The sequence below is a fragment of the Macaca nemestrina genome, chromosome 1, assembly GCF_043159975.1.
Source record: "Macaca nemestrina isolate mMacNem1 chromosome 1, mMacNem.hap1, whole genome shotgun sequence".
NCBI lineage: Eukaryota > Metazoa > Chordata > Mammalia > Primates > Cercopithecidae > Macaca > Macaca nemestrina.
This window is the reverse complement of record NC_092125.1, coordinates 158,776,501-158,898,396: the sequence shown is the minus strand read 5'-3', so window position 1 is coordinate 158,898,396 and position 121,896 is coordinate 158,776,501. Positions and strand designations below refer to the sequence as shown.

At 38.0% G+C, this 121,896-nt stretch overlaps 2 protein-coding genes across 7 annotated transcripts; one reads left to right on the top strand and one right to left on the bottom strand.

Annotated features, from left to right (window-relative positions):
• Nucleotides 1-5,271: 5,271 nt before the first annotated feature.
• Nucleotides 5,272-33,630, bottom strand: LOC105482654 (crystallin zeta). Of its 2 annotated transcripts, XM_011742869.3 has the most exons (10): nucleotides 33,505-33,610; nucleotides 32,823-32,894; nucleotides 25,138-25,261; nucleotides 23,549-23,701; nucleotides 19,652-19,815; nucleotides 14,666-14,717; nucleotides 10,157-10,306; nucleotides 7,205-7,306; nucleotides 7,001-7,096; nucleotides 5,272-6,564 (listed from the first exon to the last, which is right to left on the bottom strand). In XM_011742869.3, the coding sequence occupies exons 3-10, from the start codon at nucleotides 25,246-25,248 to the stop codon at nucleotides 6,403-6,405; spliced, it is 990 nt and encodes a 329-aa protein (XP_011741171.2). In that variant the 5' UTR covers nucleotides 25,249-25,261; nucleotides 32,823-32,894; nucleotides 33,505-33,610; the 3' UTR covers nucleotides 5,272-6,402. The 2 variants fall into 2 exon arrangements, with proteins under 2 accessions (XP_011741171.2, XP_011741170.2); XM_011742868.2 differs by lacking the exon at nucleotides 32,823-32,894 and having other exon boundaries at nucleotides 33,505-33,630.
• A 4-nt stretch (nucleotides 33,631-33,634) lies between these two features.
• On the top strand, nucleotides 33,635-100,670 carry LOC105482653 (tRNA-yW synthesizing protein 3 homolog). Of its 5 annotated transcripts, XR_987746.3 has the most exons (9): nucleotides 33,635-33,943; nucleotides 44,972-45,052; nucleotides 47,009-47,107; nucleotides 58,084-58,155; nucleotides 61,605-61,738; nucleotides 96,223-96,312; nucleotides 97,466-97,593; nucleotides 97,692-97,731; nucleotides 98,166-100,670. XR_987746.3 is itself a non-coding variant. In XM_011742864.2 (6 exons), exons 1-6 carry the CDS (start codon nucleotides 33,770-33,772, stop codon nucleotides 68,104-68,106), a joined length of 777 nt encoding a protein of 258 aa, XP_011741166.2. In that variant the 5' UTR covers nucleotides 33,635-33,769; the 3' UTR covers nucleotides 68,107-71,866. The 5 variants fall into 5 exon arrangements, 4 of the variants coding, with proteins under 4 accessions (XP_011741166.2, XP_011741167.1, XP_011741168.2 ...); XM_011742864.2 differs by lacking the exons at nucleotides 96,223-96,312; nucleotides 97,466-97,593; nucleotides 97,692-97,731; nucleotides 98,166-100,670 and adding an exon at nucleotides 67,890-71,866; XM_011742865.2 differs by lacking the exons at nucleotides 96,223-96,312; nucleotides 97,466-97,593; nucleotides 97,692-97,731; nucleotides 98,166-100,670 and adding an exon at nucleotides 62,542-68,026.
• Nucleotides 100,671-121,896: the final 21,226 nt, after the last annotated feature.

Here is a 121,896-nt window from a genome sequence, read left to right as displayed (position 1 = left end):
TAAATTTGAAAATGTTTTAAAATTGTTGGGAAAATATTTATAATCTCAGCACTAAGACAAATCATTTTGATAACTATCTACTAGGAATCTCTTGAAATGCATACACAAGAAGAATTATGTAGAAGTAGAAGTATACTACATACCTCCCATATCTGCTTTTTAAACTTATTAATAATACTCTTAACACTATGCCTTAAACATTTTCCCATGTCTAGAACTATGGGTCTACTTTGTCATTATAATAGATACATTGTATTGCACTGTATGGATGTTTTGGCATTTTAATCATGCAGTTGATGGAAATTTAAGTCGTTTCCAATATTGTACTATAATAAGCAATGCTGCAATGAAAACAATTTTGGCACATCTTTCCAGATGTATCTATCTCTTTAGGATAAATTTCTGTAGTGGAATTAATGGATCAAAGGAAATCCACATTTTAAAATTTAAAGACATTACGTATCTGCTCTCCAGAACAGAAACAATTTTATACTCCTACCAATAGTACATGAGTGCCATTTCCTCTATTACTAGTGAGAATAAACAACTCCTTCCATAAGTTCACTGGTTATATGTATTTTGTCTTGTATCCATTCATGTCCATTTCTCTTGTGGGATGTTTTGAATTTACTAATTAGTTTGGAGAATTTTTTAAGGTTAATATTTTTATCTGCTATTGGAGATCTTTTTCTACTTTTCCCATTTTTCTTGTTCTTTTATAGTTTGGGATTTTGAGTAATGGTGTAAGGCTTTTCATCCCTCGTGATTATAAAAATATTCTACCATGTCTTGGCTCTGTCACCCAGACTGGAGTGCAGTGGCACAATCTCGGCTCACCGAAGTCTCTGCCTCCTGGGTTCAAGCAATTCTTGTGCCTCAGCCTCCCGAGTAGCTGGGATTACAGGCGTGTACCACCAAGCCCAGCTATTTTTTTTTTTTTTGTATTTTTAGTAGAGATGGGGTTTTGCCATATTGGTCAGGCTTGTCTCCAACTCCTGACCTCAGGTGATCCGCCCGCCTCAGCCTCACAAAGTGCTGCAATTACAGCTGTGAGCCACTTGCACCTGGCTCATCTAAAAGTTTTTGATGCTCGAAGTGTAGTCGAATATTTATTTTTTTTCCCAAATGGGGAGCTAGTTCTCTTATTGAATAACCTCTCTCCCCAGTGAAAAGCCATTTTTACCATCCGCAAAAGGGAGCAGCATACCTAGACTCTATTTTGTTCCACTAATCTAGTTATCGTTGAGCTAATACGATTCCACCTTAGTAACTCTAACTTGGGAAAAAAATGTTCACATCTGCTGGGACTGGTTCCAGCTCATTTTCTTTTCTGATTTTTTCTGGCTGCCTTTTTCTCCCCCTGCCACCCCCTCCCCTTCCCCCCTCCCCCTCAAAAAAACTTTAGAAATATGTTGTCAAGTTTCTAAAAATTCCTATTGAGATTTTGATATAAATCACTTTGACATTCTAGCGTATGAAGGGAGAATCTTCACATGAATCTGACCAAGAATCATTTCTTTGAGTAATCCTTTGTCCTCCATGAGACTTCTGTAGGTTTCTTTGTAAAGGTCCTGTGTGTTCTCGTAAATTTGGTAGCTTGTATTTTACTACTTAAAAATTGTTTGTTCTTAAATTTTTGTAGGCACATAGCACATGTACATATTTATGGGGTACATGAGATGTCTTGATACAGGCATGCAATGTGAAATAAGCACATCACAGAGAATGGGGTATCCATCCCCTCAAGCATTTATCCTTTGAATTACAAACAATCCAATTATACACATAAGGTATTTCTCACTGCTTTTAAAATTAGTGATAGTAGTGGCATGGCAATTGTGAAAGAGATCTTTTTTCATTATTTTCTAATTTTCTAATATGAATCATTACTGATGCATATTAATTTATATATATTTATTATATAATTAACCAGTTTTCTTAACTTATCAATAGTTTTCCTATTTGTTCTCCTGCATTTTCTAGGTTTTGAATAACATAATTGTAAATAATGATCCTTCGGCATGCTCCCTTCCAAATCTATGTGAAATTTAAACATTTAAAGGATATTATCTTATTTCCAGGTCTTCATTAATTTTACACAAACCTAATTAATATTACCAGTGAATAAACTTAGCTCTTTGGTTTAGGCCAGGAATTTTCCTTAATTATTATTTCTTTCATTATTCTGTGAAATTTAGGGGCCATCCCTATAATTTAAAGGTTTTTGCTTTTTGTCTGTTCTATCATATTATTTTCTTCATTTTTCTCTACGCTTTTGGAGAGTTATGAAATTTGTTCACGTGACCAAGTTTTCTGTAATGTTAGTTATGCTCGTTTGCACTTCCTCTGGGGATTTGCATTTGGGATTCCTTTTTTCATATTTCAGGATGCTCTCTCTTCATTCCTCCTCTTTGCCCCAATTTACTCTTTTTTGGCTAACAAAAATATTATTATTTAAACACGTGTTTGTGCAAGACAGAGTGCTAAGTAATACATGACCATTAGCTCATTTAATTCTTACAATTCTCACTTCCCTTTCTTCCCATGTTACGTATGAGAAAACTGAAGCTCCAAATAATTAATTTGCCTAGGATTCCATAGCTGGTCAATAATAGTGCTTAAATCCAGTTTCTTTGCCTTCATAACCCATGCTCTTGACAACTATACCAGAGCTGTACCTGTGGCCTTCCTCCCTGCCCATAAGAGAGCTCAGTTTCTTCCAGATCAGTATCTGGAGTGAGCTAGCCTCTTCAATACTCTGTGTCAATTCCAGGGCCTGCTGGACTAAGGCATGGGCATCTTCTGCTCCAATTTCTACATTATCTGGCTTTGCTCGAGTCAGACAAATGTTGTCTGCACAAGTCTTGTATTTCTCCAGCAATTCCACTCTCCATCCATTTGCAAGATTTTCTCTGTGGTGACATCTGAGGGTGCACTCCGTCTTCCTCCTTAATCTATAGCTGTACTGAAAACTGAAACCTGTAGACTCTAAAATGCATGTGAAAGCAAGGAGCTGAAGGATACTGTGGGGTGGACCTAGACCTCAACTCTAGCTAGTTCAGATGATTTCTGGTTTAAAAAAAAAAGTGGTGGGGGGCGGGGGGGCTTGGTTTTCCAAGCAGTGTACCTCCTGTGTCCCAAGTTAGAGGCAGTGATTGACTTGTGGCTTTTTCCTGCCTACTCTGTAGATAATTTGGTTCACCGAATCAAATTGACACTGATGTCAGAAATTCCCAGTGGATTTTGGCACATGGTTTACTATTCACTGTCTTGTACTACTGGAGTTTTGTGGGTATTTTTACGTGAAGTTGGGAATGAATAAATCAGGGACTGCTACCTGTAGTTATATTTAGCACATTTAATGAACATCCGTATCACATAACTTTGGGATCAGTATTAGACTCACTTTTAACGACATACATGGACTGTCTCTATGTATGACTTAGGGGTCGACACAGACCAAAGTGAAGTTACGTTTCTTTCTATAACATTTCCTAGGCCTTGTCCTTGGATGTAGGAAGTTTCCACAGTATGAGCCCTATGAATTAGCAAAATTGTCATATGACAATTTTTAAATGACTTTTTAACGCACTGTACTAAAAAAATGAAAGCATTAGAAATGATGGAGCATTGAGCTGAGGTGTTTTTCTGTTTGCGAGATACGGTCGAGGAGGTGGAAAGAGGTAGGTCAAAGTGACCTGACAGGTTTTGCTGTTCTTGGAAATTGTGTAGAAAAAGAAAGCTCTTTATACTACAAATTGGGGAAGCCCCTTGGCACACATATAATTTCTTGCCTCAACAGGCTGAGTTAAGGGCATTATAAAATGCTACTTTTTTTGTTTTTGTTTTCCTTTCAGAAGCATCCTATTTTTTACCTCTATGGTTAAAGCTACCGTGGAGGGAGACAGCTAACATCAAATGTATTAAAGGTGTGATTGCAAATCCCAAGCTACACTAAGAGCCCAACCCTTGTGATGGTTAGTTCTGTGTCAACATAGTCATCATGTCCTACTTATGTGTTTATACAAAATTTTCAGTTGACTTTAAGGAGATGTCCCTCAATAATGCAGGTGGGCCTCATCCAATCAGTTGAAAGCCTTAAGAAGAAAAACTATTTCCCAGAGAAAGAATTCGGCAAGTCTGCAACAATAGAAACTAGTTGTATTTCTAGCCTGCTGGCCTGCCCTACAGATTTTAACTTGCCAGTATCCATAATTGCATAAGCAAATTCTTTCAAACACATCTCATTGTATTTTGACTGCTTGTCTGGAGAACCCTGTATGACACCTCTTATATTCTAAAATATTTTACTTGGGTCTCATCCTTACTCAACTATAAGCTCAAGGATATGGACTCTGTCTTATACATCTCTGTATTTTCAAAATTCAACAGGGTACTTTCTCAGACTCTAGGTACTCAATAAATACTTGTTGGACTAATGGAAGCATAGAATAATCTATTAGAGAAGCCAGAGGTACAGTGAGCAAGGAAAGCCAAAGGCCTGGAAATTTAAATGTATGATTTTATATTGACAGCCTACAAAAAAGTCAGTTGAATTTGAATCTCCTAGTCATGTGACCTTTGGTATGTTGATTCACCTATTTGGGCTCATGGTGCTGACCAATTTGGTCTCTAAAACATTATATGACTAGGTCACAGAAGTCAAAGCAACCAAGAACAGACATTCAAAAGACTGAGTTAAATAATGTTTGTTTATTATACAGGTTATTCTCTACTCTTCATCAAGAACGAGCACTGATGACTACGTAGTAGCCCTAAGGCCACAGGCACCAACCAAGTAGTGAATGCAGTTGGTTGAAAGTTGGAACAAGACTAAAACCATAGAGATTTATGCAGAGAGCATACCTAGTGCTACATATTCATAAAAATGGTAGTTAATGCATAGAGTTTGGCTAGTTTTGCCTTCAAAATTAATTAAACTGTATCGATGTATTTTGAAGTGTTAAGTCATCTGTATGCTTTAGCTCTTTCTATAGATGAGGCAAATGTACAAACAGATTAAACTGACTTTTACAGAATAATTATTCTTTTACCTTGTTGCATGGAAAGGAATCCTCCATTTTAGGATGCACATAAAATGCTAGCCTATATTGATGGCATTGCCTTAACACTTTTCTTTTTTTTTTTAAGTAATTTTACAGGGCATTTAACCTATAAGAGAAACAGTGGATAAACTTGGAAAATGCTAATAGCAAAAACATTTCAGTCATGGCACATACAGCCGGAAGCCAATGATATCCTTCAACTATAGAAATTAGCAGTATTTTCTGTTTATTACTGAAACAGGATTCCATGTTCAAGCCAGAAATTGTCATTCAACAGAACAAATCAGGTCAAAACAATCAACCACAAAATGTGACACAACAAAAGGATGTGCTCATGTGATGAAAAACAAAAATAACAAATAATCAAACTTTTATTTCCTTGAATACAATATTGATGGCAAGATTGCTAAGAGGTCATCCCTGTATTTAGTTTAGATAAAGGCTTCCAGCATAGAACACTGTTAAGAAGTAACTGTCAGGAGCTATGCAGAAGTGATGAGAGGCAAATACTATAAAAACTGGAAAAGCAGGTTTTGATTTTCTATAGATTTTATTACACATTATTGAGACAAATGAAGACAATTCTTCGTTTATCAAATTTGTGAGCTTAATTATTTCAACAAAATATATGACCCTCACCAGACAAACAGATAACTCTAAATTTACTCTGAAAATCTAATCAATTGAGAAGTATTACCTATTTGGAGACTATGCAGTATATCAAAGATAAAGCTCGTATTCTCACAGAACATATGGGGTCATTGGCAGCCAACCAATAATGAAGTAAATATTCTAATATTTGGGAAAATACTGAGAAAACTAATAAATTATCCTGGACATTATTTATTTTTGCCTTTACAAAAGACTTACACATCCAAATGAGGTTAGTTTAGAGTAGAGGTTTTGAGTCCAGAAAATGTTCAAAGTCCAATACAGCCATGGCTAATCAGAGACTAGAGAAACTTTACAAAGGTAAGCAGGCTTGAAAACCATTGGAAACTGAGCAGTCTTATTTTGAACTAGCATGTTTTAATCAAAGGTATGGAATTAATCAAGTATCAATTAAGAATTACTGGAATGCACCCTCATGCCAAACGATGACTAACATGCTATTTCCTACTATGATGACTCCTTGATTTGAGACAGATGGCATAAAAAAAATATTGCTAGCAATACAATGAATTTTACTCTTCTGCCTCTGTTCTTTAAAGAAAAATCTTATTTTTTCACGTAAGAAACTCATGGAATCGAATATTAATTAAAGAAAAGATAGGGTAAGTACAACTGGGGGAAAGACAGTACCTCTGATTACACAGGAAATCCATGAAAGAATTCATCATAAGAGAAGAATCATTTTTCCAGTAGCCCCACTGCCATGAATGATATCTTTATGAGCCTCGGCCACCTTCTCCAATGGATATTGAGAACCTATTACAGGTTTCAACCAGCCAATTTCCATTCCAGCTTGAAGGGCTGCTGCATATTGCTGAAATTCCTCCTAAGAAAAAGGAAAAATAAATTTCTTTTTGTAGTGAACCATGATTTAATTTTCAGAAGCATTAAAAAAACTTCAGAATCTAAGTGTTATTCCATAGCCTCTTACAAATGTGTGACTTTTGTCAACTTGTCCATAACAATAGAAAAAGTAGTTCTCTACATGATAACCATAAATCCTATCTGCCCGAGACAGTGTTAGTGTACAAAATACCTATTGTCCTGAAATAATTACTAGTATCACATTTCTATCTCAAAAGATATGCTTACTTGGATATAAATTATATTGTTACCCTAGCTGTCCTTCTGGTGACTAATCCTTACCAACTCCCTCTAGTCATATAACTAAGTTTAACATCTACTCAAACTTTCTGTTTGCCTGAATAGGCAAACTGTACCAATGTTTAAGTTATCAAAATCAGAAGTACTTCTTTTCCTACCTTGGTTGAGGAAAAGAAAGTAACTCCAATTATACTCGACTCCTTTGCCATGGTGTCCCGTGGGTTTATTTCAATAGTACCTCTGTTGCCAACAACCTAATATGAAAAACGGCAAGTCTACAGTTAAAGATTACTGCAAAATAGTGTTAAATTGTGGTAAAACATTAAAATGGTAAAAAAAAAAAAAAGAAAAGGAATACTTACTATCACTCGTCCTCCATGTGACAGAAGACTCAAGTCTTTACTAAGATTTACATTAGCTAACATTTCAATAATTACATCAATTCCTTTCTCACCAACATATTTCTATATAATAAAAGAGAAATGTAGAGTAAGATAGCAAGTGAAAAACTGTAAAATAGCTACTATCTATACAAGATATTATAAAAATATGTTTCAAATGATATATAAATGCTACATCTTTGAAACTAGTAATGCAAAATTTTAAATAATCTAATTATATAATTATGATGTAATTCCAAGGTACCAGCCAGAACATCTAAAATGCTAACGATTTGTACTAAATACATTGCTGTAATGAAATAAAATTTGCCTGGAATTTTCAGGTGCTAGACTCAACTTGAGTATAAAATACTTTTCCTTAGCTGAAAATTTTCTATCTTTAAAATAAAATTTCATAAAGAAACAACAAATCAAAAGTCCCAAAGCCCCAGGGGGCTCCCATTTTTATTAATAAACAAAAAGCAAAAGAAAATATCATTAGCTGTTTGGTTTTCCATGATTTTTGTTGTTTTAGTGCATCTGGTTTTGTTCTAAATGGTTTATAATCTGTTTAACGCACTAATTCTTTTGGGCTCTTGGATGATGGATGCTGGCTCTTAGAAAAAGCTACACACATCTACATTATATTCATTTTATATTAACACACACACACAAATGAATCCTTGTGCCAGGGATTACACTAGGTACTAGGAATGCAAAGACAAACAAAGGGAGCTCAAAACAAAACTAGTGAGAAAGACAGGAAATACTACAGTCATAGCTGTAATGCAATGGGCTAAGTAACACATTAGCAGAAATAAATCATACAATACAGAGAAAAAAGGTTAAGGTTTGATTGCCTGCCACGGTCAGAGAAAGTTCCACAGAGATGATGAACTTGGCCCTGAGGGATGAATAGGAGTTTCCTAAGCCAAAAGAAAGGAAGATGAGTAAGGGGAAGTTAGATCTGAGGCTGAGTCAGTCTGGACCAAAGAAACAGAAAAGCAAAGATGGAGGGGACTGAGACCACAGGACTGAAATACAAGCGGAGCTGAAGTACATAATCAGGTAAGGGGGAGTGGCAGGAAGAGGAAGAGGTAGGAGAGAGGAGACTGTAAGTTGGGACAGATAGCGAAAATACAGTGAATGCCATGTTAAAGGATTTGGATTGTGTTTTTGCTGTTGTTGTTTTCTACAGGTGTTTATTATTGCACGTGCAAGTACAGTAGGGAACAGAGAGACAAAACTGCTGTCCTCATAAAGCTTCCATTTTAGTTGTTTCTGTAGTTTTTTTATTAGTTCAGTTATGAATAACAGTCAAGGCTGGAGAAACTGAGGCCTAAACTAAGTTATGGTGGTGAGTGGAATAGAGATAAGGAAATACATTTGAAAGGCATGTCAGAGAAGAAACTGATAAAATGAGGTAACCAACTTGCTGGGTGGGAGGGAAAATGATAATTAAAAGACAGGAAAAACAAATAAAATGAAGGTTTCTCTCTTGGGGGACCAGATGAGTAGCAATGTCTAGCGGGTTGATGGCATGAAGGAAGTCAACTCACGCCAAAGACAGTTTTGGAAATCAACAGCATATGGGTATTAAGGGAGCCACAAGAGTATATGAGACTGATCAGGATGAAAGTCTAGCACCAGGGAAGATGTGAGACCAAGCAAAAACAACTTAAGGAATATGAATATTAAATAACATGAAGAGGGGGAGACTGAAAGTGAAAAGTCAGGAAAGTAAGAAGAGAACCAGTTTCAAAGAAATGTGGTCAGGGTCATATGCTCCTGAAAAATCAAACAAGATGAAGACTGAAAGAAGACCAGCAGACTGTTAATTAGGAGCTTCTCAGTGACTTCTGAGAAGCAGTATAAATACTTGGGCTATAAGCAAAACTGCAGTGAGAAGTGATGGACGGTAAGGAAGTAAAACCAATAAATACTACTTTTTCAAGAAGTTTTGTGGGAAAGAGGAGGTGAGAGAGGGGGATGAGATAAAGGTTAAGAGAATGTTTTTGAGAATGGGAGAGACTTAAGCAGGAGTCAGTTGAAGCTCCCAAGACCTCATGATCTTAAAATTAGATTATTGCTAACCAAAAACCATACTCTTAAAATAACAGGCCATTTTTCATCTTTGTGAATATTCTTGGATAATGGTATCAGCAGTGAGTGCTAGATCTTAGGTTTCCCAGACGTATAACAAAGGAGCGCTTTTGCTGGGCTTTTTGGTAAGATGATTGCCAAAAAGGTAATAAATTCTCACTCCTATTTTTTCCTTCATTTGTAATGATCTAGTTTACACAGTACTCAATATTTGGGAAATTCTAATCTCCCTAACATGAGGAAGTGGTTGAGGATTAGCAAAGCAATAAGTGTTTAGCAAACTGCTACTATAGTACAAGTGAAGAACTTCAGAATCTGCTTGAATTCTGTTAAATGCAGCAACTAACTAAATGCCACCTCACCATTTTGGACGCAGTAGTGATTATTCCTCCAAAACATCCAGCTAACAAATGAACTTCATTCCCTGGGCCACACAGATCCGGTTTGTAATCTATGGATATCTCACCTTCCATGGAGAATTCTCATCTGTTGAAATTATATTAAGAATACCTCACAGCTGCAAATACAAAGCTGCAGCTGTACTTAAAAAGTTATTTGCATTAAAAAAATCAATTTTTATAGCTATAAGATTCTAGAGAAGCTATATTCTACTTAATACACATAAACAATATAAAAATGATAGTGAAGGTTTAAAACTTAGACATCTCTGTTTTTTAAATAAAGTTTTAAAACACGCATAAAAATTCATCCAGGCACTGAAAAACGGAAGCAAACAGCTTTAAAGGAGTAGTTGGTTAAAAACGTATTAAAAAAACACGTAAGTCTCCAAGGAACAAAGTTTGACATTTGTAAAATGGTGGAAAATTTTACCTTAATTTTATCAATATAATTCACTTCTCTGTGATTGAACACTTCATGGGCTCCATTTTGCAAAACAATCTTTTGTCCTTCCTCAGTACCAGCAGTGCCCAAAACCTTTAAGCCATAAGCTCTAGCAATCTGGCATGCTGCTAATCCAACCTGAAAAAGAAATACAACCCAAGAGTTACATATTCTCTGCATTCCTGCAAACACTTAAATACATACAAGGAACTTAAGATTCCTATGGGACCCACCCTAACTTTAAGGAACTTAAGAGTGTAAATGAAGAAATAAGAAAAATAGCTAACTTTAACTGAGCATTTAAAATATTCCAGGACCCATACTAAATAATTTCTACATATTGCTTTATTTTATTCTCACAATGACCCTATAAAGTAGATACTATTATTGTCCCTATTTTACAGATAAGAAAGTTAAAGCTTCAAATTATAAGTAATTTGGCCAAGTCACATGCAGAGATGGAAACAGGAAGAGCTAGACCAGTCTGACTGCAGAACTTGAGTTTTTAACCACTGCATCAATATGTTTGCAGGGTTTAAAGATGATCAGAACATGCTCTCTGACTTCTTTGTGCATACGAAATTCTAAATAACAAATGTAAGGCTTCTAACATTTAAGTAGAAGAGACAGGTGTACGGGCAAATTAACTAATTCATCCATTTGGTGAATGTTTATAGAGTGTTTACGATGTGCTAGACATGGTACTTAAGGTAAGAAAGAAATTTACATTCTAAGGGTGGAGGAAGATAATCGTCATATGAACAAATTGAATGAATAAAATAAATTCAGGAAATAAAAGCGCTAAGAAAAAATAAGACTGGCTGTTGGGTTAGAGAGATAGGAATAGGGGCTATTTAGGTCATCAAGAAGGGTCACTGAAAAAACGAGACCTGAAAAAAGTGAGGAACAAGCCACAAGAACATCCGATCGGCCATGTGGAGGATGCCGTGGGCAGAGTGAATGGCCACGGGTAACCTGGGGAGGTGGGAATGCAGTTGGGATCAAAGAACAGAAAGAGGGGCAGTGTGGTTCAGGGAGGGGCATGTGCGAAAGGGTCGAAGATGAGGCCAGAAATGCCGAGTCACATAGGATCTGAGGGGTGAAGGTAGAGGCTTCTGAGTATATTAAAAACTATGCAGAACCACTGGAGAGCTTAAGCCAGGAAATGATCTGGTTGACTCAGGCTTTAAAAAGGTTGCTCCAATTATATGTGAGGCACAACGAAGGCGGCGAGGAAAATGGGAGGAGGAAGATCCGTTTGTAGCTGTTAGAGCAGTCTAGATAAGAGATGAAGCGGGCTTGAACAAAGGTGGTGGCACTGGAAAAAATAAACAAATTCAGATATAGTTTAGAAGTAAGCTAATGCGACTTCCTCACAGATTGAATGCGGGAGATGAGGAAAAGAGAAAAATACAGGATGTCTCCTACGTCTTTGGCCAGATTAACTGGGTAGAGTAACTGAGAAGGAGACTGGAGAGCACTAAGTTTGTGAAAATCTCCAGATTTCACTTTGCCAAGTGTAGTGGTGCATGCCTGTAATCCCAGCTATGTGGGAGGCTGAGGTGGGAGGACTACTTGGGCCCAGGACTTTGAGGAGTTTGAGGTTGCAGTGATCCTGCACTGCACTGTACTGCAGCCTGGGCAATGGAACAAGACTCTGTCTCTAAAAAATAAAAATAAAAGAACCACTTGGAACATGTTGAGCTGTACAGTGCTCCTCTACTTAAAGGCGAAGATGTTCAGCAATCATGTGAATATGAGTATGGACTCAAAAGAGTTCAGTTGGAGATATATATTAAAGATTCATTATCTTACAGACGGTATTTAAAGCCAAAGGATTAAGTGGAACATGGTGGCTCATGCCTGTAATCCCAGCACTTTGGGAGGCTGAGGTGGGTGGATCATCTGGGGTCAGGAATTCGAGACCAGCCTGGGCAACCTGGCAAAATCCCAGCCTCCCAAAGTGCTGGGATTGTAAGAAATCACTAGAATACCAGATCAATGTGCTTAGCTTAGCACAAAAGAGAAATCAAAGTAGTTTAAGAAGACAGACAAAAGAGCAATTATTTAAATAACAATACTAGGAAATATGTCTGATTAGATGACAAATGATTATACAAATAAGTGTCACATACATTTAGAACAGAGTTTCCCAAACTTGGCACTATTGACATTTTGGGCCAGATAATTATTTGCTGTGGGAGACTATCCCATGTATTGAAGAGTATCTACCCCCTAGATGCCAGAAACCCTTCCCCAAGTTGTGACAACCAAATATGTCTTCAGACATTGCCAAATGTCCCAGAGCGGAAGGAGAAATGATACAAAATCACCCGCTACTCATAATCAGTCATTTATAGGGAGGACCGGGTTGGGCAAGAAAAGAATTAAGATGAAAACTAATGATAGACACAGATTAAAGTTGTAACAGATTTCCAGGCCTGAAATGGACCTTAAAGATTATATGGCACAGGGGAATAACGAGGCTGGACTCAGCCAGGTTATGGCAGGAATTTGCTTAACTGAAACAAACAAATACATAGAACTCACTGTCTGACGGAGGAGAGAAACATCCAATTAGATAAAACGCAATCCACTATGGGGTGGGCCCAACTGATTTTCTACTTTAATTTTCAAATTTAAATAGAAGACCTCTAATAAAACCATACTTTAAAAAGCTAATGTAACTACATCTCCTGATGTTCTAACTGCTTTAAAAGGGTACTCAATAGCTCTTTTAAAAAGGCACTGTTTATTCTATTCTTGTCAACAATTATATCAGCAATACTCCTTCAACAGATTATGCACCATTATGTGTCAACTATTTTTCTTCTACTTATTTTGCTAACACTAAAATAGGGCACTCCTCACCAACATACCTGGATAATAGCTGTGTTCATAAATTCCACACCATTTTAAACACACAACATAATCCCCAAGGAATTTGAATTAAATGAGGACAGAAAGTACAAACAGAAGCAAGGCAAAACCCAGTACTGTTTCCCTCTGATAGGACAGGGAGGATCAGAAGCGCTTCACACACCAGGTCACTAGCCTATCCCTGCCAGCCGAGGATTTAACAAACTCAGCCAGCTCAGAGAACAGTGTGGATTTTACCTTAAAAAAAAAAAAAAAAAAAAAAAAAAAAAAATCATGGTGAAGCAACTGGGCTTTTTACAAGAGGGTAAAGGGAATATAAAGAGATTTTCTTTAAACTCTTCTCTCCCCTTTCTACTGAAATCTTTCCCTTCTGCACAAAGCCCGATGTTAGCTCTCTGAAAGCCAGGGTAATTTAAATAAATTTATGTGTTTGACAGATCCTTTCGTTATTTAGGGTTAAATTTAATTTAACCCAAAAATAGCCTCTTCAGTGAAGTTAAACAATGGGAGTTTTGGACAAGGTGTATCTGTCATATTTTCTCAAGCCCCATAAAGACAATCCTGGTGTTTTTTAATAAATTGTCTGATCTGTGAAATCCTTTAGAATTGATCTATTGGAAGTGTAGGAAGCTAGGTGTGAAACCTCGTGATTCATCTACCTAAGAAACAGAGACAAAAAGGACTGAAACTACCTGTTCTTTTACTTTTAAAGGTAAATTCACATTTTCAAGATACCAATCATTATTCAGGGGACAACGAGTGTTACTTCTTTCAATCCACTCTCCAGAATACACAGTGCTCTGTAAGGGTTAACAGCTTCCTCAAAGTAAGTATCTAGTCCCAGGCCTTTTATTTTTAAAATGCAAAATCTTATCTCCAAAATTTCCAAAGCATCCATTGATAGAGTTCATGTGGATTTCTTGTTAAATTCTAACTGGAGAGGTCTAACTTTTCACTCTAAGCTCCTGAGAGACAGATTGGCAGCTAGTTTCTTGAAGAGGTTTCTCACAGCCGTGTGTTGGATGATTTCACTGAAGGGCTTATTTTAAGTTGAGAGTCCTCCTCCCCCATTCCCCCACATTAGCATTTTCAGCCATGGGTTGTGGTGTTAAGGACAGGCCTGTATACTGCACTCCATGAATGTCGTCAAAGCACAGCAGGCAAGCAGCGGAAGGGAGATAGAGAGGACTAAGAATTCACAGTGTAGCTTTACCGTGCTGTCTGGGGCAACATAGGTAAGCTTTAATGAGCCTTAGTTTCCTTATCTAAGGGAATATGGAATTAATATCGACCTTAAAGAACTGTTTAAAATTCTAAATAAATATTTTTATATGCTACTTGAAGGCAAAAACAAGGCCAGTTTATCTTAGTCCACACCCACTATAGGTGGGAAATCTAACATATTTTTGAAGGGGTGCTCTGTTGGGTTTATTAACCAAGAAATGCTAAACTAATGACTAAATATCACCTTCAGAAGACCAAAATCAAAAAAGTTTTACTACATAAAAAAAAAAGCATCTTTGACTATATTTATAAATCTGACTTTTAAAAATGACCAAAGGAACTATAATGAAATAAACTCAAGCTTGTTTCAAAATATACTAAAAAAATACTTACTCCTCCACTCGCCCCATGAACCAGAACACTTTCTCCAGCTTTCACACGGGCACTGCAAAAGAAAGTATAAGTTACATCATCTTATATTTTGAAGCTAATTAATCTTAGGTGTTTTCATCATCATAAGGAATTTCTACCCTTAGTCTGGCTAACACTAACACAAAGAGCAAATGCAACCTGATATACAGCCCCAAATATTCCCTAAGCTTCACAGAATAAACAAAGCCTTCAATTCATTTATTCCTTTAACAAGTATTTACTGGGAGTCTTTTATGTTCCAGGCACTATGCTACTGGACACTGGGATCACTATGCGGCGCTACTTCTGAGTAGCTACAGTCCTTGTAGGTCATGAAGTGAAACTGCTGAGCCTGGAGGATCTGGAATCTCTCATTCCCATATATCCCCACAGAAAGGGCCTCAAAGCAGGTTTATTATAGCTCAGTCTTTATTCTGTGGTCTAGAGTAATGTCCAAGTAAACATAGTAGCTATTTTTTTTGCCCGAGGAAAGAAAGTATTTTTTTCTTCTCCATGTCTCCGAACATCAGGTTGCACCAGCCTTGTACTCTCACTTCAGAGAGCAAAGCTGAGTCAGCAAAGGTCAGAGAGTAGGAAATGCAATAAATCCTATCACAAAGATTCCCATGTCATCCCCTAAAATGTCCAGATTCTCTGGTGAAATGGCATTTTCTTTTTACCTCTGGTTCACATGACTACTTTTCTAGTATATACTGAAAAGAAGGGACATGCAGCAAGGCATGAGGGGATGCCTCACTATTCCAGATGGACAGTGCCAATGTCACAAGCCAGCAGATGCTGTGGGATCCAGATCTGACTCTTAGGAAGGATCTCTTACTTCCTTGAACAATGTGGGGTGGCCACACTGTAGAGACATTATGGAACATTATGCTCCATCTGGGAAAGAGAGCACAGTAACCAGAGTCCTGCTCCCAGCTGTGCACCAACAACTGAGAAATGGCAACAATGAGCAATAAGAGAAGCTTTCTCCCACACTCTTTCTTGGAGCTAAAGAGACTGAGGACAATATGTTAAAGTAAAACATAAACATAAGGGGATAGGATCACTAGTGTTAAACTATGGGATATGAAATACTTCCAACGAAATTTTTCAAAAATTCTTGTAAGATGTCCCTCAAACACTAAAGACACATTCTCATAAAAATCTCTAGGCCTGGGGTGAGGGGAGAAAAAGCAGGCAAATCCTTTCCTGAATCCTTGTGCAGAGTCGCTGTGACAGTTAATTTTATGTGTCAACTTGACTGGGCCAAGGAACCCGATATTTGTTCCAACATTACTCTGGATGTTTCTGTAAGTGTTTTTTTTTGTTTGTTTTGCTTTGTTTTGTTTTTTTAAATGAGATTAACACTGAAATAGCTGGATTTTGAGTAAAGCAGACGATACTCTAGAATGTGGGTGGGCCTCATCCTATCAGCTGAAGGCTTTTGTTCTCAGAGACTGACCTCTGATGAGCAAGAGTAAATTCAGCCAGCAAACTTTCCAGGGATTTAAACTGCACCTCTTCCTTGTGTCTCCAGCCTGCTGGCCCACTGCAACAGATTTTAGACTCACCAGTCCTCCACAATTTCATGGGCCAACTCTTTAAAATGAATCAATCTGTGTGCGTGCGCACGTGTGCGTGTGTGTGTGTGTGTCTGTGTGTGTACACAGTGACTGACTCTTAAGGAATTTATACAGAGATAAATGATAGGTTAGATAGAACAAATAGATGACTGACTGATAGACAGGCAGACAAAGAGACACACATCCTGTTATTTGCTTCTCTGGAGGACCCCGACTAATACAGTCATCTTCCCTGGCGCTCACAGCACTCAGCCTGGACTTCCACGCTGCTGTTCCCTACCATCTTCTAGTCACTGAAGACTAAGACCTGGCACATAGCCTTTCTCTTCCACCCCAAATCCAGCTCCAATCAAGGAGATTCAGCATTCCCCAGAAAATCAAGCACCACAGTTCCTGAATTTTCCTCCACTTATAGCCACTGTCTCCCAGGGCTATAACTATCAGCAATCATTCCCCCTGAGAAGTACCAGATGCCAATAACCGGGATTATGACACTAATCTATCCTAATTCTGAAAACCCATATTCTCTCAAAATCTTTCTTCAACTATGCAGAGATTACTGACTCTCAACAGCTCCATTTCTGTCCGCTTGCTGCTCCTGGCCTTCCTTCCATCCCTCCTCAGCCTGGATTCCATAGTAGATTGCCCAACCTCCTCTCCCCACAGTCCCCTGTGCTCTCATTTCCTTTGCACCATTCTATTTTGCCACCAATATTCCAGCCCTGGATTAATGTTCAAATCTAGCTTCCTTGATACTTTATCCAAATGACTAAGTATTACAGAAAAAAAAAAAAAAATCACATGACCATGCATTTTGGTGCCACTTCAGCTCTGTTAAAATATCACTTTTTGCCTCCTACTTAATTGTGAAAAGTGAGGCAATGACATACAAGTACCTTCAACACTCCACCTCCCTACCCATAAATATTTCCCATAATTATATCATCTTTACCCCTCTAGGTTTTACGGATAAGCTGTCCTTTCCATACTGGAAGCCAGTCTCTCTACCTATGTCCTAAGTCCTTTCCATCTTACGTTACGCAGATTTTGTTCGATCTGTAAATATGTTCAAGTCTTGCCTATCCTTAAAAAAAAAAATCCCTTTTTCCCACATACTCTCCTCAGGTAACCTTCTACTCTCTCTTCCTTGTCTCCCCGATTTTTAAAAGAATAGTCGTCACTCAAGGAATTGATTTCCTCTTCCTTCCTCAATCCACTCAATCAAGCTCTTCCCACCATTCTATTGAAAAGGAACTGACTAATGTCACCAATGACCTCTTAATTGCTGGGCCCAACTGTTATTTGCTTCTGAACAGACCTCTGTGTTGCATTTGACAGCTGGCCTCCCTCCTTAGTAGCACTATCAATTGCCACTCCTAAAGCTGCCAGCAGTGATTGTGAACTTACCCTGTGTGAGCCCTGTACTAAGAACTTTATACACATTACCTCCAAATAATTCTTACCACACCCTAGCAGGTAGGTGCTGTTATTATCTATGTTTCTCAAACCAGTAAACTGCACCTGAGATGTTTAAGTAACTTAACCAAGGTCATACAACTAGCACTATGTGAAGACATTAACCCAGGCCTTTCTGTCTTCAAAGCCCATGCATTCACTGGATGCTTAAGGGATACCATGACCTCTAGATTCTGCCGGCCATGGAATCCTTTCAGTCTCTTACGAGTCTATCCTTTTTCTCTGACTACATTCTTAAATGGTGATGTTCACGAGGGTTTTATTCTCACTCCACTGTTCTCACTCCCTGAGGGATTTCAATCACTTTTCTTCTTGTCAATTCTTACCTACATGCTGCTATCCCCAAATTTTTATCTCCAGTCTTCAAGCTTCTGACTTTTTTATCCAATAGGCTACTGAACCTCTCCATTAGGATGTGTCTCTCATAATTTCAAATCCAAAACTGAATACAGCTTCCCTTTGAAACTTTCTCCTTCTTTTCTTTGTCACAGTTAAACATGAACCAAGCTAGAAAGCTAGACTACTCTTAAGCTCTTCCTCATTCTCTACCTGCAAATAATCACCAAATACCCCTGATTTTACCCCCACTAAATAGTTATTCTTTCCTCTCTCCTTACTTCTTCTACCAGAACCCTTGCTCTGACCCATAAGGATTTTGTCTAGTGGAGACTCCTATAAGATACTCCTATCTCTCTCTCCATTCCTATCCTCAAATTCATCCTACACACAGCAGATAAGTGATCTCAATCAAACACAAATATCACAATGGTAGTCTCCTGAATAAAGCATTTCATTACTTCCAGTCCTTTAAAGTGCAATAGATGAGCTCTATAATCTGTCTTTTACAATCTGAATTCTATCTATTTGATGACAGCTAACATTTATTGAAAGATTACTCTGTTCCAACTTTATTCTTCACTACTCTTTCTCTTGAAATTTCCTCTCTAGCAAAATCAAGTTGCTATAGCTGTTCCCACACACCACACTGTTTTTCCCCATACTATCCCCAATGTCTAGAATGTCCTCTCTCCTTCTAGTTACCATTCCTCAGGTGAATTCCCTCTGATGCTTTTCAAATACTTAGTAGATGGGATTAAAATATAGATTCTCAGGCACCAGCTATGGAAACTGACCAGAGGGTCTGGGGTAGGGCCCTATAGTGTACTATTAAATTGCTGCCTGGATGATTCTAATGGATAACAAGATTCTTGAACCATGGCTTTAAAACAGTAAGTTAAAATAATAAGTCTTTTTTTTCCTTTTTTTTGAGACGGAGTCTCGCTCTGTCGTCCAGGCTGGCATGCAGTGAAGCGATCCCAGCTCACTGCAAGCTCCGCCTCCTGGGTTCACGCCATTCTCCTGCCTCAGCCTCCTGAGTACCTGGGACTACAGGCACCTGCCACCACGCCCGGCTAATTTTTTGTATTTTTAGTAGAGATGGGGTTTCATCATGTTAGCCAAGATGGTCTTGATCTCCTGACCTGGTGATCCGCCCGTCTCAGCCTCCCAAAGTTCTGGGATTACAGGCGTTAGCCACCGTGAAAATAATAAGTCTTACACCTTGCCAGGAAGCCCTACCTCATCACCACAGGCACATGCCTTCTGAGCCTATATATCCCTATGTACATTTCTACCACTGTACTTTCCACATTATATATAAATATGATCATTCTAATGTCATTTCCCTTACTAGACTATGAGCATCTTGAACACAGTGTTCGCTCTTTTTTGTATCCCCAGTGATTAGTACAATTTCCCAAATTCACAGTTTCCATTATATAAATGTTTAATGGTAAGTAAATGGTAACCAAAAATAATGAACAGATGGATGGACAGACAACTAGAAGGGAGGCAGTTAACACTGCCCTCATTTGGCATTGGCCATAAAATTGACAAAGTGTGTTATTACCTGTGGATCAGAGCTCGACAGGCAGTAAAATATGGGATACCGATGGCAGCTCCTTGTTTAAAGTCCAGTTTTTCAGGTAGTTTGTAAACAGTGTGGTCTGCTGCAAGAGCGTACTCTGCATAGCCTCCAGAGATCGTGCTGCTAGTGAAAACTCTGTCACCTTTCTAGGGGAAGAGACAAATGAATACATGCATTTGTATTCTAAAAATATTACATCAAAATAGGTATAATCCTTTATAATAAGAAATAAGTGAGTACTTATCTATTGTTCTCTATATCTAGGGTCTCATATAAATAATTTTTGTTTTGTTGAGTTGGAGTCTTGCTCTGTCACCCAGGCTGGAGTACAATGGCATGACCTCAGCTCATCACACAACCTTTGCCTCGCAGGGTCAAGCAATTCTCCTGCCTCAGCCTCCCAAGTAGCTGGGATTACAGGCACGCACCACCACGCCCAGCTAATTTTTGTATTTTTAGTAGAGACGGGGTTTCACCATCTTGGTCAGGCTGGTCTTGAACTCCTGACCTCGTGATCTGCCCACCTTGGCCTCCCAAAGTGCTGGGATTACAGGTGTGAGCTATCGTGCCCAGCCATAAATCATTTTAAAATACTGAACATTTAAAAATATTTAATAATGGGAACCGATGGGAAGAAAATCTAAGGAAAACAGAAAAAAACATAAGGAAGGATAAACTTCCTTGAATGGCATCATGATGATGCTGATGGCTCAGTCCATGAAGAGCTTGCTATGTCAGGCACTGCATTAAGTGTCTCTGGAGTGTTATCTAATTTCATCTTCACAACGGCCAGTGAGGTGGGCATGTTTATTCTCTCTTATTTTAGAGCAATCCCCACTACACAGATGAGGAAATTGAGGAACAAAGAAGTTCAATAATTTCCTCAGATCAAGCAGCTAGCAAATAGCAGTCAACATAAACTGTTATTTTTGCCCAAAATGCTAGGGAGAAGAAACAAATAAAATCTGAAGTTTCTTCCACACACCAAACACCTCCTCTAAATCCCATCCATGAGTTTCCTCACCCCTGCATTGCCACTATGTCTCATGCAAACACCCAAAGGCAGAAAACCATACTAGGACCCTGACAGCATGATGACCCAGGACAGCCTTCTTCTTGACACGACACCAGATACACAGTAAAGTCTCAACAAATGTCTGTTGGACCTCACTATTAAAAAGCAGATGCAGGACTCAGGGGGAAGTAATGCCCCAGCCAGGCATTATTGGTCCAGTATGGAATTCGCACGTTAGGGAAAATTGGACTGCCCACTATAACCACCTGCCTTAACTCCTCCTTCTTAAAAAAAAGTAAATATTCCTTAGAAGAGGCAAATTATTAAGGCAATGATTGCTCAGTATACTTTAACAGAAATCTGAAAATGTAGAAATGCTATCTGATAGGATAAAGACAAAAAAGATTCAAAAGCCATCCAAGAATCAAGGACAAGTACCACCACTTAATATGGTTGCCTAGAAATGTCAAATATGATGAAGATTAATCCTGTTTTTACAGCTAAAAAACATGTTGAATTGATTTCAATATAATTCAAACATTTACTGCGAATATACTATATAGAAAGCATTATTTCAAGTTATGTGAGGGACATCAATACCACTGTCCCTAATGTCAAGCATCCTAGACTCTAGGGGGAGAGAAAAGCAAAGGATAGAAATAATTATAAAAAGCAAGGCAAACATGATCAGCCACTGAGGATAGGTAAAAGAAAAAGAAAGAAATTACTTCTAAGTAGAGGAAATTAGGAATAGCTTCATTGAGAAGCTAATAATTGAGGTAAATCTTGAAGAACAGGACAAGATTTTGAAAACTAGAATGGGGAAGAGTCATTATGGGTGAAGGAAACAAAGTTGGCAAAATGATAAGGACAGGAATAAATGCCAAGAAATTAGCAGCATTTATTACCAACGAGTAAGCAGACTAACGTGTGGTATGTAACCGTTTCAGGAGATAAAATGAAAAGAAACTGAAGCTAAAGTGTAAAATCCTTTGAATCCATGTTTTTAAGTTTCAATTAAATTTTGTCCATTAGAAGAACCAATATGAACAAAAACACAGAGATGAGAGAGCATGGGATGTGCAGGGAAGGACAAACAGTTCATTACTGAAGAATAAACTACACTGTGAAGAGGAGTGGGAGGTAAGACTGGAAAAATAGATGGGAGAGAGCATGAAACAGTCTTATTTCATAACAATAAGGAATTTTAAGAGTCTTCCTGAAGTCTACAAGACATGGATGCAAGAATAAAAACAGAGGTGTATAACAATCATAATTAAATTTTATAAAATGATTCATTCTAGATTAAGGACGAATTCCAGGGAAAAGAGAAAGTTATGTAGCCATTATAGAAATCCAGGTCAGGGGTGTAGTTAAGTAGGTAAGATAGCCTGAACTAAACTACTGGCAGTGGAAATGGAAAGGAGAGAGAAAACAGTTCTAGTAAGGGAAAGCGAGGAGTAATCCTCAAATCCCAGAAGTCACCAGGACAGTCACACAAGAGAGGCACTATCTGCAGTGAGAAAAGATAAGCTAGTTTTAGACACGTTTTGTACGAGATTTCTGGAGGTTGACCATGTGAGTCCAGTGTCTCCAACAGAACTCTCTGCAGTGATGGAAATGTTCACATCTGTACTGTCCAGCAGGGCAGCCACTGGACACAGAAGGCTATTAAGCATTTGAAATGTTGCTAGAGTGACTCAGGAACTGAATTTTCAATATGAATTTAAGTTGAATTTTAAATTGCCACATGTGGCTAGTGGCTACCGTTTTGGATAGCACAGATCCGGAGTTCAGCAGAAAATTCTATGCTAAAGATGTAACATGTGATAACGGCAACAAAGAGAGTGTATGAGATTGCGAAAAAGGTAAAGAATACAGAAAGCAGAGGTCTAAATAGAGACTGAGAGCCCTAGGCAACACCAAGATTTGAGGAATATCCAGAGAAAAAGAGAGGCCGGAAAACAGAGGCCCAGAAAGGAAGGGGAGAGGAGAACAGAAGAAAATGATGTCACAGAAGCTGCAGAAAAAGTTTTTTAAAGAAAAAGTTAAGTGGCTGAGAGTGTCAAATGTCACAGAGAAGTCAAGAAAGATAATGACATAAAAGGGCCCATTAACTCCAGCAAAACAGAGGCCATTAGTGACATTAGCAAGAGTCCTTTCAGTGGAGTGATGGGGGCAGAAACCAGGTTGCCACAGGCTGAGGAGTGGAAGGTTGTACGAATTTGCGAGTCTTCCTGTAGTAATCTTCTGTCTCAACCTAATTTTGGTAAGGTGCTGCCAAAGTTGAGTAGGTCAAGGAATTATGAAGAAAGATGATAGGACATGAGTCTACTATGAATATGCCTTTTGGCATATATACATATACACACACACACACACACATATATATATATCCTGATCATAACATTTTCAGTGACTGAGTCAGAGCTCCAAAATTGTATAGTGACCTTGCATTTTTTCATGTTTTACTTATTTTTCAAAAGAATTAACCTTATCTTACGAAGCAAAATTTATAAAAGGTATTAAAAATTATTTTAGCTTGTGTATCATCAAGAGTTGGGAAATAGTCTAACTTCCTTGTGTGCTTTCTTTCCTATTTCTATTAAATCAAAAAAATCACAGTTCATTCTGTGGGGACATGAAGATACAGAAATCATCCAGCACCTATTCACAACAATGTAGTAAACAAATAAGGCCTCTGGATAAAATCTAATTTCTTTTTTGACTAGAGGAGTCCCCCAAGTGGCAGAAATTGTGTAACAGGGCCTTTTAAAGCCTTAAATAAGATGCAGTTGAAAGCTATGTTCAAATATTTTAAGGAAATAAATTAAGCCAAATGGAAATAATTAAAAATGCAATACCTTGAAAGCAGATGCATTATCTCCAACAGCTTCTATCACCCCAGCCACATCTGAGCCAGGAGTATAGGGTAAGAGTGGTTTTTTACTGTAAGTACCAGAGCGAATGTATGTCTCCACAGGGTTGACACCACATGCATGGACCTTGATTAGAACCTGCAATGACAATGTATTTTAGTTCACAGAAAGAATATAGGCATTCATTTAACTTTATGCTAGGACTGTGCTGATTATGGGAGCTATCAAAATGGGAGAAAAAAGCCAAACAAGTGCTTGCCTTCAACAACCTCACATTCCAGTTTTACAAGCTAACATAAATAAGTATGACAGAATGGCTATGTACTGTATTAAAAACATTTTGGGGAAAATAGTGAAAGAAATATTTAAGGGGATATGTGGTAGAGACCTCTGCATGTTCGTCAAACCCATTTTTTCCTTTTCCTGGGTACACAGAAAGAGTGGTGCTTCTTCACCTCCCTCATGGTTATGATTAGCCAAGTGACTGAGTTCTAGCCAATGGAATGTTAGCAAAAGTGACAGCAGACACTTGCAGGCCTGACCGATTAAAACTTCCTAGCCAAGCCACACTGTGCTTTTCCTCTTCTATGGAGACCCCAGAAGACAGGGGTTAGGTGGCAGAGCCACATGAAAGAAGAAGCTGAGTCCCTAAGTCACTGTTGGAGAACAGCTACCCACCCACATTTGAGAACTTTTAAATTTAGTGTATAAGAAATAATTATCCCTGGCTGGACCATTGTAATTTTTAGGTTACAGCAATTGTAGGAGCTAATTTTACCTTAATTAACACAGAATGATTACCTCTGCTATAAAAGTAAGGGAAGGCTTTATAAAGGAAGTGGTATTTGAGTTACGGTTTAAAATATAAGTAGAAATTAGGAATGAGAGAAAAAGGATAGTTTGGGTAAAAAAAAATAGCATGTGCAAAGACAGAGGAATGAAAGGGAGTCTTAAGGAAACTGGACAAAATCTCATGTTGTTACAGCACTATATCTCTATATGGAGAGGGAGTGATGAGAAAAAAATTTGTAAAGATAGGTTACAGCCAAACTGCAAAAACTCTCATAGGCTTGCTAAGAAAATTAGACTTGGGAGGCATGGAGGGTGCAGTAATAAAAATACATAATTTAAAATCAAAAGTATATTATTAAAGTCATTGGAGGTGATTAAACTATACACTTAAATTCTCATGAATCACACATGAAAAAGCATGAATGCAAAAGAAAATTGCTTTCCCAGCATGCAAAAAATAAAAATCATGAATGTTTGTAATAGAATAACTTATTCAAAACTCCTTATGTGTCCATTCAGAAAAATCCAATTATTGCACTACATAGATCATTCCCTACATCAAAAATTTTCTTATAACCAAAGGTTATTCTTTTTCATATATCTACTTCACTAATTATCAGGTTTATGTTAACTTTATCAATGTCCATATGTATATGTAGTGTAAATTGCATCCTAATTCAATGTCTTTAAAAATAATTGTGACTCTGCTTCTTTTGAACACTATTTGCAAGAGACTCACACTCAGTATAATTATGGCCTCAATAAAGTAATTTTATTTCTACCTGATGGTCTTTTGGAATTGGTACTGCAATATCTGACTGCAATTTCAGGACTTCTGGTCCACCAAATTCAAAAACTCTAACAGCTCTCATCAACTTCTGTCTGGTCGCCATGGTGATCTAGATACTAAGAAAGAAAAAAATTAATGTATTGTCACGTTGTATCTAAGATATCATCATGTTTTTTCCCCCCTGGAGGGAGCAGATCAAACAATTTTTTCAAATAACAATTTAAATCATGAGCTTACCACTGATCTCATTTCATGTTTAAGGACCTTTCATCTTACAAATCCCTCAGCTACAAAGCAAAATACTTCATGATACTTACTGTAGGGATTCAGTGCCTTCAACAAAGGAATCAAATATGCAAACAAAAACATCTGGATAGACATAGCATGATACTATATTTAGGTTTTCTTGCTTGGGTTGCGATTTTAGAAATTTTATGAGTTTAGTTTTATTAACATTAGGTAAACCGCCCTCCTTTTGTTAAATTATGAAACATTTCAAACATTTACGTGACAGCCAGTGTATTGGTTCATTTCCATACTGTTATGAAGAAATACTGGCGACTAGATAATTTATAAAGGAAACAGGTTTAATGGACTCACAGTTCCACATGGCTAGGGAGGTGTCACAATCATGGTGGAAGGCAAAGGGGAAGCAATGGCATGTCTTACATGGTGGCAGACAAGAGAGCTTGTGCAGGGGAATTCCCTTTCATAAAACCATCAGATCTAGTGAGACTTATTCACTATCACTAGAACAGCAAGGGAACTCCCTTCCCCATGACTCAATTACCTCCCACCACGTCCTGCCTTCCCAATAGTCTCCCAAAATCTTAACTAATTTCAGCATAAACTCAAAAGTTCACAGTCCAAAGTCTCATCAGAGACAAGGCAAGTTCCTTCTGCCTATCAGCCTGTAAAATCAAAAGCAAGTTAGTTACTTCCTAGATACAATGGGGGTACAGGAAATGGGTAAATACAGCTGTTCCAAATGGGAGAAATTGGCCAAAAGAAAGGAGCTACAGGTCCCATGCAAGTCTGAAATCCAAAAGGGCAGTCAAATCTTAAAGCTCCAAAATGAACTCTTTTGACTCCACATCTCACATCCAGATCACTCTGAAAAAAGAGGTGGGTTCCCATGGTCTTGTTCAGCTCTGCCCCTGTGGCTTTGCAGGGTAAAGCCTCCCTGCTGGCTGCTTTCATGGGCTGGCATCGAGTGTCTGCAGCCTTTCCAGGCATACAGTGTGAGCTATCAGTGGATCTACCATTCCGGGGTATGGAGGACAGTGGCCCTCTTCTCACAGCTCCACTAGGTGGTGCCCCAGAAGGGACACTGTGTGGGGGCTCCCGGTTCACATTTCCCTTCCACACTGCCCTAGCAGAGGTTCTCCATGAGGGCTCCATCCCTACAGCATACCTCTGGCTGGACATTCAAGAATTTCCATACCTCTGAAATCTAGGTGGAACTTCCCAAACTTCAATTCTTGAATTCTGTGCACTGGTAGGCCCAACACCACATGAACGCCTGAGAGGCCTCGGGCTTGCACCTCTGAAGCAATGGCCTGATCTGTATGTTGGCACCTTTAGGCCATGGCTGGGATGCAGGGCACCAGGTCCCTAGGCTGCACACAGCATGGGCGCCCTGGGCCCAGTCCAAGAAACCATTTTTTAACTCCTAGGCATCTGGGCCTGTGATGAGAGAGACTGCTGCAAAGGTCTCTGACATGCCCTGGAGACATTTTCCCCATTCCATTATCTTAATGATTAACATTTGGCTCCTCCTTACTTAGGCAAGTTTCTGCAGCTGGCTTGAATTTCCCTCAGAAAATGGATTTTTTTCTATTGCATCTTCAGGCTGCAAATTTTCTGAAATTTTATGCTCTGCTTTCCTTTTAAACATAAGTTCCAATTCCAAATCATATCTTTGTGAATACATAAAACTGAATGCTTTTAACAATGCGCAAGTCACCTCTTGAATGCTTTACTGCTTAGAAATTTCTTCTGCCAGATACCCTAAATCATCTCTTTCAGGTTCAATGCTCCACAGATGTCTAGGACAGGTGCAAAATGCCACCAGTCTCTTTGCTAAAACACAAAAAAGTCAACTTTGCTCCAGTTACCAACAGGTTCCTCATTTCCATCCAAGACCACCTTGGCCTGGACTTTATTGTCCAAATCACTATCAGCATTTTGGTCAAAGCCATTCAACAAGTCTCTAGGAAGTTCCAAACTTTTGTCCCACATCTTCCTGTCTTTTGAGCCCTTCAAACTGTTTCAACCTCTGCCTGTTACCCGGTTCCAAAGTCGCTTCCACATTTTCAGGTATCTTTACAGCAGTACCGAACTCTAATAGTACCTATTTACTATTATTAGTTCATTTTCATACCGCTATGAAAAAACAACTGAGACTGGGTACAATTTACAAAGGAAAGAGGTTTAACGGACTCGCAGTTTCACGTGGCTGGAGAGACCTCAAAATCATGGCAGAAGGCAAAGGAAAAGCAAAGGCACAACTTACATGGCTGCAGACAAGACAGCATGTGCAGAGGAACTCCCCTTTATAAAATCATCAGATCTCCGAGATCATCCTGGCTAACACAGTGAAACCCTGTCTCTACTAAAAAATACAAAACAAACAAAATTAGCCAGGTGTGGTGGTGGGCACCTGTAGTCCCAGCTACTTGGGAGACTGAGGCAGGAGAATGGCATGAACCTGGGAGGCGGAGCTTGCAGTAAGCTGAGATCGTGCCACTACACTCCAGCCACTACACTGCAGCCTCGGCAACACAGCAAGACTGTCAAAAAAAAAAAAAAATACAAAAAACAAAAAACAAAAAAACCATCAGATCTCATGAGACGTATTCACTATCATGGGAACAGCATGCAAAGGACCTGCCCCATGATTGAATTCCTCCCCCAGGTCCCTCCCATGACACGTGGAAATTATGGGAGCTACAGTTGAAGATGAGATTTGTGTGGGGACACAGCCAAACCATATTACCCAGCTTTAACAAATCTTAACATTTAAAAAACCTAAACCATTATAGATATAATTGAAGCCAAACCTGCTTCTGGCCCACCCTTTCAAGAGGTGACTATAACCATGAATTCAGTACTCATCATTCTCAAACATTTAATATCACTTCTACATGTGTATGTAATATTAAACAATGTGTTATTGTTTTGCATGTTTTCAAAATTCATACAGTTTAGGGAACACAAAAATCTCAAAAACTTAATGCTGAAAGGAAAAAGCAAATTCTGATTTGAAAAATAATTCTACAATTTGCTTTTTCCTTTCAGCATTAAGTTTTTGAGATTTATCAATGTCGAAACACTTGGCTTTCTGTAGTTCATTCATTTTAACAAAAGGGGAAAAACGTCAAACACTAAAAACAGTGCACCATATGCAATCTTTTATAAATTACAAGGGCACAGCTAACCTTTCTGTCATATCACTGTTAATATCAAATTAAATGGAAACTCAGAGTTCAAATAACCTATAAAAAGACAAAGAACATTTGTACAGAAAATTATATAATCTTAGAAAATTTTCTGTACCTGTAAAGATGTAATGAAAGGTTTTGACTATATCCCCATAATTATATCTGTGGGTTATCATAATTTCTTGAAATCAACCAAATAGTGTTAGATTCTGCCATCACCTAAAACATCTGCTTTAACCACAAGAAGTTTAAACATTAAGAAGAGTTGCAGAAACCAGGACCTGATACGAAAGACTTCAGACTTTTACTGTATCAGAACTCCATACAGGACTACTCAGAACAGAGCCCATACTGGCTATAAAATGTCATTCCACATTTCCACACACAGTGGCTGGGGCAGGGGGTGGAATCAGAAGTATTTTGGTAGTGTTATTGACGGAAAGTTCCTGATATAATTAATCAAAAGTTTGTGTCCCTTTAAAACCCTTAAAATGATTTAACACAGTGTCTAGCACAAAGGAGAAAGTGACATTTCCAAAGGTTGTTTAGCAATGACATATCCTGAAGGGTGGTCCTCGGGGGAAAAAAAGAGGCAGAAGCAGGCAGACGGCATAAAGATTGCACTTTAAAACAGCTTGGCAGTGTCTGACAGGGAGATGATCTGTCAGAGGGCAGGGCTGGGAAAAACAGCCCACTCCTACTCAGCAATCTCACCACTCTACTTCCATTCAGGTCTTCACTCTAGCTGAGAATTCTTTAGACAAGAAAGTGAAAGTGTCAAGAAAATAAAAAAGAAACAGGTTGCCCAGATGAGATGGTGGATATAAGAACACAGAGGTTGCTTTTGTTTTGTTTTTTCAACATGGTGTTATGGGAAGAGCAGGTTTTGGAATACGCAGCTCGAGGTGTGAGTCCCAGCTCTATCATGTAGCAGCCACATGGCCTTGGGCAAGGCAGTCAACCTCTTGATGCTGTTTCCTCATCTGAAATCTGGGCTCCCACTCAGAGTTATATGCTAGAGACATGGCAAGCACCAAGCACAGAACTTAGCAAACACATGCTCTTGTATATAGTAGACATTATTATTGTTTTCCCCTCTATTCTTTTCAGTTTCTGAATCATAAGGATTGCCTGAGCCCAGGAGACCCAGCCCAGCCTGGGCAACATGGCAAAATGGCATCTCTACAAAAAAAAAAAAAATTAGCTAGATGTGGTGACAAGCACGGGTGGTCCCAGCTACTCAGGAGGCTGAGCTGGGAGGATCGCTTGAGCCCAGGAGGTCAAGGCTGCAGTGAAGCAGTGAGCTGTGATCGTGGCACTGCACCATTCCAGCCTGGATGACAGTTTGAGACCCAGTCCCAAAAAAAAAAAAAAAAAAAAAAAAAAAAGCAGACTACAGAAGTCACTAAAATGTTATGAAAAAAATATATTCTATAGTTCTGTAATTATCTTTAATTTAATATAATGATATTTACACGACTCTGGTTGTCAAAACAAGCTCTTATTCTCAAAGAATTCGGTGAAGATGACTTAAACAAAACATTAATACCAAACATTGGTTGTTACCCAATGTGTATTTTTCTGAACCTTAACTGTGCATGAAGCAGTGTGTTAAACTCAGAGAACACAAAGAGCAAGGAGAATATGCCCCCCCCTGCCCCTAGCTTCTGTAAGCTGGGTGCTCTCTCTCTCTCACACACCTACACACATACCCTATGAGATGCTTGCTCTTTTTCCATTTTCCATATCTACCTACTTCCTACCTATGTCTTTCACTCACATCTCACAATTACCATAAAAAAAACTGTTGTAATAATAAAAGTAAAATTACTCTGAAACAGGAGCTGTATCTCCCCCCCCACACCGCCCCCCCCCCGCCCACCCACCAAACACACACATTTTGGCATTGGCTAAGTGAGAGAAAGGAATAAAGAAAGAGGACTCATCTGCTTTGCCCAGTACTAAACTACCACATTACACTAGTGGGCTTGAAAGTGATGGGGCATGGCCTGACCACACTATCTCCTACTTTGCTTCAGCTGATCTTATTTCCCACTGAGCCTTTAGCATTCTGATTGATCAGGCTCCAACCTGCACTCATTGCCTTTGAACTCATCTATCCACGGGATCATCATATGCTTCATAATGATGAAGCCTGTCAAAAGAGATTATACAATTAATAAAATAACGTGGCATACTGATAGCAAATAGGATAATACTTAAACTCCTGTAATACTGGATTTCTTCTAAAAAGCATAAGTCTCTCACTTTCACTGACATAACTATTTTCACAACAAGTAGAGAAGTTATTTAAACTATTATTTTATGCAGAAGTAAAAATAAAATCGCCATCCATTTTATGGATGAGAAAACATCACAAGAGGTTAAGAGACTTGGCCAGGGTCACACAGAAGCAAAGCTAGAACCCAAGTCCTATAATTAAATGGTGTTAGCTGATTTTTTTTTTTTTTTAAGTTTACAATCCTTTTCATCTCACCCTTTGAGATGCTGGCATATAAGACCCTTTACTTCATAGAAATAAACTTTACAGCCGGGCGCGGTGGCTCATGCCTGTAATCCCAGCACTTTGGGAGGCCGAGGCGGGCGGATCACGAGGTCAGGAGATCGAGACCATCCTGGCTAACACAGTGAAACCCCGTCTCTACTAAAAACGCAAAAAATTAGCCGGGCTAGGCGGCGGGGGCCGGTAGTCCCAGCTACTTGGGAGGCTGAGGCAGGACAACGGCGTGAACCCGGGAGGCGGAGCTTGCAGTGAGCCGAGATCGCGCCACTGCACTCCAGCGTGGGCGACTGAGCGAGACTCCGCCAAGAAAGAAAGAAAGGAAGAAAGGAAGAAAGGAAGGAAGAAAGGAAGGAAGGAAGGAAGGAAGGAAGGAAGGAAGGAAGGAAGGAAGGAAGGAAGGAAGGAAGGAAGGAAGGAAGGAAGGAAGGAAGGAAGGAAGGAAGGAAGGAAGGAAGAAAAGAAGGAAAGAAGGAAGGAAGGAAGGAAGAAAGAAAAGAAGGAAGGAAGGAAGGAAGGAAGGAAGGAAGGAAGGAAGGAAGGAAGGAAAGAAAGAAACTTTACAATAGTGATAGTGAGGAAGATTGAGCTAGAAAATGTGAAATCAAACTAACCTGCGGGGAGAATCACATATTTTATGACTAAGGCATCTGCTTAGAGTTTGAAATTTATCAAATACCCACTAAGTCAGGGAATGCAGCAGAAATACAAAGGACATGATTCTATTTTTTAAAATGTGTAAAAAAAATTACTCCCTAGCATCGGATCCTTGTGGACAGGACAGACCTTTCCATTGCTTGTGGTTTTAATTGAACTATACTTCAAACAGGCCTTCCTGTTTATCAAATATAAACTTTTAAAAATTGGAGTCCCTTGGTTTAATTTTTGGTTTTATTTTACCTCTGAAAGGTTGCCAATATGCCTTACAAATCTAGGAAATAGGAAATCTAAAATCCCTCCTCCAACAGTGATCTTTTTCCTGGCCATGCTTGTATCCATTTGATTTAAATGAAAATTAAAGGAATTGGGAAAATATTAGGATTATATTTTAACATAGGAAGAACAGATCAATTCACAAAGCCAGGACAAAGGAACATGATGAGACAAGAGCAAAAGTAAAATTAAATAAGAATTCTGGCAAGAATTTAAAAAACTGAAAACTTAGAAAAAAAATCAATCATTACAAAATGTTCTGTTGCTAATAAAAAATGACTCATGTAAGCATATGGTTTATTATTAATCCAGAAGGTAAAAAAGTCAAGAATTACAAGTGGTCAGAGAAAGTCTCTTCCTGGCTGTGTGATCTTATCAGGCCACTTCTGTTCACTTGTGACAGGACGGGGTATGAAGAAGGGAGGAGTTTAATAGATAATTCCGGACTCCTCCAGGTTCCCTGATGGTATGGAACGGGGCAGTCTGTTTCCTAATGTTGGGGGAGTAGAGCTCGGAGAGATTTGCTGCTGAACTCGCTGCGCTAACCAGACACGTAATCACAGTGGCTTCAGTGGGACTCACACAGCAATTTCCATTAGCTACGGACAAGCATTCCAAACTTTAGCCTTTAGGTTTAATCATTGACACACCTTCCCTGGTCACTGAGTCTCCTCTAGAAACTCAGTATGAACATCCAACGATGTGTTAACAGGGTGTTTCGTAATTTTCTTTTGAAGATTATTTTAAGTGGGGGGCGTCACAGGGTAAATAAAAACATACATTTCTCTCAAAGTAAGACTGCAATCCTGATGACAAAGCTCAAGGAAGACCAGGCGGCAAGCTCCGGGAAACCTGTAATTGTGGGAATCAAGGAGAAAAAAATTTCCCACAGCTAGGCTGTGGGAAGGGGTCCTACCTAGAAGCAATCAAATCCCCTACAGCTGGGCTGTGGGAAGGCGCCCTACTTAGGAGAAGAAATCCCCTACAGCTGGGCTGTGGGAAGGGGCCCTACCTAGGAGAAATCCCCTACAGCTAGGCTGTGGGAAGGGGCCCCGGACAGACCGCTGCGCGTTGCTGCAGGAATCCCCAAACCCAGGCACTGGCTGCAGGGAAAATCAAGCGGGTGACTGGCGTGGGGGATGCAGCGTGGGACTGGGGGTCGGGGAGTGCGGGGGGCGGAGGCTGGGCAGGGGTAGTTCCAACGAACGCCTCATGGTGTGGTAGCCTAAACTCAGACACTAAACGCAGGACCAGAGCGCAAAACTCCCTACGTGATTTATGGATGGGAACTTGCAGCCCCTGGAGGGGAATGGCTTTGGTCGGGAGGTCTTTACGCACTAACTCTCTGAGAGGACAGAGGGCAGGAAAGGAGTGCAGCCAAAATCAACCTCTTTTGCACTTGGACGAGCAGTGGGGAGATTCGCTGTCTGAACAACTAAGGAGAGTTTTTAAAACCACTTACCAGAATCTAGAGTGGGAATTTAAATCTGCGTGGGCCTCTTGAGATTGCACAGGATGAGGCCTGCTACACGTTCTCCAACTTTTGCAGGCTCCGCCCACGCTGTGCGCCTCTCCCCAACCCCAGGCGAAGGCACTAGAATTTCCCAAATTAAGAACGCAGAGGAAGTTTGGACCTTTTCGGCCACCGCTCGCTTCAATATGGCCGCCCCCGGGGAGGGACTAGGCAACCGTGAAGGAGCAGAGCGCGGACCCTGAGTCCCTCACACATGGATCGCAGCGCGGAGTTCAGGAAATGGAAGGCGCAGTGTTTGAGCAAAGCGGACCTCAGCCGGAAGGGCAGTGTGGACAAGGATGTGGTAGAGCTTGTGCAGTTTCTGAACACGCGAGATCAGTTTTTCACCACTAGCTCCTGCGCTGGCCGCATCCTACTCCTTGACGGGGTGAGGGCCCTTTTGCTCCCGTCCATCGCCTGCCTTCTAGTGCGAAACTTTAGGAGCCCTGTGCCTACCCAGTGACGACCGGATCCAGCATGTCTGTGTTTGTTCCTCCGCAGGGTGGTCTGTTTCTTTATATGTGTAATTTAGGGGATTAGATTAGTGCTTCTAAAAGTTTAATGTGGCAATTAATCAGCTGAGGATCTTTTAAAATACAGATTATGATTCTTCAGGTGTAGGGTAGGGCCTGATCCTGTGCGTTTCTAACAAGTGCCCAAATGATGTTGAAACTGCTGACCTGGGAACTATCTTGTGTGGCAAAGGTTAGAAAATTGATTTTATTTTATGAATACTAAGGGAATTTAAAGACTTTGTAGCCTGCCAAGGTATTGAATGCTGGAATCCGCTCATCAACAGCTCTGACATTGTTACTACATGCTTGAACATCACCAGGGTTAAGGAGTTCACTGCCTCCTAGTGAGCCCCTCCATTATTACAACTCTTATTACCCTTCTGGTAGTTTTAGGCAGATAAGTAAGATTGTATATAATTTAGGATGGTTAGACTTATGATTTTTAACTTTGTGATAGGCTTACAGAGGTAGTAAATGCATTTTGACTTATTATGACGCATTTATTGGGATGTAACCCCATCGTAAATCAAGAAGCAGCTGTACAAGCCATACCTCCTTATTTGCAGGTTCGTTACCCCAGTCAACAGCAGTCTGAAAATATTAAATGAAAATTCCAGAAATAAACAATTAGTAAGTTTTAAATTGCATGCTGTTCTGAGTAGTGTGATAAAATGTTGAGCCAACCAGCTCCTTCCGGAATGGGAGGTGAATCATCCCTTTGTCCGGAATATTCCACTATATACTCTTGCTGCCCTTTAGCTACTTGATAGCCCTCTGGGTTATCAGATCCACTGTGGTGGTATCACAGTGCTTGTGTTCAAGTAACTCTTATTTTACTTAATAATGACCCCGAAGTATGAGAGTAATGATGCTGGCTATTTGGATCTGACAACAGTAAGTCATAAAGTGCTTCTTTGAAGTGAAAAGGTGAAAGTTCTTAAGGAAAGAAAAAACAACATATGCTGAGGTTGCTAAGATCTATGGAAAGAATGAGTCTGTGTCAGTGAAATTGTGAAGAAGGAAAAAGAAATTCATTCTTCTGAGATTTCAGGCATCCATTAGGGGGTCTGGGGACATATCCCCTGAGGATAAAGCTGCTTGGGAGTGATATTGCTTAGAGTAAAAACCACTGGCTGTGTTGTAGCAGGACAAGCCACAGACAAAACTCCTCAGACACTGAGTTAAAGAAGGAAGGGGTTTATTCGACCAGGGGCATCGGCAAGACTCCTGTCTCAAGAACCAAGCTCCCCAAGTGAGCAATTCCTGTCCCTTTTAAGGGCTCACAACTCTAAGGGGGTGCATGTGAGAGGGTCATGATTGATTGAGCAAGCAGGGGGTACATGACTGGGGGCTGCATACACTAGTGATTAGATTGGAACAAAACAAGGTAGGGATTTTCATAGTGCATTTCTATACAATGTCTGTAATCTATAGATAACATAACCGATTAGATCAGGGGTCGATCTTTAACTGCCAGGCCCAGGGTGTGGTGCCAGTCTGTCTGCCTGTGGATTTCATTTCTGTCTTTTAATTTTTACTTCTTTTTTTGGAGGCAGAAATCGGGCATAAGACGATATGAGGGGTGGTCTCCTCCATTATTCCCCTATTTTGAGACTCTCACTCATTTTATTAGTGGGAGTTCTCACTTTAATTTTCACTACCCATGTCTTCTTGCAAGACAGATTGATAGTGATTCATATAGTACACTTGTGCTTAAGTATTTTGGTGAACTAAGGTAGCGATGAAGCTTTTTATCATTTGAGGAAGTACAGGTAGCAAACAAGGGGGCAGTAGGCAGGTTCCTATTATTATTATAACTCCTATTATAAGAGTTTTAAATCCTCCTAGCGCTGGGAACCATTTTTCAAACATGGCCCCAGGATCAAATCCATGCTACACTTCCACGGGCACATGTGCCAGTTTTGTCATATCTCTATGTCTTCAACTACTTGCCCTTGATCATCTATGTGTAGACAGCAATTAGTAAGGTTAAATTTTCCACACACCCCTCCTTCAGCTGCTAGCAAATAGTTGAGAGCCAATCTATTTTGATAGATAGCATTTCTCATCTGAGTTTCTTGCCAGGCCAGAATAGTCAAGGCTCTGCCAGTTTTATTAGTGATTATTTCTAAGACAGCTTGTAACCTTATTCGGTTGATCATGTAAATGGAAGTCTGGTATCCCCATGAGCCGTCTAGTGCCCAAGTAGCAGGCCCATAATATTGTATAATTCTCTCAGGGGGCCATTCATCATCTTTCCAATTTCCTATAGCTATGCTTCTCTTTTCGTGGGAAGCATAAACAGGGAAACCCAGGAGTTGGCCTATTTTTATGGGCAGTAGGAAGAAAGATGGTTTAATAGTGCAAATAACACAACTATCTGCCCAGTGGTCACGTAATTTCGTATAAGCTCTATGCCCACATATCCAGTATAATCCAGTGGGGGCTGTCCAGTCCTGGTGGGACTCCGGGTGGGGCCACATGGTTTGCAACTTTGGGAATTTGCTAAATGGATTCTTCTCTGTTTGATTTGAACTCCACCAAGTGACTGTTTTTGTGGTACCATTATACAGTTTCTGTCCCAGACAACTAAGTTGTCCTACGAGGTGAGTGAATTATTTTCCTTCTCTAGCTATGCAGTATTGTCCAATAATTGAGGCTTTTAGGACCCAGAAATTATCAGGGTGATTCTTTTGAGCCGGGAATTCATCAGGAACTGGGTCTGTAGGTAGTAATTCTCGGGCTTCCCATGGCCATTGATCTCCCATTCAATTCCTCCACATACATAACATGAGGTGACATTGAGAGACTGGGCTACATGCTTGGCTAATTGCAAAAACAAATTTCTTATTTTTCCTGGAATTTCTGGTACTGGTACATTTAGTTCATCATAGAAAGTTTGAAACACTGGTTCAGGAGAGCATTTGTAAACTTCTCCTCAAACCAAGATATTTACTCGAGGATCCAGTCTGACCCCATGGATTCCTAAGGTCACACACTCCCCTTTTTTCCAATGAGGATCAAGGGGATTCATTATTGCTAGCTCTAAGGGGTTACATTGTCCCTTAGTACAGGAAGGGCCATTTTTTTCTTTCTGAAGGTGGACTGGATCCTTTTTATTTTTTATCCAAGTGGCCCAAATGACAGAAGACCAGGATCCACATTCATTTCCACACAGTCCTAATTCATGTGAAATATACTTATTTTCAGTCATATAGCCTTTTTCCCAACTAAAAGAGCCACATCCCCTTCCTAACTTACTGTTAATGACAGCACAGGCATCAAATTTTAAGGTGACTTGTTTGGGCACCACTTTTTCTTCTGTTTTGGCTAATACTTTAGTCATATCATTTATGAGCTCCTACCAGTCTTCAGTTCTTAATTTTATTTTAACAACTGTGGTTATGGGAGGCTCAGATGAGTAATAACACACATCAGGTTGGTCATTTCCTGGGCTACATACCTTGTGTAGAATAACATTATACAAACAAGTTCTTTTTAGAGTTCCAGGAGACTTATAATAACCGTAAAATTATAGGACCGTAGCAACCTTTTATACTATCTCAGTGACTTCATGTATACACTGGGAACAGCCCTCAGTCTGAGGAAGGTCAGTTGAAGTCCTTACTGTACAAGTCCAAATTTTAAGGAAAATGAGTCCCGCGATGAGTTTCCTCATGCTTTGGCTGTGCGTGGACCAGTCAGCTTCCGGGTGTGACTGGAGCAGGGCTTGTCGTCTTTTTCGGAATCACTTTGCAGGGGGTTGGTGAAGCTGCTCCCATCCATATACTGCTTACAGTCTACTAATGTTTAAGGATGGTCTCGAAGGTTAGTCCTGCTAGAATAAACTGAGTCCAACACCTCTACACAGTTGTGTTCAACTGGGCTCTCTGATACGGGGAGCAAAGTGGTGGGGTTTAGGGTGTTGCAAACTTCAGTGGTTATTTGGGGATTTTCACATAGCAAGATTTGGTACTTGGTTAATCTAGCATTTGTTAACCAGTGATGTCCTTTGGTATTTATTAAAGTTACCACAGCAGGGGGGGCCTTTATATTCAGGTTTTGTGTAAGAGTTAGTTTATCTGCTTCTTGTGCTAAAAGGGCCATTGCTGCTAGGGTCCTTAGACCTGGGGGCCAGACTTTGGAAACCCTGTCTAGTTGTTTTGAGTGATAGGCCACTGGCCTTGGCCAGGGCCCCACAGTCTGAGTTAAAACTCCAACTGCCATTTTTTCTCTTTCTGACACATAGAGTGTAAAGAGTTTTGTCAGGTCAGGTAGCCTCAGGACCGGGGCCGACATGAGTTTTTCTTTTAACTCATGAAAACCTCATTGCTGTTGGTTGTAATAGATGTAGTTTATCTAATCTACATTTTTATTAACTGTCACCTACCAAAATATTGACTTAAATCCTACAGCTATTTGATTTCAAGCTTTAAATTGGTCTGGTATTCCTCGTGGGACTCCAATTGCGTCTAAATAGACATGAGAGTTCAAAGACCCATAAGGAGCTTCTCTCGATTTTTGATGTCTTATTATTATTTTTCCTTCTGGTTGATGAAATGCTAGGGTGAAAGGGAGAGCCAATTGAACTAAAGTACAAGTGCCACTCCAGTTACTCGGCAGAGTGCCCAGTAAAGGTCCACCATGATACTACCACACATCCACTCAGGGATGAACAAGGGCTGACTGATTGATAAGCTCTTGAAAATTCTTAAGCTCACTGCATCCTTTCAGGTCTCCAAGGAACGCTAAGTTTCCTCCCTATCGTGAGAGACACAAAATGAACTTGGGAGATGGAGGCTGGATGGCTTTCGGGGGCTGACCCGTGGGGTGCTGGACTTTGGGATATAGCAGAGAGAGCTTGGCATGACTTATTACTCCAGGCTGTAGAATCCTGGAAAAGAGCTACCATGCAGTCCACACCTGGTTGACTGGAGGACCACCTTAGTGGAAAGGGGACAGTCTTGGCCTCTGGCCTGCCATGTGCACAAGCGTAACAATTGCTTTTGTTTAATGTGCAAATGGAATATTTGATCCATTTTAACCAGGCGTTTGCATCTTGGTACCCAGTCTTAATTGCTAAAGTTTGTTTTAAGTCTTTAACTTCTGTGATCCTCTAGTAAAATGAATATATGGTTTTAGGAAATTACAAAATCCAGTTGGGGCAGTCCATCCTTGCTCTTTAGTGGTCCACCGAACATTGGACCAACTATGGAGACTACATCGGGGGGCAAGACTCCTGGTTGGCACTGGGGTCTTTATCGAAATCTCCCTGGATTAAATGGTCCTAGTTTACTAATGCCCAGTCTGAGGAGAGTCAGGAGGACAGAAGTACTTTTCTGAAGTAGAAAGCTGTCTTTGACTTGGCAAGTCCCCACAGGGTATAACAAGGCAAGCATTAAATGCAATAGTTTGAGGTGAAATTGACTTGGTTATGTTAATAACTAGATGGTCAGCAGTAGAACAAGGAAAGAATAAAGAGTAATAGAATAGACGAAAAGAGTTAAATTTTTCTTAGCTTTAATGTGGTAGGGTTTTCCCCTGGGACTATGGCCGACGACTCTGGAGGGGGTGGTGCTTTCTTGACTTGGGTGTGATGAGTCTATTTTTTTGCTGTATGAACAGCAGTCTTGGTGGTTAACAGCACAAGGTAGGGTCCTTCCCAGGCTGGTTCAAGTTTTTCTTCTTTCCACCTTTAGATGAGAACGTGATCTTCAGGCTGGTGCTGGTTTACCAGAAATTCTAGGGGTGGTACATGTGCTAAAAGACTTTTAGTGTTTTTTTGTTTTGTTTTGTTTTGTTTTTTGAGACAAAGGAAAGTGGAAGATAAACTAAGTATATAATGTTTAAGAAATTGACCTTTTGTTTCAAATGTGGGGACCTTGGCAGTGGACTTCATAGTCCTTAATGCCTACTGAGAAATTTCCTTTAGCACCTATTTTTATTAGTTTTTAAACCAAAGAAAGCCAAATACCATTTTACATTTAACAGTGCTTCTCATATGATTTTTATACGAGATAAGCTAAATTTTATCTTTATATTAGTGGGTTGTTAATGTTAAACATAATTGTAATAAAACCTTGTAGACATATTTATCTAATTTTTAATGTTTGACCATAAGGTAAGATTTTGTAGACTCTTTTTAACCTTTTATAATATTTGCTAAAGAGAAGGTTGGTGCTTTAAGAAAAATGTGTTATGCTTTTACTTTAATGTCCAGTTCACAGAAAAACTGGATGATACTTCTTTAACTTTAATATGTTTACACACAGAATTTTCTTTACAATTAATGTTTTAAAACTTGCTTAAACCTTCAAAACAATAATTTTTTTAAAAGTTTTTAATGTAGGTAAAAATGTACATTCTTATGCCACCTTATAATCCTTTTACCAAAGGTATATTTTATTTTTCTTACACACCTTGCACATAAACTGTTTTATTCCCCCATAGTTTTACATTCAGAAGGCTTAGTTACATTTAAATTATACAACATTTTTTGCATAAATTCTTTTTTATAACTTTTTTTAATAACCTTTTTTTCTTTCATGACTTTTACAGGCAATTTTTTGACATGCCTTAACTTTCTGACTTATTACAAACATTTCTTTCTTTAAACAACCAGTTAATTTATTTCAGGACAAGAATTTACTATATAACATTCTTTTTATATAAATCCCCTCCCCCCCCCCTTGGTTTCTTTTTCTTTTGTTAGCAAAACAGTTGCTGCTACAGATTGAATGCATTTGGGCCATCCATGGGTTACTGGGTTAAGGATTTTTGATAGGAAAGCCTCAGTGCTTTCGGGATATGCCCTTGTTTACACTGACAACAAAGTGGTATTGGAGGGTTATAGGGTTACAGAGAATACCTTCAATTATTAATTATAGGTTTTAAATTTACCTTGACTTCCAAAGGAATAAGGTACACTTCTTTTTTTTTTAACTACTTGTATATCTCTCGTTCTTTCTCTCTTTGACTTTGTTCTCTCTCTTTGACTTTCCTTTTGCCTCCATCTCTTCTCTGTCTCTGCCATTCTCTCTCTGCCATTCTCATTCTTTCTCTCTCTCCTCGACTCCCTCTTTGTCTATCTCTTCCTCTCTCTCTTTGCCTCTTTTCCTCTCTACGTCTTTCCTTTCTTTCTCTCTGCTGATCTTTCCTTGCCTCTGCCAGCTGCTTATGCTGCTGTTCTCTAAACCACTGTGTGTTTGGGGCAGGGGGTCTAAAACCAGCTGTAACCAAGTGTCTAAGTACAGTAATTGGTCTGGGTTCCTTGGCTTACAGGTTACCTTGTGCCATATCTTTGAAACAAGGGACCTGTCCAGGCTTCCTTCTTTTTTTTTTTTTTTTTTTTTTTCTTTTTGAGACAGAGTCTCTCTCTGTTGCCCAGGCTGGAGGGCAGTGGTGCGATCTCGGCTCGCTGCAAGCTCCACCTCCTGGGTTCATGCCATTCTTCTGCCTCAACCTCCCGAGTAGCTGGGACCACAGGTGCCCGCCATTGCACGTGGCTAATTTTTTTGAATTTTTAATAGAAACGGGGTTTCACCGTGTTAGCCGGGATAGTCTCGATCTCCTGACCTCGTGATCCACCCACCTTGACCTCCCAAAGTACTGGGATTACAGGCGTGAGCCACTGTGCCCAGCCCAGGCTTCCTTCTAATGGCCAACCTACCTCTAATGCTGGCCAGTCTATCTTACACAAAGTTTTAAGTTTTCCTGGTGTCATAGTACTCCATAGTCTCCTTTAAATGTTTTTTTCAAAATTTTCAACATGGTTCCTAGTAGGGTGGACTTATTTGTGCCTGACCTACGCTTCTTCAAGACAAAACACCACACTCACACCACACGCACACCACAAAACAGAGAACGAGTAAAAAGGGCACACGCACACTTTTGCAGTTTGCGCAAAACCAAAATCAAAACCAAAATCAGAGTATCCAGAAATCCAAGCCAGGTCAAAACCAAAACCAAAGTATCAAGCAAGCCAAGTCAAGTCAAAAATAAAAACAAAAGTGCTGGTACAGGCACACCGTGGGTGATCAGGCCACACTTCCACTCCAATGGAGTAGGCAAGTTCCCAAAACCAATCCTGTCAAGCAATTCAAACCAAGTCAAAACCAAAACCAAAGTGCTGATAAAGGCACACCATGGGTGATCAGGCCACGCTTCCACTCAAATGGAGTAGGCAAGTTCCCAAGACCAATCCTGTCAAGCAGTTCAAACCAAGTCAAAACCAAAACCAAAGTGCTGATAAAGGCACACCATGGGTGATCAGGCCACGCTTCCACTCAGAGTTGGCAAGTTTCAAAGACTAGTCTTACCAAGTTTTAGATGTCCAGACTCCAAGTGCCCGTTCCTTCCAGGTATTCAGCCACTGCTTTGATCCTCCACAGGGGCCTGCCACACACTGCTCTGGCGAGGCACCCCACCGGGGCAAATACCTACCCGGGAGTGCTCTCAGGATCCGGGTCGCTCCGGCTGCTTGGGGTCCCACTCAGGGATGTTCCACAGGGCAGGCTTAACCCACCTAAGGAGCTGCCTCAACCGTCCACCAATCATCTCACTTCCTGGTTAGGGAACCAAGAAATGTAGCAGGACGCGCCGCAAACAACACTCCTCAGACACCAAGTTAAGGAAGGGGTTTATTCGACCAGGGGCATCGGCAAGACTCCTGTCTCAAGAACCAAGCTCCCTGAGTGAGCAATTCCTGTCCCTTTTAAGGGCTCACAACTCTAAGGGGGTGCATGTGAGAGGGTCGTGATTGATTGAGCAAGCAAGGGGTATGTGACTGGGGCTGCATTCACTGGTAATTAGATCAAAACAAAACAAGATAGGGATTTTCACAGTGCATTTCTATACAATGTCTGTAATCTATAGATAACAGAACCTATTAGGTCAGGGGTCGATCTTTAACTACCAGGCCCAGGGCGTGGCACCGGGCTGTCTGCCGTGGATTTCATTTCTGCCTTTTAGTTTTTACTTCTTTCTTTGGAGGCAGAAATTGGGCATAAGATGGTATGAGGGGTGGTCTTCTCTTTAATGTGACCTTAGGAAAGTTATCTCAACTCTGCCCTTCCTGTTCTATGAACTGAGGATAATGAAAAGTATCTGCTTTATAGGGATTTTGTGTGGAGAAAATAGGATAATTTATTTGAAATATTTGGCATTGTGCCTGGCCCATGCACTGTAAAAGTTGGCTATGTACTGATTTTATTTGTAATATTAGGTTAACAGCATGGAAGACAGCACGTTATTAGGCTCATTCTTTAGGTCCATTATTGACTGATCATTTATTTGCTCATCTCTCAAGTTAGCAGGGCCTGTTCATTTTTAAATCACTTCCATTACCTCCAGAGCAATGGCATTCTTGCCACACACTCTCACTTGCCCCATTTCCACAACTCTATCTCACCTTGACTTTTGCAATGATTCTCTAACAAGCCACTTAACTGCTCTTCTCCAAACCATGTTTGACAAATCACAACTCTGCTTATCTCTCACCTATGTTGTATTTTATTACACATTTTTCTACATCGGAATATCCAAATGCTTACTCTAGTATACCTTTCAACCTTTTTTTTTCATTGCTTTCCTTCATCTTTAGCTAGTTGCTGAAACTGAACTGTTCTTTTTCATCTTGCATTTGTTTGCTTTTGCTCACGTTTTTGGGTGTTGTTTTTTTTTTTTTTTTTCCTGAAATGTTTTCCCATCTCTGCATATCTGAGGCATGATTCCAAAAACTCCACTCTCCCACTTGAACACACTCACAAACCCATACTACCTACTTGGGAATAATGACTGCTTCTGAACTGGTTAGACTTTTATTTCTTATCTTACACCTTGTATTATAGTTTATTTTAAAATCTGCCTTATTTCAGTAAGGATTTTGGGCAACTTACAAACAGGCAACACACACAAAAAAATAAAAAGTGGGAAAATCTGAATAAAGAAAATATAGATAAGATGAAGCCAGTGATGGCATTAGTTTCCAATCCTACCATTAGATTCTGTGAAGTGGCTAGAAGTGGGCCATATATTTGGCTCTAAGATTTAGAGTAGCCAGCACAACATCAGATACATAAGTCATCATCACCGAAGTCATACAATGAAGTCAGAATATTTACTTAGGACATGCATAGCAATTCCCCGTTCCAAGGCCAGACAGCAGAGTCTCTTGTGGATCCATCGTATGAATTATAGTTACTTTGAGTATAGTGATTTCTGTTCATGTGGTTTCCTGCATCCTCTTTCCAGTGTCCTTGAGGGGTAGGTTCTATGTATACCCAAAGTACCTAATAGAATTTTGCAAATAAGCATTTGTCCAATTTAAGTTAATATTAAAATGTTTGCCTTCTTGAAATTTTGACCTTTCAGTCTTAGCCCCATCCTTCAGGACTACATATGCAGTCTAATTCAGAGGTCACGAATTTATGCCTCTAGAAACTAAGAAAGTATTATAAATGTGTAAATGGCATAGGTACAATTAAGGATAGTAGGTCTTGTGTGGAATTAGGACAGTGCTGTCCTACAAAAGGAATTAAAATACTTTTTTTTTTTTTTTTTTTCATTTTTTAAATACTTCGCTAGCCAAATAGAGTACAACTCAGGTGCTGCTAGTATTATCCCTTGTACTAATCCCTTTTCTTGTTGCAAAATCATGACCGTATTTCAGAAGATGTTTATCAAGTAGTTTTACCTTTCAAATAATTTTCTACCTCAGGTTATTTGGGCTCATTCTTATTCTGGGTTAACATTACCCAAAAAATACCGAATTGTTTTTATTAATACTTAAAATCCTAACTTGGGATTATTAGTTTAAGAAAGCCTACAACATGCTATACATTATGCTTATTATTTTTGTAAAATATTGTATGATTAACAAATTATGTTACTTTTTATTTTAGGGTATAAATGGTTTTGAGGTTCAGAAACAAAACTGTGGCTGGCTACTAGTTACACACAAACCTTGTGAAAAAGATGATGTGGTAAGTTTTGGAAATAAACTTTTAAATTCAGGTACTTTAAATACATATGACAAGAATAGAAAATTCAAAGTAATTTATATGCAGAATTATAATGGCTGAAGATTATGAAACCTAGAGAGCTTTCATTACAATGACTTTTTTTGGGTTGTAGGAGATAAAAGTATGGAAGCATTACTTACTGCTACTCAACACATCCTTTTGGACATAGCAGAAAGTTCATAGATATTGGACACCTATTGGATCCAAATTTTGAATTTTAATTCTGCTATTTGATAACCCTGTAACCTAGAACAAACTGTAGAAAGAGAAGGGGATTAGCACTATCTCTGTGTTACCAGCTTTACTGATATAAATAAATTATACATGACTTACCTGCACTGCTTTTTGAAAATCTTCATATCTCTGCTGGGTTATTGAGTTCTCTAAGATAAAGAGTTTAGATGAATTCATAAGTTTTTATCAGCCAGGCACTTTTTATTCCCAGTGAATTTACAAATCCAATTCTGTTTTAAGCAAAAAAGATTATTTAACTGGAAAGGACGGATAGAGCTTGAATCAAGTATTGCTGATTCAGATGTTCAAATCTTATCTTCTGAGTACCCACTTCATCTCCATCTTTGGGCAGTGGTTCTCTTTGCAGTGTGCCTTTATTCTCTTCTGCTGCAGATAATCTTTGTTGCAGAAATGGTAGCTGCCAGCAACACCAGTAGAAAAAGAATTCCTTTTCCTGCAATTCATGTATTCATCCTAGAGAAGGACTCAGAGTTGTCCTGCTTACATTAGGTGCTCTCTCTCTTAGGTCAATTAATTTTGCTAGTGGACTATAATAATATCCTTGATCAGACATAAGCAAGCACTTGGCACCTCTGATACTGTGATAGGGAGAGTGATGTGTGACAGGGTAATGATTGACAGCCCTACCAGAAATCAAATGGCGTGAAGGACGGACGATGTTGCCCAGGGATACTGGGCAGACAGAAATAATAACTGTCTTGTATAAATTATAGCTCAGACACAATATTACATGTTTCACTAGGTGGTCAGACTATGCCGCCGGATGCACTGTAACATCGGTGCAGCCAAAGTTAAAAGGCAGGCAAGTGCTACCTAGGGAAGAGACTAGTACATGACTTAAGGTCACTAACAACAACAAACATGCATGCTAGGGTCAAGTGTTGTAACATTTGCTTACAGCAGGAGGAAAGAGAGTACACAAGATCTAGCCCTTCAATGTGTCAGTCCCCATGGCTAGCAGATGGGTTCCACAGCTGATCAGGGCAGAGTGATGGCATGTACCCCACTTTGTGCTGCAGTAGCCCCCAGACCCTGACCACTGCCCCATAGGGTCTGAAATACAGAAAGCTAGGAACATGCTCAGGAGCCATTTGTTCTCATGTAGCTAAGCAGTTCCAAGGGAATTGTATGTGTGCCTATTACAGAGGGAACAGGAACTTGCTGGCTGTGCACTGAGCTCTTTGCATGCACGGCTATTTGTGAGCTTAATAGTGCAGCTGGTAAGCACTGGTGCTTGGTACAGAATGCTTCTTGGGAACATGGGTGGCAGTTAGGCTTTGTTTGGACCCTTCTCTTACATTACATTTCTCTGTATCTCAATCTAACAAAAAATTTAAACAATCCTAATACAGTTTTTATACTCCATTCCTTAATGAAAGATCTGTTACAGAATTAAATAAAGTAATAGTTTACTTCTTCAAAGTACACTAATAGATGGAAAGAATGGTATAGAAGATTTATGGGAGAACTAGAAATTTTAAGAAAATAAGCAAATTTTGGGTGAAAAAGAACCAAGAAAGCAGAGGGAAAAGTTACTGCAGAAAAAAAATACGCTGAGTGATTCTGAAAATTTCTAAGAGAAATTGAAGTTATGTATGGGGTAAAGGGTAATCAAAGGACAAGCCATAGGCTTGTGTCTGATACCACTTTTCCTTTATTTAGATTGTGGCTCTGAAGAAAGCAAATGGTGATGCCACTTTGAAATTTGAACCATTTATTCTTCACGTGCAGTGTCAACAATTGCAGGATGCACGGATTCTGGTAAAATTTTGTTGTAATTGTACTTAAATTTATAGATATGTGGGTAGATGCAATTTTAAGCTTTTAACCTGCTATAAACATCAATGAGATATTACCTTATTCAACTAGTTATATATTTATTATTAATTGGTCTGCTCAATCTATTCATTTTTAATTTTAGGAAAAAAGAGTACCTAATCATTACTAGGAAAATATAAGTCCCAGGTTATGGCTTCTGTTTTCTTTCTTAACATTTTTATTTATAAATTGTACTTCAGCATTCTATATTTTGTTTTTGTTTGCCAAGCTTTAAGAAAAAATACTGTGGAACTACATGTGCAATTAAGCATTTTAAAGAATATTTCATTTTTCCCATTTAAATGAGCATGAGGTAAATATCTGTTTAGTCTTGATTCTCCTTTTTATACCTTTTGTATATTTATATATAAAACTAAATTGTATTTTAAGTAACAATAATGTATTGAGTCTCAGTGTGTCAAGTACTAGGGGCACAGCGATAAACAAGATTAGAGACTGTCTTGCTTCCTCTCCCAAAGTTAGGAGACAGCAAATACAAACAAGTGAACAGGCAAATAAAATTAAATTTAAAAAAACTGCAAGTTTCAAAATGTTCTACCAAAGGAAAAAACAACCTGGTAATAGAGAACAGTGCAAAAAGCTGCTGACTTGAAGACAGGCTTCTCTGAAAACGTTTCTTTAAGCTAGGACTTACAAGGAACAGAAAGAGCTAGGCATGTAGCTGAGAAATGAACGTTCCAGGAAGATGGAAAGGTATATACAAGGTTTCAGTGGGTCTAGAGAGTGGAAAGAAAGTGCGAGAAGGAGGCTGAGGCCAGGTCAGTTAAGCTTTGTAGACCAGATTAAAGAGTTTGAATTGCTTTCTGAGTTCAGGGAAAAGTTATTGAAGCGACAGTTTTAAGCAAAGAGTGGCTTTCTAGGTTTCTGTTCTGAAAAACTCAGTTCTGCTCCAGCATAGAGAAAGGAGTGCAGTAAGTGAAAAGAGATGAGTTAGGAGTAGTTTGTGGTGATTTAAGTGGGAAGTGGTGGTGGGTTGGCCTAAAGTGATAGCACCAAAGCAGGTGAGAAAGGAATAGATTCAAAATGTATTTCAGCGTTTGAATCAACAGACTTGTAAGGTTGCCTGGGGAAGGACAGCCAGAGGGAGGAGGAGAAAGAGGAATCAAGGATAACTATTTAGGTCTGGCTAGAGACCCTGGCTCTATGGTAGTAGCCTTTATCCAGACGGAGTGTGCTGAAGTTGAAGTGTGTCCAGAATTGGTTCCTTCTGGTGGGTTCTTGGTCTCGCTGACTTCAAGAATGAAGCCATGGACCCTTGCGGTGAATGTTACAGTTCTTAAAGATGGTGTGTCTGGAGTTTGTTCCTTCAGATGTGTCCAGAGTTTCTTCCTTCCGGTGGGTTCTCAGTCTTGCTGACTGAAGGAGTGAAGCCACAGACCTTCGCAGTGAGTGTTAGAGCTCTTAAAGGTGGCGCGTCCAGAGTTATCTGTTCCTCCTGGTGGGTTCGTGGTCTTGTTGACTTCAGGAGTGAAGTTGCAGACCTTCTCAAAGAGTGTTACAGCTCTTAAAGGTGGCGCGTCCAGAGTTGTTTGTTTGTCCCAGTGGGTTCGTGGTCTCGCTAACTTCAGGAATGAAGCTGCAGACCTCTGCAGTGAGTGTTACAGCTCATAAAGGTAGTGTGGACCCAAAGAGTGAGCAGCAGCAAGATTTATTGTGAAGAATGAAAGAACAAAGCTTCCACAGCTTGGAAGGGGACCTGAGCGGTTGCTGTTGCTGGCTCAGGTGGACAGCTTTTATTCCCTTATTTGGCCCTGCCCATGTCCTGCTGATTGGTCCATTTTACAGAGTGCTGATTGGTCCATTTAACAGAGTGCTGATTGGTGCGTTTACAGTCCCTTAGCTAGACACAGAGCACTGATTGGTGCATTTTTACAGAGTGCTGATTCGTGCATTTACAATCCTTTAGCTAGACACAGAGCACTGATGTGTTTTTAGAGTGCTGATCACTGCATTTACAGTCCTTTAGCTAGACACAGAGCATTGAGTGGTACGTTTTTAGAGTGCTGATTGGTGCATTTACAATCCTGGAGCTAACAGAAAAGTTCTCCAAGTCCCCACTCGACCCAGGAAGTCCAGCTGGCTTCACCTCTCAATCCCCCCTCCAAACAGGGCACCCCAAATGCTGCTGGGAATTGGGCGATGACGGCTCTAGCTACTTCCTGCTGGATAGGGGCAAAGTAGGGGCCCTGCAGTTGTAGTGTCCTCCAGAGGGGAACTCTTTAGGCCAGTGAAAGGGCCAGCAGGTCGATCCAGGGGTCCTTGGTAGAAGTTGTTAGTTGAACTCATTTGGCTACGGTATGTAGTCCTATGGCAAAGAGTATGGTTAGTATGCTGCTTAATAATATGATGAAATAGTAAAAGGATTCCATTAAAGGGACAAGGAGAGGTGTTAAAGATTATGTAGATTTTCACTTATCTTTTTTAAGGAGGAAGGGGTTTTTCTTCCTCAGGATCAGTGATAGGAGCCTTTTTAGTCTGGGATGTTTCCTTCCGAAATAGGAGATGCAAGTCCTCTAGTGGTTTGCAGGTGTATCGAGGCTGGTCTGGCTGATCTTGGGACTCCTGAGCTGATGGTCCTGCAGGTTTCTCAGGGGTATCCAAAATTTAACTGGGGTGTGGTGAACCCAAGATTCCACTCCTGCCACCTTAATTGCAGTGGGAGTAGAGAGGATTACCGAGTATGGTCCTTACCACAAAGAATCCATAGATCGGGAGGTAGAGGGGAGAGATTTAACCAACACTAGAGCTCCTGGTTGAAACAACTTTGTTCCCTTTTCTCTGTGACATCATTCAGGTAGATTTTTAAGGTTTCGTTGATACTTTGCCAAAGAAGTTACATCTTTGACCAAGTTGGCCTTTTCCTGATCCAGTAGCAGGTCATTTGTTAGGAAAGGTCGTCCATACAGCATTTCATATGGACTGAGCCCCATTTTGTGAGGAGAATTTTGGATTCTCAACAATGCCATGGGCAAAAGAGTAAGCCATGGGAGAGGAGTTTCTTGTGTTAGTTTCCTTAAGTGCCTCTTGAGTGTTTCATTTGCCTTCTCGACCTTGCCTGAGGATTGTGGCCTCCAGGCACAGTGAAGGTGATATTGTATCCCTAGTGCCCTGGAAATTCCCTGAGTTATCGTGGCTTTAGAAGCTGGACCATTGTCGCTCTGTAAGCTTTGGGGAAGCCCAAATCTAGGAATTATTTCATAAATTAGGACTTTAATCACTTCCTGAGCCTTCTCTGTCTTGCAGGGGAAAGCTTCTATCCAATTTGTAAAGGTATCAACACAGACCAACAATTATTGAAACCCCTTTGACGTACGCATATGGGTGGAAGTCTAACTGCCAGTCCTCTCCGGGATAGTGACCTATTCTTTGTTCCCCCAAAGGTGCCTGAGGATGGACCAAGGGATTATTCCTTTGGCACACCTCACATGCTTTGACTACCTGTCGGATGGTCCGGAGGAGATTTGGCCCTGTAAATAGGGATTTGGCCATTTGATGAGTGTTTTCAGTACCCATATGAAAAGTTTGGTGGAGGGTTTTAAGTATTTTCCACTGGCTAGCTTTGGGTGTAAGTACCTTTCCTTCTTCTGTCGTTAACCACCCTGAGGGGAGAAAACTATGCCCCTGTGAAAGTCCCCATTCTGTTTCAGTGGGGGAATACTGGGGCTTAATCTCTTGGAGGGGGTTGCTCCATACCAAGGGTCCTTCTGTAGGTATTTCTAATGGGAGGTTCTTCTTGGCAGCAATTTTGACCTTGGCATCTGCCTGACAGTTTCCTTCTGCCTTTTCTCCTTCACCTTTCTGATGGCTTTGGCAGTGTAAGACTGCTACCTCCTTGGGTTTTTACACTGTGTGCAATAACTCCATGATTTCCTTGTGGTATTTAATGGGGGTTCCCCCAGAGGTTAGAAACTCCCTTTCTTTCCATATTGCAGCATGGGCATGTAGGATTAGATAAGCATACTTACTATCTGTAACAAAGTCTCCCAATTACAACTGAGGAGGTGGGAGAAATACCTGGTTACAGGCTGTCTGAGGATTCCTTGGATGATAACGGACCTTGAGGACAGCTGTCCAGGACAGGAGATTAACCCTGAGAAAGCTGTGCCAGTGTCCAGGAGGATGTCAATTTCCTGGCCCTCAATGGTTAAACGTACCCAGGGCTCAGTGAGGGTGATGACATGAGCAGGTGCTTGCCCTGGGCACCCTCAGTCCTGTTGTTGGATCATCTGGTTGCGGGCTTCTGGCACAGAGAACCTTTGTTCTCTGGGGCAGTGCACCTTCCAGTGATTGCCTTGGCATAGCAGACATGGACGAGGGGGCGGCTTCTCATTGGACAATCTTTTTTAAGGTGTCCTTGCAAACCACACTGGTAACAGGTCCCACTGGGTGATTGTCCTGCTCCCTTTTCTGTCATCTCTGAACCACCAAGGTTTGTTTGTCTGAGGGCCATGACTAAGGCTGTGGCATTTCTCTGATCTTGCTTTTCCTTTGGACCTGTTCCTCTTGGACCTGATTATAGAACACCAACGTTGCCACATTTAATAATGCCTCCAGATTTGGTTCAGGGCCCAGGGCTCACTTTTGGAGCTTTCTTCTGATATCTGCAGCTGATTGGATAATCAACTTATCTTTAAGGATCAACTGACCCTCGAGTGAGTCAGGTGACAGGGGAGTATATTTTCTTAAGGCCTCCCATAGCCTCTCGAGGAAGGCAGAAGGATTTTCTTCCTTTCCCTGAGTTATAGTGGACATCATTGAATAATTCATGAACTTTTTCCTAATTCTCCTTAGTCCTTCTTGAACACAGGTCAACAGATGTTTATGACTCCAGTCCCCATGATCTTGAGTCGGGGTCCCAGTGGGGATCCATACTGGGGACAGTGCTGACCGGTAGGGAATTTGTCCCTTTCTTCAGCTGTCATTCTGTCGTTTACTTGACGAAGATACCAGGTATCTCCAAACTCTTAGGCTGCAGCTATTAGCATTATTTTCATTAAAGGCCAGGATTTGATCTAACAATAGCATGACATCTCTCCAAGAGACATTGAAGGCTTGCCCTAGACTCTGTAGGACATCTATATACCTATCAGGATCATCTGAAAACTTCCCCAGATCTGCCTTGATCTTCTTTAAATCAGAGAGAGAGAAGGGGACATGTACCCAGGTTGGGCCAAATTCCCGTCCCCCTACAGCTGGAAGGGGACATAACCGATAGCACAGGGGGTTTTGTGGTCCTTTGGAGATTTCTTTGCTTGTTTCCTTCTGGGCAGGGAAGATTAGAGGAGGCTTATCATTAATAAGAAGGGGAGCTATAGGGAGGCTAGGATATGGGAGTAAACTGAGGTGTCCTCTTGTGGGATGTAAATTGCAAGCTTTGCATAGTTGTGTATTCTCCTTCAATGAAAAGAAAGCTTGGACATAAGATATTTCACTCCACTTACCTTCCCTCTTACAGAGAAGATCAAGCTGCAGGATAGTATTGTAATTTATACTTCCCTCAGGTGGCCATTTTTCCCCATCAGAGAGAGAATATTGGGGCCAAGCTGTAGTGCAGAAAAAAAATGAGCTGCCTCTTTTTCAGGGTTTGTGGGTCAAATTGGTCCCAATGGCTTAGGATGCATTTCAAGGGTGAGCCTGTTAATGCCTGAGTGTTTCCCATCAGAAAGACAAAACTGCCATGGTTTTGGTTTGTTCCTTTCTCCCCCTGCCCAAGAACCTGCGACGTCCCTGGACCCTGCTGATTGGAATAGTTACACTCACCGACACATTCTCAAAAACCTGTTAGAGTCCTAAGCATTCTCCTGTTAGTATTGGGACCTTATCCCTGTCCTGTAAAGATGTTATGCCCCCAAAATGAAGTGGAGGGTTATACCCTGAGGGAGGGAAGGTATCCCCAGGGTTGGAAGAGTGATGCCTTTTGTCCTCACTTGAATAGGAAGAATATCATTTCTGAAGCTCCCCATATCATAGCTTCAGAAATAGCTTTTGCTAGTCTGCTTGTCTGAGAAGGGATCCTAAAATTCCAGATAGTTCCCCCAAACTGACAAGGCTTTAGGCAAAAATTATGTCTTTCTGATTGGTGAGCCTGGGTACCTAAAGAAGGGAACAGAGTCCTGAAGTTTATACTAGAAATCATTCTTATAGGAGAAACTAGAAAAGCACCAGAGACAGGGAGTGGTTTTTAGAAGCAGGACTAGCCTTGGAGAAGAGAGACAAGAGAAAGTTTGTCTGACAGGTATTAGGACCCAGGAGGCAAGGGTCAGGATAGATAGGATAGATGGGTGAGTCTTGCTTGGGCAACGTGACTTTGAGAGTTCTGCTCATGGCTGCAGGGCCAACCAACTTATTGTTGGGACCCCAGAGCTGAATGGCTTTCCTCTCTGTCGACCCTCGGCTCAGCCCAGAAGTACAGGAAAAGTGGAAACTGGTTCCAGGCAAACCAACGCTCCCAACTCTGAAGAGAGCCCGTTCCCAGAAAGCCTGACACCCATGTCTTTAGTCCGGCAGCCGCGCTAGTCACTTTTAACTGGCCCACAGGTGCCCGGTATGTAGCCCCCAAATTCTGAGGAAAAATAGAACAGAATACCAAGTGAAAGGGATCCAATGGTACTCAACACTTGGCAATAGGCGATTGTCCCATCTGGGTCGCCAAAATATGTCCCATCTGGGTTGCCAAAATGTGTCTGGAATTGGTTCCTTCTGGTGGGTTCTTGGTCTCGCTGACTTCAAGAATGAAGCTGCGGACCCTCGCAGTGAGTGTTACAGTTCTTAAAGATGGGTGTGTCCAGAGTTTCTTCCTTCCGGTGGGTTTGTGGTCTTGCCCACTTCAGGAGTGAAGCTGCAGACCTTTGCAGTGAATGTTACAGCTCTTAAAGGTGACATGTCTGGAGTTGTTTATTCCTCCTGGTGGGTTCGTGGTCTCGCTGTCTCACTGATTTCAGGAGTGAAGCCACAGACCTTCGCAGTGAGTGTTACATCTCTTAAAGGGGGCACGTCCAGAGTTGATTTTTCCTCCCAGTGTGTTCATGGTCTCGCTGACTTCAGGAATGAAGCCGCAGAGCTTCACAGTGAGTGTTACAGCTCTTAAAGGTGGCACGTCCAGAGTTGTTTGTTCCTCCCAGTGGTGTTGTGGTTTCGCTGATGTCAGGAATGAAGCCACAGACCTTTGCAGTGAGTGTTACGGCTCTTAAAGGTGGCGCGTCTGGAGTTGTTTTTTCCTCCCGGTGGGTTCGTGGTCTTGCTGACTTCAGGAATGAAGCCACAGACCTTCGCAGTGAGTGTTACATCTCTAAAAAGTGGCACATCCAGAGTTGTTTGTTCCTCCCAGTCGGTTCGTGGTTTTGCTGACTTCAGGAATGAAGCCGCAGACCTTCACAGTGAGTGTTATAGCTCTTAAAGGTGGCGCATCCGGAGTTGTTTGTTCCTCCTGATGGATTCATGGTCTTGCTGACGTCAGAAATGAAGCCGCAGACCTTCACAGTGAGTGTTACAGCTCATAAAGGTAGTGCAGACCCAAAGAGTGGGCAGCAGCAAGATTTATTGTGAAGAATGAAAGAACAAAGCTTCCACAACTTGGAAGGGGACCCAAGCAGGTTGCCACTGCTGGCTCAGGTGGACAGCTTTTATTCCCTTATTTGGCCCCGCCCATGTCCTGCTGATTGGTCCATTTTACAGAGAGCTGATTGGTCCATTTTACAGAGTGCAGATTGGTGCATTTACAATCCTTTAGCTAGACACAGAGCGCTGATTGGTGCATTTTTAGAGTGCTGATTGGTGGATTTACAATCCTTTAGCTAGACACAGTGCTGATTAATGCTTTTTTACAGAGTGCTGATTGGTACATTTACAATCTTCTGCTGATTGGTGTATTTACAATCCTCTAGCTAGACAGAAAAGTTTTCCAACTCCCAAGTAGACTCAGGAAGTCCAGTTGGCTTCAGCTCTCAGAAGGAATGGGAATCAAGAATGTGATTCATATGTTAAGTGTGAAATGTCTATAAGAAACCTGTTTTTGTCTGCTAATGTTGCCATAACAATATACCATGGACTGGGCAGCGTAAACAACAGAAATTTATTTTTCTTACAGTTAGGAGGTTGAAAGTCCAGGATGAAGGTACTGACAGGGGGTAGTTCCTTCTGAGGCCCTTGTCCTTGGGTTGCAGCAGCTGCCTTCTCCCTGTGTCCTCTCATGGCCCTTTCTCTGTGTATGCACGTCACTTGTCTCTTCTACTTCTTGTAAGGACACCAGTCCTGTTGGATCAGGGCTCCATCCTTATGACCTCATTTAACCCTAATTAGCACCTTAAAGGCCCCATCTCCAAATACAGTCACATTGGAGTTTAGGGCATCAACATTTGAATTTTGAAGCCCTGTAGACACAATTCAGTCCCTAACACCACCACCTAAGTGAAAATTTCAAATAGATGTTTGGGTAGAAGTCTGGAACTCATGTGGATTGGGGACAAACATTGAGAAGACACCAATACACAATTATTCTTTTAAGCCATGAGCCTAGATAAAATCACCTGTGGAGAAAGTACAGAAGAAAAAGAGAAGAGGGCCTGAGGAACATGAGCATTTAGAGATAGTCTCCAAAACATGGTGTTTAATCATTCAGTGGCTCATGGCTTCAGTCTCTGCTCTAACCTTGAACTTTTATCTAACCTTATTTTAGTCTCATTATACCACATCACATCCCTGATGTGTCTCCAGACTTTAACTCTCCTGTTTCTATATCCATGTTCTGTTCTCTGTGCTAATCCTGATTAAGCCCAGCTGTGCTCTTCTCTGGGCCTAAGCCTCATTGGAAGGCCAACATTTTAGGGAGCAAATTGAAGTAGACTTAGAGGAACTGAGAAATTCATTTCTTCACAGCCCCTTTTTGAGGGGGGTCCTTACCTAAGGAACTTATATTTGTATTCTAGGGGACGGAGGCAGACTGTAAGTACATAAATAAACATAATTTCTCACTGTGAGACATGCTATGAAGGAGATAAGCAGGGCACTCCACTAGACAGTCAGGGCAGAGCTGCCTTTAAAGAGGGTGGTTAAGAACTACCGAGCTACAAGAAAGAAGGGACCCACGTCTGCTCCCCAGGGCTCTCTGACATTTAGAGACTGATAAAATAATTTACAAAGCCACCCCAGTCGGATCAGAATTTTTGCGCTTTCTGTGCTTTCTTATATCATTTCAACAAAGTTTTTTAAGCAATAGAAGGGATACTGAGAAATGTTTTACTCATTTTAAAAGATTTTCTTTATTTTTACACAACACAATTAGAAGAATGATTGTTTTTTGGTTACATTCTGCTTTCTGAAAGCAATCACTAGGTTGCAGTGAGCCAAGATTGCGCCATTGCACTCCAACCTGGGTGACAAGAGTGAAACTCCATCTCAAAATAAAAAAGAAAAAAAAGAAGACGACGACCTTTTTAGGCAGTAGCGTTAAATGGAAACAGGATGAATGACAAGAAACCAGCCAGGAAAAGAGTAGTACTGATAGAGGAACAGCAAAAATAAAGAAGCTGATGTAGGAAAGGGTTTGGAATATTCAAAGAACAGAAGGGAAGCCACTCAAGGTTAGAGAAAATAGCCAGGGCTAGAGCAAATAGAACATCATTAGTCATGGTTTAGAGCTTGGATTCTGTCGCTGGCTAGTCTGCAAGGATGGTTTGAAGGGGCAAGAATGAAAGCAGAGACTAATTGGGAGACTCCTCCAGAAGTTAAGGAGAAAGGTGATGGAGACTTGAAAAGAGTGAGCAGTGGATGTGGCAGGAGCTGGATTAATTTGAGGTAATCATAGAGGTAGAATCAATGGGAATTGGGTATAGGGGATAAAGAGGTAGAAAGCATCAGGGTTCTCTAGGTTTGAAGCTTGAGCAGCTAGATGAATGATGGTGTCATTTACTGAAATTAGAAAGACTGGATGTGAGAGAAATAGATTTATATTAGGGAGAATCAGTTTCAGGGTAGAGATCTGAATTGGAAATGGGATTCATCTATATAGCTATATATCTATAGGTATATAGATGATCTATAGATATACATATATACAGGTAAACATATATGTATATATATGATATTTAAACCAGGGAATCTCAAAAGGAGAGCATGTACTTAGATCAAGATTTCTCAACCATGGCGCAGCTGGCATTTCAGATCAAATAATTATTTGTGTGGGGGCTGTCCTATACAATGGAGAATGTTTAAGCTGCATCCCTGACCTCTACCCACTATTTGCTAGAGATCCCCCTTCCTCTTCCCTTGAGTGGTGACAACTTAACAACAAAAATGTCTTCAGACATTGCCAGATGGCCCCTGGGGTTCAAAATTATTCTTGCTTAGGAACTACTGAGCTAGAGAAAAGAAAGGACCCACGTCTGCTCCCCAGGGCTCTCTAACATTTAGAGACTGATAAAATAACTTACAAAGCCACCCCAGTCGGATCAGAATTTTTGTGCTTTCTATGCTTTCTTCTATCATTTCAACAAAGATTTTTAAGCAATAGAAAGGAAACTGAGAAACATTTTACTTATTTTAAAAGATTTTGTTTTGTTTATTTTTACACAACACAATTAGAAGAATGACTGTTTTTTGGTTACATTCTGCTTTCTGGAAGCAATCACTAGCCAAATGTCACCGTTTGTGATTGAATTCTACTTTTACTCTTTCTCAATGACATGTCTGTAGTTCATATTTAAATATTTTTCCTGATGTTAGGAGTTTGATCAAAGTCGTTTTTAAGCATAGTCAGTATTGGCTGGCCAAAAAAAAATTTTTAAAAACCTTAATAGGTTTTAGAGTCATATATGCTTCTGTAGTTTGTGGAGCTAATCAAATCAATCAGATGATCTGATTACCCACAGTATCAAAATTTAACAAGTTTTATTTTCTTACAGCATTCCGTGGCAATAGATTCTGGTTTCAGGAACTCTGGCATAACAGTGGGAAAGAGAGGAAAAATTATGTTGGTAAGATATTTTGTCAAAGAGCAATTTTTTTTAGTGTAAAGTGATCCAGAGATTGAATAACCTAATTAGACTCCTTCCTTTAATGTCTCCTTTCTCAAATCTTCTTGCCATTCTCTTACTCATAAACCTTCAGTGACTTACTCCTTCCTACAGGGCTAAGTCCAGAGTTTAGATTTACATTTGAGGTCTTATTTTATAATATTCTTCTCCATTTACTTTTAACCTGATTCTTAACTCTGCCCTCCTCATTAAGTAGGCAAAGCCCAAAAGCACTGTGACATCATGGAAAGAGTCATAGAGAGTGTACTGATACCTGCTGGATCACAGCTGTACTGTGTGAATTTGGGCAAGCTCCTCGGTCCCTCAGGTTTTGAATTTTCTCAGCAGTATCAGTGGTCCAGCAAACTACTATCCTAGGGCCACATTCAGCCCACATGGGGCCAGATCCCACTATACTCATTTGATTACTTATTGTCTAAGGTTGCTTTTGTGAGACAATGGCAAACTTTAGTAGGTGTGACAAATACTATATGGCTTTCGAAGTCAAAAAATGTTTACTATCTGTCCTTTTAGAGAAAAGATTTGCCGACCTTTCGACTAGATGATCTTTAAGACTTGCTTTCTTTTCGAGTCCTTCTCTAGGCAAGCTAGCCTTTAGGTATTTTGCCCTATTCTGATTTCTTGGTATTTACTGTTTGGCATGGCATGTTTTTGAACTATCTGAGATTACCCTCCTTCTATCTTCCTATACTCTCCTATTTTCTACCTATTTTTAACAATAACGTATTTCCCAAATAGGGGTGGATGACAAAAGAGGACACCCTTAAAGCATGGCTAAATAGAAAATCAAAGCCTGGCCGGATGTGGTGGCTCATGCCAGCACCTTGGGAGGCCAAGGCAGGCAAATCATGAGGTCAAGAGATTGAGACCAGCCTGGCCAACATGGTGAAACCCCATCTCTACTGAAAATACAAAAATAAGCTGGGCTTGGTGGTGCGCACTTGTGGTCCCAGCTACTCAGGAGGCTGAAGCAGGAGAGTCGCTTGAACCCAGGAGGTGGAAGTTGCAGTGAACGGAGATCACACCACTGCACTCCAGCTGGACAGAGCAAGACTCTGTCTCAAACAAAAAAGAAAAGAAAATTAAAGCCCGTGGTACTGGTTTGTGTCCCCATCTCACTCTTTACTCCATCTAGTAACCCAAGTGAAAACAGCCATTCTTTCACCTTCTTCTTTGTTTCCATATTCAATTCATTATAGGTCCTATCCATGCTGCCCCTTGTTTCTAATACTTGACCCCACCCTAGGTCTTCTGGTACTGCCCAGTCCTCAGGATCCCTAACCTCAGTCTTTAACATTGTCTCCTGACTAGTCTTCCTACTTTGGGCCTTCTCCTTGAGTCCGTCCAACCAGCGCTATCAGAATCCCCCTTTAAAAAGCTCAGGGCCTCGGCTTGGTGCAGTGGCTCATGCCTATAATCCCAGTACTTTGGGAGGCCAAAGTGGGTGGATCACCTGAGGTCAGGAGTTTGAGACAACCTGACCAACATGGTGAAACCTCATCTCTACTAAAAATACCAGAATTAACCGGGCATGGTGGCATGTGCCTATAATTACAGCTACTTGGGAGGCTGAGGCAGGAGAATTGCTTGAACCTGAGAGGCAGAGGTTGCAGTGAGCCGAGATCGTGCCACAGCACTCTAGCCTGGGCGACAAAGCAAGACTCCGTCTCAAAAAAAAGAAAAAAAAAAAATCTCAGGTCCTCCAAACATTTTCCTGGTATTCAAGGTCTTACCCAGACTATTTTGCATCTACCTGTTTATGTTCATCTCCCACTTACATACTTATGCTCCAGCCACATAGAACTATTAGTTGTTTTCCAAGGGTATCATGCTCTTTCATATCTCTATGCCCACAGATAAGTTGTCCCTGTGGCTGGACTCTGGCTGGAGTTCTTCCTCTGCCTTCCTCTCCTCCTCCTCCGCCTGTTTTTTTTTTTTTTGAAATAGAGTTTCGCTCTTGTCGCCCAGGCTGTAGTGCAATGGCTCGATCTTGACTCACTGCAACCTCCGCCTCCCAGGTTCAAGTGATTTTCCTGCCTCAACCTCCCAAGTAGCTGGGATTATAGGCACTTACCACCATGCCCGGTTAATTTTTGTATTTTTAGTAGAGACTGGGTCTCACCATGTTGGCCAGGCTGGTCTCGAACTCCTGACCTCAGGTGATCCACCTTCCTTGGCTTCCCAACGTGCTGGGATTACAGGCGTGAGCCACCATGCCCAGCCCCTTCTTAATTTTTCTGTGTGTTGAAATTGCACTCATCCTTTAAAATCCCAACTCAATTGCTGCCTTTCCCATAAAGCTGAGTTCTTAGACTCAGTTAGTTGCTTCTCTTCAACATTTTCTTGCCATTGTGTGTGTATGTGTGTGTACGTACATGTACATGCATGCATGTGTGTTTCGTCTTGTCATAACTCTTAAAGTCAGAGGTCATGTTATAGGCACCCTGTATCTTCATGCCTTATAGGGAGCCTAGAACATTGCAGATGCTCAATAAAAGTTTATGGAGTGGCCAGGCACGGTGGCTTACGCCTGTAAGCACTTTGGGAGGCCAAACGAGTGGATCACCTGAGATTGGGAATTCAAGACCAGCCTGACCAATATGGAGAAACCCTGTCTCTACTAAAAGTACAAAATTAACCAGGCATGGCACATGCCCGTAATCCCAGCTACTCTGGAGGCTGAGGCAGGAGAATCGCTTGAACCTGGGAGGCAGAGGTTGCCGTGAGCTGAGATCGTGCCATTGCACTCCAGCCTGGGCAACAAGAGCAAAACTCTGAAAAAAAAAAAAAAAGTTTATGGAGTGAATTTTTATTCTCATAATAATTTTTACAGCATTTGTATGGTTGTTCTTAACCTCTATCCAGTGTTTGCCTCTACTTGGAACACGTTGACTGTTTCATCAACAGGGCTATTAAGACTGTGAACCCTAAAGCACTGAGAAGCAGCTCCTGTGTATGATAGAGGAGGCATGGTTTACTCTTGTAACCGTGCTCTGCTCCAAGAGCACTGAGACTCTTTGGCATCCAGTTCCTTTTGATTTTCCCTTGAGATTTCCGTTGAGTTTTATTTCTTTAAGTTGTGTATTATGGCTTTCTAAGCTATAGTGAGATTGAAATTGTTAAAAGTTATTTGATTCTTTGATATCATCTGCCTCTCTGAAAGATAATGTATAGAATGTCTTTCTTTAGAAATGACTGTAGATGATGGAAAAAATTTTATTTAATCTCCTTTAACTGTGTTCAGCTAAATTCTATCAAAGCACTAACCTAACTGCTGTAATGGAACTAAAGTATGTTCAAACACAGCCCTGACTGGGACTTTTCTTGAGTTATTTTTTCAGTGTCTCTGGTATCTAAGTCTTCATATCTAAATTGTTTTTTCCTTGTAGGCTGTCCGGAGTACACATGGCTTAGAAGTTCCATTAAGCCATAAAGGAAAACTGATGGTGACAGAGGAATATATTGACTTCCTGTTAAATGTGGCAAATCAAAAAATGGAGGAAAACAAGAAAAGAATTGAGAGGTATATTAACTGGGTATTTCCATGTTATTCTTATATGCCTAGGTCATCTTTGAAAACATTAATACATACCATCTTCAGTTTATAATGCTAATTGCTCATCTATTTGTAGATAATTAAAAAATACTTTTATTATCATTAATAATAAAAAGATGATCAAAGTAATAGATTAGAGTAGGTCAGGCTGCCATGGGCACTAAATGGAGCATACGGGAGAGGCTTTCTGGGGAATGGTAGGGCACATGACCACCAGAAGCCGGCATAAAGGGGAGAAACATAATCATTCCAGAAAGAGCCCAGCACCACAGGAACTGTAACTGATCAATTTGAAGGCGGCCAGGGAAGAGGTGCACATTGCCCCTAGATGTGACCTATCAGAGATTACCTAGACTTTCCTGTTTAGGGGAACAGCCTGGTTGACTTTTTGTCTGATAAATATTTCACTTCTCTGGCTTAGGCTAGTTTAATACCAAACTCTTGTCATGGATTAGATCTAGAATTGCCGTAACTTTCTAAGTAGGAAGGTATAGCTTTCACTTCACATCTCCATACTTCTTTTGTTCTTCATCGTTACCTCCTGGCAAAGGAAACTTTTATATTATTTTCTTTTACAACTTTTTCTTAAGAATAAAGATTTTATATAAAGTAGTAAATATTATGCTGTCTTTCATATATGAAAGTAATGCCACTGACCTGCCATCAGCTAGATGCACAGTTTTGAGTTATCCAAGGAGTAATAGCCATTTTGATGTCATTTATAATTTTCTTTTTTTCTTCTCCCCACCCTTTTGGCTACCTCCATTCAGTCAATCGCTGCCTGAATATCTCTTCAGTCATTCTGTCTCCATCCATACTGCTGCTTTTCTCCTTCACAACCATCGCAATAGCCTCATTCAGGATGCTTCTAGGATGCCTGTCTGCTAAGCCATTCTTTATCAAATCATGTTTGTAAAGTGCAAAGGATTCCTATTGCTTAACTTGCATGCTTAAGATTCTTTAATACTTAGAACTTTTTTTGAAGCATTGAAGGCCAGGAGTGCTAGTGGTGGCAGTGTAAAAGGGTGAAGTGAAGTAGAAGTAGGCCACCGAGGCAGAACTGGGTTCAAATCCTGGTTCTGAGTTACTCAGTCTGGTTCCACCAAATTGCTCAACTCTCTGGACTTCAATTTTCTTATCTCTGACTTCTGGGAAATACCTATCTTAAAGAATAATTATTATATTCATTAGGTAGTGTATTTATAATGACTGCCCTGACCCTGTTATGTTTTGGACTCTCAGGACAGGATAGCCCTTCTCCATCTTTGATTGATGGAGAATAAACCTGTAACCATAAAAATATCACCATCCAGGCTTTCTCAGCTGGGGTTCCTCATTTGAACCACACAATTCACCAAGTTATTTGAGTGACTATTTTCTGAATTCTCTCAAGGATTTTATGTAACATGTACTATTTTAGATATGTTGGAGAGAAGTTAATTCATTACTTACAATGGATGTCTTAGGGTACTAGAGCTTAATTTTCCAGCCACACCCTGGTTGAGAAAAACCAAAAACCTGACCACAAAATGCTTTGAGCAAGTATTCTAACTAAAGTAATACTTTTAAATAAGCAACAACCCACTCCACCAGACTACAGACTACTATACGTAAGTATTTACTGGTACCATTCCATAAGTTTACCATTTACTAAATTGTAATCCAGTGAGACTGTTTGCTAAAACATAGGAGGTAGCAAATCAGTTTTCTCCATTTCCTTACTTGAATTTTAACAAGCTTATAAATAGAGCCCAAGATCAACTAACTATACACCTGGTGAAGTTAATTGAGCCACATTCACCAACTATAAAATCAAATTATGCTTAAATCCATTGACTCAAAAATATGTTTTGAGATTATAATGTGCATGCTGCCATTAAGAGCCATGCTTATCATATAAAATCAGGGAAAAATTAAAGAAGGGTAAAAATGTCTTAAGATACTGATTAGAAGATTACATGTGAATTTAGAAAGTGAGAACAAATTAAGGAGCTCCTTTGGGAACAGCTGTATGTTCAACCAAATGCAGAGAAAGAGTTATTCTTCTGATGTTGACAAGAGAAAAAAATACTGGAGGTGATGAGTTATGCAATCAGACATTAATTAAGTACTAAGATTGGTTTGCCAAAGGACCAAAGTTTCACAATTCAGAGAATTTCAAAAACTCAAAAACTCTTGAGAAACATTTCAGCAATAAGAAATATTGAAGAAATGTGAAAACTAGACAGGTAAAATATTTTTAATAAAAAGAAGGCCTTATTCATGAGAAACAATTCCTAAGCCCACTTCTTAGTGGGAAGAGACTTATCCATTGGGTTCCTGTTTCTGGAGCTGTCAAGACAAGACCTTCAAACAGCAGCCTGCTTTATAAACAGCTAATTTGGAGACTGGAAGAGACAGGAACTGGCACCAGATGTAGGAAGACAATCCATACATAACGATCTAGAGAACTTTGGATAGCTATTGACTAACTACAAGAGGAAGGCTATCTTTGAATCTGTTAATAAGCAGTCAGCACATGGGTCAGATGAAACCACCATCTGGCTATGAGTAGCATAAAACTAGCCATGTTCTTTTCACCAACTGTGTAATGAGAAAATATTACATAAAATGCATAATAAAAGGGCAGAATATATTGTCATGTAATATTGTTGATAAAACAAATCTGGAAGAAAAGTAATTGAATCCACTTTCAATGGTTGATTTTTTTTTTTTTTTACTCTATTTTGTGATAAAATGTACGTAATAGGAAATTTACCATTTTACCAGTGGCATTAAGTGCATTCACATTGTTATGCAACTGTCACCACTGTCCATCTCCAGAACGTTTTCATTATCACAAACTAAATCTCTATTCCCACTAGACACTAACTCTCCATTCCTCATACTGCATTCCCCTGGTAACCACTATTCCATTTTCTCTCTCTATGAATTCCAGTATTATAGATAATTCATCTAAGTGGGATCATACAATATACATCCTCTAGTATCTGGCCTATTTTACTTAGTTAATGCAGGATTTATCCGTGTTGTAACGTGTATCAGAATTTCGGTTCTCTTTAAGACTGAATAATATTCCATTGTATTTATAGACTGCATTTTGTTATTCATTGATCTGTCAATGGACATTTAAAATGTCTTTGCCTTTTGGCTATTGTAAATAATGCTGCTCTGAACATCACTGGTGATAAATGATGATTGATGGTGATTGTACAAGTATCTGAGTCACTGCTTTCAGTTCTGTTGGATATATACTCAGAAGTGGTATAGTGTAATCAAATAAAGCTTCATGGAAGAAGTCACTGAGCAGGGCCTAAAATGCAGGCAGGGTTATTATATGAAGAGCTCTGCGGAAGGGGGAAATAGCATGATAGATAAAAAAGAACAGCATGAACAAAGGAGAAAGAGATAGTGCTATGTTTTGGCTTTGTCTCCACCCAAATCTCATCTTGAATTCCCATGTGTTGTGAGAGGGGGCTGGAAGGAGGTAACTGAATCATGGGGGCAGGTCTTTCCTGTGCTGTTCTTGTGATGGTGAATAAGTCTCACAAGATCTGATGGTTTTAAAACTGGAAGTCGCCCTGCACAAGCTCTCTTCACTTGCCTGCTGCCATGTGAGACATGCCTTTCACCTTCCACCATGATTTTGAGGCCTCCCCAGCCACATGGAACTGTAAGTTCATTAAATCTCTTTCTTTTATAAATTGCCCAGTCTCAGGTATGTCTTTATCAGCAGTGTGAAAACAGACTAATACAGTAAATTGGTACCAGTAGAGTGGGGCACTGCTGAAAAGATACCCAAAAATGTGGAAGCAACTTTGGAACTGGGTACCAGTTCCAGGCAGAGGTTGGAACAGTTTGGAGAGCTCAGAAGAAGACAGGAAAATGTGGGAACATTTGGAACTTCTAAAGACTTATCTAATGGCTTTGACCAAATTGCTGATTATAATTTGGACAAGGAAATCCAGGCTGAGGTAGTCTCAGATGGAGATGAGGAACTTATTGGGAACTGGAGCAATGGTGACTCTTGTTAGGTTTTAGCAAAGAGACTGGCAGCATTTTACCCCTGCCCTCGAGATTTGTGGAACTTTAAAGTTGAGAGAGATGATTTAGGGTATTGGGCAGAAGAAATTTCTAAGCAGCAAAGCATTCAACAGGTGACTTGGGTGCTGTTAAAGGCATTCAGTTTTATGGATCTTTGTTCCATTTTACCGGTTGTTTTGGTACCCTAAGGACCTAGCTTTGAATTCTCAGGTTCTTTAACGGTTGATTAAAGTAAGGCATGCATTCTTTTTTAATTACTTTTTTTTTTAATGTGATGAATGGCATCTGTTATTTGCCAAGCACAGCACTAGATATCAACGTGTACAGTGATGAGTGTGTAAGTTCTTGAAAATGGACAGGATATGTACTCATCATGTTGTATATGTATTAGAGTTAGGTGATGTATTTAGGAATAGGTGGATATTTGGAGTTTTCGAGTTTTATAGGCTTTGTAAGTAGAACTTAGCCTGTTTATTGAATCAAACAAAGATGAAAATTGGTCCAAATAGAGATCTATTCTGTAGATATCAAAAATTTCCTGCCATAGTCTCCCATTATAATAGGACATAAAAGTAAGATGAGATCTCTGCAGTGGCAAGGGGGTTTCTTAACTTTCAGATCATTCTAATTTGGGACCTAGGATAATACATTTATAGTTACATTTTTAATCTGGGGTTATTCATTCATTTATTCAGTATAGTCTTACTGAGGATGCCAGCACTCTACTGCATGCTAAGATATAACAGAAGACAGATCCTTGGTCTCTTGAAGTCTATATTCTATAAAAGTAGTCATTTTTGATAACTAATTCTCTGGGTACTTACATATATCATCTGTAATCCTGTGACAACCCTGATAACTACAGGATAATAATATCCAGCTTTATAAATGTGAAAAATCAAGACTGTGGGAAATTAATTGGAATTAGCTGACATCCTCTTTCCCAAAGGAATGTTGGTATCAAATGCATGCAACACACCAGCTGCCTGCTGCCTTCCAACATAGACTGAAGGCTACTGTGTCAAACAGAGTTTTGTGTTAGGTGTTAACATGAGGGTAGAAAAGAAACGAGGCCTGGTTTTCAGAGAGCCTACAGTTTATTGTATCACAAAACTAACACTAAAACTCCAATAGAAAAATGAATAAAGGGAAAGAATAATTTACACTAAATATTCAAATAGCTAATAAATGAGAAACATTCTATTTTACTTACAAAGAGATGAAAGTTAAAATAATGCGATATCATTTCCACTCATCCAGGTAGAATGTACTTTTGGGTAGGAATATTGAGTGTATGGGTGTAGTGATCTCTCTCAAGTGCAGCTATTAGAAGCATATTTCTTTGAATATCTATTGTGGAAAACAAGCAGTATTTATCAAGAGTCTTGTAATGTTTATGCCCTTTAACCATGTAATGATATTTCTAGGTGTCTGTAGTAAAGAAGTGGCTAAAAACTCACATCACTTTCAAAAATGCTTACCACATTTTTGTTTGTATCAGGAAAATTTTGAATATAAATAAAGGCCAATCTAGGTGACATAATGTTATACTGCCGTTCTCAATAAATGTTAAACTTGAAAAAACAATGTAAAACTTTATATGTAATATTCTAATTGTGAAAAAAATAGGTATATGGATTAATAAATACATTAATTCAGACTACATTAATAAACTGAAAAGAAAAATATTGAAAGCAGTTATTTCTAGTTATGTAGAGGTGATCTGTATTTGTAACCCCATATATTACACAAATTACCTAAAATGAGCCATTACATTTATGTAATTATAATTCCATTCTTTTTTACCCTCTTCTTCGACCCCTACATTTGGGATGGAAAGTGAGGTAGGACAGAGATTGTCAAGAGGTGATTCCAATCCAATTTTCAGGGCTGTTCTTAAAGAACTAAAGTGCATTTATTTCCCTATAAAACATATTATTCATTTGATTTATTTTATATTTATAAAGCTAATATGGGACATAGTCAGATTTACATAACTTGTAAGCTCTTGGTGTATTTCCATCATTTGGTTTCAGTACACACAGATATAACAGTAGTACTTATTTCTTTACAGGTTTTATAACTGCCTACATCATGCTTTGGAAAGGGAAACTATGACTAACTTACATCCCAAGATCAAAGAGAAAAATAACTCATCATATACTCATAAGAAACAAAGAAACCCAGAAAAAGCACATGCCCAGTGTATTACTAAAGAAAATGATAAAGAACTTGAAAATGATGATGACGATCTAGGAATCAATATTACCATCTTCCCTGAAGGCTACTAAGCTTTGGTTCTGACGTGTCTTGGTCGTAACCTTTCTAGTAGGTTTTATAAAGCTGCTCTTTATAAGAGTATTTTAGTTTGTTGAGTGTACCAGCCATTTAGAAAAATAAGATGTAATTTCTCTACATTTTAGAGAAACCTATCTTATGAAAATAGATGTCTTTTTAAAATAGCTTTGTGTGTTTGCTCATTGAATACTGCCTTTTTTAGTCACAGAGATTTATTGCAAAAATAAAATTGTGATTTTTTTAATGACTCTCTTTTTATTTGTTTTAATGTCTACTTCTGTAAAACAGGAAAACTAAGTACACCTTTTCAAGAAATGCTTAACATCAGAGATATTTAAATAAAAATTATAATAATATTGCTTTTAACTTTGAAACCTCCAGCCTTTAAAGGAGGGGTCAAAGTTTGCTTCTGTTGCCGTGGAGTCCAGTAACAAGTTTTTTCCTCCCTTTGGACTTTGTGGATAAAGAAACTGATACATTTTTGTTCAGGACAAAATATCTGAACCCTCTCTCCCCAGCATTTTTCACAAACCAGAGCCTACCACTGACACAGTCTCTGTGAAACGCATGGGCGTAGTTTTTCACTAAGCCTGATGAGAAGTGACTACTAAGACCAAGCATCCTAATAGAACGAATGTGCTATGAAAAATTTTAAGGATCAAAAGCCTTGGGTTTGAATTCTGACTTCTACATGGAAGTTAGAGGTCCTTGAGCAAATCATTTAATTTCCTAGGGCTTCTATTTTCTCTTCTCCATAATAGTGATTCTATTACCTGCCTTATTTATACCATAGGAGTGTTGCCAGTATCAAGTTTTAAAATGCGAAAGCATTTACTAATAGATCATTATGCACATCTACTGTTTTAGGATAAAATGAGAATGAGTTCATACTGTTTTTTCAGAATGTACCAAGTCATAAAAATATATATTTAAAGGGAAATTGCTAATCATGGAACTAATAAATTATAAAAATACTAGAGTGTCAAATTATAAAAGGTAGTGAACGTTGAGTTGTGATTTGGGCATTTCCTAATATTGTTATAGTTTATCTAAGTTAACTACGTGAATTAGATTTGCCCCCCATTTGCTTGTCTTAACAGGTAGCAGTTTGTATTCTCATTTTCCAAATAGGTAGAATTCGTGGACATCTGTTGTCCTCTAAATAAAATCAGAGGCGGTGTCCAGGCAGCTCTGAAGTTATTGTCAGGTTTTTTTCTTTTTTTTTTTTTTCATTGTTCTGGACTGCTCTCTTTGGGGCCTATAAAATAAGATGCTGATATTTACTGACCTAATTTCTTTTAGTATTCCCACAACATTTAGGACATCTTCAAACAATCTTTTGTTTCATTGTTTGAGAAACGACTTCCCCTGAGTCCTCGATCTCCTTGCTGTTCTGCAGCATGTGGTGCTGTTGGCCATTCTTGCATTCGTGATCTGCCCTGTCAGGGCCTTCCTGAATGCTGTCTTCTGAATCACCTCGCTGTTTATGGCAAGTCCTTGGTTCTTTTTCCCTCCAATACTTGTAGCAGTTTTCAACATTTATTGCATCTTGAAAAAAATATAAAAAGAACCCAGGAATCTCCAGGGAGGGACACTAGGTATTATATATACATACATACATATATATATATGTGTGTGTGTGTATGTATATACTCAGAAGTGGTTTTAATTGTAAACCAAAGGGTAATAACTTTGTAGGCATTACCAGATGTCTGTCTTTGGCCCTCATTTTGCATTTCTTCATCCCAGCCATCACATTAATTCCAGTAGACTTAACCCATCAGACGGTGATTCCCAACTTTCTTGCCCTGACTGGCCTCCTAAGCTTTGGCTAACTGCTGGATCTCTCCAGTAGAGCTGTTATTTTCTAAAACTTTTCTCTCTTGTTAGACTTCTCCTTTCCTTGGGCTAGAGAGAGCAGCCCTTGGTTGCGAATTTTTTTTTTTTTTTTTTTGTCTGAGCCCATTGACACTTGAAGTTTGCTGGCTTTTGCAGTGCCTAGTCTAGGGTATGTAAGGAGGAAAAACAAAAAACGGGAACTTGCCACTGTGTTGTTCTTCAGATCCCCCAAATCCCTATCTGGTCCACTTTCTTCTCTCTACCTGTCAGAGTCTTATGTTTGTTTTGTATACAATGCTCAGAGTATTTAGTTGCAGTCAATAGAAGGAATAGAGAAAAGTATGCCTATTCCATCTTCCCAGAATCAGAAGTCTATTTTAAGAAAGTACTGATAATATCAAATATCAAATTGTTGGGGTACATTGTTGAGGACACTTTTGCAAAGCCATTCAGATAGCCACGGATTCCTTATTTCAATGCTGTGCCCCATCTTCCAGCCTGTGTGCTTTGCTGCTCTCGCTTCAGGCTACTGGATCCTCTCCAGCCTAAAGGAGAGAAGGAAATCCCTGGAAGCCTGTATCCGGTGCCCCCCACCAACCATACACACACTCATTGTCTTTCCTGCACCCCCCACTACACGTGCACACACTCCTTGTCTCATAAGCCAGTAATGACAAGTGTGGAGCTTCAGACTATCACTCTGTTGCCCAGAGGATGGGCCCTGCTGCAGATCTTCCAAAGCAGAATCTTAATCCTGGAGCCTAGGAATCTTTATTTTTCAAACAACTCATCCAAGTTTTTCTGATAAAATCAGCCCAGCACTTTTAGAACTCACTGATAACAGACTTATTCCTGAAGACAGCATTTGAGGAGAAATTGAAGATTTTCTAATGAAAAAAAAAAAAGGGGGGGTCACATGAACAGATGTTGCAGTGTACCTGTGCCATAGATTTCGTGCGTACACTTTATAGGAGAGTAAGCAAGAGCTTAGGTAAGCTATAGTCCTTACCATTGGGTCTAAGGCAGTGTCCAGGAAACCTTGGCAACTTGTTCAGCTGTGTAAGTTGAACTCTGTACCACTTGGGAGGGAACATTCCCCTAGACGACAATGTCAATGGCGCTCGTTGAAGTTGTGCAGTGCACATCCTTATCTACCAACATATACAGCAGCCCTTCTGGGAAGGGAGTTTTGTCAGGAAAGGATACTCAGTGTCAGAATGCCTGGAGCATTTCTTCTAGTCTAGTGGACAGAATATGGAAATATCTGCCTGGCAGTACAGTAAATGAAAAGAGAAATGAATAGTAACAAAAAAAAAAGTTATAAATAAGAACCATAGGAAAGACAGAGTGCAGGTGGAACAAGCCTATCCTGTGGTGAAGTGACAACACATTCTACAGTGTTAAAATCTCTCTAAGAGGCTCATTGACTTTTCTTCACTCATTTAAACTGATCTCCAAAAGAACTATGTATTTTAAAGATTCCATAAACTGACATGTGAATGAGGACCAAGAAGAGAGGGGCTGCTTGCCAATCTGTTTATGTAAGGTAACAGAATTACTTTGGTTAGTAGTGAGGAGATACCAGGTGCTGGCCATAAAACTGAGAAGACATTGAATCCCATTCACTCCTTAACATTCCTTCATATACAGTCATGAGCTATGTAACAACATTTCAATCAATGATGGACCATATGCCATATACCATATGGTGGCCCCGTAAGATTATAATGGACCTGAAAAATTCCTATTGCTAGTGATGCGGTCATTGTAAAGCTGTAGCACAACACATTACTCACATGTTTGTGCTGACAGTCATATAAAACTGTGGACCATACAATTATGTACAGGGCATAATACTTGATAATAAATATGTTACTGGTTTATGTATTTACTATGCTATGCTTTTTATCATTATTTTAGGGTATACTCCTTCTACTTAAAATGTTAACTGTAAAACAGCTTCTGACAGGTCCTTCAGGAAGTACTCCAGAAGAAGGCATTGTTATCATAGAAGATAACAGCTTCCTGTGTGTTATTGCTCCTGTAGACCTTCCAGTGGGACAAGATGTGGAGGAGAAAGACAGTGATACTGAGGATTCTGACCCTGTGTAGGCTTAGGCTAATGTGTGTGTTTATATCTTAGTTTTTCACAAATGGTTTTTCCAATGTTAAAAAAAATAGAAAAAAAAGCTTATAGAATGAGGATATAAAGAAATATTTTCTATAGCTGTATAATGTGTTTGCTTTAAGCCAAGCATTATTACAAAAGAGTCAAAAAGTTTTAAGAAATTAAAGTTTATAAACCAAATGTTCATTGTAAGCTAAGGTTAATTTATTCTTGAAGAAAGAAAAAATGTTTAATGAAAGGTAGTATAGCCTAAGTGTACAGTGTTTATAAAATTTATAGAGTAATACGTTTATACAGAACATCCTAGGCCTTCACATTCACTCACCACTCAGTGACTCACCCAGAGCAACTTCCAGTACTGCAAGCTCCATTCATGGCATGTTCCCTGTACAGGTGTGCTATTTTTCACCTGTTATACCATATCTTAATTGTACCTTTTCTATGTTTAGATATGTTTAAGTACATAAACACTTATCATTGTGTTACAGTCGCCCACAGTAGTCAGCACATTAACATGCTGTACGGGTATCGTACCCTAGAAGCAATAGGCTCTACCATGTAGCCCAGCAGTGATATTTGCATGACTAAATCACCTTACAACCCATTTCTCAGAACATGTTTCTATTGTCAAACAACACACAACTATTTTATTTATGTATTTTATTTATGCCTGATCAACAATATCAATAACTGAAACACAGCAGTTTAGTAATAATTTAATACACACGATAACCTACCTATTGAGAATGGCTTTATATTGGTTTTCATTGTAGTGGATCCATCCAAAATAAAAGTAATTTTTTCCTTCCTCCAGGATAAAGGCAAACATTTCTTCCTAAGGTCTGGATTCTCCATATCACCTACAAGTTAACTGCTTTTGTGTTCTAAAAGAGAGAGGAAAAATGAAGTTGTCAATCTTATTGGAAAAAAAAAAAGAGGGAAACTAAGGAACATGCTTTTGCTTTTGAGGTCCTAGGCCAGAAGTCATAAACTATGACTTGGCCAAGTTATGGCCAAGCAGATATGTTTTGTTTGGCCCACACAGAGTATATTTTTTCTAATTGAATCAACATTTTAAAATATCATGATTTCATATTTAAAAATAAAAAGTGCATCTCTGTTTTGTGTGTGTGATTTTATTGGGAGATCTGGCTACAGCAGTCTCGCATTCCCGCAGGACAACACTTAGCCAGTCAAGTACTAGCTCCTCCTTCTGGATAAGACTTGGTTTCCTATCCACCCCAGACCCAGCACCCCCTACTGATTCCCTGTCACAACTGCTTCAATCATTTAAACATTGTTTGGTCCCTGTGGGCACCAACATTGGCAAACTTTGGTTAGATCTTTGGGGAGAATTAAACTCTATGACTATGTTAGTATATTATATAATAAATGAGAGATGAGAGCAGGACCAGCTATATAATTTTCCAAGGACAGTGCAAAATGAAAATGTGGGACCCCTTATAAAAGATTTAAGAATTACAAGATGGCAACAGCAGAGCACTAAATCAAGTACAGGCACATCTAAGCACGGGGCCCTATGCAAGCTGCACAGGTTGCACATACGTGAGGCTTGGTGCTTTAAGGGGAATCGGTGTCTTCCCACTCAACTGGGTGTTTACCCCTGCTTCCCACATTGAGAAAGATGCAGAGTGCTGCAGGTTCTGTGAGGTGCCAGGACTTGACACCTGCTCACATTTGGCATCCTTAGGTTCCAGGACAATGAGTAGATGTTTGGAAGCCTGCAAGGATGGATGTTTTGGAAGCTAGGGCAAAGGTCTCAGTGGCTACCCTTAGATGGAGTAAACCATTGTCCTTTTCAGAGCCACTTGATTTCAAATGTGAACAAAGGCAGTGATGAGCACCACGTTTTGAAAACAAGGGCTTTCTCCATTTTGAGAGGAGTTATATGATTTCCTGGGCTAAGTGTTGAAGAACCATGAAAAATGATCACCATCATTCTTCTTATAGATGGGCCCTTGAGCAGGCTTTAATCTGATTGGAGTTGCGGGGAGTAAACATTACACTCCCATATAAGGTGTATAATAGTGACTATTTTTTGGTTACAGTTTTTGGCTTCAAAAAATGGGCTTTGACCTTCAGCCCTCTTCTTTCCATACTCTACTGTGCTTCTGTCAGCATTCACGCTTCTCTAATACAATAGGATTTTAATATTCACAAATGCTAATGTTTTTAAACTTAGTCCTTTAATGTCCTAGGTTTTTATGCATTCTATTCTTGCTAAGCATGTATTTCTCAGCCCTTTTTGGTTTTGCCTTTAATGTGGTTGAATTTAAACTATAACTGTAACTCATTGTACATTTTACTTATTTATTCATTTATTTTAATAACAGTTTTGGAACAGTTTTAGGTTCACAGAAAAATTGAGAGGAAAAGTTCAGATAGTTCCCACATACCCACTTCATCTGCCTGCACACAATTTCCTCTATTATCTTATTTATCCTACATCTTACATTAGCATGGGACTTTTGCTACAATTGATAAGCCAATATTGATATTTCTTGACTAAAGTCCATATTTTATGCCTCTTTTCATCTCTCTTCAATTCTGTTCTCTCCTTCTGGGACTATTAGTCTATTAGTCATATATTATACCTACTTATGGGTCTATTCTCCATATTGTCTAATCTTTTAATCCCCCTTCACCAGTTTCTCTTCATCTATATGTGTGTCATTCTGTGTCATTCATTCGGGTTATTGTTTAGGTAACTCACACCCTCTTCAACTGTGTCTAATCTACTGCCTATCCAGTCCATTGAGTTTTACATTTCAAAGATTATAGTTTATTATTTCTAGTTCTTTTTGGCTCATTTTCAAATCAGAGACAGATTATTTAAAGTTTCTAATAATTATTTCTTTCTATATACCTTTTCCCAGATATTTCAATAAATTGTATTTACACAAACATTTCATACACTTGTATATTACAGAAATGATCTACGTTCTTTAGCTATTCCAAGGATAATTGAAAAGAATGTCATCACCACTACCAAATCTAAGCCATGCAAGAAGAAAGTAACTATTTCTCAATAACCAGATTGTTTACATGCCATTTTTATTATTTATTCATTTACATGACTAATATGTATTGAGCACCTACTATATGTCAGTCACATGCAACAGGACAAGGTCTCTGCCTTCACAGAGCTTTCCTTCTAATAACGTTATTAAAGACTTTGTGTTGGCACTTGCCTAGGATCTTTAGTGCTCTTTAAATTTTACTTATCAATTAGGGCTCAGCTCAAATGTTACCTCTTTTGGGACGCTTTCCTAAAAGCTCATTTCATAATTAACTTCTTCCATTCCTGTTTTTCCATAGCACTTTCCCATTACTATATATACATAGCATTTTGTTTATACTTACATAACCACACAAACCAAGGAGTCTCTTGATAGCTATTAATTGCATACATACGTATGTATCCATCACCACCATCCTATTAAACTTTGACTAACTGAGGGACAAAGCTGTTTTTCCAACATTTTTATATCTGCAGCGTCTTGGACGTCATTGTTTTTTTAACAAGTACTTTCTATTCTGGTTTATAAATGCATTGTAGATGGGAGAGTTCATGAGTATTATCTAATTTATCATTTTATAAGCAAATGACAAAATCCCTAACCAAATTCTATTACTATTCACTTCTTGAAAGAATCTTGAAATTGATAAAGTTAAATGACTGAAGTTAAAAAAAAAAAGATACTTGGAAGTCACTGAACATGTCCATAATACTATTCTTTATATCTCACGAAATATCCAAATTTCCAGATGTTAGTATTTCAAGATATACCTTGTGACTAAACGTGATATATCTTGTCTTTATTTTTTCACACTAAGCCTTTTGAAAGCCTTTTTATTTTGAAATAATTTCAGATCTATAAATAAGTTATAATAGCATGAAGAATTCCTGAATATACTGTACCCAGAGTGACCATTCTCTCTTTCTCTCTCATATATAGACATATAGTACATATGAATAATTTCATATATAAACTTTTGAGAGTAAGTTAAAGATATTTTACTTTTACTCTTAAATATTTCAATGTATATTCCCTCAGAACAAGGACAGTCTCATATAATCTCAGCACAATTATAAAATCAGGAAATTTAACAGTTATACAACATAATTATATAATCTACAAAACTTACTCAAATGTCATCAATTGTCCCAATGATACTCTTTGTAGGATAAACTGAATTGCATTTTGTTTCATGTTTCTTTAATCTTGTTTAATAGTAAGTACATAATTGGTTATAAGCCTTTGTGTTTGATAACATTTATAGGCTTGAAGAATACAGGAAAATTTAATAGCCATCAATTTATATTTTTAATATTCATTTTTAACTAGATTCAAACTACGCATTTGGGGCAAGAATATCATATAAGTGATGTGTTCTTGTCAAAGCATGACTTCAGTAGGTACAGGATTTCAGTTTGTCCCATTATTGGTTATGTTAACTTTGATCTCTTGGCTAATGTGGTGTCTGCTAGGTTTAACGGTAATTTTCCCTTTTGTAATTAATAAGAAATTTGAAGGATGCTCTACCTTGAGAATATGTAAATAACCTATTTTTATCCAACTTTTACCCACTAGTTTCAGCATCTGTTGATTATTCTTCTGCAAATAAGTTATTACTATGATTGCAAAATAATGATTTGTTACCTCCATTATTCCTTCTACATTTATTAATTGGCATTCGACTTTAAAAGATAGCTTCACTTTCACACACTCTCCCCACATCAACTATCATATGAACTCATGGATTCTTATTTGATTCAAAAGCTTATAATCCATTGCTATCATTATTTATTTTAATGTTCATATTATTCCAGATTTGACCAGTGGGAGTCCCTTCAAGTTGACCTCTGTCTACTTTTTAACATATCTCTTTTAGTGTTTGAGCATTTCTTCATTATCTTGCACAAGGAGGCTTTCCAGGCTCATCTTGTACATTCATTGCCCCCAGCCATAGAATCAGCCAAAGAACCCCAATTCATTTTGGTGGGAACTGGCATTTAGAAACAAAGTTCCTAAGCAGTAAGTGTGTTCATGACAGCATTTTCTCTTTTTTAATTATAGAATTATTCATCAGTCTATAATAATCAGTAAATAATCATTATTCAAAGGTTAGATCTTAGAGTTTACATCATCCATGAGATGTGTTGACAGAAATGACATATAAAGCTGTCTACTAAGTTCATTTCTCTGTCATATAGCAGCAGGAATGTTCACATTAATATACTGAAATAGTCTCATTATATTCATTTAATGAATTCCTTTATTCCTCAGCTTTTCATACCAACTTCTACCTATTTTCTGTGACATGGTAAGACTTAAATAAATTGTCCTTAACTCTTTGGAGAAAATAACTTTGCAGAGATCAAGAAATATTGGCTAATTTCATTGTACTTAACAATTGTCAATACATTATTCAAACCTGTTAATCTTCATGGTTATTTTTAATGATGCTTTGAAATGAGGCAAAAGCAAATGAATATGTCACATAGACTAACCAATCTCTCCTACAGCCACTATCTCCCACAGCAATAGGCACATTGTCAAATTGAAGTTTAATTCATAGGTTCTATGAAACGGTGGATAAGAAGGAAAAAGGAGAAACCAAACACTCACATTGTCTGATTTTTCACAATTATCCACCAGGTGGCAGAGTACTACACGCAGTGGACACAGCAGTTTGCGCTTCATTTAAGACGGAGTAGGCTCTGGTTTGTGTTTTTTTTTTTTTTATAAAATCAATTCTATAATATTTTGATAGGTTTATTTTTAAGAAAGAATAACATTAGGAAAACATAATTTCTGCTTATCCTTCTAATAAATTAAATTATCTAACATCAAAGGATAATTTGGTTGTATGGTATTTTAACAGCAAAAGCTATCCAGAAGTTTTCACTTTGTTATTAAAGTATGCCATTAAAATTATGTTATTTCTAAAGAGTAAAATGAAAGAAATATTGGGAACAAGATTTACTTCAAATTTTTAGGCTGTTTCCATCTAAAACCTGCATTTAGTTAAAATTGTGAAATCATTTAAAAAATCTTCATATCTTTAGATATATTATTAACACATCATGTATATATGTAAGGAATTCATAATCAATATCATTTTGTACAAATTCAAGGGATAAATCTTATTTATCCTATTCTATCCAATTTCATTAGAGGCCTATATACAATAGACAGGGCTTATTTATTTGTGTATAAGTCTCTAAGGAAATTGTTCTAAACAACTGTAACTAAACAATTACAGTTAAATGTATTAGGATTATAGATTTTTGTGTCAAACTGTTTGCTTTTATACTTTTAATATTTCCATTCCTCACGCAGTCCTGTTTATTCTTTATGTTAACTGTAATGTTCAATACTTGAATAACAAATAGTAGTTACAATATTTACCTACATTTAGCCACCAAGTCTCTAAATAATCCATTGCTTCCAGTTTAAAACAATCATTCTAAGATTGATAGTAATTAATTCCTAATGGAAACTTACTCTAGATTTTGTACAACTATTGATAGATTATTTTTGATCTCTTAATTTTAAGGGATTTTGTGACACTGATTTCTCTTTGTGATGGTGTAAGTAAAATGGAATATACACTTTCAGCTTAGAGAACACTGCTGAGGATTTCAAAATACAGCACAGCTGAGTACTTAGGATTACAATTTTGGTTGGTGGCGGAAAAGTAGAAATAAATTAAGAGACTCTGGAAGTAAAGTCTGATAAGAAATATTGTCCTTCATGCAAAGATAAAAATAACCAAATTCTGAGAAGCCTTTAGCGATTTGTTCCCTTGCTACTGCTAGTGTGTGTTAGATTTAGTCCCAGTAACGTCTGGTTTATCCTTGTAATCTCTAGTTTGCACTTTTTATTTGAAAAACAAAGCAGGATTTTTCTTAAATATCACATTTGTATTTTCACTTACAAACTTTTGGAGGTATTTGGCATGTGTTCCTCTGTGAACTTAGCGTTTTTGCTTTCTTGCCTGGATCTCCGTTTTGGATGCTAAACTTAACTGCTTCCCCAGACTTCTATATTGCACTCTTAGTAAATCAATCTCCTAAATGGGAAAATATTATTTGTGGGGACATTCTTTCACTCAAGGGATGAAGTACGGTTATTTAAAAGGGTTGCATTTCATCAGCCACTTCTATAGTCACTTTCTTTTTCTGCCTTTCCATATTTTTTAAATGGTAAAGCTACATATGATCCCTTAACTCGGTTGGTTGGTCAGTGGGCTGCTGCCCTGTTGATGTTGAGCATCTAAATATAGAAATGAGCATATAGCTTGCATCAGTTCCAGTATCATGCCTTCTTTCTATGGAAAATACACGATTCAATTTAATTATATAATCTGTCGTTCTCTAAGACAGGGCTTCCAACAGGGCTAAACAATTCCGAAGCAGATTTGTCTCTTTTTTTAAGAGGGCTAATCAGAAGGGATTTGTGATATCGAAATCACTAAGAGGTAATTATGAATGATTTTGTGCAATTCAGAAATGAAAAATTCTTCCCCAAAGCCCCAAATCTTTGAGTCTATTTTGTTTTAAAATAATGGAAATTTGTTTCTTCACTTATATATCATGTTAGCATTGTTAGATGAATTTCTTAAATGCTAAAAATGAAAATATACTTCTGCAAGAAAAGATGAATGAATTTTAAGTGACAATAAGAAATGACATGTAATGTAATTCTGGAAGCAGAAATTTCCACAATGATAAAAAACAAGGGAATTTATTTCATGAAAATAATATTAATAATGGTTTTCGACACTGAGATTTTTCATTGTTTCTTTACAATCAGAGAAAAAAGATATTTTTTCAGAAAACTTTCCTTAGTCTGTTGACATGAACACCAATTTTGCTATTAAAGTAGAAACTAGTAATTACATTTTTAAAAATGACACTCTGGTAATTATACATTTAAAATATGAATCCTAATGTTTAATTAGGTCATATGACTATAATATCAGCTTGCATTAGCAGGAGATTATCAAATCCTAGCAATTCATTCCATAGAGCAATACAAGTTAGAAAAGACTGCTATAATTGTGAGATTTAAATAGAATAAACCATAATGCAGTACAGTATTCTTTAAATATTTTAATGTTTACTAATGTTATTGAGTAATGAAGTTTATCATCATGGCATATTCTTCTTAGATAATTACTCTGGTAGCAATAAGCACATAAGAAGGTTGGTATTTTTTTTTCTTCCAGGAAAGCTTTCGAATTAATCTCAGAGCAGAGTTCAAAACATGTATTTGAAAGTGGATTTCTATATTTCTAATATGCATATGTATGTAGTATTATTTATTTTCTAAATGTAATTACATTGTGCTTGGATGTTAGGTAAGTAATTTTTATTTTTAACCCATATCATAAATCTATAAATCATTAGTTCTTACTTTCATTTCTTTCTATTTTTCATTTATAAATAATGCAGTGCAAATAAAACCTCTTATTCTTAAGTATCTATCTCATTTATGATTGATAATTTCTAAAAAGCTTAAGTATATGCCTGTATTTTCTATTTTAATATTTCATTTCACATTAATTATAATCAGTGAAGGTTTTTTGTTAATTTTTGTTTTAATCTCTCCTTGCTTCTATAAACCACACTGATTGGTGTTTACTAGCTTTGGTTATTTGATATAAATACAAAAAGAATCATAGTAGAGTTTAGTTATTAATTATTGGATTGTAATGCAATCCTCTTTCAGCAATAATTTTCTTAGTAAAGAGACCTCTATACAATGTACATGTTGTACTTCTTTGATACCCTCTGAGAACTGTATTCCTTAATATTATATTTCTACCCCAAAGTTTGCTCTTTAAGATATAAAACTTAAGTGGCTACCACAGACTTCATTTATGTAGGTTTAATGAGACAGTACTTTTAAATACTTAAGTTTCAGAGTCTCCTTATAATGTATCTAATGATTTGCACAGCTAAAACAGCTTGAGTACTTTTCCATCTAGCCATAAAAGCTAGTATTTCCCATATATAAGTAACTTTATTACTCAAGAAACTTGTCTTGAAATTCTTCCACACATTATCCTTGACGATGCTACCAGAATTTTTATTAAAAAATCTTTCCTTTTTCCTTCTCGTAGTTACATCTGCTATAACTCATGGCTATAAATAGATATTGTATAGTGAAAACAAAGTCCTTTCTGGATGACAAGAATCTCAAATTGCTTGAGTGGCTCTGAGGATTCGATATTCTTTTATTAATGGGCAAAAGAAAAGTGATTTCCTTGATCATACGCTTTGATTGTGTCTCTTTGTATTAACTAAAGCAGCCTATTATATTAGAGGCACAGACAAAATGTGTGCTAACATTATTGTATCTATTGATGATATTTGGTGCCTGTGATTCACTGTAAGGAACCTATTTCCTAACACTAGGGGTCATTTCAGCTTGTGGCAACAGTGTATGATATTTAGTTTTAATAAAAGAGAGTAGGAATATGACATTTCCTAGGAAAACATTATCCTGGAGAAACATTTTCCTGGGCTAGGATTCCTAATTTTTCCCCTAGTCAAGGTGTGAACAGATTCTGTTACAGTGTCTACTTTTCAAAAGTAAAACCGAAAAGTGCTTTGGGTTTCTTATCTCGAGTTCATTTTTGTTAATTCTGCTAAAATGTTCAGGTTCCACTCCTGAAGGCATCATGTTTCATCTCACCTTTTGCCCCTGGTTGCTATTTACTATTTTGTCATCTTTAGAGATTTGCTTGGCCCTTTTCTTCAAGCCCTTATATTCTGATCCTCTTGAGTTACAATGGAAGTCTTACTTATTTTTCTCTAATTTTCAAACTGCTCTGAAGTATAGCACATGCATCTGTTAGAACTGTGTTCTTCCCTTAACAAAATGAACACATTCTATTATAGCTCAGATTTTCTACACTTAAAAGTTTTTAGAATTTCAAGCAGTTTCTTAAAAGTTCTTTGCTTTTCCTCTCTGGGACTTAATAATATAAATTACTTATTTATTTTTAAAGAATCACTTTAAGGGCATGGTGCTAGACATGCAAGATGACATAAGAAACTATTTTTTTCAGAATAGCATTATGTATTTTCACATGAGCTCTAGATTATGTAATATGAATTATGATCCTGTTTATATTGAATGGAGTGGGTAATTGCAAGCTATAAATCATTTCTGCATATCTGAAAAATTTAGCCGCCTTATTCAAGTTACACACATAAATAAAGAGAGTTTTATTTGTTTCTTTAAATCTATTTTTTTTAGATCTGCTTAAAATCGGCTGTGCTTCAGAAAGCATGGTATATTATGTTTAACCTTTTCAATCTAAAATCAAAATATTTCCTTTGATTCAAAAACTAGATATGTTTTCCATATCTAGCATATCCTAACATATGGAAAATTCCAAAGAAAGTTATTTTTTCTGCTAAAAATGAATAAGTGATAAAAATGTTTATTAAGCTTACATTGATGCAAATGATAGAGAATTGCCCTTTTTCTAACTTAGAATCAAAATTACGGCCTGATTTTCCAGATATGACAGTTGCCCCATATATAGCTGTAACTGCAGCAGAGGCCTGCATTCTGCTTACCAAATTCTGTTATTCGTTACCTACCTATAAAAGGGAAATGAAAGAACAATACTGTGTTTTGGTTCTGCTAATTATCTATTCAGTTTTAATTAGCTTGTTTTAATTTTGGAAATAAAAGAGAACGAGGCATATTTTCAATAGATGGCATTTAACATTCTCAGATCTGAGGACAAAACGGTTCTAAATTACAGATAGGTTTTATTATAAAGATAATGGAAAGTGGCAAAACACAAGGAAACAATATTAATGCTTACACTTCAGGCTTAAAGTTTCATGTTAATGTCAAGCATATTCTATTACCAAAAATCACTGATGCCTTTACTACATGAGGCTAATGTGCCACATTCCTAAAAATGCATAATTTAAAGCCATTTGAAAGAATGATCTTGAAAAAGTAAGTTATAATACAAAAGGTATTGTAGTCAGATATGGTCAACCAAGTTCTATTTTAATCTCTGTCACTGACTAGCTGTGTGACCTTTAGGAAATTACTACCTTACTGTAGCCTCTGTTTTCTCATTTGTACAATAATAAAGAGGCTGAATCTCCAAAACAGTATCCATGTAAAAGGAGCCTCATTTTAAAATATTAATGAAATGCTTGGCTATATATATATCTTTCAAATATATGTACATATGTACATACACATTCTAAGTTAGAAGCTAAAAAATAAGGTTGCAGATAATGACTGTATATTACAATATTTTCAGTAATAAAAACCTTATCTGATCCAAATTCATCAACACTGAAAGAAAAACAAACTCAGTGAAGCATTTAAAGGTATTATCTTTTGTGAAGTCAAATTCTCTGAAAGGTCAAAATCCTTTCCAAACAGTGCTACTGAGAGAGAATCACCCAAACTTATTTGGGAGTATTATAGGTAAATTATGCAAAAGAATTCACAGCTCCTCTTCCTCCTTTCTTCTTTAGAGACCCTTAATTTTGACCACATTGAAACATGTGACATGGCATACAATATCATCTTTCTCTCTGTCTTCTTTTTCTTTTTTTTTAAAAAAAGCACATTTTCAATATATATTAGTTGTTATTCTAGCATAGTGGCAATGGGATTTGATGTCATGAAAATGGTAGCCCACAAGAGAAACACATTACAAAAGCAACTCCTTTCCACCCTTCCCTCCCCTGAAATAATAACAATTTGCTAAATTGTTGGGAAGTTGTTATAATTCCTTTTCCAAATTATTACTCGCCCTTTAGATTAGAAATGAGGCTCGGGTTAGCAATCAGCTATAAATGGTAGGATTTTTCAAGTAAGAAGCACTTGTCTGATTGTGAAGTGGAGGCCATTACTGCCTTGATTGGGCCTTTTTTTTCTTCAGCTTGCTTGATTTGTGGTTGAGAGCGCATATTCACTCCTGTACTGTGAGCAATCAGAGCCTCCCCCTCTCCTTTTTACCCAGCGATTTAGGGTCCACTACTTTGGCACAGCTGCCACCTTTTAGCCTCCATCATACAGAATGTATCTCTCTTTAAAAAAGGAGGGGGGATGGGAGCAGGTAACGAATGTACATTTGGCTTATTAATGTGCCTATTTTATATTTTCAGAGAGAAGTTTTTCGCTCTAAATAACAGTCATGTTGGAACTTGAACTTCTACACTCAATAAATAAGTTTGGAAAGCGACTTGAAGCTTGTTAGAGCATATTTCCCATTTCTCTATCCAAAAAGCAAACAAACAAACAAACAGGTATAGTGGTACAAAGCTGGGGCTGAGGCATCAGAGGGCACACTCAACTTTAACACTAGCATAGTCTTTGTTCTCTGGAAAATAATACAGAAACAAGAGCTTTCTTGTTTGCTTTGTTTTAGAGGGCATTTTATAAGTTTTTCACCATATTTAAAGCCTATAGAAAGAAGGTATTTAAAAACTCTTTAAAATAGAAACTTACATTATTGGGTTCAAAAATTACTTAATACTTCCTCTAAGTTTAAAAAGATATATTCTTGTCAACAGTAAGGGATATTTTTATTAGGAGTTAAACTCAGCTCATTTTATACCTTGAAACTTATTAGAGAATCACCAAAGAAACTGGACTTTCAATGTTGGAATGAGCTGATCATCTTCAAATAACAATACACATGTAAGAATCTGTGCCCTACACCCCTCTTCTGCTCCTGTTCCCCCAAATTAAAATGTCCAAATAACTTCCACAAAATGAATTTTCTTAAAAACACTCTCGAGTCTGGGTCATAATAAACCTGTGTAATAAAAGGAAGTTCACAAAGATTAATACCATCTGGTAGGTAGTAGTTCCCCAAAATCTGAGTCAAAACTCGTAATGAATTTTTCACCAGTTTTCTTGAGTTATAATTTGCCAACCATAAAATTCATTCATTTAATGTATGAATTAACAAACTTTTGTATAGTTCTAGAATTGCACAACTATCATTGCAACCTAATTCTAGATTATTTCTATCATACTAAAAAGAAATCTTACACCCATTTACAATCATTCTCCATTCTCACCCCCAGCCCTGTGCAACCATGATTCTATTTTCTATTTCTATATGTTTGTCTTTCTTGCACATTTCATATAAATGGAATAATATGATATGTGTTCTTTTATGTCAGGCCCTTTCATTGAGATATTTTTAAGGTTTGGAGTTTCCTCCATACTGTAGCATGCACAGTCCTTTTTTCCTTTTTAGTGATGAATAGTATTCCATCGTACGAATGCATCACATTTTATCTATTAATCCAGTGACAGACATTTGGATGTGAATTGTTTCCACTTTTGGAATATTCTCCTTATTACTGTTACAGACATTCCTGTATAGATCCGTGTGTACACATATGTTTTCATGTGTAGATACTTAGGAACAGAACTGCTGAATCATAAGATAAACCTATGTTTAACTTTTTAAAAATTGCTAACCTGTTTTGCAGATGTTTGCATTATTATACATTCCCACCACAATGTATAAAGTTCCTATTTTACCACAACCTTACCAACACTTGTTATTGTCCGTCTTATTTGTTATAGCCATTTTAGTGTGTGAAAATTTTATCTAGTGATTTTGATTTGTATTTCCCTAATGACTAATGATGACAATCTTTTCATGTGCTTATTAGCCATTTGTATGTTTCTTTGAAAAAATGTCTCTTTGAGTCCTCTCCCCATTTTTTTGTGTTTTAAAATTATTACTAATGAGTTGTAAGGATTCTTTATATGTTCCAGACATAAGTCCCTTATTAGACATATGATTTGGAAATATTTTGTCACAGTCTTCGGGTTGACTCCTCAGTTTCTTGATAGCGTCTCTAAAGCACAAAAGTTTTTAACTTTGAGCAAATCTCTTTTGAACTCTTAATGGAGAACAATATCCCATCAGTTCCTAATATAATTGTTTAAAGAAAATCAGAGTAGGATAGAAAAGTAAAAGGTTAAAAACAAAATCAACAATCACATTCATGTCAGTTTGAGAAGAAAGAAGTTGTTTTGCATTACATTTCCTTTAAAGTAATATGAAAGTTTTCACTAAAACAAGTTTGTTGTTGTTGTTGTTGTTTAAAATCTTCACTTCTAATTTAGTGTTCATCATTAAATCTTTTCCTTGCTAGGTCAACAGAATCTCAAAATTCAGCCTTGCTCAAGTCACAAGTGGTTTTGAACAATGCATATGTAAATGAACCCAACGCCACAAAACCCCACTCTCTGTGCTTCTCCCTCTGAGTAACAGTAAATGACAGGAAAAATCAGGATGTAAAAAAGCTTATTCTCAAGCAAGAGACCCTGAGCTTTGCCATCCCAAGCCTACTGCAGGATGTTATCTGTAAAATGCTTTCTTCTAAGCAATACTCACAAAATTGATTACCAGCAGCAGCACCTTTACAGCCATTGCTGAATATTAAGCTCACCAGGCAAATGTGGTAGAAATGTGGACAAAACTATTGGTCATTAATTCATTTGCTTTTGAAGTTCCTTGGTAGGGGGTCAGAGGGCAGATGTCGGGAGCTACCTGGAAGGAAAACCCAAAACGTTTTTGTAATCTCCACGGCTCAGCTCTAAAGTAGCAGAGGTACATGTACCTTGCTTTTAGCAATAAAATTGATAAGCATTTCATTATTTTCTAGAGACTACAATTTAAAACCCCTTGCAGTGAATCCTTTTAGAAATCGTTATCAACTTTTAATGAATTTACTTTGTAAGTCCAGATTTCCATCTGATATCTGTTGTATATCACAAGCAAGATATAACTATAACACAATTTGGTCGCTCTAGAAGCCTCTCATTTCTCTCCTACCCTTTTACCAATAAGAATTTAGCCAACAATACCCAATAAACACAACATAAAATTGCACAAAACATTAAGGACTGTTATTTGACTTAGTGAACTTAAAAGTGTTTCTTTTTTACAAGAACTGTGGATATAACTAAGAATTCAGTAATTATCGTTATTATATTTTATCTTATAGCTGCAAATGTTATTGCAAATATAATGTTAAAAATGGCAAGTGCTGTATGGCCTGAATATTTCCATCAAATTTCATTGTACACAGTAGAAAGAAGTCATTATTTCTATTATTTTTATACTTGGCTTGGTACTATGAGACACCTGGATTACTTTTTTAAAAAGTGACTTTCAATGGAGACTCTGCTAAGAATATGATTCAATCTTAAGGACAGGTTAATCCTTTTTTGACAGAGTTGCATAATTTGTTCAAATCCATACACTGAAACCTAAACTGAAGGATGGTGCAGTTAAAGCTCTTGATTGTAATCAACCCAGTGACATTGAAAAGCAGTGCTAATAAGCAAGGAATTAAAATAGAAAGGCCTATTAAGGATAGTCAAGTTTCACCAGAAATAAAACTAGGTTAGTTGAGAATAAGAAATTGTCTCAATAAATGTAAAGTAACTAAAGCAGTGCCTAGTAGGTTTTATAAATGAAAATGGAAAAGGCATAGCCCCCAAACAATAAGCTATGCTCTGGAAAGAAAAGAATGCCAAATAGAAAGGGGAAAAGACTGTTGATTTCTTTCAAGAACAAATGAAACCATTAGCAGAATAACACCTGTGGTTTGGATCAACAAGACTTATTCTAAAACAGAGTGAATATTCTTTGATTTCTTAAGTGACTGTTATATCAACTGAGAAACTTTATACACAGGAAAGAAAAAAGCCACTTTTCTCTCATCATGAAAGTTCTGCAACAAGGGAAATAGATTTAATTTATCAAAATCGGAGTAAAAGCAGGGCTTATCAGCCTATTTTACAGTTAGAATACTAACCGTAATAACCCAGGTGTCATTTTTTTTTTGCCCCCACATACTATGCAAGACACCGGGGCCCTGAAAAGTCCCCAGTACCTTTTCTGGGAGTCTCCAGAAGATACCATGTGTAAACTAAGTAAATTGTTTTGAGATATTTGCTTACTACTCTTTCCATTGGGATGCTAACACATTTGCTAATCTTCACTTGTGCTTCTGTTATATACTGTAGTGTATACCAAACACCACTGTTCCTGTCAGAAACTAACACTGCCTGCTTTCAGGAACCTGATGTTCTCTCCATGCCCTATCACTGCTCTGCTAGGTGCTGGCTACCTCCAATGCACTGCATTCCTCAATGCACCAAAGAAGCATGGTAAAGGGACATATGTCTCTGACTGTTTGCACTACATTCTATTTGATGCATCTGCAGATCTGCCCTTGCTCTAATGTGTTACAGAACTTTTAATACAAAAGTGCTTTTTTTCTTCACCTCCTCCATTCCTTCTCCCCCTCCGCTTCCCTCTCCCCTTGTCCTTTCATTTATCCTTCCCCTTCTCCTCCCGCTTCATCTTCTCCTCCTTCAATTTATAGCACTCTCTCCATGGCGATTATCTGAATATTGATCTAAGTGTCAAGCAGCATACAGTACTCAGACTTGCTCCTCTATCCCAGGTTAGCTCTATTTTATAGTTTCCACATCTTTGCTTAAATTTCTCATCTCTTCATGAAGGTTTTCCACCTTTTCCATTACAAACTTCCATGTCATGAGCTGCCCATGGAAAGGGTGACATGGCAAAAAACTGCAGGTGCCCTCTCGGTCCTAAGAGTAGACACTAGCCAACAGCTAGCAAAAAGCAGATTCGTCAGTAATACAGTTGCAAGAAATATAATCTTTCCAGCAATCTGAAAGAGCTTGGAAGTAAATTCTTCCCCATTCAAGCCTCCAAACCAATACCTTTATTGCTGCCTGCTTAGATCCTGAGGCAGAGAACTCAGGCTCAGACACTTGATCCACAGAAATGGTGAGATAACAAATGAGTGTTGTTTTAAGTAACTAAGTTTGAGTAATTTGTTATACAATAGAAAACTAATGAAGCTTTCTAAAACGGCCTTAGTGGTTAAGATGCTGGAATCTGGGAACAACTGCCTGGGCTCACAATTCAGTTCCACCACTTACTTGAAAAGTGATGTAATCACCTTGTCCTCAGTTTTGTCACATATAAAATGAGATAATAATGGCACTTCTATGAATAATTGTGAAGATTAAATTAGTTAATACAGGTAAAACATTAGAATAGTGCCTAACACATCATTATAACTGTTTGCTATTATAATAATGATAAACTAGCAAGTAATATAACCTATTAATAAAATAATACTGTTTTTAAAAATGATAAAATAATAGTAAATAAGCATAAAAATACTTATGATAGATAATATAAAATAACAATATATTATAGTATCACCATTATTATATGTATCAGAGTAGATTACGTTATATTGCAGTAACAAAAATCGCAAAATCTCAGTGACGTTTGGCATCAATATTTATTCTTGCTCATATTAAATGTCCACTGCTGACAGGAGCAGTCTCTATTCATTGTATTCCCATAGACCCAGGCTGATGAAGTAGCTACCATCTTGAATGTTGCCAGCCACTGCACCACAGTCAAAAAAACGTACTGGAGAGCCTCACATTAGTAATTAAATGCTCCAGCCTGGAAGTGACACACCTCATACCCCACTTCTATTTACAACACATTGGCTCCACACAAATATAAGGGAACCAAAAACATCCAATTCTACCACGTATTCAGAAGTAAAGAGAGAGGCAGAAATTTTGGCAAAAAGCACTAAAGACTACCACACTTGCTACTATTAGTGTTAGTGTTCTACTCTTTAACCTATGAACAAATTTTGATAAAACTAAAAACTAAATTTGAGAAAGAAAACAAGGTGCCAACAATACTCAAAAGGGTTAATCTTAGTTATTCTTGCCTTAAGCTGTTTGAGGCTAAACTTGGACTATCCTAAACCTTTGGATGTAAATTATTAGCAAACAAATCACTGGTGTTACAATATATGTCAGTTACACCAAGACATGTTTGCCTCTTAATACTACAGATATTTTATTAAACAGTTGTATTATTTTTAGAATGTAACTTATTATAATTCTATTTGTTTTGATATACCACAAAAGCAGATTTTTATTTTATCAAGATAGAAACCACAAACAACATTAAAAACTACAAAGATGATCATGTGGAAATCTTCATTGCATCAGACTGGGGTCCCCAAATTGTAGGGTCATACTCTATTTCTGGAGGTAGACAATTGCTCCTCCAGCTCCAAGAAGCCAAGCCTATAAGCAAGGATTATTCTGGGATGGAAGAAAGCCTCAGAGTCCAGGAGCAGACCTAACTGAGCAGAGTATACGGTTTGTAAAAGTGTTGTCTTTTGGCCGGGCGCGGTGGCTCACGCCTGTAATCCCAGCACTTTGGAGGCCAAGACGGGCGGATCACGAGGTCAGGAGATCGAGACCATCCTGGCTAACACGGTGAAACCCCGTCTCTACTAAAAATACAAAAAAATTAGCCGGGCGAGGTGGCGGGCGCCTGTAGTCCCAGCTACTCGGGAGGCTGAGGCAGGAGAATGGCGTGAACCCGGGAGGCGGAGCTTGCAGTGAGCCGAGATCGCGCCGCCGCACTCCAGCTTGGGCGTCTGAGCAAGACTCCGCCTCAAAAAAAAAAAACAAAAACAAAGTGTTGTCTTTTGTGACTCAATGGATCTTCACTTGCTACTTCTGGGAAAAACTTAAATCACTTTTAAAAAATAGTATACATAAATAGATAAATATTTATCTGATCTTCAGGTGGTAAATGCTTTTCTAAACCTCACTCTAAAGAAAATAAATACATTTGGCAATACAAAAAATTAAGACTAATGACAATTGAGAAGTTTTTTCTTTCCTAAAAATAATGAAAATAGAAACAATGTCAATATAAGTGAAAAAGAATATACCTATTATATATGTGTGCAGAAAAAAGAGTTAAATCATTCCATATAAAGAGAATGTGTAAATCAATAAAAAGGGATATTGTTGCAGAAAATTAGCAAAAAAGACAAAAAATAATTATACAGGAAGAAGCACAAATGGCCAATAATATATCTAAAAGATACAATCTATTTAATAATCAAAAATTAAAATTAAAATATTTTGTTTTGACTCTTTGCTAAAAATAAAATGATTTATAATAGCCATTATTGGTGAACTTGTAGAAAAATGAAGACTAATATTTGATTATTTAACAAATAATAAATTGAGAAAATACTATCTTCAGTAAAAAAAATGAAATATTAAAAGTGGTATGATCCAGTTTACTAAAATTACAAATAATAAATAATATTTTAGAATACATACACAGAAACAAAAGCTGGAAATCTATAAACCAAAGTTAATTTAAAAAATGGTTACCTATCTTTGGATAGAAAACTGACAAGTGACTTTTGTTCTCTTAACTTAAAAGAAAGATATTTTTCTAAACTTTGAAACAGTCTCAAACTAACAGAAATGTTGTAAGTATAATATAAATAAATTTAATTTGCAACCCTCAAATGGTCATAACACAAACCATTTGAGAGTCAGTTGCCAACATATTACCTCCAATATCTCTGATTACTTTAGCGTGTATTTCCTAAAAATGAAGACATTCATAGGGATACCCAATCACATGAAAACTATCAAAATCATGAAAATAACATTGATACATTATGACTATCTATCTTCAATCCCATTTAATTTCCATTAAATGTCCCCCGAAATGTACATCGTAGCAAAAGAAAACCAGTCCAGGATCACATATTGTATTTAGTTCTCATGTCCCTTTAGTCTCTTTTATTCTGGAATAGTTCCTATAGTTCCTCAAGCTTTCTTTGACTTTCATAACTTTGGTATTTTTGAAGTTTACAAGCAAGTGATTTTTAGATTGTCCCTCAATTGGTGTTTGTCTGGAATTCCCTCATGATTAGATTCTGGTTATGCATCTGTGGCACGAATATCACAGGAAGCAATGATGTATTCTCATTGTATCCTATCAGGTAGTTCGCAATTTTGATTTCTCAGCATTACAAATCATGTTCACTTTGATCATTTTATTAAAATTGTGTCCTCTAGGCTTCTCCATGTAAAGTTACTATTCTTACTTGTAATTAAGAAGTGTTTTATAGACAGATACTTTGGCACTATGCTAATATCCTTTCTCATCAGACTTCTCAATAAACTTCCAAATTTATTAACTGGTTTCTTATTTTGTTTTATTGTAATCTATTAAAAATGCTATTTTGATGCTTAGTTTGTCCTCTGTTTGAGCAGTGGAAGCTTACATGCCTCATCATTTGTTGAGTACTTCTTTGCGTTCTGTCACAGCAAGGTATTCTGAGCTCATCTTATATTTTCCTTGCTCCAGTCCTGGACCAAGTCATTTCTCTAAGGAGTCTTGATCTCTTTTACTGCAGAATGGCATTTAAAAGATAACATTTTAGAGCCAAATATGCTAATTACTTGCTTGTTACTGTTCTTGGGCCGTCAGTATACAGAGCTGTAAAACATTTGTATTTATACCCATATTTACATCTATATTTATTTTTATATATTCCTATAGTTATTGAAATCTATAAATTAATACCAATGCCTTCAATTCCAAGCAAATCTCACAGGATTCTTTCCCATTTTCATCCTTTTCATATTTGCAAATCCCTTCCTTGACAGTGAGAAACCTAGTTCCCATGATTCTTAGTATTTCTTATTTGACTAATGCCCGTGTGTGTAGCAATCTCCTATTCTACTCAGGATCTGACACCCCACAGCAACCCCCTCCCTCCAATCTCTTCTTATCCCGTTGGAGCTCTGTAAGACATGTTGGGCTGTCCACACACAGGAATGCCCTCCTTACCTTGCTTGGGCTCTAACTCCCCATGCAGGGCAGTCTTCCTATGAATATGCCCTCCTAATTTATCTTAATCACTAAGGAGAATGGGTAAGGTGTGCCCTTCCTCTGGGCCATTGCAACTCCTAAACCCTTACCCAACTTCCAGGCTCAGCTCCACCTATGGGCTCTGAGATCCAATTGTTTAGGGAGGGAAAATGAAGGACAAATAGGATTAATATTGGAACTTTTTGATATTTTGCAAAGTTCTTACAATAAACATGTATTTGTTTTATAATTTTAAGGGTTTTTTTGTTAATTTAAAGATCAGATTTTGATACATTAGACCAAGGGTTAGCAATCTTTCTGTAAAGGGCCAAATAGTAAATATTTTTGGCTTTGCACTCTATACAATGACTGTCACAACTGCTCAACTCTGCCATTAGGAAAAGCAGATGATCTTAGCTATATTTCAATAAAACTTTATTTACAAAAATGGGCAGCAGATCATATTTGGCCCTTAAGTCATAGTTTGCCAATCCCTGTACCTAGGGTTTGGGTCCAATAAGGCAAAGTTCAAGCCTATGCATGCTCTTTCAATACCTGTGAGATGTTAAACAAGTAGTTTATTATCTCCAAGCTTCATCTACAATTTTTATGAGTCTCTTATGGACTATCAGTTGAGTAACTACATTGTAAATGGTAAAGTATTACATAATATACTTACTAAAGATGCTAACCCAGAAATGAGTTATGAGAGGGTGAGATGATTAAAAAGGACACATAAATGATCAAAAAAAAAATCCAAAGGAGTTTGGATTTTATATTAGCTAATGGTTATTTACTAACATGAAAACTGAATATGAGGAAGACTGACCTAGCAGTGAGTGAGGGGGTGAAAAAAAATGGCCTTAAAGTGAAGAGCTAAGACATGTTTGTTAGGGCCTAGATACAATACCTGTTGAAACAATTTGATCCAATATAGACTAAGAAGGTAGAGACAGTGAGTCTTTATAACCAATATATAAAGAAAAGCAAATGGTAGGGAGGGGAAAGCAGGACGGAGAGGGAGACGAGGCAGGCGAAGAGAGAGAAATGGGGGGGATTTTTTAAAAGATTCATTTGCATAACAAATTAACAAAACACGTTATTCTGATTCTGCCAACAGGCTATAGCCATTCATACTGAAATTTTAAAAAATTCTTAGACTTAAACTGTACATCACATTTTTTGTATCAAGGAAATGAAACAGAAAAAAATTGCCTAAGACTTAAGTACATTAATTCAAAAGCCTTAAAAGTCAAAGAAGGGAACATCTACAGACTTCATTAAGGAGTCTATTTAATATGGCATTAATATAAAAATAAGAAAACTTGTCTCCATCTCCTGCTAAATTACTTGCTAGAGATCTGGGAGGACTGGTCAGTCTTGAGAATGCCCTATTGATACCTTCCCCGTTGTTTGTTCAATTTTACATATTTGTGCTCTTGAACATCATTGATCTATGATAGTAGCTCGTGGGTGAGAGATTGCTCAAGACAAAAGGTTCACCATTAACATTTTTAGCTATTTTGAAGATTACTACAAATTTCCCAATGAGTCTAAAATTGGTCTAGGAAATTTTATCCTATCAAAAAGAATTCTGTTCTGTCAATGATATGATTTGGTTTATCAGTAAAGACATTAGTTTGGGATCTCAGGAAAAAAAAAATCATAATGTGAAGGTTTAATAATTTGAGAAAATAAATGGCGTGCTCTTTTTTCTCCTCTATAGCCATTGCCTATCCTCCTTGGAGAAGTGTGGCCACCGTTTTTTTCATGAGGTTAATTGTCAAATAAAACCCAATCACAACAGAAAATCATTTTATGCTTAAAAACAATGGGTTCAGATGTGAGGGGAACAAGTGGGAAAGAGAAGCAGAAGCAGTTTGACCCTAAGTTTCTAGTGTTGGCTCTGCTTCTTTCGTAAGACAGGAGATCGTTATTTTACTCCTGCTCTATGATAAACATAAAGTACAGTGCTCAGCAAACTAGATGTTCAATAAATGAATAAACAAATATAAGACCTTGGGTAAGTCATTTACCCTATCTGGAACCATTTTAAATTTTTGAAATAATATTCTTATTTTAATTTGATATGAAGATTTACAATGTGCTCTATCAATGGTAAGTGAAGAGTAGCTGTGATGATGATGGTGATAAATAAAAAATAGAGTTGCTATGTCCCCAGATTCCGCTGCCCATTTATTTTCTTTTACTCAAGACATTTTTGACCCTTTCAATATCCAGTGGAAACATAACTGAAATGTATAAAAACCTGGAAGCAAATATTTCTCTCTAATTTAGAGAAAGAATGATGTTCCAATCCCATGATAATCCCAGAGTCAACATTCTTCTAGATAGAGGAAAAATGAGGGGTACATAGACAGGAGGGTTGAAACCCATTCTTATGAGAAAGAAGAGGCCACTACGTTTGTTCAGAAAAGATGAGAACAAAATGCTAATGCACTGAGCCAATGGACTGGCTGAGGTGCCTGCTTTGATGCTTGGACATAACAACGAAGAGATCCCCAGTTACCAATGATTCCCAGCCCAATGCTCCAGCCCTTTGTCACTTATTAGACACACTTCCTCTTTAATAAAATTCTAATTCAAGGGTACATGTCAGATGGGGATGATTTGGAAACATTTTAGGGACTGAAGGTTTATCAAAGTACTGTAATGGCCATAGAATGATTAAAAGGAATGTGTGTGTTCAAATACAAATGAAGAATGATCTGAAGGTAGGGCACAAGGAATAGCAGATGGTAGCTATTAATTATTAGCCTATTACCAAGGCTTCAGTCCAGTAAGAAAGAAGGTATTCTACGTCTGACTCATCATCATCTAACCATTTTACTGCTTTGATTTCTCATAAGAACACTAAAAGAAGACATTTCCTCCTTCTGTTGCTATGTTTGAGAGAGAAAATTGTGTGGCAATTTATGGAACAGTACCACATTAAATTCCTGAACATATATGTCAGGAGCACAATAGACACACACACACACTCAAAATGCCAAAAACACGAATAATGAACAGTTCTGGAGACACTATTCTGATATCTCTTGTTCTTAATTAATGCAATTCTATAAGACTGCACTGGCAGATGGGGATCGAGACCCCCCCTCTCAGGCTTGTCTGCATTGAGGTAGCATATAATAAGCGTGTAGTCAGTTTGTGCCCTAGTCAAACGGTTTTAATAAAACCCTACAAGCACTTCAGATCTGAAGCTGGGGGTGTGTGGGAGGTAATGCTAGGCATGAGTTGAGCCCAACTTTATGAATGAAGTGGCTACATGTCATTAATGTTTCAATAGGTCCCCTAACAAGGGTAATTGGATCTCCAGGGAACCTCACCAAGCTTCCACGTTAAATTTGCCAGTGGTGAGGATGCTCAGGTCTTGAAGGTAAGCGGAACCATTCCTGTTTTACCTTGAACCCAAGGGTCAAGCAGGCCTAAGGGAAATAGTTGGAAACTGTCATTTAACATTATCACCGACATGTACTGTATTTCCAAGCAGCCTGCAAAAGGAGCCAGAGACATGCATACATGGCCCCGAGCTGCAGGGTGGTAGCATGTCACATGTCTGGTAACAGAAGGGGATAACCATCCCAGTACAAACTTGACATATATAAATTGATTACATAAGTGGGCAGTGGTGGTCCTTTCAAGTATTCTCCTTTTGTTTGAGCTTTACAGTAAAATTACCAGCAGCAGTTTACAATTAAGGGGAATAATAATAACTGAATATGCTTTCATCTGCACATACAATTACAATGAACTGCATGCCTTAATAGGATTGTGAAAAATCTGCGTTTGACCCATAGAAAAAAGTAAACATTCTTGTTCTGGATACTATATCATTATCACAACAAAGAGAAACTCCTGAAATCTGATGATTTAAACATCTGGAGAATGTTAATCACTTCAAAATGACGGATGTTTTTTATTTCAGCTTTTGACAGACACACTCCTTTCATAGATAGATGATTATTTACATAAATTACATCATCAATGTGAAAAAAATCAGAATAACTTCAAAGGATAAAATGCTTAATTAAAAAGAGACTTGTATTTCTATTTTTTCTCTCTTTCTCTGTTTTTCCTCTAAAGGAGGAGTAAAAAGGCAAATCTACCAATTCCATTGTAGGTGAATATGTAATGAGGAAGTTGTGTTTTTAAATTTCTTCATGTAGAATACATTTAACTTTAAGAATAAATTACTCAATTTTTAGTATCCTGAAACTTATTAATTGCTTTAAATCCACTTCTGATTTCTAACGTTTCCCTTTTTAAAATGGCAATTTGGGGTTCACTTAGTCATTCCAATAGCTGAAACAGAACAGATTCAAGCTCAAGTTGAGTCTGTAATTCACCCTCTCTTTTTGTTCAACTTTCAAATTAGCCTTGGTAGATGGAGGGAAACAAACTTTTAAAGCAACTCAGCACTGAACGAAGAGTTTAATAGATCTTAATTCATTGTTAATGCAGGGGTTCTTTTGTTTTGTTTTTTTGTTGTTGTTGTTTTTTGTTTTCGTTTGTTTGTTTTTGTTTTTTAGTGGGACCTGAGAAAATAAAAGTCAAGAGCAGCCCAAAGAGAAAGAATTGAAAACTCTGCCCTTTCAAGGAGCTCTGGCTGCAGTCCCTCAGGGTCGGCCTCTGACTGGCGGCATGCTGCCTTATGCTGGTTGGTAGAACTGGTGCAATTTTGTTGATCCACTACAATTTCCTCCTACACTCAGAACTGATCTGCAGACTGACCTTAGACAATTTGTCTTCTTTCAGGGAGAAATGTCACCCAAAAGGAAGCTATTAAGTCAAGAAGGTAATTCTCTTAGAACAGTCCACTGTATAAACAGAACTTGACCTCAAGTAATTTATTGCTGGTCCCTAACAAAGAGACTTAAGATTTAGGTTTGATATAGTTGAGATCTGAATCTGTCAATACAAAGGGCAAGCCAGAACCTCGCCGGATTTCTTTTGAGTGGCCGTATTTAGAATATAAGCCAGATCAATATATTGTTCACACAGGAAAGTGGCATTTGGTCATTTAGAATGAAAAGTTCATTTTATTAACAAATCAGAAATTTGTACTTGCACAGTTCAGTCACTTCTTTAATTACTCCTAGATGATTTTTGTGAGGCTAATACCTAAACATGATATAAAGACTGTATTTCCTTGAAAACACTGAGCTAGTTTCGATGCTCAAGATACAGGTATGTCCCACATTGCTAAGAGGTTTATTTTCTTTTTAACAGAGTGGAAAGTGAAAAGTTAAATTTCTTAATTGAGTGGAATGAATCATGTTACTTGGGGGCACAGAATCCAATCAATGAGCATCTCATAGTTCAAGATCTGATAGGGTCAAACTGCTAAGCTGTCTCTTGACAATATCTCATGGACCACCTTTGACAGATGGATATTAGAGAGACTTCTAGAAAATAAAAAAAAAAAAGGAAGAGGAGAAGAAAGCAAAGAAAGGGTAAGAAGTATATTAGGAAAACCCTTTAACTCACTTTAAATTCTTTGTTTTGTGGTTACTATGGTGAAATTTCCCATTTCCTATTTACAAATGAGGATTTTTCTGCCTTTTCTATTACAACTCTAAATCTCAGTTCCCTTGATTAATGAATAGCTGGTTCAATGATTCCCTTGTAAGATCCAGGTATTCTGCTGTGTCTACTTTCATTGATAAAATTCTCCCCTACCTCCATCTCACCATTTCTAGGCCTTCTCTTTTCCAAGTACCTCTCTCCTCCTCAAGTCCCATCCAATTCACTAACCAGCTCTACCAGCCTGGAGACCACCCACATCCTACAAATGGAAAAGTGCTGAGAACCTGTCAGCCACAGCTGACAGAGAGTCAGTCAGGGTAGATTTTAATGCTGTGAACATTTTGCTGATATTTTTCCACAGAGCACTACCTGATGTTGACATTTTAGGTTTCAAAGTAGCAACTAATACTTTGCTTCTTGACTGGCACTAACTTTCAAAACAGTAACTAGAAAGCCTTGAAACTTTTAGAAATCTCCATTTGTTCAGTCTATAAAATGGGGCTAACACCACAACTGAATCCCCTAGAAAAACTGCAATGCCTCCCTCACGTGGATGAAGAGCTTTGAGATCTTCACAGGAAAATTCTAAAGAAGGAATTGGAGAGTATAGTGATGTTTTTCTAAATTAAAAGTGACAACCAGCATTTAGTAGGGGAATCAGAACACAGAATTGAGAGCAGGAAGCCTTATATTCATTACAACAGATGGTTTAGTTTTCACTGAAGAGGAAGCAGCTGAGTTAATGAACAGGGGTATGTCCTTAAAAGATTCAGCAGCCATCCAAATACACAGGAACAATCTAGTGGAAACTAAAGACTTGGACTAGTCTGTATTATACAAAATAAAGCATCCCTACTGAGTTTGACTTCAGCTGGCTGAAGTCATAAGGCATAGTGTTCTACTATTAAATAACACTAATATAATTACTACTGGCACAACTTTAAAAAAACAGGACTTTGTTCAAATTCTTAACACAAAGATAAGTCACATAGCAAATCTGTAATCAATGCCTGTTGAAAAAAATATTGAATGATTTTCAGTTCAAGGAAAGTGTTTTCACTGCTTGGCTTTTCTCTCATCTCTTGCCCATCTCTGCTTTTCTTTTTTTATTTAAAAAAGAATAAAACATTTCATTTGAAATATAAAACATGCCACAAAGCACAGGATGTAATATAACAGACCTCTGTTTTCCACCACCAAGATTAAACAGACTTTAATGTTTTTTAAATATATGCTTGATATCTCCCTCTTTCATAGACATAAATGTCATATAGCTATAGCCTCACCCCGTCATCCTTTTCCCCTCAGTTCTGCTCAAAGGTGAAAACTTATCTGCAGTTTTTTAAAAATCATTTTTGTACATATGTTTGTACTTTCACTACATTAGTATGTGTTCCATACGCTATCATTTCATTTCACACTTTTCGTACATGGTATTATGCTTTGTATATCCTCTTGCAACTTTCTAACATATTAAAATTTATTCATATTTATGTATGTGATTTAACAACAGAATAACGTTTCTTTATCCCTTTATGTGAATAACCTATTCCCTTCCTAAGGGGATAGGTCTCAGTAACTGCTAGATTGATCCCAATTAATAGGATGGTGGGATTTTTTGTTTTGTTTTTTACTATTACAAACAAGGCTGAAAATAACTTTTTTGTGTATATATTCTTGAATGCATGTAAGAGAGTTTTTCTAGGAATCAAATTGCTAGAAGCTATGGAATTATCATCTTCATTCTCATGCATTGCCACATTCCTCTCTAAAATGGTAACAATTTACACTACCATCAGCAATAAATAAGAATTGCTGTTTCCTCACATCATCACTAACACTTGATGTAAACCAACTGTTTACTTTTTGTCAGTTTAATGGTTGTGAAGTTATATCTCATTGATGTTTTAATTTTCTCTGACTACTAATACTATTGAGCGTTCTTTTATATTTTTTTGACTATTTACAGTCCTATGAATTGCTTCTTCATATCCTTTGCTAATTTGCCTTCTGACTTTATGTCTTCTTATTCTTGTTGGTTTTTAAGACATAGGTTGCAAAATGTCTTTCTGTCAGTCTTTTCATCTTACGATGTCTTTTTCATGAAACTGCTTTCATCTTAATGGGCTTAAATTTATTGATATTTTCCTCTGTGATTTTTGCGTTTTGTATTCTGTTAAAGAAATGCTTCTTCACATAATGCCATAAAAGTTTTCTCTAATATTTTCTTTTAAAAGATTTACAACTTTTATTTTTATATTGTTATAATTATTATTTTTTTTTGTAGAGACAGATTCTCACTCTGTCACCCAGGCTGGAGTGAAGTGGCGCGATCTCGGCTCACTGCAATCTCAGCCTCCCAGGTTCAAGCAATTCTCCTCCCTCAGCCTCCTGAGTAGCTGGGACTACAGGCACACGCCACCACACCCAGTTAATTTCTTTTGTATTTTAGTAGAGATGGGGTTTCACTGTGTTGCCCAGGCTGGTCTCAAGCTCCTGAGCTCAGGCAATCTTCCTGCCTCGGCCTCCCAAAATGCTAGGATTACAAGTGTGAGCCACTATTTTTAAAATTAACTTTTGCATAATATATAGGGGTCTGTTTTAATCTTGTCCCTGTGTTAAGAATTGAATAACTTATCCCTCATCCTATTATTTGCAACTCTCTTTTTTCATAGACTAAACTTCCCAATATATATGATTTTCCTAGGTCTCTATTTTTATAGTTTTATACCAATATCACACTTTGGCTACCCAAAGATGTCCGCGTCCTAATCTCTGGACTCTGTGAATATGTAACCATGCATGGCAGAAGGAACTTTGAATATTTGATTAAATTAAGGACCTTGAAATGGGGATATCCTGGATTATTCGGGTGGGCCCAACCTCATTCAGCAGTCAATAAAAGGATACACCTTTTCCAAGCTGAGATTAGAGTTAGAGGGAGATATAATTACAGCAGAATGGTGAAAACCATGCAAGGTGGTTGGCTTTGAAAATGGAGAAAGGAAGCATGAGCCAGGAATGCTGGCTGCTTCTAGAAGCTGGAAAAGGAAAGGAAATATCTCCCCAAGGGACTGTAGAAATGAATATAGCCCTTCTGACAGCTTGATGTTAGCCCAGTAAGAATTGTATTGAAATTATAATCTACAGAATGTTAACATAATATATTTGCATTGTTGTAAGCCATTAATTTTATAGCAATTTGTTATAGCATCCATAGAAAACCAATACAAATAAATGTAAGAAGAACTCTCTCCTACTGTTTTTCTTTTCTAATCTTCCTGGTTATTTCTGGACCTTTATTCTTTTATTTGAACTTTAGATGAATGATGAATGAATTTCATGAAATTATATGAAAAATATAATTTTGATTAGAATTGTATTAAATTGTATTAAATTCCAATCAATTTGGCAGAAGTGGCTGTTTTTATAGTAGTAACTCTTTCCATAAAGTTGGTGTAATGGTGAATTTTTTAATAATTCATTTAAATTTATTTATTTATATTTTAAGTGGTGGGATACATGTGCAGAATGTGCAGGTTTGTTACATAGGTAAACGTGTGCCATGGTGGTTTGCTGAAACTGTCAACCCATCACCTAGGTTTCAAGCCCTGCATGCATTAGCTATTTGTCCTGATGCTCTCCCTTCCCTTCCCCCTACCCTCCACAGGCCCTTGTGTGTGTTGTCCCCCTTCCTGTGTCCATGTGTTCACATTGTTCAACTCCCACTTATGAGTGAGAACATGCAGTGTTTGGTTTTCTGTTCCTGTATTAGTTTGCTGAGGATGGCGGCTTGCAGCTTGTGATGGCAAATTTTACATGTCAAGTTGACTGGGCCATAGAGTGCTTAGATATTTAGCTAAATATTATTCTGGATGTTTCTATGAGAGTGTTTTTGGATGAGATTAACATTTAAGGTGATAGACTGAATAAAAGAGATTGTCCTCCCTAACGTGGGTGGGCCTCAGCCAATCAGCTGAAGGATTGAATGGAACAAAAAGGCTGACCCCTCCCTCCAATAAGACAGAATTCTTTCCTTACTGACAGCTTTTGAACTGGGACATTGGCTTTTTTCCTGCCTTCAGACACTAACTTAAATACTGGTTCTTCCTGGATCTCAAACCTTCTAGACTTTAGTCTGGAACTAAACCATTGGCTCTCCTAGGTCAGCTGATTCAGTCAGCTGATTCATCCTGCAGATCTTATGACTTGCTCACCTTAATAATCACATGAACTGATTCCTTATGATAAATGTCTTTATATATACATTTTCAGGTCATCTTTTCTAATTTTTCTCCATGTAAGTTTTTCACATATTTTAATAGATTTATTCCTGAGTACCATATAGGTTTTATTGGTATTATAAATGGTACCTATTTTGTAATTTTAATTTATAGTTTGATGCTTGAGTATAGATTCTGCATAAATAAATTTTGAATATTTATTTAATTCCCAGAAATGTAACTGAACTCTGCTATTGTTTCTAATGCTTTGTGTTCTCTTGGACAGTCTATTAATCAATATTAACCATTTTGTTTCGAATTTCTAATCTTTATGTACTCCCTTCTCAATCTGCTAAAGTGTTATAACACGTATATTGTGTTATAACATGTGTATTTGTGAAAGTAAGCTAAATGTTACAAAAAATAGATGAAAGCTTTCAGTGGCTTTGTAAAACTGAATTATCAATTATGTAGTTCAACATATATTGGCAGGAGAACTCTGCTGCATACAGTTAGTCCCTGTATTAAGCTGTTCTTACATAGCTATAAAGAAATGCCTGAAAGTGGGTAATTTATAAAGACAAGAGGTTTAATTGGCTCATGGTTCTGCAGCTGTACAAGGATGGCATCAGCATCTATTCAAAAGCTCCCTGAAGTCTCTGGGGAGGCCTCAGGGAGTTTTTACTCATGGCAACAGCAAAGTGGGAGCTTCATGTCACATGGAGAAAGCTGAAACAAGAGACAGGGGGAGGTGCCACACACTTTTTTAAATAACCAGATCTCATGTGAACTCAAAGAGAGAGTTCACTTATCACCAAGGGGATGGTGACAAGCCATTCATGAGGGCTCTGCCTCCATGATCTGAGTACCTCCTACCAGGCCCCATCTCTAACACTGAAGACCACATTTCATCATGAGATGTGGAGGGGACACAAATCCACACCATATCATTCCACCCTTGGCCCCCAGAATCTCATGTTCTTTACACATTGCAAAATACAATCATCCCATGCCAATGGCTCCTCAAAAGTCTCAAGTAATTTCAGCATCACTCATAAGTCAAAAGTCTCATCTGAGACAAAGAAAGTCCCTCCTACCTATGAGCCTATAAAACCAAAAACAGTTATTCACTTCCAAGATACAATGGGGGTACAGGAATTGGGTAAACTTTTCTGTTACCAAAGAGAGAAGTGAGACAAAAAAAAGAAGCTGCAGGCCCCATGCAAGTTCTAAACATATCATGGCAATCACTAAATCTTAAAGTTCCAAAATAATCTCCTTTGACTCCATGTCCCACATCCAGGGGTTCACAATGGTGTAAGGGGTGGGCTCCCAAGGCCTTGGGCAGCTCCATCTCCATGGCTTTGCAGTGTTCAGCCCTTGGGGCTGCTCTCACAGGTTGTTGAGTTCCTGTGGCTTTTCCAAGTGTGGGGTGAAAGCTACCAGTGGATCTACCATTCTGGGGTCTGGAGGACTGTGGCTCCCTTCTCAGAGCTCTACTAGGCAGTGCACCAGTAGGGACTCTGTGTGGGGTCTCCAACCACACATTTCCTCTTAGCACTGCCCTAGTAGAGGTTCTGCGTGAGGGCTCCACTCTTGCAGCAGGCTTCTGCCTGGACACGCAAGCTTTTCCATACATCCTCTGAAATCCAGGCAGAGGCTGCCACACCTCTTTCACTCTTGCACTCTGTGCACTTGCAGGCTTAACACCACATGAAAGCCACCAAGGCTTATGGCTTGCACTTTCTGAAGTGGTGGCTTGAGCTGTATCTGGGCCTCTTTGAGCTGAGGCTGGAGACAGAGTGGGCCTGGGTGTGCAGAGGGCTGTTCTGAAGCTGTGCAGGGCAGCAGGGCCCTAGGCCAGGCCCAGGAAACCATTATTTCCCCCTAGGCCTCAGGTCCTGTGATGGGAGGGGCTGCCTTACAGATCTCTGAAATGCTTTGTAGGCCTTTTTCCTATTGTCTTGAGTATCTGCACCTGGCTCTTTTTAGTTAAGCAAATCTCTCCAGCAAGTGGTTGTTTCACAGATTGCTTGAATTTCTCTCGTTGAAAAACTTTTCCTTTCTCTGCCACATGGCCAGGCTGCAAATTTTTCCAACTTTCACTCTCGGCTTCTCTTTTAAATATAAGTTCCAACTTTAAGTCATTTCTTTGCTCCTGCATCTGAATATAGGCTGTTAGATGCAGCCAGGCAATTTCTTGAATGCTCTGCTGCTTAGAAATTTCTTCTGCCAGATGCCCTAAATCATCACTCTGAAGGTAAAACTTCCACAGATCCCTAGGGCATGAACACAATGCAGCCAAACTCCTTGCTAAGGCATAACATGGGTGACCGTTGCTCTCGTTCTCAATAAGTTCCTCATTTCCATCTGAGACCTTGGCAGCCTGGACTTTACTGACAATATCGCTATCGGTATTTTGGTCACAAGTATTTACAAGTATCTAAGATATTCTAAACTTTCCCTCATTGTCCTGTCTTCTTCTGAGCCCTCCAAACTCTTCCAGCCTCTGCCTGTTACCTGGTTCCAAAGTTACTTCCACATTTTCAGGTATCTTTATAGCAGTACTCCACTCCTCAGTACCAATTTTCTGTATTAGGCAATTCTTGAATTACTATAAAGAAATTCCTGAGACTGGGTAATTTGTAAAGAAAAGAGGTTTAATTGACTCACGGTTCTGCAGGTTGTACAAACATGGTGTCATCATCTGCTTGGCTTCTAGGGAAGCCTCTGTGAGCTTTTACCCTTTTCAGAAGGTGAAGCAGGAGCTTTCATGTCACATAGCAAAAGCAGGAACAAGAGAAGGGGAGAAGTGTCATATACTTTTTGACAACTAGATCTTATGTGAACTCAAAGCAAGAGTTCATTTATCACCAAGAGGATGGTGTTAAGCTATTCATGAGGGATCTGACCCCATGATTTAAGCACCTCCCACCAGGTCCCACCTCCAACACTGGAGACAACATTTCAGCATGAGATGTGGACAGAACACATTCAAACCATATCAATCCCAGACTTAAGCACCTTCCTTTATGTGACTCAGCCATCTTCTAGGACTTTCTCCTCCTCGGCATAAAGTCACATGGATAGAGAAAGAGAGAGCCTGGAGAGTTGTATGGAAGGTTTCTTTATGGCCCAGTTGTTGAAGCGATGTAAATCACTTTTCCCTCATTGTATTAACTAGATCTCAGAGTCGCCTGATTCTACCAAACTGCAAAGGAGACAGAGATATAGGCAAGGCACCCAGGAAGAAAGAGAAGTAGGATTGGTAAACACATAGCAGTCATTGGTGGTATCCTAGTTTTCTTTAGATAGCTATTTGGAATCAGAATTTCTGGTCCAAAGCATATGCACTTTTAAAGATTTCATGTTATTTTTATACTTTATTTTTGCATACAATGTGATATGGGAATATTGATACAATTTCAAATTGTCCTCAGCAATAGTAACGGTATGCAATTAAGACTTATTTAAAAAATTGATCAAGCTCTGTCTAAGGCTGCTATCCTCTATGAAGTTATAGTGACAGTCTAGAATTTCTTCTATCTAAAAACTGACTCCCAACAGACTACATTGTTCAGAGACTGTTACGTATGTCATCTCTGGGAAAAATAAACAAACAAACAAACTACAGAGGCACCATATTCCACAGGAAATATCTTTATCTTCATTAAACCAGGTTAACAATAAGAATGACATGAAGAAAATTCATGAAAGAACACCCAAAGCCGCTAGGGAGGGAAGAGAGGAAGTGGGGGTGGCTTGCTGATCATGAAGATGGTAAGAGTGAGAGTGTGGTGAGGTTATGAAGTATGTAAAGGCCACAGCTCTGCTCTACTTCTTGCTGAGATAAATTTATCTTTCTCCTTCAACCGATGGCTCTTTGAATGTTTGTGAATGCCTCTCAACTTCATCAAAGGCCATTTTGTAAATACAGTTTAATTTACACAAATTTTGCTACCTGGAAGAACAATTTCCCCAAATTGTCTTCACTTCTGCACTTCAAACCCTTGCTTAGGAATTTCCAGGAAAGTCTCCATACCATCGGTCAACTAGGCACTAACTTCTCTGTGATGGGCATCAACCACTGTTATGTTACATTTCTAACACAGGATTGCTGGGCTTGTAATAAGGAAGAGTTAGCTCCACTTATTCTATAAAGGAATGTAAATAACACGTGATGATGTATTTAGGGATCTAGCATCCAGATTAGAGAGAGTTAGTTGATTGGTTACTTACATAACAAGTGACTTCCAAAAGGAAAAGTACTGACATGATGGTGTGTATGTGAATAAAGGTCAGGTACCAACCATAACTGTCTGCAGCCTAAATCTCAGATTTTCCAGTTTTCCCTCATCTTTGAGCCCTAGGGGTTAGTCATAATAGGAAGTCTCCAGAAGAATGAGCTCTGGGTGTAATTTTGTCATCCTGTGGCAAAAAGCGCTGTAGAAGAACAAGTACAACTTCCTTCCCAGGATGGCTGTGGTTAGCCAACACATTGCTGGCTGAAATTCCTAACTGTGAAAGAGAGTAGCAAATTAGCTAATCAGAATTGCAAATAAGGTGAAAACAATGTGATAATTTATTCTGAAGGCTAAATTAAAAAGCAGGCTATGCTAATACTAACCCCAAAATCTACTTAGCCCCTTTTCACATTTTATTAAATCCCTTAATTTCTCTCCCTGTGTAACTGTGTCTCTTTTCCCCTTTCTGCTTCTAATATTTTCCTTCATGTGCCTTCCTCATTCTTTCTCCAATATTTCCATTTTGTCCACTTTTTTCTCTTTCCACTCCATCTTTAACTTCTTTATCTTCTTATCCCCCCACGATTTTGTCCCCTTCCCAGAAGTCATTAACTGGTCTTTATCACGATACCAAATATATTTTTAGTATTGATCATTAGTGTTAAAGACAGTCTTTAAAAATTCCTCGGTCTTAATATAAAAGTCAAATTAATTGAATGTTTCATATACAAATTTAAGTAACCTAACCTCATCTGAACACTTGGTGTGCTTCAGAATTCCTTTGATTCTTTTTTTTTTCTTTAAAGTGAGCATAAAAATCTCCTAAAGAGGACACTAAAATGCACTTGTCTGTCCTCTCCTTTCTGATTATGCAAGTTTAGAGTGGAACTGGGGACTTCTCATTTTTACCAAATATCCATAGGTGATTCAGATATAGGTGATCTGTAAGATCACACTTAGTGAAACCTTGCTTTTTCTTATCTTTAATTGTTCTCTACACTGTCTCCCACGTTACCAATTTTAAAATCTATTATTCTTCTTCTTTTCTTTCTTTCTTTCTTTCTTTCTTTCTTTCTTTCTTTCTTTCTTTCTTTCTTTCTTTCTTTCTTTTTTTTTTTTTTTTTTTTTTTGATATGAAGTCTTGCTCTGTGGCCAGGCTGGAGTGCAGTGGTGTGATCTTGGCTCACTGCAGCCTTCACCTCCTGGGTCTAACCAATTCTCCTGTCTCAGTCTCCCAAGTAGCTGGGATTATAGGAATGCTCCCCACGTATTTCACTATGTTGACCAGGCTGGTCTTGAACTCCTGCCTGCCTCAGCCTCCCAAAGTGCTGGGATTACAGATGTGAGCCACCGTGCCGGGTGGTTCTTTTCCTTAACTAGTGTTCCATTATTGGAATGCTAAGCATGTGGGAGTGATTTATATCCTACTGCTCAAGATCATCACCAACGTCTGATTGCAAAAATTCAAAAAATTGCAACCTCAGGTATAAATGGGTTAAACCCCAGTATTCACTATCTACAGACGACCTTGCGTGTTACTTAACAGAGAACAAGGTAACTAAGGTGCATTTCTTCAGTTTCCATTCTTTGAGCATCTCTCTCTCTTTTTCTGAATCCATCCTTGCAACTCTTCTCTTTATGACAGAGGCAAGAGAACTTCCTATCCAAGGCTGATATTGTGCCCTGTATCTTGAGGCTATCTGCAATCCCGTCATACAGAAGACAACTCTCCCTCCTCTAACTGCCATCATTCTTCCTCCCTCCTTCTCTCCTTCCCTCTCCCACCTTCCCCACCTCAATAATCCTTTACCTTTCTTGTTGTTGTCATTCTTATTATTAATGAAATACAGATTTATTTCTCCTATGAACTGGTAACCATCTTGAGGACAGGGTCTGTATATTCCTTTTTGTATACCTACCTACAAAGCATCTGGTTCAAACCTGTATTCACAATGAGCCTTCAATAAATATTTGTCGAATAAATGATTAATATTCTTCTCCCTAAAACAAAACAAAACTGAATTGGTTGCTTTGTCCTTAGGTGTGTTTCTCAAAGGAATATTATTTTTGAATCATGAAGATGATGATTCCTCTGTTGGATTAAGGAATTACACTAGTAACTGGAGAGCTGGTCAGAGGCAGGAACAATCAGAAAATGTAGTGAACTTTCCCATCCAGAATTGCCATTAAAACTAAAATATTTAGGAACAACTTTCTCAAGAAACATGCAATATTTATACATAGGAAACCACACTGAGTGAGATATGCAAGGAACCTTGAATAAATGGAAAGTCACATTTATTCTTCTGGGAGCCGAAGGCTAAATACTGTAAAAATGTCAATACTTCATAAAGAATTCTTCCAACATTACTTTATACTTTTTCAAGCCACTAAGAAACTCAAGGTGTTTATATTCAGGGCAACATAAATCTATGTTCCCGAGAAAAAAAAAAAAAAGAAAAATAAAAGAAACCCAACCCAGAATATGATAATAGTTTTGATTTTCTATCTTGGCCAATGGAGGGGGCAGTTTCAGAGTCTTCTGTGTGGTGTTTGCCTCTGTGCTAGTCCTTATCCCACAGATCAAGGAACCCATGGGAGGGCTCTGCCAATTACTAAACATGGACATTTCAATTATACACTTGAGGCCTGGGAAAGTGGCCACTGCATTTGTGAACACAACTGACCCACTGAGGGAGATCAAGGTTGGGACTCCATTTACTACCTGGATCCCACCGACCGCTGCTCTAATAGAAGAATCCATTGTGACACTTCCTTCAATGTCAACTTGTACAGTGTTTCCAGTAGTCCTTGAAATGTCTGGGTATTCTTACTCCAATGTATGGTCACCTAAGTGAAAGGCCATATGTTCCTTTCAAGAAAGATATGGAGAATCATTATGATAAAACTTGCCTTGCTATTCTAAGATTCTTCCTCATGGAGACATAGCCTCTCTTTTTAGGCGCTGGGTTTAGGTCTGAAAATTGCCTGGTTCAGATCGGAATCAAGACTTTTTAACTAGGGCAGGAGCCCTCAGCTTTCTGATCATCCATGCTCACTTTCTTTTCGTTAAGAAAGTTAAGCATATGCTTGTTGACTGCCCATCCATCTTGCCCATAGGAATGCTGAGTTCCATGGACAAACTCTATAGTTCTATGTAGGTCAGACCTTTTGGATGCCACTCTGAACTTGGTACTCATTAAAATAATTTTGCCTATTTTGCTTCTGGTGGTTACATGTTGTCACTTTGTCTCTGTTATTTCAGAATCTTTTTATCCCTTTGCTACCAGAAAGCCTAGTTCTGCAACAGTCCTGGATTACAGAGAACAGCCATCATTGATCTTGATGATGCTAATGCCGCCTTCTCCAGCACATTCTTTATTATTTTGGCAGTCTTCCCCAGCTGAACATAGCTGATTGGCAGTCTAGTGTGCTCACCTCTTGGGTCTTTTAATCCCTTCTACTACCATCTCCCATAGCAAATCTGCATTTCTATTTCATTTAGTGTGGGCGATCAGTTTTTCCAAGCTTTCAACAGCCATTCTAGAACATACTAGTGTTGTCTCCTGGGGTCCTTGCTTGGGCATTAAATCCTGTGTCCTGGCAAAACACTCTCATATTGATAAACTCTCTCTTCTCCAATTTGATATTCTATCCCTTTGATTTGGTACCATCAGAATCCAGTCCCATATAAACTGTCCTGGCTTGTGGATGGGTACTATCACCTAGCAGAGGACAGCATTGGGCAAGGCAGCTCCCTTCATGAAAGGACAATTTTCACATCCACATGATTCTTATCTCAAATAATTATTATTATTGTGGCTGCTCAATAGCAATTCTCTGATTCCTTTATTTATTTAGTTTATGTATCTCTAAGACCCCAAAGTAACAAAACAGAGAAAATGTAGTGACAGGTAATATTTGGAAAAAAATATATAAATTCTCCTCAAATGAAAAACATTATTACCTCTCCAGGAATCAAAGTGATATAAATTAAGACAATACATATTTCACTGGAAAAAAATCCAATTTTTGAAAATAGCGTGCTCAGTTTTGGCAAGGATGTAGTAAAAATGTGAATTTTTATTTCCTTGTGAAGAGAGCGTAAGTTGGCATAAAAAAATTTAACTCTTTGTTTTCCAAGAAACAAACAATTCCTCCTCTGGGAACCTTCAGTAATTCCTTTTCATCTCATTTTACTTTCTCTTTTTCCTCTTAAAGATAGAATTAAATTTATACTTTGAATTAAAAGTTTTCTTAGTATCATCTCATCTGCCTTAGCTTGCACTGCCATACCAAATACCACAGGCTAGGTGCTTAAACAACAGAAATTTATTTTCTGACAGTTCTGGAGTCTGGAAAGTTCAATATTAAGCAGTCAGTGTGGATGACTCTTTAGTTCTATGTAGGTCAGGACTCTTTCTTTCTGGCTTCCAGATGGCCACCATCTCTTTGTGTCCTCACATAACACACACACACACACACACACACACACACACACAGAGAGAGAGAGAGAGAGAGAGAGAGAGAGAGAGAGAGAGAGAGAGTGAGATCTTTCTTTTCTTGTAAGGCCACAATCCTGTCTGATTAAGGCACCAGCCTTATTACCTGCTGAAGACCGTATGTCCAGATACATTGCGGATTGAACTTCATCATATGAATTTTGGGGAGATACAATTCAGTCCATAGCATCATCTTAAAATAATTGGTTTTAAATATGTATCCTACCATTTGTATACTTACAAAGGGAATTGTGAGAAATGATATTTGTATAATGTTAACTTTGGTGATTTCTGAGTAGTAAGAAGTTTTGCTTTTCTTTTCACACTTTTCTACCTTGAATGTTTTTATAAAGTTACTTTTAAAAATTATAAATGAGAAAGCAGTGTCTTTTCAAAAGCACCTTGTTTGCTACCATGTTGAGTTGAAAGTGAGGAAAGAGTTTTTCATTACCTTAAAGACTCTGCTCAGTGCATCTCAAACGTCCCCACTAAACATTCCTGTGAAGACAACAAGAGATAAGGGAAAAAGTATGCTGTGGGAGGAATTTCTGAGGGTATAATCAGATGATTTCCTTGAAGTCTTACATAATAGCCTTTAAGTTGACTTGATTTTTCCATTTATCCATAATATATCTGTTTGTTTCCATATAAAAACAATATTTAAAATTACTTACTCTTGAGTAAAATTCATGTTCAAAGAAAATGTATCATTACTTATCTCAGGGCTTTAAGTGCCCCTTGATTCAATCAGCTTACATCTGGGGGCACTCAAATCCCTATCTGAGAAGCATGGGCTTAATTTAATTATCAAAATTATCATTTGCCTGAACTTCTACAAATTGTAAAATACTTCCCACATAAATTATCTTACTGGGACTCTCAGCATCCTCTTTTACAAGCTCAACATGCTTCACCCAGTTCTTTAGCACTGGAATCCCTCCAGACTCAGTCTTATGCTTCTTTATCATATAACTCTATACTCACTGCCTAGATGATTACTTTTCTTGACCGTGGTCCAATTACCTGATACATTCCAGTGATACCCAAATCTATATCTCCAGAGACACCTATACAACTGTCAGCTTGGCAGCACATTATGGCTGTCTAACAATCATTTTAAACTTTAAATATCCAGTATGAAATTCATGATCTTCTTCCAAATCTTGTCCATTTCCATTCAAAAGTGCCACCACCCATCTAGCTCTGCAAGCCAGAAGAAACTGGTGTAACCTCTGACACCTGAATATTTCTTACACTCCCATCTAATATAGCACAAGGTTTGAGACCATCTAAAAATGCCTTGTTTATGTCTCACAAGTTCACTGTTGCCATCACATCATCCCAGCCCAAGCAGAAGAAACTAGTGTGATCTCTGATACCTGAATATTTCTTGCACTCCCGTCTAATATATCACAAGGTTTGAGAACATCTAAAAACACCTCTAGTTAGTTTATGTATCAGAAGTTCACTACTGCCATCAGTACATCATCCCAGTCCAAGCTACCATAATCTTCCTGACTACTGAAACGTAAATATTTAAATTTCTACTTGGAAGTCTAGCAAGCATACTAAAAAGAGGCTGTCTGCCTCAACCAGTTCTTTTTCCCATCTTCTTCATGGGAAAAAGTACCACCAAAAACCTAGTTCGTTGGATGAAAAATGAAGAAATAATTCTGGATTCCCCACTTTATCTCATACACTATAGGTCAACACACAGTAATAGAACATGTTTATTATCACATAAAATTATCTTTAACAATGCTGTAGCAAGTCTTGAGATTAGATAGAAATTTGTTCTTATTTTTAAGAATTGCTTTGGTTATCCTAGGTTCTTTGTAGTTTTGTATGAATTTTGGAATAAGATAGACAATGTTTTAATCCATCTGTTTGCTATAAAGGATTGTCTGAGACTGGATAAGTTATACAAAAAAGAGTTTTATTTGGCTCATGATTCTGCAGGCTGTACAAAAAGCATGGCACCAGCATCAGCATCTAGTGATGGCTTCAGGCTGCTTCCACTCATGATAGAAGGAGAAGAGGAGCTGGTGATATGTACATAGAGATCACATGATGAGACAGGAGGCAAGAGAGAAAGGAGAGAGGTGCCAGGCTCTTTTTTTTAAACAATCAGCTTGTGTAGAAACTAATAGAGTGAGAACTCACTACCCCTCTCCACCACCAGGGAGGGCATTATTCTGTTCATAAAGGATCCATCTCCATGACACAAACACCTCCCATTAAGCCCTATCTCCAACACTGAAGATAAAATTTCAACATGAGATTTGGAGGGGTCAAATATCCAAACTATAGCAGCCAATTTTTACAACAAAGCTACTAGAATTTTGACTGGGATTGCACTGACCTATAGATAAATGTAGGGAGAAGTGACAATAATGTAGAATTCATATTCATAAAAGACATGGCATATTTTAAAAATTCATAAAAGACATGGCAATTTTTTTCATTACTTAAGGTTTTCATGAATTGCGTCAGTATTTTAATTTCTGATTGTTTTCTGCTTATATTAATATATGGGAATACCACTGATTTCTGACTTTGAATCCTGTGACCTTGTAAATCTCACACCTTCTAGTAGCTTTCCTTTAGGTTTCTTGGGATTTTCAATGTATTCAATTACAGTGTCCACTAATAAAGACAGTTTTATTTCCTTCTTTCAAATCTGCATGCCTTTCTTTTCTTTTACTTGCCTATTGTACTGACTAAGAACTCTAGTACTATGTTAAATAGAATCTTGAGGAAAGCATTCAGTCTTTCACCCTTCAGTATAATATTACCTGTAGGTACTTTATCAAGTTGTGGAAGTTCCTTTCTGTTCCTAGTTTGATGAGATCAATTTTTAAATCAGTCACAGTAATTATATTTTTTCAAATGCTTTTTTATATCTACTAGAATAATAATATGTCTTTTCTTTTTAAATTCAGTTACTATGGTGAATTACATGGATAAATTTTCCAATGTTAAATTTTACTAATTGAGGTATATCCCACTTGATCATGATATAGTAAATTTTCATGTATTGCTATATTTAATTTGCTAATTTTCTTATAGATTTTTGAGTCTCTATTGATAAGGGATATTGTTTTATACAGTAGTGCCCTCTTATCTACAAGGAATATATTCCAATATATCCAGTGTATGCGTGAAACTGCAGATGGTACTGAATCCTATATATACTATGTTCTTTTTTCTACACATACATACCTATTACAAAGTTTGTTATAAATTAGGCACAGTGGAAGATTATCAACAACAATAATAAAAGAGCACAATTATAACAATATATTAAAATAAAAGTTATGTGTATGTTTGCACTCTCCCTCTGTCTCAAAATATGAAATATTTTATTGTACTATACCCACCTATTTTCAGACCACAGTTGACTATGTTTGATTATGAGTGACTGAAACCATGAAAGTAAAACTGCGGATAAGGGGGGAAATACTGTACTTTTATTTTTATTCCTGCATTTGGAATAAGGGGAGTGAGGACCTCATATCAATTCTCTACTTTTTATTTTCTGAAAGCATATGTGTGGGACTGGTATTATTTACTCCTAAAGTATTTGATAGTGTGGTATTTTTTAAAATAAACACTAGTATAATAAAATATAATCTACATAAACATATGAATGAAAAATACTGTTTCAACCATAAAACACTGCATTTTTATATCTCCCAATATAGTAAAATAATTTATGTTTTCATCAATCATGTTCTTAGACCAGCGTGCAATTAATTGTTTCTTTAGATTTGAGGGGAGGCCAGTTTGCTAATAGACACCCTCAGAGCATTACTGAGAAAGGAAGACAAGTAACAGATTTTACATTTATTAGTTTGTGACCCTATATACATAAATGATCATTTTTATGTGCCATTTGCACCACATTCAGATCTAAGGGGAAACACACCTCAGTGAAATTGTCCTTAATCTACCTCCTCATTTTAAATGCATCAAAACTACATAAACTGAAAAATGCCTTTCCCATTTTAAATGCATCAAAACTACATAAATTGAAAAATAATTTATTTTAACAATAATGGAGTCGGAACCACAGATGCAAAAAATAATGAAGATATGATCAATATTTCTTATATGTGATTCCTTAATATTGTGTGCAGAAAATAAAAGAATAAAAAGAATTTAAGAATGTTATATATTTTGGGTCATTATTGAAAGACAGTAATATTTATAATTACACTATAATACTTTCTATGCTATGAAATTATTTAATAATTATATACACATTTATTAATTTTATATTAAAGATAATTTAATATAATCATATATTGTTATATAGAATAATTAGTAATTATATATTAACTATAATTATATATTGTTATATAATAATATATTTAATATAATCACATATAACAAATATATAATTGTTATATATTGTTATATAATATATTTTATATAATTATAAAATAGTATAATTAAATAATAGTTATATTTGTTATACCTATGTAAGAATTATGTTATAAATTATATATTATTTCATATATAATATCATAATATAATAATTATGTGTAATTATATTAAATATAAAAATTATCTGTCATATAAATTATATGATAATTTAATTAGATCAAAAGAGACAAGGTCATCACATAATGGTAAAGGGATCAATTCATCAGGAAGAGCTAACTATCCTACATATATATGCACCCAATACAGGAGCACCCAGATTCATAAAGCAAGTCCTTAGAGACTTACAAAGAGACTTAGACTCCCATGCAATAATAATAGGAGACTTTAACACCCCACTGTCAACATTAGACAGATCAACGAGACAGAAAGTTAACAAGGATATCCAGGAATTGAACTCAACTCTGAACCAAGCGGAACTAATAGATATCTACAGAACTCTCCACCCCAAATCAACAGAATATGCATTCTTCTCAGCACCACATCAACTTATTCCAAAACTGATCATATAGTTGGAAGTAAAACACTCCTCAGCAAATGTAAAAGAACAGAAATTATAACAAACTGTCTCTCAGACCACAGTGCAATCAAACTAGAACTCAGGACAAAGAAACTCAATCAAAACCGCTCAACTACATGGAAACTGAACAACCTGCTCCTGAATGAATACTGGGTACATAACAAAATGAAGGCAGAAATAAAGATGTTCTTTGAAACCAATGAGAACAAAGATACAACATACTAGAATCTCTGGGACACATTTAAAGCAGTGTGTAGAGGGAAATTTATAGCACTAAATGTCCACAAGAGAAAGCAGGAAAGATCTAAAATTGACAGCCTAACATCACAATTAAAAGAACTAGAGAAGGAAGAGCAAACACATTCAAAAGCTAGCAGAAGGCAAGAAATAACTAAGATCAGAGCAGAACTGAAGGAGATAAGAGACACAAAAAACCCTCCAAAAAATCAATGAATCCAGGAGCTGGTTTTTTGTAAAGATCAACAAAATTGATAGACCACTAGCAAGACTAATAAAGAAGAAAAGAGAGAATAATCAAATAGACGCAATAAAAAATGATAAAGGGGGTATCACCACCAACCCCACAGAAATACAAACTACCATCAGAGAATACTATAAACACCTCTACGCAAATAAACTAGAAAACCTAGAAGAAATGGATAATTTCCTGGACACTTACACTCTCCCAAGACTAAACCAGGAAGCAGTTGAATCCCTGAATAGACCAATAGCAGGCTCTGAAATTGAGGCAATAATTAATAGTCTACCAACCAAAAAAAAGTCCAGTACCAGACAGATTCACAGCCGAATTCTACCAGAGGTACAAGGAGGATACAAGAGGTACAAGAAGGTATGATTCCTTCTGAAACTATTCCAATCAATAGAAAAAGAGGGAATCCTCCCTAACTCATTTTATGAGGCCAACTTCATCCTGATACCAAAGCCTGGCAGAGATAAAACAAAAAAAGAGAATTTAGGACCAATATCCCTGATGAACATCAATGCAAAAATCCTCAATAAAATACTGGCAAACCGAATCCAGCAGCATATCAAAAAGCTTATCCCCCATGATCAAGTGGGCTTCATCCCTGGGATGCAAGGTTTGTTCAACATACGCAAATCAATAAATGTAATCCAGCATATAAACAGAACCAAAGACAAAAACCACATGATTATCTCAATAGATGCAGAAAAGATCTTTGACAAAATTCAACAGCCCTTCATGCTAAAAACTCTTAATAAATTCGGTATTGATGGAACGTATCTCAAAATAGTAAGAGCTGTTTGTGACAAACCCAAAGCCAATATCATACTGAATGGGCAAAAACTGGAAGCATTCCCTCTGAAAACTGGCCCAAGACAGGGATGCCCTCTCTCACCACTCCTATTCAACATAGTGTTGGAAGTTCTGGCTAGGGCAATCAAGCAAGAGAAAGAAATAAAGGGTATTCAGTTAGGAAAAGAAGAAGTCATATTGTCCCTGTTTGCAGATGACATGATTGCATATTTGGAAAACCCCATCGTCTCAGACCAAAATCTCCTTAAGCTGATAAGCAACTTCAGCAAAGTCTCAGGATACAATATCAATGTGCAAAAATCACAAGCATTCTTATACACCAGTAACAGACAAACAGAGAGCCAAATCATGAATGAACTCTTATTCACAATAGCTTCAAAGAGAATAAAATACCTAGGAATCCAACTTACAAGGGATGTAAAGGACCTCTTCAAGGAGAACTACAAAAGACTGCTCAGTGAAATAAGAGAACAGAAACAAATGGAAGAACATACCATGCTCATGGATAGGAAGAATCAATATCATGAAAATGGCCCTACTGCCCAAGGTAATTTATAGATTCAATACCATACCCACTAAGCTACCAATGACTTTGTTCACAGAATTGGAAAAAAACTGCTTTAAAGTTCATATGGAACCAAAAAAGACCCCATATTGCCAAGACAATCCTAAGCCAAAAGAACAAAGCTGGAGGCATCATGCTACCTGCCTTCAAACTATACTACAAGGCTACAGTAACCAAAACAGCATGGTACTGGTACCAAAACAGAGATATAGACCAATGGAACAGAACAGAGCTCTCAGAAATAATACCACACATCTACAGCCATCTGATCTTTGACAAACCTGAGAAAAACAAGATATGGGGAAAGGATTCCCTATTTAATAAATGGTGCTGGGAAAATTGGCTAGCCATAAGTAGAAAGCTGAAACTGGATTCTTTCCTTACTCCTTATACAAAAATTAATTCAAGATGGATTAGAGACTTAAATGTTAGACTTAAAACCATAAAAACCCTAAAAGAAATCCTAGGTAATACCATTCAGGACATAGGCATGGACAAGGACTTCCTGTCTAAAACACCAAAAGCAACAGCAACAAAAGCCAAAATTGACAAATGGGATCTAATTAAACTAAAGAGTTTCTGCACAGCAAAAGAAACTACCATCAGAGTGAACAGGCAATCTACAGAATGGGAGAAAATTTTTGCAATCTACTCATCTGACAAAGGGCTAATATCCAGAACCTACAAAGAACAAATTTACAAGTAAACAAATTTACAAGTAAAAAACAAACAACCCCATCAAAAAGTGGGCAAAGGACATGAGCAGACACTTCTCAAAAAAAGACATTCATACAGCCAACAGACACATGAAAAAATGCTCATCATCACTGGCCATCAGAGAAATGCAGATCAAAACCGCAATTAGATACCATCTCATACCAGTTAGAATGGCAATCATTAAAAAGTCAGGAAACAACAGGTGCTGGAGAGGATGTGGAGAAATAGGAACACTTTTACACTATTGGTGGGACTGTAAACTAGTTCAACCATTGTGGAAGACAGTGTGGCGATTCCTCAAGGATCTAGAACTAGAAATACCATTTGACCCAGCCATTCCATTACTGGGTATATACCCAAAGGATTATAAATCATGCTGCTATAAAGACACATGCACACGTATGTTTATTGCAGCACTATTCACAATAGCAAAGACTTGGAATCAACCCAAATGTCCATCAGTGACAGACTGGATTAAGAAAATGTGGCACATATACACCATGGAATACTAAGCAGCCATAAAAAAGGATGAGTTCATGTCCTTTGTAGGGACATGGATGCAGCTGGAAACCACCATTCTTAGCAAACTATCGCAAGAACAGAAAACCAAACACCGCATGCTCTCACTCATTGGTGGGAATTGAATAATGAGATCACTTGGACACAGGAAGGGGAACATCATACACCGGGGCCTATTGTGGGGAGGAGAGAGGGGTCAGGGATAGCATTAGGAGATATACCTAATGTAAATGATGAGATAATGGGTGCAGCACACCAACATTGCACATGTATACATATGTAACAAACCTGCACGTTGTGCACATGTACCCTAGAACTTAATGTATAATAATAAATAAATAAATATAATTTAGTATAATTATATTTACATAATTGTATTAATAATATTGTATAATAATTATACATTGTTATATAGTTATATCTATCACATAGCATATGTAATGGTTATTAATAATATTATAAAATTAATAACTAATACACGTTAATTATTGATATATAATAATTAATATACAAATAGTTAATATTATAATTAATATTGCATAAGATAATTAATATTATATCATAGATAATCTATGTTATTTTATATTTAATTATATATTTAATAATTACTATTAAATATATTTTATATTTATATTTTTATCCATTTTTAAGTTATCCATTGAACCCCTAATTATGTTCAAGAAATATAGGCTACCATTAATGAAGAATTATAATGTGTTCTTAAAGAATATTTTAAAATTTCAAACATAAATAACTCTGGCTAATACTATCAGTTTTACATTCTTCCTTCTCAAATATTAAAGTAAATTGAAATTTCCTCAAAGTTGTCCTTTTTGTAAAAGTGAGGCAGAAAGGTAACTTTTATTGTAAAGTAGACGGGAACAATAAATCCAACTTCAAAGCCTCCTGTCAATATTGTTTTCTATTCTACTTCAGAAAGGTTGTTTGAAGGGAGCCGAAGTACCGGTTTTCAGAACTTTAGAGTGAGCACTGCTCAGATTGCAAATTTCCTGTAGGAAACACATCCAATTTACGCCTGGTATCATACCCCTCATAACACAATGAAGCCATACTACATTAAAACCCAAATGTCATGCAAATAGTTGGGCCAGTGGCTCTGGGAAGCAACTCCTGTATTTTAGGAGTACACCACGTGTGCTTTGATTGCCATTCGTTAGCATGGTTTCCAGTAAGAGTGATGTTTCCAAGTGATGCAGAACTGAAAGCAGATTCTGCATGAAATCCCCTTCCTGTGCTGCACCTGGTTCCCACTCCCTCTTCCTTGCCCTCCACAGTGACGCTGCAGGCCTGGTTCCTGTCACTAGCCAGGCTATGGTTTCAAATCCCAACTCTGTGTTCTGGTTTTCTTCTGAGTCTTACTAGAGGTTTATCGACAAAACGCAGGCTCCTCATAATCTGTTTGAAAAGCCCACTGCGTTCAGCAGGAAGATATGATTATCCTTTAGTGGTGAACACTGCTGTGTGTTGTCATTGTGGAGAATATACCCTACAAGCATGTGTATGAAGGGAATCAGACTGGGAATGATGGGGGGTGTGATTTGTTTCCAATCTACTGGTGAAACAACCTCTTCTCTGCCAAAAATCCTCAGATCCAGTGTCCTTTGGGAACTCTCTCTCTAGGTTTTACTTTGAAAACCATCTGCTCTCTTGGTGAATATTGGCTCACCAGGGAAATCCTGACGTCTCGATCTTAGCTTCATGTCCGGGGAAACTCCATACTCAAGTCAGCCAAGACTTGGGTGTCCTTGGAGAGAACATTTTGTGGATCAAGCACTTTGCATGTGTTTATCTTTTGGGCCAAAAATTATCCAGAGATGAAACTAAGCTTTCTAATTATGCAAATAAGTACCAAATATTCTCCTTTTTAAAGAAAGCCATTATCATATAGTGTAAACAGTCTCTGAATTTCAATTTCAGTTCTGCCAATTAACCACCACATGACCTTGCACAAGTTGCAGATGAAACCTGGACATTGAATGATCTGAACTGAAACAAATACAAGCAGAAAAACCAAAACCAAATACGATTCTTTTTCACCGTGTCTCTTCAAATGTACTCTTTGACCTATTTCTTCCTCACTGCTACAATGAAATCTTGGCAGGTTTCAAAGTCTTTTTATTATGCTCAGTTAATAGAAGTGCTCCACTCACTTCTATGTGTACCCATAGTCTCATTACAGGGCTAAGAATGTAATAATCCCTGCTCCTTATTCTTACCACTACCACCACCTCTCACCTTGATATTGCTTTAAGCCTGGAAATACAGAATGAGGGAAGAGGACATTTCACTTCTCCCTTTTCTCTGTCTATTTTTCCTCATCCTCTTCTTCCTGTTTTTAGGACTTAGATATCTGAGTTCTGTCAGGCTTGGAGATGGAGAG

Bases quoted from the DNA above. Each gene is read 5' to 3' on its own strand.
- LOC105482654 (XM_011742868.2), bottom strand. From the start codon at position 25,248: ATGGCGACCAGACAGAAGTTGATGAGAGCTGTTAGAGTTTTTGAATTT. The intron at 23,702-25,137 runs GTAGAAATAAAA...TTGTCATTGCAG, and splicing joins CAATTCCAAAAGACCATCAG to GTTCTAATCAAGGTCCATGC. The intron at 6,565-7,000 runs GTAGGAAAAGAA...CCTTTTTCTTAG, and splicing joins CTTTCTTTTCCTCAACCAAG to GAGGAATTTCAGCAATATGC.
- LOC105482653 (XM_011742864.2), top strand. From the start codon at position 33,770: ATGGATCGCAGCGCGGAGTTCAGGAAATGGAAGGCGCAGTGTTTGAGC. The intron at 47,108-58,083 runs GTAAAATTTTGT...ATTTTCTTACAG, and splicing joins TGCAGGATGCACGGATTCTG to CATTCCGTGGCAATAGATTC. The intron at 61,739-67,889 runs GTATATTAACTG...ATTTCTTTACAG, and splicing joins AACAAGAAAAGAATTGAGAG to GTTTTATAACTGCCTACATC.